Source organism: Pogoniulus pusillus, chromosome 16 (genome assembly GCF_015220805.1).
Source record: "Pogoniulus pusillus isolate bPogPus1 chromosome 16, bPogPus1.pri, whole genome shotgun sequence".
NCBI lineage: Eukaryota > Metazoa > Chordata > Aves > Piciformes > Lybiidae > Pogoniulus > Pogoniulus pusillus.
The window spans coordinates 20296934-20441112 of NC_087279.1; the positions used below are offsets into that span (position 1 = coordinate 20296934).

General features: G+C 46.1%; 1 protein-coding gene and 1 long non-coding RNA gene across 7 annotated transcripts; one reads left to right on the forward strand and one right to left on the reverse strand.

Annotated features, from left to right (window-relative positions):
- Nucleotides 1-3715: 3715 nt before the first annotated feature.
- On the reverse strand, nt 3716-94751 carry CFAP20DC (CFAP20 domain containing). 5 transcript variants are annotated; one of them, XM_064156955.1, is made up of 16 exons: nt 94723-94751; nt 83490-83572; nt 80729-80818; nt 80138-80231; nt 77100-77172; nt 68912-69026; nt 63716-63872; nt 59992-60153; nt 55357-55484; nt 52858-53038; nt 49688-50019; nt 43762-44175; nt 37459-37647; nt 28383-28444; nt 9740-9831; nt 3716-3972 (listed from the first exon to the last, which is right to left on the reverse strand). In XM_064156955.1, exons 2-16 carry the CDS (start codon nt 83508-83510, stop codon nt 3863-3865), a joined length of 2220 nt encoding a protein of 739 aa, XP_064013025.1. In that variant the 5' UTR covers nt 83511-83572; nt 94723-94751; the 3' UTR covers nt 3716-3862. The 5 variants fall into 5 exon arrangements, with proteins under 5 accessions (XP_064013025.1, XP_064013026.1, XP_064013027.1 ...); XM_064156956.1 differs by lacking the exon at nt 94723-94751 and adding an exon at nt 89765-89805; XM_064156957.1 differs by lacking the exon at nt 94723-94751 and adding an exon at nt 89765-89804 and having other exon boundaries at nt 83490-83567.
- Nucleotides 94752-106546: 11795 nt separating this feature from the next.
- LOC135182238 (uncharacterized) lies at nt 106547-119657 on the forward strand. Of its 2 annotated transcripts, XR_010305116.1 has the most exons (4): nt 106547-106610; nt 116185-116297; nt 118969-119310; nt 119419-119657. It is a non-coding gene; the product is annotated as an uncharacterized LOC135182238 (long non-coding RNA). The 2 variants fall into 2 exon arrangements; XR_010305115.1 differs by lacking the exon at nt 119419-119657 and having other exon boundaries at nt 118969-119390.
- The last annotated feature ends 24522 nt before the right edge of the window (nt 119658-144179 follow it).

Genomic DNA, 144179 nt, shown 5'->3' on the forward strand with positions numbered 1-144179 from the left:
ACACCTCCAGGGATGGCAACTCCACCACCTCCCTGGGCAGCCCACTTAAGCTTCCAGGTATTTCAAGCCCAAAATATCAGGACTAAGCCGGTCTAGAGCATGAGGCAGAGCAGAACATGTCCAAGAGCAGTAAGGCAGTGGCAGCAGGGCAGAAGCAGCACACACTAGGGCAGAGCAGTGAGGCAGGGGCAGCACAACTGCTGGCAACTTAGCTCAATTTCTATTACTTGCCCAAGTGTAAAGGCTCTTTTGGCCACAGAGATTCACCTATCAGAATGGCATTTGCCACACTGACCATATTAGGTGAGCCCAGGGTTTGCTCACTCTTATTTGGGCAAGACACCAACAAGTACCTAAGCACCTGTGGGTTCCTGTTTATCATTTTGGGAGGGGACATAATGGCCCAAGCCTTTATTTTCCTTCCATCCTTGCTTCCCTCATCAGCAGAAGGGTGAGGCAAGCCAGGACATTTAATTTACCTTCCAGGACAATGACTGCTAGGAGCAAATCTTGGTGTTCTTCATCCCTTGCCATAAATGCTGTCTTTGACAAACTGGCCAAACAAAAAGCACACTGAGTGACAGCAGTGTTTTACTTCTGGGTTCACAGGATGATGATGATGATGAAGAAAAATACTGTGAGCAGAACTTAGAGTCCTTGCAGCTAAGCATCTCATGCTGCTCAACTGACAGGTGTTCACAGCACTGTGGCAATCAATGCCCAAGGATGTAGGAGACATAAAGCTGCTAAATAGAACACAAAGGGCAAGGATCCCAAACTGCTGATGTTGAAAAGGACTTGCCTATAAAATACTGTGCTAATGACAGGAGAGCAGAGTGTATCTGGGCTTGCCTATGAACCTGTCTGCAACAGCAAAATCACCCTGAACCTAGTGTCACTACCCACCTGCCTCCTCAGCTCATTAGGGGTGGGGGTGCCCAGGGAGGTGGTTGAGGCCCCATCCTTGGAGGTGTTTAAGGCCAGGCTGGATGAGGCTGTGGCCAGCCTGATGTAGGGTAGGGTGTCTGTGGCCATGGCAGGGGTGTTGGAACTGGATGATCCTTGTGGTCCCTTCCATCCCTGACTGATTCTATGGTTCTGTACAAGACCTTGTCAATAGTCCCTCCCCATGCTTCCTGTAGGCCTCCTTCAGATACTGAAAGGCCACTACAAGGTCTCCCTGAGACCTCCTCTTCTCCAGGCTGAGAAGCCCCAGCTCTTTCAGCCTGTCCTCATAGCAGAGCTGCTACAGTCCTCTGAGCATCTTTGTGGCCTCCTCTGGACTCACTCCAGTGGATTTATTTTTATCTTCCCCAAAGTGAGCAGTTATCTCAGTAGCATCAGTGACCCACTTTGGATTCACAATGGTGTCCTGGGACATGCAACCACTCCTGTGAGACATGAGGCTATGAAAGGAAAATTAACACCACATTTTAAATAGCCATAGTCACAGACACAGGAGTAGGGTCCTGATCACTCAGTGATGCTAAAAAGGAAGTGGTTAGGTATGTGCAAGCATGTACAAGCCAGCATGTACATGCCATCTAGAGGGACCTGGACAGGCTGCAGAGGTGTGCCCAGGCCAACCTCAGGACATTCAACAAGGCCAAGTGTAAGGTCCTGCACCTGGGTCAGTGCAATTCCAGGCACAGATCCAGGCTGGGTGGGGAATGGCTGAGAGCAGCCCTGAGGAGAAGACCTTGGGGGTCTGGGGTGATGAAAAGCTCAACAGGAGCCTGCAGTATGAGTGCAGCCCAGACAGCAATTGTGTGCTGGGCTGCAGCAAGAGCAGTGTGGGCAGCAGAGCCCCTTGGCTCTGCTCTCCTCAGACCCCACCTGGAGTCCTGTGTGCAGTTCTGGAGCTCCCAACACAAGAAGGACATGGAAGTGTTGGAACCAGTCCAGAGGAGGCCACCAAGATGCTCAGAGGGCTGCAGCAGCTCTGCTATGAGGACAGGCTGAGAGAGTTGGGGCTCTGCAGCCTGGAGAAGAGAAGGCTTCGAGAAGACCTTATAGTGGCCTTCCAGTATCTGAAGGGGACCTACAGGAAGGCTGGGGAGGGACTATTGACAAGGTCTTGTAATGACAGGACAAGGGGGAATGGGTTTAAACTGGCAGAGGGGAGATTTAGACTGGATGTTAGGAGGAAGTTCTTTGCAGTGAGGGTGGTGAGACACTGGCACAGGTTGCCCAGGGAGGTTGTGGAGCACAGAATGTGATCACATTGGGTGGTTCTGTGCTCCACAACCTCCCTGGAGGTGTCCAATGCCAGATTGGATGAGGCCTTGAGCAACCTGTTCTAGTGGGAGGTGTTCCTGCCTATGGCAGGGGGCTGGAAGTGGATGATCCTTGAGGTCCCTTCCAACCTAAACCATTCTATGATTCTATGATCTGTTTTTTGAAGGTCAAAATTATGATTTAATTGAACTTTTAAAGTGATCATGGCACTAGCAAGGACAGGTACAAATCCTTCTTGGAGAAACAGGCTAAGGCATGGTAGGTAATTGATCTCAACACAGTATCTGTCTTTCCATGGATCTCAGTGCTGCCCTTACCTGGATCAATTTGTGATGATATGCTTGTCCCTGCCACAGAAGCCAAATCCCTGGTCTGATCCTATGCCAAGTCACTATTAACAACTACATTCTGAATTGATTCTGGGATATTCATTAACTGAGATCCCTAATTATGGCTAATTTACAGGCATACCATTTTAAATCACTTGCCAGTGAGCTTAGTAAGCTCACTTTATGACATTCACATATATTACTCTGAAAAATTCACTGAGTAATCAGCATGCATATAACTGCAGTGGAATACAGGGGATATAATCAAGTAGAAACTGAGAACAAGAATCACCAGAACTGCCTACAGATCACTTTTGCCATGTGACTTCTGACATTCCCTTCAAAGGTCTGCAGTAAGCAGTGTTACACACTCAGCTGGTGAACTTCAAAGGCACTGTGTCTGAACACAGTACTCAAGGTATAGCCTCACCAAAGCTGAGTCCAAGGGGACAATCACCTCCCTGTTCCTTCTGGACACAGCATTTTTAATACAAGCCAGGATAGAATGGTTTAGGTTGGAAGAGACCTCAAAGCTCATCCAGTTCCAAGCCCCTGCCTCATCCAACCTGGCCTTGAACACCTCCAGGGAGGGAGCAGCCACAACCTCCCTGGACAACCTGTGCCAGTGTCTCACCACCCTCACTGCAAAGAACCCTTTCCTAACATCAAGTTTGAATCTCCTCTCTGCCAGTTTAAAGCCACTGCCCCTTGTTCTGTCATTACAAGACCTTGTAGATAGTCCCTCCCCAGCCTTCCTGTAGGCCCCCTTCAGATACTGGAAGGCCACTCCAAGGTCTCCTCGAAGCCTTCTCTTCTCCAGGATGAAGAATCCCAACTCTTGCAGCTGCAGAGCCCCAACTCTCTCAGCCTGTCCTCATAGCAGAGCTGCTGCAGCCCACTGAGCATCTTTGTGGCCCTCCTCTGGACTGGTTCCAACAGTTCCATGTCTTTCTTGTGTTGGTGGCTCCAGAGCTGCACACAGTACTCCAGGTGGGGTCTGAGGAGAGCAAGTAAAGGGGGACAGTCCCCTCCCTTGCCCTGCTGGCCACACTGGAAATAAACCTCACAAATAAATGTCTTGGTCACAAGGAACTGAGGTGATTTCCCCACTGCAGTACAACTTAATAGAACACTATAAAAATAAGGCACTACTTACAAAATAAATGTGTTTGTTTTCCAAACTGTTGTTTAACTTAGGCTTTAAGTTATAGAGATTATCCATCCCAGTCACATTTATCAAGCAGCAAAAAGATCACTCTGCTCTGAGTACAAAATGATAGGCTCTCCTGATGTGGCTATGCCAAGTCATAGTACTTCCCAGAACTTGGATCAAAGTAACAGTTCAGACATGGATCGTACAGAAGAGTCAAAACTTCATCCTCCTCGGCACTGAGGTCATCTTCACCTGGGTCAAGTGGGAAACATGAGAACAAATTGTTCTTATTCACAGAGACAATGACATGGAAATAGTCTTTTGTCAGATGTGACAGATCTTTTCTTTCAAGTCTATAATCTTTGGACTTCAGAATTACCTTCAAGAGTCACAATGTTACTGTATTTCTGAAGGCTTCTTTTTAGCCAAGGTGAAACAATGTCAGTCACTTTGGCTAGCAACTGGACTTTAGCAAGTCCAGTACAGCAACTGACCAGAAGTACCTTGACTGACAGTGGATCAGAGTATTCCTAAGTGATATCAGGAACACAGTTACTGAGTACCTATGGCCTATAAAAAATGGAAGGATTTGAATGTCTGATAGCAAACATATCTCCCATGTGTGCAGTATAGGTAAATCATAGAATCAACCAGGTTGGAAGAGACCTCCAAGCTCATCCAGTCCAGCCTAGCACCCAGCCCTAGCCAGTCAATCAGACCATGGCACTAAGTGCCTCATTCAGGCTTTGCTTCAACACCTCCATGGAGAGCGACTCCACCACCTCCCTGGGCAGCCCATTCCAATGCCAATCACTCTCTCTGACAACACCAGACCTCCTCTGGCACAATTTGAGACTGTGTCCCTTTGTTCTATTGCTGCTTGCCTGGCAGAAGAGACCAACCCCACCTGGCTACAGACTCCCTTCAGATAGTTGTAGAGAGCAGTAAGGTCTGACCTGAGCCTCCTCTTCTCCAGGCTGCACACCCCCAGCTCCCTCAGTCTCTCCTCACAGGGCTGTGCTCCAGGCCCCTCACCAGCCTTGCTGCCCTTCTCTGGACACCTTCCAGTACCTCAACATCTCTTTTGAATTGAGGAGCCCAGAACTGGACACAGCACTCAAGGTGTGGCCTGACCAGTGCTGAGTCCAGGGGCAGAATAACCTCCCTTGTCCTACTGGCCACACTGTTCCTGAGCCAGACCAGGATGCCGTTGGCTCTCCTGCCCACCTGGGCACACTGCTGCCTCATCTTCAGCTTACTATCTATCAGTACCCCCAGGTCCCTTTCTTCCTGGCTGCTCTCAGCCACTCTGTCCCCATCCTGTAGTGCTGCCTGGGGTTATTGTGGCCAAAGTGTAGAACCCTGCACTTGGCCTTGTTCAATCTCATCCCACTGGCCTCTGCCCACAGAGCTTTCAGTATCAGAGAGGAATATGAGAAACCCAAACTTTTTCAGACCAGGCTGTCTAGAGTGAAGTGAAATGCAAGCACATTTTCAGGTAACAGAACGAATCCCTTGCTTAAAATACACCGACGAAGCCACACAGACTTTTATTACAGAAGCTTCATATATTGCAGCTCCTTTTCTAAACCTGTCTTTCATCTAAGCTAAGATCTATAGCTTTTTGATAGGACATAATTCACAGCTGAAAGCAATCTGTGTCTTGAATTTCTCCATAAACGTTCATTTCGTTCTCAGGCTGCTAATACAGACTGAATGCTTTCTATGCCCTAACACTTCATAGTAAGTAATGGCCTCTTCTGCTAACAGCAGCAGTTTTACATCACCCAGAATCTATTTACAGCCCAGGATCACACAACAATATATAGGTTACATTATCTAGAGGCCAGAAAGTAGGTTGGAGCAGTAAATGCATACTGAAGAAGTGTGCCCTTGATCATTTCAGAAGAGAATTCCGTTCTCTTTCCTCGGCAGCATTAACAAATGGCATCAGAAAGAAACTTTCTTTTACTGTAAGCAAAGGTAAAAAGGTGAAGCTAAATTGTTGCCCTCCCTGCTGTGGGTATTTCATCAGGCCTGTAAGCTAAATGAGGTTAACTGAGATATTTTGTTTGGATAGCCCTTGGGAAATATTATGCTGTGCAGAAAGCGAGCACAGAACTGAGCCTCTCTCTATGCTCCAGATCATAGTACACAAGCAAATGGTATTCATGCCTCACTCCCTCACACAGCCTTTCATTTTCACCTGAAACCATGCTGTTATTTCCACCAGATTCTCCCTTTTGCTATTTTGCTTTTCCTTGCTGATGCTTCTCTTCCAAATGATTATCTTTTCTTCTCTAAGCTTAAATCTCCTTCCCTCTTTACTTTGGAACTGGCTTTTCATGATATTGCCTGCTTTGATTTAGGGATAAGAAATTCTTCAGGCTCATCAGGGGCATACCTCTTTCCCTGTGTGCCTTGAACTCATACCAAATTGGAATTGTATTGCATTCAGGACTCCCTGGATTTATAGCTTTATAGCCACAATTCCCTGTATGTATTTCCATGTGAGCAAGCAGAGAAATCAGTCCTCTAGATGTATCTTGTTTATAAAGTTAGGCTTCTTCCTTTTAGCATCTCACAATATCCACACATGAATTTGAAGGCATTTCTTAAGGTTACAGTATCACAGTATCACCAAGGTTGGAAGAGACCTCATAGATCATCAAGTCCAACCCTTTACCACAGAGCTCAAGGCCAGACCATGGCACCAAGTGCCACGTCCAATCCTGCCTTGAACAGCTCCAGGGACGGCGACTCCACCACCTCCCTGGGCAGCCCATTCCAGTGTCCAATGACTCTCTCAGTGAAGAACTTTCTCCTCACCTCCAGCCTAAATTTCCCCTGGTGTAGCTTGAGGCTGTGTCCTCTTGTTCTGGTGCTGGTCACCTGAGAGAAGAAAGCAACCTCCCCCTGGTTGCAGCAGATTTCCAAAGGCAGCACGGCGGTCTCTGTCCCCAGCCTGTAGTGCTGCTTCGGGTTGTTGTGGCCAAAGTGCAGCACCCTGCACTTGGCCTTGTTCAATCTCATCTCATTAAAATTACTTCCAAGCAATGAATTACCTTTTTTTTTTCCCCACCAAAGTTATCATGTAAAATATAAATATACAGACATTCCAGCTTTACTGCAGCAAGCCTTGGAGTTCATCTTATTAACAGCACCAGGAATCTCAGAGACCTATCACAAATATATATCCAATGTGCCTTAAACTCAAGGACCACTGTCCACTTCTCTTTAGCTTACTTAGGGTGCTTAACAAAACATATTACATGATTCTTCAAAGCAAGGCCCTTCCTGACAGCACAACTCTATTTTGCTGCCAGAAATAATTACAAATATACATCTGGGAAAACATTCCCAATTTGAGGGACATAATCTGCTCTGGACAGTAAATCACAGAGATGTCTTCAGGCAGCCAAAACACACAGGTCAGATTTAAGAGAGTTCACGTTGAATTCCCCAGACTTGAAGAGAAATGGAGATACCTACCCTGTTCCCTAGGACAGCCAATAAGAAAAAAGGGCATCATGGAATTGTCAGGGTTGGAAAGGACTCGACAGCTGGTGGCCAGTCACTAGCGGTGTCCCTCAGGGATCAGTGCTGGGCCCCATCCTCTTTAACAGCTTCATTGATGATCTGGATGAGGGCATGGAGTCAGTCATCAGCAAGTTTGCAGATGACACCAAGCTGGGGGCAGATGTGGCTGGGTTGGAGGGTAGAAGGGCTCTGCAGCGGGACCTTGACTGCCTGGACAGATGGGCAGAGTCCAAGGGGATGGCTTCAATAGCTCCAAGTGCAGGGTGCTGCACTTTGGCCACAACAACCCCATGCAGAGATACAGGCTGGGGTCGGAGTGGCTGGAGAGCAGCCAGACAGAGAGGGATCTGGGGGTGCTGATTGATACCTGCCTGAACATGAGCCAGCAGTGTGCCCAGGTGGCCAAGAGAGCCAGTGGCATCCTGGCCTGCATCAGGAATGGTGTGGTCAGCAGGAGCAGGGAGGTCATTCTGCCCCTGTACTCTGCACTGGTTAGACCACACCTTGAGTACTGTGTCCAGTTCTGGGCCCCCCAGTTTAGGAGGGACATTGAGATGCTTGAGCGTGTCCAGAGAAGGGTGACAAGGCTGGGGAGAGGCCTTGAGCACAGCCCTACGAGGAGAGGCTGAGGGAGCTGGGATTGGTTAGCCTGGAGAAGAGGAGGCTTAGGGGAGACCTTATTGCTGTCTACAACTACCTGAGGGGAGGTTGTGGCCAGGAGGAGGTTGCTCTCTTCTCTCAGGTGGCCAGCACCAGAACAAGAGGACACAGCCTCAGGCTGTGCCAGGGGAGATTTAGGCTGGAGGTGAGGAGAAAGTTCTTCACTGAGAGAGTCATTGGACACTGGAATGGGCTGCCCGGGGAGGTGGTGGAGTCGCCGTCCCTGGAGCTGTTCAAGGCAGGATTGGACGTGGCACTTGGTGCCATGGTCTGGCCTTGAGCTCTGTGGTAAAGGGTTGGACTTGATGATCTGTGAGGTCTCTTCCAACCTTGGTGATACTGTGATACAGTGACACTGTGATCTAATTCCAACCCCCTGCCATGGGCAGAGACATCTCACACTACATCAAGTTGCTCAGAGACCCATCCAGGTATTTGTTTTATTCTGTTGTTGTTGACTTTGCAGTTTCAGCTAAGTTCTTTGCCATTCTCTAAGCAAGCAACATTAACATCCAAACCCCTGTGACACTTTAGTTGGTAACGATGGTCTTCACTCAGAGAATCACACTGAGATTTCATTTAAGGCTAAATCTAACATTTTGCTTCATATGGGAAGCATCATCTAAGTGTCACTGTGCTTCTGACTAAGAATGCTAAGTCTTTGTGTCTTTTCTTTCACAGGTTTGCACAAATAGCACAAATCCATTATTTTCCTTATTTTATTCCTTAAGTTCTTTACTATGAGGGTTCTGGAGCACTGGAACAGGTTGCCCAGGGAGGTAGTTGAGGCCCCTTCCCTGGAGACATTGAAAGTGAGGCTTGATGGGGTCCTGGGTAACCTGGTCTAGTGGGGATGTCCCTGCTACTGCAGGGAGGCTGGATTAGATGACCTCTACAGGTCCCTTCTGGCCACACTATTCTATTCCACTCCATTCCACTCTATTCTATTCCACTCCACTCTATTCTATTCCATTCCACTCCACTCCATTCCATTCCACTCCATTCTATTCCATTCCACTCCACTCTATTCTATTCCATTCCATTCCACTCCACTCTATTCTATTCCATTCCATTCTAATCTATTCTACTCTATTCCATTCAATTCTATTCCACTCTACTCCATTCTATTCCACTCTATTCCATTCTACTCTATTCCACTCCATTCCATTCTATTCTATTCCACTCCATTCTATTCTTTTCCATTCCACTCCATTCTATCCTATTCCACTCCACTCTATTCCATTCCATTGCAATCCATTCCACTCCACTCTATTCTATTCCATTCCATTCTATCCTATTCCACTCCACTCTATTCCATTCCATTGCAATCCATTCCACTCCACTCTATTCTGTTCCATTCCATTCCACTCCATTCTATCCTATTCCACTCCACTCTATTCCATTCCACTGCAATCCATTCCACTCCACTCTATTCTATACTATTCTATTCCACTCCATTCCATTCCACTCTATTCTATTCTATTCCATTCCACTCCACTCCATTGCATTGCATTGCAATCCATTCCACTCCACTCTGTTCTGTTCTGTTCTGTTCTAAACAAATAATGTGGTTATTGCATTAACCACATAGAGCCAAAACTTTCAGAAACTGTAACTGCCTAAGTTAATTCTTCTATCAGAGCAAATAATGCAGCATGGAAAGCTTTGCTAGCTGGAGCTGAGACTAATAAATAGGAGAATTTGGAATGAAAATGCAGCTGTATAGAAAACAATGAAAAGCCAGCACCAGCATCACAGAAACAGCATTTTGAAATGTCTTTCTCTCAAGGTGCTTTTCATTGTCTTCATAAACTCCTACCTGGAATACTCTGTCTTGGTGAAGATTTAGTGTGCTCCTCCAGTTGCTGGCTTCCAGAAATGATAGGGGGACTGAACGCGCTCAACGAGTCCCTGAAAAGCACAACCCAAAACATCATTCATAAAAGCACCTTTGTGTTCCTATTTGTTCCAGTTCTTTTTGACTGTTAAACAAGATTTCAAAGGAATCTGCAGGCTGAGTGTGATGAAATATGACAAGCTGGATCTGATTACTATAAACTTTACAGTTCATACAATCCTTACATGTTAAGGCTTCCTTCCTTCCTACCTTCCTTCCTTCCCCTTTTCACCTGTTCTGCCCACACTAAAATCTGTGGTTTAAGTCAGCTTTCAGCTGGTATTGCTCTCTCAGCAAAAGGTGTACATAAAGTGTGAGCCATAATCCACAGTTAGCCTTTGAAAGCCTATGTGACTCGTGAGAGCCTGAGGAATAGAGACTTGGGATGAACAACCTGTGTTTGATGAGGGACTGCAGGGATCAGCTGGATTAAACCCCCTTACCCTCTCTAAGGAAAAAGGCTTCACGGCAATCACAAGAGTTGTGTTTGGTTACCATGGATTTAGCAGTGCTTGGAGTCCCCTGTGACCTGGTGACACAGCAAGCAGTGCATCATTCACAGTCTGGATGGCGACGAGTTGGAGCTGAGCTTAGACATGAGATGGATGTCACTAACAGTGTGATACCAGCTTGGTGCTGGTAAACTGTGGGACAGCTGATTTGCCTTAAATAGTTTAGTCTTTCCAGTTTAAGTTCACTTAAAGGGAGGTTATTCTGCCCCTGGACTCAGCACTGCTCAGGCCAAACCTTGAGTGTTGTGTTAAGTTCTGGGCTCCTCAACTCAACAGAGATGTTGAGATATGGAATGTGTCCAGAGAAGGGCAACGAAGCTGGTGAGGGGCCTGGAGCACAGCCCTGTGAGAGAGGCTGAGGGAGCTGGGGGTGTGCAGCCTGCAGAAGAGGAGGCTCAGGGGTGACCTCATTTCTGTCTACAACTGCCTGAAGGGAGGCTGTAGCCAGGTGCAACATCCAGGCAACCAGCAATAGAACAAGGGGACACAGTCTCAAGTTGTGCTGGGGGAGGTCTAGGCTGGATGTTGAGAGGAAGTTGTTGTCAGAGAGAGTGATTGGCATTGGAATGGGCTGCCCAGGGAGGTGGTAGAGTCGCTGTCTCTGGAGGTGTTCAAGCAAAGCCTGGATGAGGCACTTAGTGCCATGGTCTGGTTTGACTGTCTAGGGCTGGGTGCTAGATTGGACTGGATGATCTTGGAGGTCTCTTCTAACCTGGCTGATTCTATGATCAGTTCTATTCTATGATCATTTATTTTTTCAGTAAAGGCTAAGAATAATATAGGAAGAGTTTTCTAGTGGCTTTAAGAAGCTAAGACTGGAGTCAGGACGTTAATGCTGATATTGGTAAAAGGCTTTGTTAGTTACATACATTATAAACAATGGTTGGTAACATTTTCTATTGCCATAACAGATTTTATGTTGCTAATAAATACTTGCAATTGAGCAGAACATGACTTTAGCTACTAACAAGGCCATACAGAGGACTCATCACAGCTGTCACATATCTGTCTTGCTTCAGTAAAGAAAAAACCTTCTGATGGAGTTTTCATCATAGAGCATGGAGCATGGACCTCCTTCACCTATTCAATTTAATAGGCAATTTATGTCTCTCTCCTGGACACTGCCCTGTGATAGCTTCTTGAAGATGATTTTTATGTTATCATACACTCATGCCAAGTTCAGTGTTCATTTCACATACACAACTTTAGGACACTTCATCTCTTTGATTGTTACAGCTCAAAGAAAGGAAAACAGAGCAGTTGTTTTTACTGTTACTGTTAGTGCTTTTTACTGCAAACCCAGTTGCAGATCTTGTCACTGAAAAAGCCACTCTTATTATACTATGGATCAGAGAAAAACAGCCTTGGAAAGACTCAACTAAGTCACAAAGTGAAGGAATTCCTCCTGCAGGTGAGCAGATCTTGCAATTCTTTTCAACTAATGGAGCCAGGCTCTGCAAGGTGATGCCCAATGACAGGACAAGGGGCAATGGGTGGAAGCTGAGGCATAGGAAGTTTCATGGAAACATGAAGAGAAATTTTTGCCCTGTGAGGGTGACAGAACACTGGAACAGGCTGCCCAGGGGGGTTGTGGAGTCTCCCTCTCTGGAGATATTCAAGACCTGCTTGGATGTGTGATCTGCTGTAGGTGATCCTTCTCTGGCAGGGGGGTTGGACTGGATGAGCTTTTGAGGTCACTTCCAGCACTTAACATTCTGTGATTCTTTAATCTATGTACACGCTGCATAGCTTATGTTGCCTTAAGTTCCCATCTCTCCTCTTCAACAGTAAAGAGCTGTAATGCACTAAAGCTTCCATACAATCACTGAATCTTAGAGGTTGGAAGGAACCTCGAGAGATCATAGAGTCCAACCCCCCTGCCTAGGCAGGGTCCCCTAGGTTTGCTCACCCAGGAATGCATCCAGGCAGGTTTTGAAAGTCTCCAGAGAAGGAGACTGCACAACCTCTCTGGGCAGCCTGTTCCAGGGCTCTGTCACCCTCACTGTAAAGAAGTTTCTCCTCATGTTAAGGTGAAACCTTCTCTGTTCCAGTTTGTAGCTGTTGCTGCTTGTCTTATTGCTGCTGACCACTGAAAAGAGATTGGCCCCAGGCACTTGACACCCAGTTTGGAATTAAGTAGACTAAATAATTGAGAGTTAACACTTGAACACAGCATTTGAGGGGCATCAGTAAATAATCTCATTTTGATAGATCCAGATCCATCCTCTTTGACAACTTTATTTCACTGCAAGGTTAAGAGGAATGATTGACACAAGGGGGTCTTTAAATGACCTTGTTTGCTCCATGTTGATGGGAGCAGTGCAGCTCAACAGAGCAAATTCAGCTTGGTTTCTGGTTGATTCAATTTATGCCTGACCAAGGCTGTTGTGTGTCCAACAGCTGGCACAAACCCATTACTTATGCAAATTTGGAGTAGAAGCCAGGGAAATTACCCAGGATTATAGAGGTAACTTCACAGGATCACAGGATATCAGGGGCTGGAAGGGACCCAAGGAGATCATTGAGTCCAACTCCCCTGCCAGAGCAAGGCCACACAGTCTAGCAGAGGTCCCAGAGGAATGCACCAGACAGGCCTTGAAAGGCTCCAGAGAGGGAGACCCCACAGCCTCTCTGACTCTGCCCCCTCATCAGTGTCACTGATGAAGATACTAAACAGGTCTGGACCCAGCACTGATCCCTGGGGGTCTCCAGTGGTTACAGCTCTCCAACTGGACCTGGCACCATCGATCACCACTCTCTGAACTCTGTCTTGTAACCAGTTCCTAATCCACCTCACTGCCTGCTCTTCCATCCCACAATCCCTGAGCTTGCTCCCTAGAATATCATGGGAGACAGTGTCAAAGGCCTTGCTAAGGTCAAGGTATACTACAGCCACTGGTCTCCCTGAATCTACCCATTCAGTTATGGCATCATAGAATGCTATCAGGCTAGCACCTTCAACATCCATGGCTTTGCCTAGAAGGGATGAATTTTCCAAAGCTTGACAGATTTCACTACATTGCCAGACTGTGATTGTCCCAATTCAGTTGAGTTGTACAACACCAAGCAAATGGGTGATGCACTTTTACTTGCTGAAAACCCCTGATGATCTCACCCAAGATTTGCCTCTGAGAGAGAAATCTGGCAAGGCTCAGCCATGTGTTGCATTGATAAAATACACCAATTGCTTTTTGGTTTGGGTTTTGTTTTGTTAGTTTTTCATGGCACAGCAATGTGCCCTTGTGGCCAAGAAGGCCAATGGGATCCTGGGGTGTATTAGGAAGAGTGTGTCCAGCAGATCAAGGGAGGTTCTCCTCCCCCTCTTCTCTGACCTGCTGAGACCTCATCTTGAATACTGTGTTCAGTTTTGGGCTCCCCAGTTGAAGAGGGACAGGGATCTGCTGGAGAGGATCCAGTGGAGGGCTAGGAGGAGGATGAGGGCACTGGAGGGCATGGCTGATGAGGAGAGGCTGAGGGCCCTGGGGCTGCTTAGTCTGGAGAAGAGAAGACTGAGAGGGGATTTGATAAATGTTTATAAGTACCTGAGGGCTGCCAGGAGGGGGGGACAGGCTCTGCTCACTGCTCCCTGGGATAGGATAAGGAGCAATTGGTGTAAGTTGCAGCAAAAGAGGTTCCAGCTCAACACAAGGGGGAACTGCTTTACTGTAAGGGTCACAGAGCACTGGAACAGGCTCCCCAGAGAGGTTGTGGGATCTCCTTCTCTGGAGCCTTTCAAGGCCTGTCTGGATGTGTTCCTCTGTGATCTGTGCTAGATTGTGTGGTCCTGTTCTGGCAGGGGGTTGGACTTGATGATCTCCTTGGGTCCCTTCCAACCCCTAACATCCTGTGAGCTGTGATCCTGTGATCCTATGACTTGTTACTGATTCCACATCAGGTCCTGTTGGCATGTACAGGTAATCTGGGTTGAATCAGTGGACAACTACCTATCTGCTCACAGTGAAAAATGGAAATAAACTAATTTAATGCCTCAGGAAACAGAACTGCTGGTGTAGAAATGCAGCCAGTGGCCCAGCAGATTTTAAGCATGAGATACTGAATTTTCCACCATTTCAAGTAAAAATACTTAAATTTCTCTATATTTTTTTACACCATCACAGTACTTACATATATATGGGCAACTTTACAATGAACCCTTCTCTTCTGCTGTTCAGCTCATGCCAGTGAGAACTGCTGCAACCAATGCACACAGCAATAATCTTGCCTAGATATTTTGTTTTCAGCTCTGTCATTACTCATCATATCTGTATTCCCTGGACACAGTCAAACACTCTGTTTGCTCCACAGCTTCAAAAGGTTTTAGGAATAACAGTTAAATGAATGCTGTGATACACAGTGTTATGGCAGGGGTTGTTCAACCTGGAGAAGAGGAGGCTCAGGGGAGATCTTATTGCTCTCTACAACTACCTGAAGTGAGGTTGTGATCATGGGTTGGACCCGATGATCTCCCGGGATCCCTTCCAACCCCTAACATCCTGTGGTCCTGTCATAGCCAGGTGGGGTTGGTCTCTTCTGCCAGGCAACCAGGGACAGAACAAGAGGACACAGCCTCAAGCTGCAGGTTTAGGCTGGAGGTTAGGAAGAAGTTCTTCACAGAAAGAGTGATTGGCATTGGAATGGGCTGCCTCCAAGGGGAGGTGGTGAAATCACCATCCCTGGAGGTGTTTAAAAGGAGACTGGATCAGCCACTTAGTGCCATGGTTTAGTTAGTTAGAAGGGTTAGGTGATAGGTTGGCTTCAATGATCCTAGAGGTCTTTTCCAACCTGGTTCATTCTGTGATTGTGATACCTTTTGCATTTCTGCCACTGCCATGTGTGGTGTCTGCTCCTTCAGAAACAGCCAACATCAGCCTAACACTAGAATATGACCATGCTTGCAGGACGTGGTCAGAGACCACAAAGCATTATCATTTGTCTGATGCTCTACATTTGCTCTAAACCACAATGTCAGCAAAGGCAATCTCCTGAAGAAACTGTGACAGCTTTAGAAAAGGTAAGGAAGAACTGCTAGTGCTACTCTATCTCTGCTTCCCAAGCTAATCTGTCATCCAAATTCACTGCAGTGTTTTCAAAAGACAGTCATGTCTGAGATCCAAAGGACTAGAAAGTGTTTGCCAGGAAGTCTGCTGGCACAGTCACTTGGCTTTGTAAGACCCCCCACCTATTCCCTGCTACATCTGTCTTCATAGGATCACAGATTTCAGGGGTTGGAAGGGACCTTCGGATCACTGAGTCCAATCCCCCTGCCAGAGCAAGAGCACACAATCAAGCACAGGTTGCATAGGAACACATCCAGACAGGCCTGGAAAGGCTCCAGAGAAGGAGACTCCACAACCTCTCTGGGCAGCCTGTGCCAGTGCTGTGGAGCCCTTACAGTAAAGAAGTTCTTCCTCATGTTGAGGTGGAACTTCCTGTGCTGTAGTTCATACCCATTGCCCCTTGTTCTATCACAGGGTGCAAATGAGAAGAGTTTGTCCCCTCCCTCTTGATCCTCAGCCTTCAGATAGTTATAACCATTGATTAGATCCCCTCTCAGTCTTCTCTTCTCCAGACCAAACAGCCTCAGCTCCCTCAGCCTCTCCTCACAGGACAGTGCTCCAGCCCCTTCATCATCTTCATAGCCTTCCTTTGGACTCTTTTGAGTAGATCCCTGTCCCTCCTGAACTGGGGAGCCCCAAACTGAACACAATATTCCAAGTGAGGTCTCAGCAGGGCAGAGTAGAGGAGGAGAACCTCCCTCCATCTGCTGGCCACACTTCTCTTAAAGCACCCTTAATATTCAGAGAATCATAGAATCAACCAGGTTGGAAGAGACCTCCAAGCTCATCCAGTCCAACCTAGCACCCAGCCCTAGCCAGACAACCAGACCATGGCACTGAGTGCCTCATCCAGGCTTTGCTTGAAGACCTCAGGAGCATACACTACTTGTTGGGTTCCTCTAGATTAGCAGATCTGAATTGACAGTTTTTGACAGAGCTGCTGAACTTCATGCATATGTGTAACTTCACCAACTTATGTCAGGTTACTTCTACCAACCCCTGTGTTTGAGTTGTGCTTTGTAATACATTAATGATGCATGCACAATGGGAGTATTGGTTTTGTTTTAAATAGAACTATTTCCACAGAAAGAAACCCTTCAGTAACACTTTCAGTAGAGAAGCAAACACATTTTTTAGGTTGCTAATAGTAAAATCTGGTTTAGTTAGGTACAAAATGCAGTCTTACCCATTGAGAAGAAAAAAAGGAAACTAATGTTTCAGGGTCCTGCCACTACAAATCTCTGTGATAATTGGGAAGTTATCATAGAATCAACCAGGTTGGAAGAGACCTCCAAGATCATCCAGTCCAACCTAGCACCCAGCCCTAGCCAGTCAACCAGACTATGGCACTAAGTGCTTCAGCCAGGCTTTGCTTCAACACCTCCAGGAGTGGTGCCTCCACCACCTCCCTGGGCAGCCCATTCCAATGCCAATCACTCTCTCTGCCAACAACTTCCTCCTAACATCCAGCCTAGACCTCCCCTGCCACAACTGCACACTGTGTCCCCTTGTTCTGTTGCTGCTTGCCTGGCAGAAGAGCCCAACCCCACCTGGCTACAACCTCCCTTCAGGTAGTTGTAGGCAGCAATGAGCTCTGCCCTGAGCCTCCTCTTCTGCAGGCTGCACACCCCCAGCTCCCTCAGCCTCTCCTCACAGGGCTCTGCTCCAGGCCCCTCACCAGCTTTGTTGCCCTTCTCTGGACACCTTCCAGCACCTCAACATCTCTCTTGAATTGAGGAGCCCAGAACTGGACACAGCACTCAAGGTGTGGCCTGAGCAGTGCTGAGTACAGGGGCAGAAGAACCTCCCTTGTCCTACTGGCCACACTGTTCCTGAGCCTGACCAGGATGCCATTGGCTCTCTTGGCCACCTGGGCACTGCTGGCTCATCTTCAGCTACTCTCTCCCAGCAGCCCCAGGTCCCTCTCTGCCTGGCTGCTCTCAGCCACTCTGTCCCCAGCCTGTAGTGCTGCTTGGGCTTGTTGTGGCCAAAGTGTAGAACCCTACACTTGGCCTTGTTCAATCTCATCCCATTGGCCTCTGCCCCCCATCCAGCCTGGCCAGGTCCTTCTGCTGGGTTCTCCTACCCTCCAACAACTCCACACCTGCTCCTAGCTTGGTGCCATATCTGTCTTAAGTTGCCTATTGTTGTATTTCAAATGCTTTAAACAATTTCAAATTTTGAGCATTCTTAAGTTTTTTTTTCCACAATCCTGCCACAAGTCAAGAAATATTCAATGCTAATTTATACATCAATAACTGTTCAGTGCTACACAGCTCCAGGTGCAAACCAGCACCTCTGAGCTGGAAAACTGAGTGCATATACAGAAGAAGAAGAAGACACACTCCCTGAAAAGAACACAGAGGATTCTGCTGCAGAGAAATGAAGAATTTTGGAAACCAGATTTTAATAAAAACCTGGGAAAATGCCATAAATATACATGACTTTGCATGGATTGAAAACCCTATTTTAAGAAGTATTCCAGGGCAATCTGGCAACACATTGATGGTTCTAAAAAATGCAAGCCATGAGCTGCACTGCATTATTCTCCTGGAGTGTTATTGTAGTTCCAAAATATCATTAAATCAGCACAAACCAACACTTATCATTTCCTGCCCATTTTTCACAGTGAGCTGCATTCTGACTATGAGTAATCTGTTAATATGTTCTTGGCCTCACAATCCATCAGAGTGACAGATTCATTCCATCCTAATACATAATATCTTCATTTACTGTATGCCCTACTGGAACTTTCTTTTTCTGCTAGTGTTAACCAGTTAGAAAAGCACAAGCAGATCTGCAGAATGCCTTTTTCCTGCCTCCAAACCACTTCAGCAAGTGCAGCCTGCCAAATACTGTACTTCTTTTGGGCTCCCTAGTTCAGGAGAGACAAGGACCTGCCAGAAAGAGTCCAGTGCAGAGCCATGAGAATGACTGGGGGACTTGAGCATCTCCCCTATGAAGAAAGGCTGAGAATCCTGGGGCTGTTTAGTCTGCAGAAGACTGAGAGGAGATCTGACACAAGCCCTATAAGGAGAGGTTGAGGGAGGTGGGGGTGTGCAGCCTGCAGAAGAGGAGGTTTGGGGTGACCTCATTGCTGTCTACAACTACCTAACGGGAGGCTGTAGCCAGGTGGGGTTGGGCTCTTCGCGAGGCAACCAGCAACAGAACAAGGGGACAGAGCCTTGAGTTGTGCCAGGGAAGGTCTAGGCTGGATGTTAGGAGGAAGTTGTTGTCAGAGAGAGTGATTGGCATTGGAGTGGGCTGCCCAGGGAGGTGGTGGAGTCGCTGTCCCTGGAGGTGTTGAAGCAAAGCCTGAATGAGGCACTGAGTGCCATGGTCTGGTTGATTGGCTAGGGCTGGGTGCTAGGTTGGACTGGATGATCTTGGAGGTCTCGTCCAGCCTGGTTGATTCTATATCTGAGGGGTGGGTGTCAAGTGGCTGGGGCCAATCTCTTTTCAGTGGTCAGCAGCAATAAGACAAGGAGCAACAGCTACAAACTGGAGCAGAGTTGGTTTCACCTCAACATGAGAAGAAACTTCTTTATAGTGAGGGTGACAGAGCCCTGGAACAGGCTGCCCAGAGAGGTTTTGGAGTCTCTTTCTCTGGAGGTTTTAAAAAACTTGCCTGGATGCATTCCTGTGTGAACTACCCTAGGGCATCCTGCCTTGGCAGGGAGGTTTGTCTTGATGATCTCTGGAAGTCCCTTGCAACCTCGAAAGTTCTGTGATTCTAATGGAGGTAGAGAGACCTCCCTAAAAGGTAAAATATTCAACATTTGAAATCAGTAACTAAAAAAGAGATTGTAAAAAGTGCAAGTGCAATTGTGAATGGAAGACCTGAACCTGCTTTTAAAGTCTTCAATCTGTAGATGTAGTGGCTTAGGTAATAGCCAAGAATAACAGAGGAAGTGTAAATGCTGCTTGTATGAGATACTTAGACACTGACAGGTGCTATTGCCAGTGAGAACAGCATAATCATGATGACTGGCATTAGGTTGAAGTTTGACCTGTCAATGCTCTCTCATTTTCCTTTCATTATCAAAGTTCCCATGAGAAATTCATGCAGGTTATTAAAAAAAAACCATACACAATCATCTGCATGAGTCTAAACACAGAAATGACCTGAATTTGGAGGTTGGATGGGTTAGAAGTGAACATATTGTTCTATGTAGTCAATGCTTGGTAGTTAAATACATGAAACTTCTGTCCTGGCTTCTGTTAAATGATTTTAGGATTGGAATTTACTTAAAGACTAAACCTCTAGCTCATCATCATGCTAGCTAGCTGGCTTGGTCATAAACTCAATATCCTCTAGCTCATCATCATGCTAGCTTGCTGGCTTGGTCATAAACTCAGTATCCTCTAGCTCATCATCATAGCCCTAAGCACCACATCCAAACCATTCTTAAACACATCCAGGGTAGGTGACTTGACCACTTCCCTGCCAGCTCATTCCAGTCCCTGACCACTCTCTCTGTGAAAAACTTTTTTCCTAATATCCAGTCTAAACCTCTCCAGTCTCAGCTTGAGGCCATACCCCCTTGCTCTGTCTCAAACTACCTGTGAGCAGAGCCCAGCAGCAGCCTCTCCACAATATCCTTTGAGGCAGTTGTAGACAGCCAAGAGGTCTCCCCTCAGCCTTCTCTTTTCCAAACTAACCATCCCCAGCTCCTTCAGTCAGTCCTCATCAGATTTATTCTCAAGGCCCTTTCTCAGCTTTGTTGCCCTTTTCTGGACCTGCTCCAGCACCAACACATCTCTCTCGTACTGTGGTGCTCAAAACTGAGCACAATACTCAAGGTGTGGCCTCACCAAAGCTGAGTTCAAGGGGCAATCACCTCCCTGCTCCTGCTGGCCACAGCATTTTTGATACAAGCCAGGATGCTATTGGCCTTCTTGTCTGCCTGGGCATACTGCTATCTCACATTCAGCTCCTGTCTATTACAGCCCCTAGACCCCTTTCTGCCAGGCAGCTCTCCAGCCACACTGTTCCATGCCTGTAGCATTGCGTGAGGTTGATGTGGCCCAAGTGCAGGACCTGGCATTTGACCTTACTGAAGCTCCTGCCATTGACATTGGCCAATGGATCCAATCTATCCAAATCCCTCTGCAGAGCCTCCCTACCCTCCTGCAAATCAACACTGTCACCCAACTTAAGGGGAAGGGTGGGCACCTGGGCCCTTGGAAACCCAGACAGTTCTGCTCTGTGGAAAATGTTGCATGCATAGGCAATATAAATCAAGGAGCCTGAATTGTCTGCATTTAAATAAGCTTCCAGTTCAGGAGGAGGATGGAGGAATAAATATGTATTTCCCTAGAAGGGAGGCTGGCTAGTGGCAGTCTGCTTTTCCTCTCCAGAAGCAGGAACAACACAACTATTTGGAAGCTTGCCTATTCTGTCAACTACCCTAAAATCCTAAGGCTCTAAAAGTTGTCAGAAGTTGGACTCAGATCTTGGAAGTTGGCTTGGAATGGAAGTTTCTTGTCATTCACAGACACTAGAGATCCCCAGGAGAAACCCTGGCAAAGGTCCACAGCAAAGGTTCAGCTGAATACTGAAGGACAGATTCCAATATTCTGTGAACAAAGGCTACTGGAGTTAGAAGCTAACACCTATCTTTTCCTTGCCATCTAAGAAAGCTTAGAGGCATGCAAAAGATTTTACTGTCTATTCCCCTAGCTGTAAATAGAAGCATGGTCAAGGAACTCTGCTTGAATGGCCCAGGAACATTCAGAAAAGGACAAACAACTAAACAGTCTCTCAGGGAAACAACAAAAATACTCTCTAAGGACAAACAAGAAAAGGTTGGGAGGTTGTTCTTCCCCTCCACCCCTTGGGGGGAGGTTACTCTGCCCCTGTACTCAGCACTGCTCAGGCCACACCTTGAGTGCTGTGTCCAGTTCTGGGCTCCTCCATTCAAGAGAGATGTTGAGGTGCTGGAAGGTGTCCACAGGAGGGCGACAAAGCTTCTGAGGGGCTTGGAGCACAGCCCTGTGAGGAGAGGCTGAGGGAGCTGGGGGTGTGCAGCCTGCAGAAGAGGAGGCTCAGGGCAGAGCTCATTGCTGCCTGCAGCTACATGAAGGGAGGCTGTAGCCAGGTGGGTTTGGGCTCTTCTGCCAGGCAAGCAGCAACAGAAGAAGGGGACACAGTGTGAAGTTGTGCCAGGGGAGGTCTAGGCTGGATGTCAGGAGGAAGTTGTTGTCAGAGAGAGTGATTGGCATTGGAATGGGCTGCCCAGGGAGGTGGTGGAGTCACTGTCCCTGGAGGTGTTGAAGCAAAGCCTGGATGAGGCACTTGGTGGCATGGTCTAGTTGACTGGCTAGGGCTGGGTGCTAGGTTGGACTGGATGATCTTGGAGGTCTCTTCCAGCCTGGTTGAGTCTATGATTAACAGTTTTGTGTTTAAAAACAGTCACCCAGGGAAAAAAAAGAAGCTAGAATCTCCTGTTAGCATAGATGCAACAGTGTGTTAGACTGCATTTGCCAGGGTTTATATCCAAACCCTCAGTGCCTGTGCTGTCACATTTTCCTGTTCTCAGATTCCCACAAAAGGGAAAGGCATTTACAACACTTATTTTAACAAGCTTTTGCATATGAGCCACTTGGTTCTAAACAACCTTTCTGCAGCTAAGCCTTTTACCATCACGATTAAAAATGGTAACCTTTCAAATGAGATGATTCCTGTGCCATTTGCTTCCTTTGTCATGTTCTTTCTCATGCATATTACAGCCTGACAAATGCAGCAGAACTTCACTAATTCAGATTAACGACTGGAAGACCTCTTGCAAATTACTCTATTTTGTGGATGAGTAAAGTAACTGAACGAGTACAATGATAAGCTAAAGTACATTTTGTGATACATTGCTCTTGCTCACTTATTTTGACAACTGTTGTGTAATTTTGTGTCATGCTTCATAATGTAGCACTGTCTGTCTTGCAGATGTAATGGAGTTGTATGACTTGATCTCACAATGAAGCAAAAATATGCTCCTTTGCAGTACTCAGTCTCTAAATGTGCTTTAAGTTACTCTGCTCTTTAAGCCTTTGCTTGGAAATATGGGAGATAGATTTTTGTGTCTAAATTTCACAGAATGACAGAAGCACAGAATTAACCAGGTTGGAAAATGTCTCTCACTGAGGCCAACCTAACACCTAACCCTTCTAATGAACTAAACCATGGCACTAAGTGCCTCATCCAGTTTCCTTTTAAACACCTCCAGGGACAGCGACTCCACCACCTCCCTGGGCAGCCCATTCCAATGCCAATCACTCTCTCTGACAACAACTTCCTCCTGACATCCAGCCTAGACCTCCTCCAGCACAACTTGAGACTGTGTCCTCTTGTTCTGTCCTTGATTGCCTGGCAGAAGAGACCAACCCCACCTGGTTACAGCCTCCCTTCAGGTAGTTGTAGACAGCAATGAGCTCTGCCCTGAGCCTCCTCTTCTACAGGCTGCACACCCCCAGCTCCCTCAGCCTCTGCTCACAGGGCTGTGCTCCAGGCCCCTCACCAACCTTGGTACTCTTCTCTGGACACATTCAAGCACCTCAACATCTTTCTTAAATGGAGGGACCCAAAACTGGACACAGTACAGGTGTGGCCTGAGCAGTGCTGAGTAGAGGGGCAGAATTTCACAGCAGGCATGCTGGAGTTCAGTGAATGCAAAGAAATGTTACAGCTACAATCCTATTGCACCATTCTGAGGTGAGTTTCATCTTGCTCAATTGCTCAAAGGACAATTGCATAAGGACATGTGTCAGCTATTGGAATGTTTATCATAGAATCAACCAGGTTAGAAGAGACCTCTGAGCTCATCCAGTCCAACCTAGCACCCAGCCCTGGCCAATCAACCAGACCATGGCACCAAGTGCCTCATCCAGGCTTTGCCTGAACACCTCCAGGGATGGTGACTCCACCACCTCCCTGGGCAGCCCATTCCAATGCCAATCACTCTCTCTGCCAACAACTTCCTCCTAACATCCAGCCTAGACCTCCCCCGGCACAGCTTGAGACTGGGTCCCCTTGTTCTGTTGCTGCTTGGCTGGCAAAAGAGACCAACTCCACATGGCTACAACCTCCCTTCAGCTAGTTTAGTTTTCCATCTGGGACAGATGAGAGTACTTGAATGGTAGTCCCAAAGCTGAACATACTTTTAGTAGCTGAGACTTTGCAGTGGATCTGTTTTTTTATGCTGGAATGGATATGATATGCAAATTTCAGGTGCCATGGTAATGGCAATGGCATTATTTATGGCAACAAAGATAATTCACAACAGAATGGTCAGCTACACAGAGAAAGAACCTTCATTGTACCTAACTAATATCCCAGAATTTTGTCAATAATCAGGTTTGAAAAGAAGCTAAATGTGCATTTAGTGTAAGGAGAATGTTTATCCATTTCATGATTCATTCTCTGAACTCCTGTGCAAGTCTATAATTACAAATCTACAAGAATCCTGTTGTTTGATAAAGTAGTCATTAAGGATGTAGGTTTGTTGTGGAGGCAGGGAATTAACGTGGCCCAGTCAGGAACAGATATAAAAATACAATTATTTTCTTTTCCTGAAACTTCTCCCCCCACAAAACTATATACAGAAATTAACTGAGTTTAATTAGCAGACTCAGTTTGATTCAGAAGGTCTTACAAGGATACTACAGATAAAAGTGGGTGGTTTAGAAGTCAGGGAATGGAAAAGGCTATGCTATAACACAGCTTTTCCCCACCATTAATCAGGCTGAGCAGAAAGTTTACTTACAGGTGGGCAAAGCTGTCTGAGAGAAAGGGTGGTCCAGATGCTTGTCAGGAGAGCCCTGCAGAGGGACCTGGCCAGGCTGGATGGGTGGGCAGAGGCCAATGGGATGAGATTGAACAAGGCCAAGTGCAGGGTTCTGCACTTTGGCCACAACAACCCCAAGCAGCACTACAGGCTGGGCACAGAGTGGCTGGAGAGCAGCCAGGAGGAAAGGGACCTGGGGGTACTGATAGACAGCAAGCTGAAGATGAGCCAGCAGTGTGCCCAGGTAGCCAAGAGAGCCAATGGCATCCTGGCCTGCATCAGGAACAGTGTGGCCAGCAGGACAAGGGAGGTTATTCTTCCCCTGTACTCAGCACTGCTCAGGCCACACCTTGAGTGCTGTGTCCAGTTCTGGGCTCCTCAATTCAAGAAAGATGTTGAGGTGCTGGAAGGTGTCCAGAGAAGGACAACAAAGCTGGTGAGGGGCCTGGAGCACAAATCCTATGAGGAGAGGTTGAGGGAGCTGGGGCTGTTTAGCCTGGAGAAGAGGAGGCTCAGGGGTGACCTTATTACTGTCTACAACTACCTGAAGGAACATTGTAGCCAGGTGGGGGGTGGCCTCTTCTCCCAGGTAACCAGCAACAGAACAAGGGGACACAGTCTCAAGTTGTGCCAGGGTATGTCTAGGCTGGATGTTAGGAAGAAGTTCTTCACAGAGAGAGTGATTGGCATTGGAATGGGCTGCCCAGGGAGGTGGTGGAGGCACCGTCCCTGGGGGTCTTCAAACAAAGCCTGGCTGAGGCACTTAGTGCCATGGTCTGGTTGACTGGCTAGGGCTGGGTGATAGGTTGGCCTGGATGATCTTGGAGGTCTCTTCCAACCTGCTTGATTCTATGATTCTATGATTGAATGGGAAGTGCATAGCTAAGGCTTGAAACACTGCATGTCACCTTGCTCTGGCTCTGTAGCCCCTGCAGTCAGTCTGTCTCCTTTCATTAACTGCTGGTATGCCTTGCAAAGCAGCATGATGTGGAGGTGATTTGTACTGCAGTAGCAATATTCTTGGCAGACTTACGACCTTTACCCAGTGGAACCACTGGAAAATGAGGCTAGCTGGGTGTTTTTATTGACTGCATTTCCATTAGCTTCACAGGTGCTTTCTTTCCTGCCTTGTTCTTTTATCTTATTATGGACAGAAGCAACATTTACTGGACAACAGCATCCACATTGCTCTCTTTTCATTTCCCAGAAAATAACACTACTACCCTTTTTAAAGTTACTAGAGACCTGTCAAATTCTCTATCACTCTTTACAACAAACTATTTGCTGCTTCACTATGTGCATCACACAACTGTGTTGCTGCCATGACATTTATATCCACTCATCTATACAGAACACACCAATTTGTCACTTATTCTGTGTTTCCCTACACAGCTACAGTAGGCTCATGCATTCCTTGTTGAAATTTGCCTTAAAATCAGTTTAGGAATGAAGTTAGAGAATTACCATTAATTTTATCTCCCTCTCATTTAGGTACCCACCCTCTGTGAGAAACATTATAGTGTCTGCTATTACAAATGAAAGATAATGACGTGAATAATGGTATTCAAGTCACATCAGCTCCACTCTTTTATGTCATGATGCAAACTGACCTCATAATTTTGTCATCTTCTGTATTTACAGCCCAATAATGCTTTACAGGCAGTTCAGAAGGGCTACTGAATTTATGAGGCACTTGCAAGTCAGGTGTTTTACAAAGACTTTTGCATGCATTTCCAGAGAGGTTTTAAGCCTACTGTGTGTATTGGGTTTAAATGGCACAAGAACCAAGTCACAGAATCATAGAATCAGTCAGGGTTGGAAGGGACCACAAGGATCAGCCAGTTCCAACCCCCTGCCATGGCCAGGGACACCCTACCCTACATCAGGCTGCCCACAGCCTCATCCAGCCTGGCCTGAAGGGCTCCGCAGCAGGACCTTGACCGCCTGGACAGATGGGCAGAGGCCAATGGGATGGGGTTCAATAGCTCCAAGTGCAGGGTGCTGCACTTTGGCCACAACAACCCCATGCAGAGATACAGGCTGGGGTCAGAGTGGCTGAGAGCAGCCAGACAGAGAGGGATCTGGGGGTGCTGATTGATACCCGCCTGAACATGAGCCAGCAGTGTGCCCAGGTGGCCAAGAGAGCCAGTGGCATCCTGGCCTGCATCAGGAATGGTGTGGTCAGCAGGAGCAGGGAGGTCATTCTGCCCCTGGACTCTGCACTGGTTAGACCACACCTTGAGTAGTGTGTTCAGTTCTGGGCCCCCCAGTTTAGGAGGGACATTGAGATGCTTGAGCGTGTCCAGAGAAGGGCGACGAGGCTGGGGAGAGGCCTTGAGCACAGCCCTACGAGGAGAGGCTGAGGGAGCTGGGATTGGTTAGCCTGGAGAAGAGGAGGCTCAGGGCAGACCTTATTGCTGTCTACAACTACCTGAGGGGTGGTTGTGGCCAGGAGGAGGTTGCTCTCTTCTCTCAGGTGGCCAGCACCAGAACAAGAGGACACAGCCTCAGGCTGCGCCAGGGGAAATTTAGGCTTGAGGTGAGGAGAAAGTTCTTCACTGAGAGAGTCATTGGACACTGGAATGGGCTGCCCGGGGAGGTGGTGGAGTCGCCGTCTCCGGGGCACTTCAAGGCAAGGTTGGACGTGGCACTTGGTGCCATGGTCTAGCCTTGAGCTCTGTGGTAAAGGGTTGGACTTGATGATCTGTGAGGTCTCTTCCAACCCTAATGATACTGTGATACTGTGATACCTCCATTGGAACTGGATGATCCTTGAGGTCCCTTCCAACCTAAACCATTGTATCATTCTATGACAAAGAAGTATCTGAAATGTTCTGTGCTCTGATCCCTTTCAACACACACACATTGTCCACTTAAAATCTGGACAGGTGAAATCCCACATTACTGACACCAACTGGAAGTGAAACAAGACTGCTCTATAAAATAAGTACATGTCTTGTTCAGGCTGTTAAAAATTGACAGTGATGGTAGGGTTGCACAGTTGCAAGGCAGTTCTGAAACAATTTTGATTGCCTCAGTTTGATTATTTCTCCCCAGCCTCTCCCTTTGTCTTCATCTCACCTCATATTAAAGTCACAGGGATTTTGTTGCTGATTCCATACAAAACAGATCAAGCTAAAAACCTGACAGTCAGAATATAGTGGAGGCAGGATCCCTTTGAACTACTGCAGTGCTGTAATACCAGCTCCTGACTGGGCTTGCTATTGGAAAAAATATGTCTAAATAAGAAACATTAAAATGTTTTGTAACAAATGGATTCCCTGGCACCTAGAGTCGTGTACAGAATCCTAATTCTAAGCCTTCAAAGCAGAGATGGAGAGAAGGAGAAAGAAACAGGTGAGTGTCTGTGTGTTAGATGAGGAAGAACTGCTGAATCATCCATCAAAGCAGATGCAGAAGCAGGGCTTATGTCACTTACTTTAAATTCCACCCCCTACTCTGCTCTGCTGAGACCCCACCTGCAGTACTGCATCCAGTTCTGCAGCCCCCATTACAAGAAGGATGTGGAGATGCTGGAGAGTGTCCAGAGAAGGGCCACGAGGATGCTGAGAGGGCTGCAGCAGCTCTGCTGTGAGGACAGACTGAAAGAGTTGGGGCTGTGCAGGCTGCAGAAGAGGAGGCTCCCAGGTGACCTTCTTGTGGCCTTCCAGGATCTGAAGGGGACCTCCAAAAAAGCTGGGGAGGGACTTTTTAGGCTGTCAGGGAGTGACAGGACTGGGGGGAATGGAGCAAAGATAGAGGTGGAGAGATTCAGAGTGGAGGTGAGGAGGAAGTTGTTGAGCATGAGAGTGGTGAGAGGCTGGAATGGGTTGCCCAGGGAGGTGGTTGAGGCCCCATGGCTGGAGGTGTTTAAGGCCAGGCTGGCTGAGGCTGTGGCCAGCCTGATGTAGGGTAGGGTGTCCCTGGCCATGGCAGGGGGGTTGGACCTAGCTGATCCTTGTGGCCCCTTCCAACCCTGACTGATTCTCTGATTCTAAATACACAATGGTACATCCAAACCATGCAGAATTCAGTTCTGCGTTCCAGGACAACATAGACACATTGCAGACAATGACTACAATGAGCAACAGCAAAGCCCTCTGAGAGGAGGTTGCAATTGAAAATGAGATTTAAGATTAAATCAAAGAATGTCACATTTAATATTCAGAACACTCTAACTGAATCCTTAGTGCCTGGGCTATTAATGGAATCTTACCATGGGCTGGAAAGAGAAAGCTGGCTCCTTTCTTCCTGATAGTGATGCTCTTGACTGACACACTGTGGAAAACAAAAAGTAATAGTGAGAAGATATTTTTTCTGCAAATATTCTCTCAGGGTGTTTAGAAGCATGTAAGAGATCTACACACTTGCAGCTTCTGCTATTAGAATTTGACATCCTTTTTTTGCTTTCTTACCTGTGAAATTTAAAATGGATATTTACAGCCTAACAGTGCAAAAGTACAACTTAGCAGGGGATTTTCTCTATGTGGAAATCACAGAACTTTAGAGGTTGGAAGGGACCTCCAGAGAGCATAGAGTCCAACCCCCCTGCCTAGGCAGGATCTCCTAGTGGAGTTTGCACAGAAACACATCCAGGTGGGTTTGGAAAGTCTCCAGAGAAGGAGACTCCACAACCTATCCAGGCAGCCTGTTCCAGGGCTCTGTCACCCTCACTGTAAAGAAGTTTCTCCTCATGTTGAGGTGAAACCTTCTCTACTCCAGTTTGTAGCTGTTGCTCCTCGTCTTATTGCTGCTGACCACTGAAAAAAGATTGGCCCCAGGCACTTGACACCCACCCCTCAGATATTTCAGAGTCACAGAATTAGCCAGGTTGGAAGAGGCCTCTAGGATCATCAAGGCCAACCTAACACCTAACCCTTCTAATTAACTGATGCATGGCACTGAGTGCCTCATCCAGTCTCCTTTTAAACACCTCCAGGGATAGTGACTCCACCACCTCCCCGGGCAGCCCATTCCAATGCCGATCACTCTTTCCATGAAGAACTTCTTCCTAATGTGCAGCCTAAACTTGCCCTGCTGCAGCTTGAGGCTGTGTCCTCTTGTTCTGTCCCTGAGTGCCTGGGAGAAGAGGTCAACCTCTGCCTGGCTACAAGGTCCCTTCAGGTAGTTGTAGAGTTGTAGAGAGTCTCCTCTGAGATTCCTCTTCTGCAGGCTGCACACCCCCAGCTCCCTCAGCCTCTCCTCACAGGGCTGTGCTCCAGGCCCCTCATCAGCCTTGGTGCCCTTCTCTGGACACCTTCCAGCACCTCAACATCTTTCTTAAATGGAGGGGCCCAGAACTGGACACAGCACTCAAGGTGTGGCCTGAGCAGTGCTGAGCACAGGGGAAGAAGGGTACCCTGGTACCCTTTCTGCCAGTTTCATTACTGCCAGCCTGGACAACCAGCAACAGGCAGTAATCAGAGGGATGAACTACCTTGGGCAGCCTCCTTGTGATATTCTGTACCCAGGCCCCAGGGAGACAACAGACCTCCCTGTGGGATGGGTCTGGACAACATAAAGTTCTCTGCATCTCTTGAACTGGGGAGCCCAAAATTAGACACAGCTCTGTCACCTTCATTGTAAAGAAGTTTCTCCTCATATTGAGGCAGAACCTTCTCTGTTCCAGTTTGTAGCTGTTGCTCCTTATCTTACTGCTGCTGACCAGAGATTGGCCCCAGCCACTTGACACCCACCCCTCAGCTATCTGCACACAGAGCTGAGATCTCCTCTCAATCTTCTCTTCTCCACACTAAACAGGCCCAGGTTTCTCAGTCTCTCTTTGTAGGGGAGATGCTCAAGTCCCCCAGTCATCCTTGTGGCTCTGTCCTGGATTCTTACCAGCAGTTCCCTGTGTCTCTTGAACTGGGGAACCCAAAATTGGACACAGCATTCCAGGTGTGGTCTCACTAGGGCAGAGCAGAGGAGAAGAACTTCCCCAGCCCTGCCAGCCACACTTTTCCTGAGGCACACCAGGATGCCATTGACTCTCTTGGCCACAAGGGCACATTGTTGGCCCACACAGAACTTGATGTCCACCAGCACTCCACGGTCTTTCTCCATGGAGCTGCTCTCAGTATCACAGTATCACAGTATCATCAGGGTTGGAAGAGACCTCACAGATCATCAAGTCCAACCCTTTACCACAGAGCAGTGGAGATGCAAGCATGTGTTAAGAACACTTATGCAATTTAGTACATGGAATGCCAGAAAGAAATACTAAACAAAGAAAGCAATTGCTCTTTTTTTATAGAAACCAGTATGAAAATGAGGACGTTCTCTTGGTTCCAGGAAGTGAGAAAGGATGTAAAATATATGTTCAGGATGAATGACATCCTAATTACTGCCAAATATGAGTCACTGCCTGGTGGTGAATAGTGCAATTCCCAAATGATGGCTAGTGGAAGCCTGAGGATGAGGCAGAAAGGGAATTAGTCAGTCTATGAACCAGAATATCTGTCTAAATAATTTTTAGCCTTATTTCATAGTAAAGGACAGTCTGCCTCACTTTTGCAATTTGACTTGATGTGAACAGATCCCTCCAGGGATTGTCAAACTGAGCTCTCAGCTGGAATAACTCTGGGTTTAAATATCACTCCTCTTGTCTGTCAGACTTCACTTCTGCCAGATCATTTTTGTCTTCAGTAGCTTCTTTTTTTCTGAAGCATCACAAAGGAGGCCAAAAGACCTTCCATAAATTAGATAGGAACCTGCAAGTACCCTTTCAAATATTCTGCAGATCAAGGATTATGTGACTGAATTTATACCTCAGAAGTTGCTTGGGGAACAAGTTAATCTCTTTTCTGTGAGTAGTCCTTACTGGAAAAAAACAGATCTTAGTGGTGAGCATAATTTGGAGTCTGCTAACGGAGCATTCTGCCACTACAAGCTTCTAGGATATAGCAAAGAACAACCCAGGAAAATCTTCCTTATGCTCTGCATATCTGACTGAGGGACCAAGTTTAATTTTCAAGTATAATGAACCTTAATTCCCACTCCTGAATTCCTGCTGACAAGCACTGTCCAAACGGCAGGACATTAGCTCCTGGCCTGCAGGCTCTCTGAAGTTTCTATCTTCTGATGCTTCCCTCTTACATATGATCTTTCTCCAGACTGTTTTGTATTATATCTGAAGTGGTGTTCTAAGTGTGGCAACAGCTACCCAAGAAGTTGAATGTGCCAATTCCCTGACAGAGTGGGAAGGCCTTACTGGATCTCTAGAATAAAGCAAGGCATTTGGGTGGAAATATTGTGTAAGCTTTTCCAGTTTTCCTCAATAACATGGATACATGTCAGTAAAACTTACACATTATACTCTGCAACAAAGAGAACTGTGTCTTTCTTCCCAAGCACACTCACAATGCCAAGCACAAATCCAGGCTGGGCAGTGAGTGGCTGGAAAGCAGCCCTGAGGAGAGGGACTTGGGGGTGCTGCTAGATGAGAAGGAGCCAGCAGTGTGCACTTGCAGCCCAGAGGGCCAAGCAGAGCCTGGGCTGCATCAGGAGAAGTGTGGCCAGTAGGATGAGGGAGGTGATTCTCCCCCTCTACTCTGCTCTCCTGAGACCCCACCTGCAGTACTGCATCCAGTTCTGCAGCCCCCATTACAAGAGGGATGTGGAGATGCTGGAGTGTGTCCAGAGAAGGGCCACGAGGATGCTCAGAGGGATGCAGCAGCTCTGCTGTGAGCACAGACTGAAAGAGTTGGGGCTGTGCAGGCTGCAGAAGAGGAGGCTCCCAGGTGACCTTCTTGTGGCCTTCCAGGTTCTCAAGGGGGCTACAAAAAAGCTGGGGAGGGACTTTTGAGGCTGTCAGGGAGTGAGAGGACTGTGGGAAATAGAGCAAAGCTGGAGGTGGGGAGATTGAGATTGGACGTGAGGAGGAAGTTGTTGAGCATGAGAGTGGTGAGAGGCTGGAATGGGTTGCGGAGGGAGGTGGTTGAGGCCCCATGGCTGGAGGTGTTTAAGGCCAGGCTGGATGAGGCTGTGGCCATCCTGATCTAGGGTAGGCTGTCCCTGGGCATGGCAGGGGGGTTGGAACTGGCTGATCCTTGTGGTCCCTTCCAACCCTGACTGATTCTATGATTCTATATTAGTGCAAAGCTAACCTGGAATTTCCTAGACCTTAAGATTTAAGAAAACCTTCAGTCAAAGTCTTTTATAATGCTTAATTTCTAAACACATTTATGTCAGTGATTTGGAATTGTGCCTCACACACTTTACAAGGGTTTACAATTCTTCAAAGAGGAAAAAGAATCCATTTTAAACTAGAAGGGTGTTTTTTTTTGCTGTTTATAACTGATAGCTATGCTGGGTCATGTCATGGATAATATTCAAAGTCATTTTATTCCTTTCAGGCTGCTGTAGTTTACAGCAGTTGCTAAACAACTCACATTTCAACAATTTCACCTGACAGCACATATTCAGTTCTTGGTAAACTATCACAAGATATAAAAATAAAGTTTTATTGTATCTGTTTCATAGTTGTTTGGAGGACATCTGTTCTAGCTGCAACTTAGCCATAGGATTGATCTATATGCCTTTATATTCAGAAGGGTTTCATTAGAGTCAGCAACATGAGAACCACAGAATCAAGAATGTTCAATGAATCTGGCAATCAGACCAACAATGACATGTGATGAAACAAATAAACTCCTTAAAAAGCTCTTTTATATATAAAACACTGCTTTGATGCACAGATTCACTACCTACCACGATTATATCCTGCCCTGCCTTGCAAAACACCAACATGAAAGATACACAAAAAGCTGCCTTCTGGTGGTGCTGTTGCCATAGATTCCACTCAGGAATGAAAAATGCTGTATGAAATGAACAAAAAATTAGGAATAAAAATACTCTTTACTTATGTTTGAAGAACATAAGAGGAGGCAACAGATACTACTGATGTAAGATACAACCTGGAAATACATGTAAGCATGCAAGTTTAATCATGACAAGAATTTCAAGCTGTCCTTAATTTCTCAAACTGCAATATGAGGATCATTTCTGTTTCTCTTCCATGTACTGTACTGCTAAAATTCTTTTTCCTGTGCAGCTGGAAGATGGCTACAGGCAGAGATAAACTTCTTTTTGTTCAGTCTGTACAGCTGATTTGGAAGACTGATCTTTTGTAGACTCTCTTGTCTCAACTCAGATGATGGTGGTACTGAAAATCAGTGACAAAAATGATTTGCTTTTATTCTATAGGTTTCTTTTTCACACAGTCTACATAAGGAATGAATATAGGTATAAGGAACACTTCTGGTAAAAAACACAGGCTCAAGAAATGGTGACTTTGCTCAGGCTGTGGGATGAAGACTGAGAGTAGCTCTAAAACTACAGGCTCCAGAAATGGTGACTTTGCTCAGGCTGTGGGATGAAGACTGAGAGTAGCCCTGAAACTATAAGCTCAAGAAATGGTGACTTTGCTCAGGCTGTGGGATGAAGAGACTGAGAGTAGCCCTAAAACTATAAGCTCAAGAAATGGTGACTTTGCTCAGGCTGTGGGATGAAAGGATTGAGAGTAGCCTCCACTTTTCCATCACCAAACAAAACTGCAAGCTCGATCAGTCTGGGAGAGACTCTGCTGCACAGAAATGCTTCAACATGCCCTAAATAAGCACTGGCAATGTTTATTTCTAAACATCAGCTACTCTTCTGCTACTCTCCTCTCTTGTGAGACCCTACTTGGAGTGCTGTGTCCAGCCCTTTGAACAAGAAAGACATCGAGCTGTTGAAGTGGATCTCTGCTGATTGCTTTTGCTATTTGCTAGTTGACCAGTTCTAAAGTCATTCAATATCAATATTGCTTTATCAATAGACATGGTGGACTAATCAACACAGTGCTGGTACAGAGTCCCTTTTGTGCAAAGGCTGTTAGGAAAAGCTACAGCTATATTACCATTACAATTTAAATGACTAGCCTATTACAGCTAAACACTTCCTTAGACTGATTCTATTACTCTGAAGCTACAGAAGCTGATCAAGGCAGCAAGATCAAAGAACTGCCTTTGCAGTCACAATGTGCTTCACTGAATACTGGAGCAGTTCATTTTACTTGAAAAGTTCATTTTGGCTTAGTGATGTAATTTGTATTAACCAAACTGACATGTCTAAATATTCATACCAATTTCCTCATAATTAAACTATTCAAAAATTAATGAGACTGCTATTCTCTTTATTTAATTGAGTTCCATTTGTCCAGCCTTGCAGCTTTACACTATGCTTGAGTCTATTTAGTGAGTACTGAGAAGATGCATTGGAAACAGGATGAAATCAACTACATGTGTAATGTTTAAGTATCTCAAGTGGTTAAAACCACAGAATCACAGGATTAATCAGATTGGAAAAGACCTTTGAGATCATTGAGTCCAACCTGTTACACAATGATATCTAATCACCAAGTGCTACAGCCAGTCTCACTGCATCTCCCTATTTAAGTATGGGCTATGGATGGTTCCAGTGTTAAGGAAGGAACTAGAGTGTCATAGAATTATAGAATCAACCAGGTTGGAAGAGACCTCCAAGCTCATCCAGTCCAACCTTGCACCCAGCCCTGTCCAATCAACTAGACCATGGCACCAAGTGCCATATCCAGTCTCACTGCATCTCCCTATTTAACTACAGGCTATGGATGGTTCCAGTGTTAAGGAAGGAACTAGAGTGTCATAGAATCATAGAATCAACCCCATTGGAAGAGACCTCCAAGATCATCCAGTCCAACCTTGCACTCAGCCCTGTCCAATCAACTAGACCATGGCACCAAGTGCCATATCCAGTCTCACTGCATCTCCCTATTTAACTACAGGCTATGGATGGTTCCAGTGTTAAGGAAGGAACTAGAGTGTCATAGAATCATAGAATCAACCCCATTGGAAGAGACCTCCAAGCTCATTCAGTCCAAACTAGCACCCAGCCCTAGCCAATCAACCAGACCATGGCACTCAGTGCCTCATCCAGGCTTTGCTTGAACACCTCCAGGGATGGTGACTTCACCACCTCCCTGGGCAGCCCATTCCAATGCCAATCACTCTCTCTGGGAAGAACTTCTTCCTAACACCCAGAAAATCAACTAAAGTTTCTCTGCTATCCCATATCATATTACTCTGTAGACCAAGTTCTTATTTGCACTTACCAACACGTTTTCACACTTGAAACCCTCATTTCCCAATGTACCACAAACTTCCAATGCTGTGCTGATAATACCCCTTGGGAGACTGCTACTGCAGTCCCCTGTTTGGGCCCCAGAGATCCCTGGAGGTAATTTGCACTTAACATTGTAGAGCATTTGCACTGCAACAGTTCATATTGAGGCAATACAGCAGTGTTTACTCTGGATCTGCCTCCAAGATTTGTGCTGTGTACCACACTAACTGCTTATGATTGTTTCACCTAGAATAAAACTTCTCCTGCTGATGTGCTGGAGAGCAGCCCTGAGGAAAAGGACCTGGGGGTCTGGGGTGATGAAAAGCTCAACAGGAGCCTGCAGTGGGAGTGCAACCCAGACAGCAACCCTGTGCTGGGCTGCAGCAAGAGCAGTGTGGGCAGCAGGGCAAGAGAGGGGAGCTTTTGCTTTGCTCTCCTCAGACCCCACCTGGAGTCCTCTGTGCAGTTCTGGAGCTCCAGCAAAAGAAGGACATGGAACTGTTTGTGCCAGTCCAACGGAGGCCACCAAGATGCTCAGAGGGCTGCAGCAGCTCTGCTATGAGGACAGGCTACAAGAGTTGGGGCTGTGCAGTCTGGAGAAGAGATGGCTTTGAGGAGACCTTGGAGTGGCCTTCCAGTATCTGACAGGGCCCTACAGGAAGGCTGGGAAAGGACTATTGACAAGGTCTTGTAATGACAGGATGAGGAGGAATGGGTTTAAAGTGGCAGAGGGGAGATTCAAACTGGATGTTAGAAAAAGGTTCTTTACAGTGAGGGTGGTGAGACACTGGCACAGGCTGCCCAGGGAGGTTGTGGCTGCTCCCTCCCTGGAGGTGTTCAAGGCTAGGATGGATGAGGCTTTTTCTAGTGGGAAGTAAGGGGTTGAAACAAGATGATCTTTGAGGTCCCTTCCAACCTAAACCATTCTATGACTCTGTAAGTGGAGTATGGCTTCATCTAGTTTCACAGCAGCTCCCTGCAAGCACCTTTACACAGCTGCTGAAATGCTCTTCCATGATTTCAGTTTTCAGTACTGTTTGGTAGACCATAACAAATATTCCTTTGCCTCTTTTTTAACAGTACTCTGTCACCTAGTGCAGCTGTGTGTGATTCTGTACCACTTTGTACCAGGACAAATAACGATACAAGGTGTAAAATAGAGAAGGATCACACAGTAAAGTGCTCAGACCTGCTGCAGCTTTTTGCTGCTGTTCTCCTGCTTCAGGCCTTTAAACAGCTTTTCAGTAACAAGACTTTATCATTGTAAGAAGCAATTATTTTCCATTACTGACTGTGCAATGCAGTTGCTGACTGGTATAGTTTGGTTTCATTCATCCTGGAACTATTTTTAAGTACTATATCACACACCTGCAGGTTGTCAGCCACTATTGTGACAAGCTGTACAGCCTACATGATTATTCAGGATTCTTGGAAGGCATATACACATATAATGGAGCTGCTCTTTGTCCTCTGTTAGAAGTGCATGAGTTTTTGCTGCCTGCTTTACTTGGAAAGTTCTAAGAAACATTTAGTAATGATATCTTGCATTTCAAAGCTACTCAAAGGAATGTTCATAGTTAAGAAAGGTAAGTCTCAGAACTGATAGAAGCTGCATCCAGTTCTGGAGCTCCCATTACAAGAGGGATGTGGAGATGCTGAAGCGTGTCTAAGGAAGGGCCATGGGGATGCTCAGAGGGCTGAAGCAGCTCTGCTGTGAGGACAGATTGAAAGAGATGGGGCTGTGCAGTCTGCAGAAGAGGAGGCTCCCAGGTGACCTTCTTGTGGCCTTCCAGGATCTGAAGGGGCCTCCAAAAAAACTGGGAAGGGACTTTTCAGGCTCTCAGGGAGTGACAGGACTAGGGGGAATGGAGCAAACCTGGAGATCAGGAAATTCAGACTGGACATAAGGAGGAAGTTGTTGAGCATGAGAGTGGTGAGAGGCTGGACTGGGTTGCCCAGGGAGGTGGTTGAGTCCCTGTCCCTGGAGGTGTTTAAGGCCAGGCTGGATGGGGTTCTGGCCAGCCTGATGTAGGGTAGGGTGTCCCTGGGCATGGCAGGGGGGTTTGGAACCAGATGATCCTTGTGGTTCCTTCCAGCTCTGACTGATTCTATGATTCTACACAGAGAAAATACTGTGGATGTAGACTTACAGGTGAGAAACAAGAGTTCCAGGTTGCTGTGTCATTGCTAACGTTGCAGCTATCTGTCTGTGAAGCGCTCAGCCCATGTGAGATCTCAGTTTCTTGTAATTCTTCCTTTTGCTGTCTCTTCATGCTAGCCAGCACCTGTAGCTCAGCTGAACTCTGTCCATCTGACTGGTACTTTTTCCAGTCATACTCCTATGAGATAAGAAGGAGAAGTCAACAATAGAGAGAGGATCACAGAACAGAATACAAGAATGAAACAGATACCTTGGTGAATCTCTTGGGGAGCCTTCCAAAAGCTAAGGCTACTGAGAGAAACAAAATATTTACTGGAAAAAATTACTTAAGATTTCTGTTCAGCTACAAAGATCAAGCATATTTACACACAGTATCAGGGAAGAAGAGAAATGCAAACACTGCTATGGACCAGAACCTGGATCCAGGCTGTTTGGTGAATTTGCTGTTTCGCTGCAATTAAAAACAGAAGATAAAAGCAGAAGTTCAAAAATCCAGCAGCTAAAACTGCTTAAGCATTAAATGCAAATCTTGAAATAAACCAAATCACACAGCACAGTGTCATAAACATCATCAAATTAACATTTAGTTATTTGTCAAGCACAGCATAAAATTTCTCTGAAAAGCTACACATGTCAGCACTAAAGTGTAAAACTTGTTTTGGAAGCTGGTGAGGGGCCTGGAGCACAGCCCTGTGAGGAGAGGCTGAGGGAGCTGGGGGTGTGCAGCCTGCAGAAGAGGAGGCTCAGAGCAGAGCTCATTGCTGTCTACAGCTACATGAAGGGAGGTTGTAGCCAGGTGGGGTTGCTCTCTTCTCCCAGGCAACCAGCAACAGAACAAGGGGACACAGTCCCAAGTTGTGCCAGGGGAGGTCTAGGCTGGATGTTAGGAGGAAGTTGTTGTCAGAGAGAGTGATTGGCATTGGAATGGGCTGCCCAGGGAGGTGGAGTCACTGTCCCTGGAGGTGTTGAAGCAAAGCCTGGCTGAGGCATTTAGTGCCATGGTCTGGTTGACTGGCTAGGGCTGGGTGCTAGGTTGGACTGATCTTGGAGGTCTCTTCCAACCTGGTTGATTCTATGACTCTATGATGCAAGAAGCCATTCTGCAGTACTAGTGAATTTGTTTAAAATCAGTATTTCATTTTGTAATTAAAAGCTTATCTTGTATTTTTTCTTTGCATATCCTCTTCTTATGATAAAGTATTTTTATTAAGTGCTTAAAACTTATGCCAGATTCAGAAAACCTGTTGATGAAAGGATTTTTTTCCCCCTTATATAATGACATTTGCATTCTTCTAGGTCCAAATGATTTATTCTGAATTATTTGAATGTAGTTATATGTGCAGCAAACTTTAATTACCAGCTATCTAAATGCTTACCATATTACCCAGAGGGCTCTACTTCCTTCTTAATTAAAAATATTTGAACTTAATAATAGAGTGCTCTATTAAAACATGAATAAAACATTGCAAGCAAGCAGGTCCTTAAAGTGTACTAAATAGTTAGCAAATCGATTGCAGGAAGAGTTGGTTATGCAATTGTTTTTTCTTTACCAGTCCTCTGTAGGAGTAGATTAGAAGAGACTACTCTGTAAACCCTCACTCTAAGACCTTTTCATATGAAACTATGCTTTCAGTGTTATCTCACTGCAGTTAACAATATTCTAGAGGCTGAGGGAGCTGGGGGTGTGCAGCCTGCAGAAGAGGAGGCTCAGGGCAGAGCTCATTGCTGGCTACAAGTACCTGAAGGGAGGCTGTAGCCAGGTGGGGTTGGTCTCTTCTGCCAGGCAACCAGCAACAGAACAAGGGGACACAGTCTCAAGTTGTGCCAGGGGAGGTCTAGGCTGGATGTTGTCTAGGAGGAAGTTGTTGGCAGAGAGAGTGATTGGCATTGGAATGGGCTGCCCAGGGAGCTGGTGGAGTTGCTGTCCCTGGAGCTGTTCAAGCAAGGCCTGGCTGAGGCACTTAGTGCCATGGTCTGGTTAATTGGCTAGGGCTGGGTGCTAGGTTGGACTGGATGAGCTTGGAGGTCTCTTCCAACCTGGTTGATTCTGTGACTGCGAGAGATGTAAAACCCAAGCCCTACACTGGTACCCACGTCAGAAAGAAGCACTGAAGCATCAGCAGCACACCAGATGTGCATTTCTCTATCAGAAATACACATAAAAGCTGACCTTAACAATTTCCTAGGGCTATTCTTTAATCTGACACCCATTTTGAATTGCTCTTCCTAATCCAATGTCTAGATTACTATATCCACAGTTAACTGCAATTGGTCATTCCTCAGAAGCCACAGTAGGTTCAGCATGATGACCCTGTCCCAGCAGCAGCAGCTTCGTCCCATGGAAGCCATGGCTCCTGCTTCCCCTTTCACAGATGCTGTCAGATTCATGGTATTAATATTCATTGTATCAACAGGTAATTAAATCTCTACAGACTGAAATTCCTATAGCAGAGCCACAGCACATCCCCTGACTGCAGCATCCTACAGCAGACCCACAACACATCCCCTGACTGCAGCATCCTATAGCAGACCCACAGCACATCCCCTGACTGCAGCATCCTACAGCAGACCCACAGCACATCCCCTGACTGCAGCATCCTACAGCAGACCCACAGCACATCCCCTGACTGCAGCATCCTACAGCAGACCCACAACACATCCCCTGACTGCAGCATCCTATAGCAGACCCACAGCACATCCCCTGACTGCAGCATCCTACAGCAGACCCACAGCACATCCCCTGACTGCAGCATCCTACAGCAGACCCACAACACATATCCTAACTGCAGCATCCTATAGCAGACCCACAACACATCCCCTGACTGCAGCACCCTAGAGCAGACCCACAGCACATCCCCTGACTGCAGCATCCTACAGCAGACCCACAGCACATCCCCTGACTGCAGCACCCTATAACAGACCCACAGCACATCCCCTGACTGCAGCATCCTAGAGCAGACCCACAGCACATCCCCTGACTGCAGCACCCTATAGCAGACCCACAGCACATCCCCTGACTGCAGCACCCTAGAGCAGACCCACAGCACATATCCTGACTGCAGCATCCTATAGCACATAAGGCAAGCTCCAAGGATAGGAAACATAATAATGATGGGAGGCATCCACTTCCTTCAGGCTAATGAGACATACAGCAAGTTGTGAGGTGTTTCTGTACATGTTTTTCCAAAGAATATAGAATTGCTTCTACTCATGAAAAGGAGAAGTGTCTATTCTTTTAGGCCACAGCAGTGTGGTGCAATCCCTGGTTCAAGATATTATTATCCTAAACCCACTCTTACACTAAGGATCATGCAGTAGTTGGAGTCAAAACAACCAAATAACCTGGGTAAAAATACCCAATAATGTTTTCACAAAGTAGCAATGCTGGGACTAAACACCATAAGACTCCCTGACTGGTAGAGAAGGCAATTGAAAGGGAATGTGATATACAGCCATCAAATATTAAATGGTACAGGTTAATAACAACAATCACCACCACAATAAAAATACATGTAAATATTACTAATAACTGTAATAATAATATGATAGAATCATAGAATGGTTTAGGTTGGAAGGGACCACAAATATCATCCAGTTCTAACCCCCTGCCATAGGCAGGGACACCTCCCACTAGAACAGGTCACTCAAGGCTTCATCCAACCTGGCCTGAAACACCTCCAGGGAGGGAGCAGCCACAACCACCCTGGGCAACCTGTGCCAGTGTCTCACCACCCTCACTACAAAGAACTTCTTTCAAACATCTACTTTGAATCTCCCCTCTGCCAGTTTAAACCCATTCCCCCTTGTCCTGTCATTACAAGAGCTTGTTAGTAGTCCTTCCCCAGCCTTCCTCTAGGCCCCCTTCAGATACTGGAATGCCACTATAAGAGCTCCTCAAAACCTTCTCCAGGCTGCAGAGCCCCAACTCTCTCAGCCTATCCTCATAGCAGAGCTGCTGCAGCCCTCTCAGCATCTTGGTGGCCTCCTCTGGACTGGCTCCAACACTTCCATGTCCTTCTTGTGCTGGGGGCTCCAGAACTGCACACAGGACTGCAGGTGGGGTGTGAGGAGAGCAGAGCCAAGGGACAGAATCCTCTCCCTTGCCCTGCTGCCCACACTGCTCTTGCTGCAGCCCAGCACAGGGTTGCTGTCTGGGCTGCACTCACACTGCAGGCTCCTGTGGAGCTTTTCATCACCCCAGACCCCCAGGTCCTTTTCCTCAGGGCTGCATCAAGATTTATATAGATATAGGTATAGATATAGGAATATTAAATATTGTCATCATATAATTATATTATCATTATTGTTATTATTATAACAACCACAATAATAACAACAAGAACAACCACAGTAGCATTTTTTCAAAGGATTGCTCATTGCTTCTCACAACAGACAGAAGAATGAGAGAGCAACAGGAACGAGCCAGCGCCTTCAGAGAAACAAAAGGAGACAGAGCAGTTAAACTCTGAAATTCACTGTCACAAGGCAAAGGCCATAGAGATAAAAAAAGCAACGACACAAATCTTTGGGAAAAACTTCCACCACTAGTTATTTACCACAGAGACATCTTTCACTGAAGAAACTGCTAAGCTATGGACTGCTGGAGGGAAGCCTGCAGGGCAAGCTGGCAAGGTACCGCTGGATGCTTGCTCTGTCTTTGCTTCAGCCTTTTTCCCTAGCCCTCTATGGCTGCTGCTGGACAGAAGGTGCTGGTGGCTGTACAGGTCTTTGATCTCATGTGGTACTCACTGAGATCTGAGAAAAAAGATCTCTGAAGCCTGAGGAAGAAGTTTGTTCTGCTTTACTTTTGGATGCTCAGGAATAATCATAGAATCATAGAATCAGTCAGGGTTGGAAGGGAGCACAAGGATCACCCAGTTCCAACCCCTCTGCCATAGACAGGGACACCTCACACTAGATCAGGCTGTCTAGAATCTCATCCAGCCTGGCCTTAAACACCTCCAGAGTTGGGGCTTCCACCACTTCTCTGGGCAACCTGTTCCAGGGTTTCACCACCCTCATGGTAAAGAACTTCTTCCTAACACCCAGTCTGAATCTACCCATTTTCAGCTTGGTTCCATTCCCCCAGTCCTATCACTACCTGACAGCATAAAAAGTCCCTCCCCAGCTTTCTTGTAGGCACTCTTAAGATACTAAAAGACCATAATAAAGTCACCTCTGTGCCTTCTCCTCTCCAAACTGAACAGCCCCAACTCCCTCAGTCTCTCCTCATAGCAGAGCTGCTCCAGCCCTCTGCTCATCCTCGAGGTATTTCTCTGAACACCTTCCAGTGCATCCATATCCCTCTTGTACCAGGGGCTTCAGAACTGGATGCAGTACTGCAGGTGGGGTCGATAATAAACCGAATCCATTCATACCACATTGAAAGAAGAGGTCATATCTAAAAAGATATGTATCTGCAGCAATTCTAAATCCAAAAGACATCTATCATAGAATAATCAGGTTGGAAGAGACCTCCAAGATCATCCAGTCCAACCTAGCACCCAGCCCTGTCTAATCAACTAGACCATGGCACTAAGTGCTTCATCCAGGTTTTGCTTGTACACCTCCAGGGATGGCAATTTCACCACCTCCCTGGGCAGCCCATTCCAATGCCAATCACTCTCTCTGCCAACAACTTCCTTCTAACATCCAGCTTAGACCTCCCCTGGCACAACTTGAGACTGTGTCCCCTCTGTTGCTTGTGCCATGGTCTGGTTGATTGGACAGGGCTGGGTGCTAGCTTGAACTTGGAGGTCTCTTCCAACCTGGTTGATTCTATGAACCCAGGAAGAAAAGTCCAGGGGTGAAACACCACTTTGATGACTGTATCAACTCCTTTATCAGCCTGGCAGTTCAGCCTATGACACAGCCTTAGAGCTGGCCCTCAATCTCATAATTTATCACTTCTCAAGGCTGTCACAGACTACAAAGTACCTAGATTGATGCTCTTTCCATGGTCACTTGTTCATATATCAACTCAACGCCTTTCAAATTTTCCTTTGTCATCTTTCACCTTAAACCAACTTCTCAACTCACCTATTTCTAAGACGTGAGCTGCTCAATGACACATCTTTCTAGCTGTAAACCTCTGTGATTTCTGTTTGGCTTGGAGTCCTATTTTGTGTGCCACAGAAAGGACAACATCCGCTTTCAACAGACAGCTCAAGAGGTGCTGTCATGAAACCAGAATGTATCTGGATGAAAGAAGCAGCATTGCTCACTTTGTGCAAAAGGATATATTTAATAGAGCCTCTCTATACAATCTAATTTCAAAGTAAAATTCACTTACACAAGTCTCTGTTGGCAGACAGGAATTTTCTCTTGAAACTTGCTTGGGGGACTTTTTACTGATGGATCCTTTTAATTGACCAGGAACTTCTGCGCATCTTTCAGTTTTTTCAGCTCTGTGTGGAATTCCTTCAGGGAATTTAGACTCTCTTCCAGGTGGAGAAAGAGAAAGAGTAGGCTTTAAGCTGCTCAGAGAGTTAACAAAATCCATTTCTCTCACAGTGGAACTTTGTGGTATCGATGCCATGGTCTCTTCGAGGTTATGCTTCCTGTGCTCCTTATTCTTCCAGGACTCATTACTCCATGACATTCTCCAAAATGGGTTCTCCTTAAAAACTGCTGAGTCAGATGTTCCCTCTTGGCTGCTACTGATCTCAAGTTTCTCAGTACCACGGATGAATTCACTGTTGTCATCCTAAATTGAGGAAACAGAGCAAGAGCAATTCCCTCTCATCATCACACAATGCAGTTCTACGTTACCTTAACATTCCAAAATGCCTTTTTAGTCCCTGCTGCCTAACTGCAGGTGGCACCAAGCTGTGTGGCACAGACAACTTGCTAGAGGGCAGGGATGCCATCCAGTGGGACCTGGACAGGGTGCAGAGGTGTGCCCAAGCCAACTTCATGACATTCAACAAGGCCAAGTGTAAGGTCCTGCACCTGGGTCGGTGCAATCCCAGGCACAGATTCAGGCTGGGTGGGGGAATGGCTGAGAGTAGCCCTGAAGAAAAGGACCTGGGGGTCTGGGATGATGGAAAGATCAACATGAGCCTGCAGTGTGAGGGAGGGAGCAGCCACAACCTCCCTGGGCAACCTGTGTGTCTCACCACTTTCACCACAAAGAACCCTTTCCTAACACCTAGTTTGAATCTCCTCTCTGCCACTTTAAACCCATTCCTCCTCATCCTGTCATCACAAGACCTTGTCAAACAGTCCCTCCCCAGCCCTCCTGTAAGCTCCCTTCAGATACTGGAAGGCCACTACAACCTCTCAAAGCCTTCTATCTTATGGCTCTCACTATATGCAAAGTAGAGAGAGTCAGTGCTCACTGAGCTGAAATTCATTCTGATGCATAACCTGTCTCTTTTATTTTACAATTCCATAAATGCTCTTTGTAGGATAATACTGATTTTCCACAGATTTAATAAAGAAGTACATCATTCTCCTTGGCAGCTCCACTAACTTCAGATGAACAGGAGGATGAAAATGGGATTGAGTCATTTTAACTGTATCTATATCATTCATGATGTAGTAACATAGAAATTCCAAGGAAAACATTTAGACATTTTACTAGTCCAAGATATTTATATATAATATATAATATATATATATATACAAGTAAAAGATAGGCAAAATCTTCTTTCTTTTGTTTGTTTGTTTGTTGTGGGTTTTTTCTTTGTTTTGCTTTGTTTGATTTTGTTAATTCAAACCATTTTGCTTATTTTCCAGGAGAAAGGCAATTTATGCTCAGATGCCATTATTTAAATTGAAATTCAACAAAGCCAAGTGTAAAGTCCTGCACCTGAGTCGGCACAATCCCAAGCACAACTCCAGGCTGGGTGGGGAATGGCTGAGAGCAGCCCTGAGGAATAGGATCTGGGGGTCTGGGCTGATGAAAAGCTCCACAGGAGCCTGCAGTGTGAGTGCAGCCCAGACAGCAACCCTGTGCTGGGCTGCAGCAAGAGCAGTGTGGGCAGCAGGGCAAGGGAGGGGATTCTGCCCCTTGGCTCTGCTCTCCTCAGACCCCACCTGGAATACTCTGTGCAGTTCTGGAGCTCCAGCAAAAGAGGGACATGGAAGTGTTGGAGCCAGTCCAGACAAGAGCCATGAAGATGCTCAGAGGGCTGCAGCAGCTCTGCTTTGAGGACAGGCTGAGACAGTTAGGGCTGTGCAGCCTGGAGAAGAGAAGGCTTTGAGGAGACCTTATAGTGGCCTTCCAGTATCTGAAGGGGGCCTAGAGGAAGGCTGGGGAGGGACTATTGACAAGGTCTTGTAATGACAGGATGAGGAGTAATGGGTTTAAACTTTTAGAAGGGAGATTTAAGGTAGATATTGGACAGGACAAGGGGGAATGGGTTTAAACTGGCAGAGGGGAGATTCAATCTAGATGTTAGGAAAAGGTTGCCCAGGGAGGTTGTGGCTGCTCCCTCCCTGGAGGTGTTCAAGGCCAGGCTGGATGAGGCCTTGAGCAACCTGTTCTAGTGGGAGGTGCCCCTGCCTATGGCAGGGGGTTGGGACTGGATGATCCTTTGAGGTCCCTTCCAACATAAAGGATTCTATGGTATTCTATGAATCTAAACTGCAGGTTGAGATCTGCATCTTATTGGATATAGTACAGTCTGTACATACCCATATGTCACACAGCAAGGTGATGTGTTTGAATCTCAAAGGAAGCTTTAGTACAATAACCAGGAGAAGCAGTAACAGTGTGAAAACCTGGAGCTTATTACTTCAAGGGTATAAGATGAGCACACACTGTTAAAAAGCACTGAAAGATTCAGCATAACTTAGTGAAATAAATATTTTGTCATGTAAGTGAACTGGGAAACATTGTTGAGCTAAAAATGTAGGAACTTTAGCAGAGATACCTTAAACTGTGCTACAACAGATACTGTTCAGTCAGCTGCCTGGCTTCAGACACCAGGGCTTTTGCCTCCCTGTTTTCAGTGCTTTAAATGCAAGTGTTTTCTTGTTTGCTTCAGCACAGCAAGCTGAATATTCTATGTTTATCCAGACCATTGGTATAAAGTTAACTTTAAGAAGCAACACAGAATGTACCTGCATGAGCAGGGTGAATATGGGCAAAATATGACTGCTAAGTAATTTGTTGCTTCAGTGATTTCTTTCATATGACAGAAAGGCTTACCTATGAATTACTAAGACAGTAGTTACACTGAGGAAAAAAAAACCCCAAACCTATTTCTTAGCATGCTGCAGATTTGTTTAATGCAATTATCTTCTGGTTTTGTAAGTCTAATTTATCTCCAGCTGCGCTGCTGATACCATTTAATGCAGCTTACATCCAAAGATAATGAAAGGCTGTTCCCCAGCACACTTCTGACATGGTCAAAGAAAATGTTTAGTTTATATAACATCTTAAATCTTTTTTAAAGAAGAGGGAGATAGAAGCTGAAGTGGTGGTGAATGGTGACACAGTCAGATGGCAGCTGTCACCAGTGGTGTCCCCCAGCAATCACTGCTGGGCCCCATCCTGTTCAGTATCTTTACTGTTGATCTGAACCAGGGGATTGAGTCCAGCATCAGTAAGTTTGCAGATGACACCAAGCTAGGAGTAGGTGTGGAGCTGTTGGAGGGAAGGAGAGCCCTGCAGAGGGATCTTGCCAGGCTGGATGGGTGGGCAGAGGCCAGTGATTTAATAAGGCCTTAGCCAAAATAAACCCAAGCAGTGCTACAGGCTAGGGACAGAGTGGCTGGAGAACAGCCAGGAAGAAAGAGACCTGGGGGTGCTGGTGGATAGTAGCTGAAAATGAGCCACCAGTGTGCCCAGGTGGCCAAGAGAGCAAATGGCATCCTGGCCTGGATCATGAACAGTGTGGCCAGCAGGACAAGGGAGGTTATTCTTGCCCTGTGCTCAGCACTGCTCAGGCCACACCTTGAGTGCTGTGTCCAGTTCTGGGCTCCTCAATTCAAGAGAGATGTTGAGATACTGGAAGGTGTCCACAGGAGGGCGCCAAAGCTGGTGAGGGGCCTGGAGCACAGCCCTGTGAGGAGAGGCTGAGGGAGCTGGGGGTGTGCAGCCTGCAGAAGAGGAGGCTCAGAGGTGACCTCATTGCTGGCTACAACTACCTGAAGGGAGGCTGTAGCCAGGTGGGGTTGGTCTCTTGTCCCAGGCAACCAGCAACAGAAGAAGAAGGGGACATAGTGTGAAGTTGTGCCAGGGGAGGTCTAGGCTGGATGCCAGGAGGAAGTTGTTTGCAGAGAGAGTGATTGGCATTGGAATGGGCTGCCCAGGGAGGTGGTGGAGTCACTATCCCTGGAGGTGTTCAAGAGAAGCCTGGTTGAAGCACTTAGTGCCATGGTCTAGTTGATTGGCTAGGGCTGGGTGCTAGGTTGGACTGGATGATCTTGGATGTCTCTTCCAACCTGATTGATTCTATGATTCTATAATATTTGGCTACTCCCTTCTCTTTCTGCCCTTGGCACTGGGTCTCTGGGGCAGGTTGACAGCTTGAAGCTTATCTATCTTCTTCAAAAAGGGCTCAAGCAACAGCAAAGTTCAGTGATTGATTTAGCCTTTGATTAATATATAACAATTCAGTTTGCTTTCTAGTTCATCATTTCAGTGTGCCATATGATCTGTCTTTCAAAACACACTTTATTCTCATTCATTTACCATAGCACAGCCTATACCTGTTTGTCACCTCTTCAGAATGTGTTGTTTGCCATTTTCCTGCTGCTTTGGAGACATATCTTTATAAAGGACTTTACCAGCTCCTCACTCCCCACTCCCCCCATCAACAAATTTGGTTTTGCAGAAACACAGATCATAGAGCAGTTAAATTAACTCCATCTTTCCATTACATAACTCATTTGCATTTGATTTCTCAGCTCTGAGCAACAGATCAGAATGCTAAGGAAAAGATTTCATAACTACAAATTAAGTGTGCTAGAATGTTCTCAAGGTGGAAACTTTCAGCAGTTGCTGCAGTGACACAATGCAACTCTCCAGAGCATTGGCAATTTGGTGACTTTCTACTTAGATTATCAGCTTGTTATTTATATTTTATTAATATTTATTAGTTTATTCTATTTATATATATAATATAGTATATCTTTTAACATAGTTATATATAATTATTGATATACTGATTATGTATTATATTACATTTATTTATATTATCACTTGTTAAAAACATTTTTCTCTCATTAATTTTATTGCTGAGAGACTTCTACATTGCAAATGTGCTGATGCTGACACAGCTAAGACAGGATATAAAGCAGAAACACCAACCATCAAGTGACATTAAGAGGCTGAAATTACTTAATTACACTTTTGACAGTCTTGGTGAGCAAAACATTCCCTGCTTAGAGTTTTAAAAAGCATAATGAAGCCATATTTATTGCACCCTTGCTCAGCTGTAACAAACTTCAATCTCACTCAAATCCATGTCCAGGTCTGGGCTCCTCAGTTCAAGAGAGATGTTGAGGTGCTGGAACGTGTCCAGAGGAGGGTGACAAAGCTGGTGAGAGGCCTGGAACACAACCCTGTGAGGAGAGGCTGAGGGAGCTGGGGGTGTGCAGCCTGCAGAAGAGGAGGCTCAGAGGTGACTTCATTGCTGCCTACAACTACCTGAAGGGAGGCTGTAGCCAGGTGGGGGTTGGTCTCTTCTGCCAGGCAACCAGCAACAGAACAAGGGGACACAGTGTGAAGTTGTACCAAGGAAGGTCTAGGCTGGATGTGAGGAGTGTGAAGTTGTGCCAGAGAGAGTGATTGGCATTGGAATGGGCTGCCCAGGGAGGTGGTGGAGTCACTATCCCTGGAGGTGCTCAAGCAAAGCCTGGATGAGGCACTTAGTGCCATGGTCTGGTTGACTGGCTAGGGCTGGGTGCTTAGTTGGACTGGATGATCTTGGAGGTCTCTTCCAACCTTGTTGATTCTATGATTCTATGATGCAGGCTTCCCTAGGATCTTTAGTCCTAACAGTGCACAATGCTCTCACCTCTGCCTGTTAGCACAGGAGTTCTCAGGCAGCCAGCTTTCTTTTGTCTACTGGTACAGAGAGTATACCTGCATCTTTAACTCCTGTATCCAGTCAGACACAGAAACCTAACAAAGACAAAATAACTTGTAGCTATACGTGATAAAAATGATTTCTCCTCCCTGTCTAGCTTGCAGACAGAATCTCAACATAAGAATTTTAGGATGAAGACTAATTATCAAGAATTACATGTGCAAAGTGTCCTACCTCTTTGCTTCCATCAGTTCCTTCAAATCTATCTTCAGTTTGGGTGTTTCCAGCTACTTCATTACTGTCTTGCTTCAAATCCAAAGGGAAAACACAAGATTCTGGTGACATACGGAGAGACTTCTCATGAGGGGCTGATGGAGGCCTTGGTGAAAGTGTGAAAACCTCTTTATTATTCACTTGGTGATCACCTCTTTCATTGCTGTGATGCTCAACAGAGGCATTCTGTGGTGAAGGTAAATTACGGCAGGCTGAACCTTCAGTAGCTACGAACTGCTCGCTCCTATCCATCTGAATCCTCTTGCTGAAACTTTCTGGAAACATCCATCCCTCTGAAAAGTACAACACTTATTTCAATGCCAAAGATGAAAATTGTATGTTACCCTAATCATTCTTTGGTCTGGAAGTTGTACAGCAAAGTGACTTTGTCTACTGTAAAACCGTTCTGCTGATCATATTTATACAGTTGGAAGAGTGATGAGGATGCAGTGAAAAAGACCAGGCTGCTTTCTAAGCAAAGGTGTGCTAGTTTGAGGCTAACTGGAATATTTTAATGAGAAAAAAACAGATTATAGGCTGTAAAAAGGAATAATAAACTGCAGCAGTACAGGTTGGGAGGTGTTCTGCTGGAGAGCAGCCCTGTGGAGAGGGACCTGGGAATGCTGCTGGGACAGTAATGTGCCCTTGTGGCCAAGAAGGCCAATGGGATCCTGGGGTGTATTAGGAGGAGTGTGTCCAGCAGATCAAGGGAGGTTCTCCTCCCCCTCTACTCTGACCTGCTGAGACCTCATCTTGAATGCTGTGTTCAGTTTTGGGCTCCCCAGTTCAAGAAAGACAGGGATTTGCTGGAGAGAGTCCAGCAGAGGGCTAGGAGGATGATTAGGGACTGGAGCACTGCCTGATGAGGAGAGGCTGAGGGACCTGGGGCTGCTTAGTCTGGAGAAGAAAACACTGAGAGGGGATTTAATAAATGTCTATAAATATCTGAGGGCTGGGGGTGTCAGGAGTGGTGACAGGCTCTGCTCACTTGTTCCCTGGGATAGGACAAGGAGCAATGGGTGTAAGTTGCAGCAAAAGAGGTTTCACCTCAACACAAGGGGGAACTTCTTTACTGTAAGGGTCCCAGAGCACTGGAACAGGCTGCCCAGGGCGGTTGTGAAGTCTCCTTCTCTGGAGACTTTCAAGGCCTGCCTGGATGTGTTCCTGTGTGATCTGTGCTAGATAGCATGGTCCTGCTCTGGCAAGGGGGTTGGACTCGATGATCTCCTTGGGTCTCCTCCAACTCCTAACATTCTGTGAGCCTGTGAAACAGTGGTGATGTCTACTTCACTCTGAGGTTTGCTGAGAAGTATAAAAACAAGAACACAAAACATAGATAAGACAGTGTCAGTGTGTCTGTCTCTGACTCTGTCGCAGTTGTTGTCCTGGCTTCTGTGTAACCAATCCTTCTGCTTTCTAACCCCCCTGGCTGATCCTCCAACCTCACCTTGCACACAAGGCAAACTCTGGGATAAGGTAGAGGGGTGGAAAGAAGGTGGAAGGGTGGTTGGGAGCCTCTCCTGGGGACTCTGGTTTCTGGGAGAGCTGTTGTGTGTCTGCATTGCTTTCAACTTGTCTATAGCTGTATAGATTGCAAATATCTGCTTGTATACTGTGCTAAGCTGTGAATGTAAACCTTCATTCCTCAATTTCCAGACAGACTGAGTCTAGTCTGGGTGATTTTCTTAAGAGTGGGGGCAGGGAACACCCAAACCATCACATAATCACACATAGTTGGTGAAAAGTTCATAATATTACAATTTGCTGCTTCTTTACTGCTGAAATTCTACTCTTTACGTCCAGAACTTATGGTTTAAATCTCAAACTACAGCTCTGATGAAAAAGTGTGGCATGAAAAATGTCTGAAGCTATCTGTTTCACCAAGTGTCCCTGCATGCAGGCAGGGCTAATCTGCCAAGTTTAAAACAAACAATAAACTACAGACATAGATTTAAAGACTGAATACAGCAGATAAAAGGTGACTTTTACACTTTTGTGGTTAACTTATATTTTACTGCTTGGAATTATGGTCTATATATATAAAAATTGTCAATTTGATTGATTAAACCCAATCCCAAATAACATCTGAGAGAGGGAGAATTGCTCAAGTATGCAATACTCCCTTATCTTCATTAAAGGTAGTGTGGTGTGGATTATTCACTAGATCTTGGAACTTTCTGGCTCCATAAAACAAAGTTACCACCAACCATATAAAAAAGCCTCAATAAAAACTAAAATACTACTAAAAATGTAATAATAAAGCAGCACTGCAATAATAAAACACCTGCCATCACAGAAGACAGTGAGTTGACTATGGCAGTCTACACTTTTCAGTTTTCTTAGAGAGAATTAATACTTCTGGAAGATTTAATAGTGTTGGAGGGGAAAATAAGTCTGAGCCACCACCAATGAAGGCAAAAGAGAGAAGAATGAGATGCCAGAAGAAACAGCTCTCTTCTTATTGGGTTGCTGCAGTTCACTGAAGACAGCTAGTGAAGTTCCCAAATTCCAGTTAATATCCTGAACTAAAAACCAGTGAGAAGCAGGGACTGAATGCATCTTGCACATTCAGGGTTGGTGCCTCCTTGTTCCAGCAGAGTCTATTTTTCAGTCTATGCAAAGGCCATCTCTAGTCAGAAAGCCCAAGGCTTTTCTTTTCATATTAGATAATCATGCTGCTTTCAAAAACAATCAGCAAGGCCAAGTGTAAGGTCCTGTACCTGGGTCAGTGCAATCCCAAGCACAACTCCAGGCTGGGTGGCAAATGGCTGAGGGCAGCCCTGAGGAAAAGGACTTGGGGGCCTGGGATGATGAAAAGCTCAACAGGAGCCTGCAGTGTGAGTGCAGCCCAGACACAACCCTGTGCTGGGCTGCAGCAAGAGCAGTGTGGGCAGCAGGGCAAGGGAGGGGATTCTGCCCCTTGGCTCTGCTCTCCTCACACCCCACCTGCAGTCCTGTGTGCAGCTCTGGAGCCCCCAACACAATAAGGACATGGAACTGTTGGATCCAGTCCAGAGGAGGCCATCAAGACGCTCAGAGGGCTGCAGCAGCTCTGCTCTGAGGACAGGCAGAATCATGAAAAAAAGCAGGCATTTTGTGAATTCCACATGCTCTTTGCTTTATGCTCTTACCACTTAGAGACACATCTGTAGCTGTTTGGTGAGCACTTCTTATGCCTCCATCACCTAAAGAATCGCTGCATGGTGAGAACGATAGCTCCAATCTCTCAACGTCTTGTACAGATTCAGTTTCCTTTCTTGACCTCTGAAGCCTGCAGGCTCTATTATCTTTGCCACCCCAGGTCTTTGTTACCTTGAAAGACATTATTTACTTAATGAAAGACAAAAAACCAGAACAGCTTTTGAAACACTCAGAAGTAAACATGCATTTTGCACTAAGCTTGCTTGTCAAAGGAATGTTTCCCAATCTGTTCTTCTAAAGGATTATCTTTCCAGGAAACCTTATTGCAGGTAGAGGTCTGTGTGTTATCTTCAGGCTTCACAGTTTACTATCAGAGGCTGTGGGGTGGGGTTTTGTTCACTGAGTGAAAGGAAAACAAGGCAAAGAAATGAAAGCATTAAAAATCACTATCTGGATAGAAAGAATGAAACTTGTGGGTATTCTGCACCTCAGCAAGGAGTGCTTTCTTCTCTGGAGTGTCCTAGTTTGAGGCTAACTGGGATATTTTAATGAGAAAAATGAGATGCTAGGCTGTGTAAAGGAAACAATGGTGATGTCTGCTTCACTCATAGGCTTGCTGAGATGTATCAAAACAAGAACACAAACACAGCTAAGTCAGGGAGTCAGTGTGTGTATCTGCTGCAGTGGGTGCCTGTGCTTTTTTCTCCTGGTGTAACCCAACTAATTCTGCTTTCTAACCCCCCTGGTTGATCCTCGCAGCTCATCTTCACTGTAAAGCATCCTCCAGGATAAGGTAGAGGGATGGAAAGAAGGTGGAAGGGTGGTTGGGAGCCCCTCCTGGGGACTCTAGTTTCTGGGAGGGCTGTTGTGCTTCTGTATTGCTTTTAACTTGCATATTTCTGTCTATAGCTGTAAATACTGTAACTATCTGCTTGTATACTGTGCTAAGCTGTGAATATAAAGCTTCATTCCTTAGCTTCCATCCAGCTGAGGGCAGTCTGGGTTATTTCATAGGGGGGGTGGGAGAACTCTCAAACCATCTCACGGAGAAAGGAATCTCACTTTACATCTTGGCTTTCAACTGACTTCCTGGAGAAAGGTCTAACACCATTGGCTGGATTCTGTACCCATGATGTTAAATTGGTAATTGCAAGACCAACCAGGTTCCTCAAACCTGCATTTTGTTTGCTGACAGAGTGGGGACAGGTGGCTTCTAAGTCACCCCCCATTAAATACATCACTTTGAAAATGAAACTCGCCAATAGGCTCTAACATCATTGTTCTGGCCAATGGATTCAGAGCTTTGTGCCTCGTGTGACCACACAGGCACAGTCAGGGGCAGCACAAGACACCTGACACATGGTGCTAAGCCCCAAGCCCTCAAAGCTTTGCTAGGGCCAAACCATCCATTGTTTTGCACAGTCTACTCAACTCCTGGACTTGCAACAGGAGGAGGAGAGCAAGGGTTAAACTGGCCTGGCAGGATTTATGCCCTACCAGGACAGCCTGTTCCCATGAAGTTTTGTTATCTTTCAAAGCTCTGAAATTTCACAGTCCACCTATGACTCTGTTGCAGTACTGAACCACTCTATTGTTACACCCAGAGGGGCCCTGCAATTTGGGCCTGCTACCTCTTGACCTTGTCACTGCACCTCTTAAAACAATCTGTCACCTTTACAACCCTGCATTAGTTGAAAAGAACAGTTAGATTCTTCCTTAGCCTTCTCTTCTACAGGTTGAACAAACTCGTGCCATGTGTGCAAGCCACCAGGGCGTTTTCCTTGCCCTCCACTGGATGTTACAGCACCCTTGCACTGGGTCCACTACCAAACAGTACTCCAGACACAGCTTCACATCACTGCTGAAAAAAACCTTCAGTGTGTGTGCTAGTTTGAAGCTAGCTAGAATGTTTTGGTGAGAAGTATTAGATCACAGGCTATGAAAGAGAAAAAATGGTGATGTCTACTTCACTCATAGGCTTGCTGAGAGGTATAAGAACAAGAGTATAAACATAGATAAGGGAGTTGCACTTTGTCTGGGCTGTGGGCTATATTTCTCTCTAACCTCATCTTCCATCTCTCTGATTAATCAGCTTGCTTCCTAACCCCCATGGCTAACCCTCCATTCTTCCTTGGGGGCACAAGGCAACATCTGGGGTAAGGCAGAGGAGTGGGAGAAGGTGGAAGGGCAGTTGGGAGCCCCTCCTGGGGACTCAGGTCTCTGGGAGGGCTGCTGTGTTTCTGTATTAACTTTTACCTTGTCTATTTCTGTCTATAACTGTCTATACTGTAACTATCTGCTTGTCTACTGAGCTAAGCTGTAAATAAAAGCTTCATTCAATTTCCAGAGCTGGCTGAGTCTAGTCTGGGTGATTTCCAAAGTGAGGGGGGGCAGGGAACACCCAAACCATCAGAGTGTGGCTCCTCTGCCTGACCACCTCTTCCCTTTTAGTAGTGCCAGCAGTTTTGTTGTAATTTAAGCCTTCTTACCTTTCCAGATGCTCTTGCACTGTCTCTTCTGCTTGCAGATGGAGGTGTCCCAAGGATCTTGGATCCAAATGCAATATGTGATACAACCTGAGCTTTACTGCTGCCTTGTCCTCTATTAACTGGGCTATCTAAAAAAAACCCACAAACCCAAACAAAATAAACAACAACAGAAAATTACAGTACTTAAAAGAAATATTAAAATGAAAGACTAAAAAACTAATTTATTTAATTATATTAATTAAAATTAATTAATTACAATAAAATAAACTGAAGAGTTTGTCCTGTCTACAACTACCTGAAGGGAGGTTGTAGCCAGGCGGGGGTTGGTTTCTGCTCCCAGGCAACCAGCAATAGAAGAAGGGGACACAGTCTCAAGCTGTGTCAGGGGAGGTCTAGGCTGGATGTTAGGAGGAAGTTGTTGGCAGAGAGTGATTGGCATTGGAATGGGCTGCCCAGGTAGGTGGTGGAGTCACTTGTCCCTGGAGGTGCTCAAACAAAGCCTGGATAAGGCATTAGTGTCATGGTCTGGTTGACTGGTTAGGGCTGGGTGCTAGGTTGGACTGGATGATCTTGGAGGTCTCTTCCAACCTGGTTGATTGTATGATTCTAAATAAAAGAATACTGATTACTAAACACCCATAAAAATGATGTCCCTTTGTATGCAGGAGTAGCAAATGCACATTTTTTCCATGGGTGTCACCACACAAAGAAGGATGTTCTGGTCTGTTACACAGATATATTTCTAATCTCCCTGCTTTACAGATTTGTTTATAAAGAGGTTATTTATAAACAATGGAGGTTTGTATGATTTCACCCTAACTTCAATGAAAACTTCTGACAGGAAGAAATACCAACTCTAATTAATAAGTAACAGGGTAAATAAACAATAGCACAGGAAAACTGAGGCAAGGTCATCAAGGCATCACTCACAGCTCAGAGAGGAATCATTTATGTGCAGTTTACTTTCTGCAATGACTGAATCTATTGTATTAGATGGAGGATGGAGTCCTAATGTTGCAAATACAGAATCACAGAACAGAATCACAGAATGGTTTAGGTTGGAAGAGACCTCAAAGCTCATCCAGTTCCAACCCCCTGCCATAGGCAAGGACACCTCCCACTAGAACAGGTCACTCAAGGTCTCATTCAATCTGGTCTTGAACACCTCCAGAGAGGGATCATCCAAAACCTCACTGGCCAACCTGTGTCAGGGTCTCACCACCCTCACTGCAAAGAACTTCTTCCTAACATCCAGTTTAAATCTCCCCTCTTCCAGTTTAATCCCACTACCCCTTGTCATTACAAGACCTTGTCAATAGTCCCTCCCCAGCCTTCCTGTAGGCCCCCTTCAAATACTGGAAGGCTACTACAAGGCCTTCTCCCTCTTTAAATGTTTTCTCCCTCTTTAAATGTTCTACACCTTTCACTATTTATTTTCTTACTGTTTAAAATGCACTGAAAATGCCAAGCAGTCTGAAAGAGAAACAAAAACTAAACATGGAACACAGGTGAATGTTCTGAACAATATTTAAGACAGATGGTTATGTACACCAGGATATGTACACCAGCACAGCAAAAGTGCATGGATTACCTCTTTTCCTCTTTTTTAATTCTCCAAGATTATCAGTGATGTCTCCTTTCCAGCGGTGAGAAAAATGTATGTCTTCACTTTCACAGGATCACAGGATTAACCGCGTTGGAAAAGACCTCTAGGATCATCGAGGCCAACCTAACACCTAAGCCTTCTAATTAACTAAACTATGGCACTGAGTGCCTCATCCAGCCTCCTCTTAAACAACTCCAGGGATGGTGACTCCACCACCTCTCCAGGCAGAGCATTCCAATGCCAATCACTCTTGCTGTGAAGAACTTCTTCCTAACATTCAGCCTGGACTTCCCTGGACACAGCTTGAGACTTCATCCTCTTGTTCTGTCCCTGGGTGCTTGGTAGAAGAGCCCAACCCCACCTGGCCACAGCCTCCTTTCAGGTAGTTGTAGACAGCAATGAGGTCACCCCTGAGTCTCCTCTTCTGCAGGCTGCACACCCCCAGCCTCTCCTCACAGGGCTGTGCTCCAGGCCCCTCACCAGCCTTTGTGCCTTTCTCTGAACATGTTCCAGCACCTCAACATCCTTCTTAAACTGAGGGGCCCAGAACTGGACACAGTACTCAAGGTGTAGCCTCACCAGTGCTGAGTAAAACTTACAACATCTGAGGATTTTGTTTTTCTTGCTGCAACTGCAGTGTGAAAATGCAACCTCACTTTAGTGTTCTGACACCTCCATAAAGCAATAAAGCAGCAATAAAACATCTCACTGATTCTCCCAAGCATTTGTCATAGAACTGCTTACACTTATTTCAACACAAGCTTTATTTCCAGTGTCATCAGGGAAATGAAAAAGAATTACACATGAGCCACCAGATATCATTATTTACTGTACTAATAAACAGAAAAGAAGCCACTTCCTGCCATTACATTCCTCCCTTTTTCCTGATGTGGTGTTTAGTTGCTGCTAACAGCTGCCACTTTGCAAGATTGGATGACCTGTCTTGCTTTGACATCAATTTCTTTAACTTGCTGACTACCTTGGGATGTTGTTAGCTCCAATTATAAAAGCTGATTTGCATGAAAATCTCTCTTTATTGATATTAATTGACTGCAATTAATTACTTACATCTACACATAACAGTCTGTTGATAGCATAATGAAATAATATGTTTAATTAAAAAGTGGATGAGACTAAAACTAATTTGGGCTTTGGATTATCAGATAAACAAAAAAGTTTAGCATGAGCAAAGAATGTTTTTGGACTGAAATGTTCTCAAACTTATCAAAGTCCCCATTCTCAAGATGGCCAGTTGCTGAAATTTGTCTGGAACAACACAGGCAGTGTTCATAAAATGAGATTAATAATAAAGGTTAAGTTTTAAAGAGAATGCAGCCCTGAGGAACAGGACCTGGAGGTCTGGGGTGATGCAAAGCTCAACATAAGCCTGCAGTGTGAGTGCAGCCCAGACACAACCCTGTGCTGGGCTGCAGCAAGAGCAGTGTGGGCAGCAGGGCAAGGGAGGGGATTCTGCCCCTTTACTCTGCTCTCCTCAGACCCCAGCTGGAGTACTGTGTGCAGTTCTGGAGCCCCCAACACAAGAAGGACATGGAACTGTTGGAGGAGCCTGAATTTGGTGTCATCTGCAAACTTACTGCTGACACACTCTATGACTTCATCAAGGTCATCAATGAAGATGTTAAACAGGAGTGGTCCCAACACTGAGCCCTGAGGGACATCACCTGTGACCAGCTGCCAGCTGGATTTAGCTCCACTGACCACCACCCCTTGGGCCCTTTTTGTCCACAAAAGAGATAAACTCAGAAAACAGAAACTTTGTTCAGCAAAATTTGATGTTTCCTCTATGCTACCTGTACTTTGTCATGACAAAGTACATAGGGTCTGTCCATCTTACAAGTTTCACACTCTCTGACGTCCTGTTCTTTACAAACCTAGTGTATGCATCATACAATAATTTGCTCCCAAGCTATTCACTTCTCTCCTGAGATTCTTCACCATTAAAATAAGTGATACAGCACCTTGAACAAAAAGCTTTTGAGGTCTCTTGCAGTTAGCCTTTACTGATAATTAAAATAAATCTTAACAAAAACTTAAAATTCAATCCTCTGTTTTCTTTCTGTCTCTTAGCTTTTATCTAACTCAATAGTTTGTGTTTTGGCACATGACTGCCTAGCTTCTTTAATAAGTCTCTTCTATACAATGCTGTCAATGTCTTCATGATATAGAATCATAGAATCACAGAATGGTTTAGGTTGGAAGGGACCTCAAGGATCATCCAGCTCCAACTCCCTGCCATAGGCAAGGACACCTCCCACTAGAACAGGTCACTCAAGGCCTCATCCAGCCTGGCCTTGAACACCTCCAGGGAGGTTGTGGAGCACAGAATCACCCAATGTGGTCACAGGTATGGTCACATTGGGTGATTCTGTGCTCCACAACCCCCCTGGGCAACCTGTGCCAGACTCTCACCATCCTCACTGCAAACAACCCTTTCCTAACATCCAGTTTGCATCTCCCCTCCACCAGTTTAAACCCATTCCTCCTCATCCTGTCATTACAAGACCTTGTCAATAGTCCCTCCCCAGCCTTCCTGTAGGTCCCCTTCAGATACTGGAAGGCCACTCCAAGGTCTCCTCAAAGCCTTCTCTTCTCCAGGCTGAAGAGCCCCAACTCTGTTTCATTATCTTCTAGCTTAGAAGACACCAATAAGACAAAATTTCCTTTGTCAGAGTATAAGTTGGGGAGATTTGTGAGGACATATTGTTAGAGGTTTCATTAGTAGAAACATACTTTAAAAAGAACTGTAACAACTGAAGCCACATTTCAAAGTACCCTTGGAAGACCCACTTCAAAAACAGTTGCTATAAATCTATGCTTGAATTAGAATCTTTCAGGCTGCACACAGACCTCTGGAGCCATAGAACAGACATGTGTTTGTGGGCTCATGACAGCACAGCTAGGCAAGAGTTGTCTTGTTTTAAGACCCTGTTAACACTTACTATGCACTTTCACAAAAGAAATGCATACTACATAGAAAACATTGATAGCATTTGAGCAGAATAGAATACCTATTTCTTGCAGTGTTACTGGATCTCTCCTGGGTTTTAATTCTGGCTTTGGAATTTTAGTCAAGTTCAGCAACTGTGTAACTTGTGGCACATCAGTATTTAGCTGACAGGTTTGAGGAATAACAGCTGTGGGCTCACATGTCACAAATGGAACACATATACCTAGAACCAAAAAAACCAACCACAAGCTTTACTTCACATAGATGACACAACACAGAATAGAATCATAGATTCTATAGTAACTACATAACTACATCTCACATTTTTTTTGTATATGAACTTTATTGGCTAAAACAATTTAATAGATTACAGCCATTTGAACTATTTGCTCCAGTGATTCACTTTTAAGGCAGTAGGAATGTATTCTTCTTCCTTAAACTAAGATATATGCACCAATGGCCACAGGAGATAAATTTCCTTGTTTGAGGATATGAAGAAGCAAAACAGAATCACAAAATAAATGTTGTTAATTTTCATTATAACTCAGCTTTAATTCTAACACTGATGAGATGCTTAATTCCAGACAAAGTGAATATCTGAAGATATACTGGTAACAGTGGGACTGAAACAGCAAAGAAAAAAGTCCCATGAATGCAAATAAAGGATCAGACAAGCTTTAATTCTAAACACTGGACACCATTATATTTCCATACTAAACTAAAAAGCTGTCACTCTACCTATCCTTTTCCAGCCTTAACCATTCCAGGTGATCTGATTGTCTTTGCATTGTCTTTGCTAAGCAATACATGAAAAAAGGGATTCAGGATCAGAGCCATGCTTAAATTCATTCCAAATTTTCTATGACTTAAATATAGTAAGGTAATGAATGTTAGCCTCTTCCCAAGGATAAGGAGAGGAAAGCATTTCTCCAAACCCAAATGCAAACAGTGGATCAAGTATAGAGAATCTAATAGAAACATTCAAGTGTTCCATGTTATATTTCAGTACTAGACATAATTTTCCAACCATTTTTTTCATCAAGTCACAGAATCATAGAAACAACCAGGCTGGAAGAGACCTCCAAGATCAGCCAGCCCAACCTAGCACCCAGCCCTAGCCAGTCAACCAGACCATGGCACTAAGTGCCTCAGCCAGGCCTTAATTGAACACCTCCAGGGATGGTGCCTCCACCGCCTCCCTGGGCAGCCCATTCCAATGCCAATCACTCTGACAACTTCCTCCTAACATCCAGCCTAGACCTCCCCTGCCACAACTTCACATTCTGTCCCCTTGTTCTGTTGATGGTTGCGTGGCAGAAGAGACCAACCCCACCTGGCTACAGCCTTCCTTCAGGTAGTTGTAGACAGCAATGAGCTCTGCCCTGAGCCTCCTCTTCTGCAGGCTGCACACCCCCAGCTCCCTCAGCCTCTCCTCACAGGGCTGTGCTCCAGGCCCCTCACCAGATTTGGCGCCCTCCTGTGGACACCTTCCAGCACCTCAACATCTCTCTTGAATTGAGGAACCCAGAACTGGACACAGCACTGAAGGTGTGGCCTGACCAGTGTTGAGCACAGGGGCAGAATAACCTCCCTTGCCCTCCTGGCCAACAAAACCACCCATATGTGACTTAGAGATTACTGTGGAATCCAGAACCTCTGCACACATGAAGTTGTATGCTTCAATATCATGGGGCAGAGAAGATGAACTCTTTGTGCTTTCAGCCCTAGGAAATTGTTAAGGTCAGCTTTTATGTGTATTTCTGATAGAGAAATGCACATCTGGTGTGCTACTGATGCTTCAGTGCTTCTTTCTGACATGGGTACCAGTGTAGGGCTTGGGTTTTACATCTCTCGCAGTCATAGAATCATAGAATCAACAAAGTTGGAAAAGACCTCCAAGATCATCCACTCCAACCTAGCACCCAGCCCTAGCCAATCAACTAGACCATGGCACTAAGTGCCTCAGCCAGGCTTTTCTTGAACACCTCCAGGGATGATGATCTCATACAGAAATAATTTCTAACTATGTGGTTTCTCCTTTCCACTTGCTACAGTTTTAGGAATGTAAAACACACTGTGCACGAGCTACTAAGGATAATACAGACATTGCACCTTGAAGTCATTACTTCCACCACCAAAGAGGTTGAAGCAAAGAACTCAACACTCATTTCAAGTTGCAATGTCATTGCATTCGGTGGAGCTCAACTAATCGATCCAATCATCTGAGAGGGAAAAAAAAGCTTTATCAAATCACAACAGTTAACTGAAAGTTAATTAATAATAACAGGACCCCGACTGCTGTGTCTCTGTAATTGGGTGTGAAGCAGAGAGTTATTTTAATACAGCCAAGTCTTGAGCTGTAACATAATTTTAAGACTTGCCTAGATAAGGGAACTTGTGAGCATACCGAAAATACTAATGCCCACCAGCTGTGTAATAATCAGAGAATTGATAATACAGTAATTAAAAGTGCAATATTTTACCAGGCACAGAGTTTATTAAAGCTGTCTACTCATTATGTTAGCCATACTTTGGATTTTTGGAACTCATTTAAAACATTTATGCATATAAAAAACCAAAACTATTTAGGATGGAAGACAGAAAAATAATGCAGCAACAGAATTCAAGGCAGCGAGGCCTTAACTGCAGTTTCTGATGAGAGCTCACCAGATTTTCTCTGAAGCAGTTCTCTGAATAACCTTTTTTGCTCCAACTTCACCAACAAAAAAAGAGAGGAGTAATCACAATTATCACATAATTCCCCTTATTGGTATTGGTTTTCCTAATGGAAAAGACATTGTTATACTTAGAGTGCAGCTAACTACCCTTCCTTTGGAACCAGAACCTTTTTGTTCAGATGCTTTCTTTAAAAGCAACACAATGAAAATTGGGATGACACTGAACTGGACTTACAGTTTCTCTATAATAAGAAAGTGCCAGCTATGCTCTTTCAATTCCTCCTCCATTACTGCAAATAGCAGTGAGGTTGAGTGATTTCCCATTGGAATGGACTGCCCAGGGAGGTGGGGGAGTCACTGGCCCTGGAGGTGTTCAAGCAAAGCCTGGATGAGGCACTTCGTGCCATGGTGTAGTTGAGTGGATAGGGCTGGGTGCTAGGTTGGACTGGATGATTTTGGAGGTCTCTTCCAACCTGACTGGAACATATCCAGACAGGCCTTGAAAGTCTCCACAGAAGGAGACTCCACAACGTCTCTGGGAAGCCTGTGCCAGTGCTCTGGGACCCTTACAGTAAAGAAGTTCCCCCTTGTGTTGAAGCAGAACACCTTTTTCTGCAACTTACACCCATTGCTCCTTGTGCTATCCCAGGGAGCAGTGAGCAGAGCCTGTCTCCCCCACTCCTGGCAGCCCTCAGATACTAATAAACATTTATCAAACACCCTTTAAGTCTTCTCTTCTCCAGACTAAGCAGCCCCAGGCCCCTCAGCCTCTCCTCATAAGCCATGCCCTCCAGTCCCCTAATCATCCTTGCAGCCCTCTGCTGGACTCTCTCCAGCAGAACCCTGTCCCTAATGAATGTTCACATACTTTGCTATTTATCATCTGTAAAATGTTTCCATGATGTGCAAATAACTGATTATTATTATTAAAATTAGTGGTTGGGGGTGGTGAGAGTTCTGAATAGCAAAATTAAGAAACAATATTAATGTTGGAAAAACTATCATCTTGAATTAATTCATTTCCCCTTCATAACACTGATGACTGAGAAGGTTTTGATTTCATAATACGAACAGCTGTGATTAAGAGTACATAGTAATATCACACACCATCTTCCTCAGATGTATCTTGAGGCTTGGATTTTAAAGTGAAGATCTTTCTCAGTTTACAGTTAGCTGAAACAACAATTCCATCCAAAGACTGGAAAACAGCTCCTCTGAATATTTCACTGGTGAATGCTATCAAGTCAATACACAAATTGCACCACTGGAAAAGAGAGACAATACTCTTTATTAAAAGCCAAAGACTAATCATTGCAGAAGAGTATCAGTGTATAGTTCTCTATAAATGAAGTCTCTGTGGAGTACTAGACTCCCACAGGCTGTACTTCACAATACATTACCTTTTTATGTCACAAAGATCCTGCTGCACTTGCACTTACACCCATTGTTTACACAAACACATTGATACTTATGAGGAGAGGCTGAGGGAGCTGGGATTGGTTAGCCTGGAGAAGAGGAGGCTCAGGGGTGACCTTATTGCTGTCTACAACTACCTGAGGGGTGGTTGTAGCCAGGGGGAGGTTGCTCTCTTCTCTCAGGTGGCCAGCGCCAGAACAAGAGGACACAGCCTCAAGCTACACCAGGGGAAATTTAGGCTTGAGGTGAGGAGAAAGTTCTTCCCTGAGAGAGTCATTGGACACTGGAATGGGCTGCCCGGGGAGGTGGTGGAGTCGCCGTCCCTGGAGCTGTTCAAGGCAGGATTGGACGTGGCACTTGGTGCCATGGTCTAGCCTTGAGCTCTGTGGTAAAGGGTTGGACTTAATGATCTATGAGGTCTCTTCCACCCTTGGTGATACTGTGATACTTGTTGCCCAATGGCTGCCAGCCCAAGTGAGCTTTGTCACCTAGCATACCCACACTATGTTTTGCAGCTGACTTATGAGAAAGTATATTGCTGGGCTTTCTCACAAGTGGGTGCAGAGAAGGGCAATGAGGCTGGGGAGAGGTCCCTTCCCCTGGTTGAGGGAACTGGGGTTCTTTAGTCTGGAGAAGAGGAGGCTGAGAGGGGGCTGGATGATCTTGGAGGTCTCTTCCAACCTGGTTGATTCTATGACCTTATTGCCCTCTACAACTACCTAAAAGGAGGTTGTAGTGAGGCTGGAGCTGGTCTCTTCTCCTGAATTGCTAATGATAGGACAAGAGGAAATGGCCTCAAGTTGCATCAGGGGAGGTTTAGGTTGCATTGACCACAAGTGATGTACTGACTGCAGGAACCTTCTCTTCCAGTTCAATCAATGCTTATGTATTTTTCAAGCTATTTCTGGATCAAGCTCTTCCTCCATGACTGTGTGAAGAACCCATTGTTGTTAAAATTAGTGGTTGGGGGTGCTGAGACTCCTGAATATAAAAAAATCAATAAGCAATATGAATTTTGGAAAAATATCATCTCACATGAATTAATTACCCCCTCCATAACAGGAATAATCTGATGCTAATGCATCTTCTATTACCAGGAAATAAACAGAGGTGGCCTTGAGCAGAAATGCAACCATGTCCTGAGGTACCCCAAATTCCTTTCTTCTCCTTCCCCCTCCACGAGTTTGAATGGGAGAAGAAGGTATAAAAACTGCTTCCCCTCCCCTTGCCCTGTGGGCTAGAAGGGGGAACAGCAAAAGGCACCTTTCTGCACATGGGCTGACCTGTGTGGATGCCTGCCCTGGAGTTGGGCTGGTGGTTGGTTGGGTTCTTGTGCCCAGTATAAAATGGTAAATGGACACTGCATCTAAAAAAGGATAAATAGGGCAAGGAAGAATGGGAAAAGGTTCCCACTTTCAGAGTTCCTGTCTTAAAAAAGAGCTCCTGACAGAGTGCCTGACAGGACAGGTTCCTGCTGTGACTGGACCATTCCTGCTTTTGGATGGCTCCTACCTTTTGTACGGCTCCTACCTTTTGCATGGCTTTTAGTTTTACCCTGTCCCTGCTTCTCCCCACTTTTGCACCCTTCTGTGCAAACTTGCAGGCTTGGCAAGCCCTGGGGTCCTTTGAGAGAGCCACTGGCACCATCCAGGGGAGCCCCTCTTGGACCATATCAGCAGCCAACTTCCTGGCTGCCTCCTAGATCGGGAGGACGCTAGCAGTTTTGGCTCTCCCCTGCCACTGTGAAGGCAGCATCGTTTTATGATCATCCCACTCATGCAAGGAGTGCTCGAGATATTTCTGAGTTTGGCAGCTCTGCCCCTCACTTTGGGGTTCTGCTGCATGGGCATACACTGTTGGATATTGCCTGCAGCGTCACAAGGCTGCTTCCACAGAGGAATCCAGCAAGGGATCCTTGCCCAATGCCTGTCTCACCTCTGTGAGTAAGAGCTGCTGCTCCCTTAATCTTCTGCTCAGCCTGGTGGCTAGTGGGGTAAAGCTGTGTTTGGAGCTTAGCCTTTTCCATTTCCTGATTCCCTGAAAAATCTAACTTTGTCTACAAGAAACTCCCAATCAAACTGAAGCTGCCAATAAACTAAACTGATTTTTGTCTATAGTTTGGGGGTAGGATTCCAGGAAAATAAAATAATTCTATTTATGATAATTTCTGGCTCATCCATGTTAATTCCCTGCCTCCACCACAAAACATTTCCAATAAATCTGCTTAACTAATATATCTGCTATGACTACTCCTGTGTAAAATGTAGCTGACCAATGGGTCAAAGTCTTATTAAGAGAGAAGAATATTAAGACATAATGATGATACATGTCTCAGGTAAAAGCCAAGGTAAAAGAACCAGATTCTAAATGCCAAATGGTTAAGTGTTTTCTGGAGAAAAATACAGGTGCACACACAACTATTCAGCTTCCAAGTCTGAAATTTAGGAAGGAAAATGGTTCAAATACATTAAGTAATAGAATAGAAAATGCAGCATTTAATTATAACTGATTGTTCAGGCTGAAAAATAGCATCATTTGTAAGAATAGAATACAGGAAGCCAGCATATGAAGATGTAAACTGTGCTCTCCTAATGGAACAAACAATGCATCATATCCTTCCTCACAACCAATCATACTGATCATAATGATCAGCTTGTGAATATAAGTTAAACTCTCTGAGACATGTAACAAATTCATCTAATCACTGAAAGCAGCACACTCCTTCAAGTGAAAGCAACAATAAAAAGGCAGATAAGCACTTAGAAGCACCTAGAGAAATATTCAGATATAACAAATAACTCTGTGAGATTGGTGAAAACCTACCCTGTAAGGTTGGTCAAGCATTAAGGTTATTAAAATGTTTTCTAATTATAACTGATCAGAGCATTTAAATCTCTGATTAATGTTTTATTATCTAAATTAAAACACACAAGTGAAGTTCATACTGTAATTGAATTTAACTTGGAGTACATCAGTGCATACTTTAACCCTGAAACACCTGTACTAGCCTGACATCAAGATGAACTGAAATTCTACTTACAGAAAAATAGCCTCATTTCATAGAATCAACCAGGTTGGAAGAGACCTCCAAGCTCACCCAGCCCAACCTAGCACCCAGCCCTGTCCAGTCAACTAGACCATGGCACCAAGTGCCTCATCCAGGCTTTTCTTGAACACCTCCAGGGACAGCAACTCCACCACCTCCCTGGGCAGCTCATTCCAATGCCAATCACTCTCTCTGACAAGAACTTCCTCCTAACATCCAGCCTAGACCTCCCCTGGCACAACTTCACACTGTGTCCCCTTCTTCTCTTGCTGGTTGCCTGGCAGAAGAGCCCAACCCCTCCTGGCTACAGCCTCCCTCAGGTAGTTGCAGACCGCAATGAGCTCTGCCCTAAGCCTCCTCTTCTGCAGGCTGCACACCCCCAGCTCCCTCAGCCTCTCCTCACAGGGCTGTGCTCCAGGCCCCTCACCAGCTTTGTTTCCCTTCTCTGGACATCTCCCAGTATCTCAACATCTCTCTTGAACTGAGGAGCCCAGAACTGGACACAGGACTCAAGGTGTGGCCTGACCAGTGCTGAGTACAGGGGAATCATAGAATCAATCAGGGTTGGAAGGGACCACAAGGATCATCTAGGTCCAATCCCCCTGACATGAGCAGGGACACCCTACCCTACATCAGGCTGGTGACAGCCCTATCCAGCCTGACCTTTAACACCTCCAGTCATGGGGCCTCAACCACCTCCCTGGGCAACCCATTCCAGCCTCTCACCACTCTCATGCTGAAGAACTTACTCCTCACACCCAATCTGAACCTACCCATTTCCATCTTTGCTCCATTCCCCCTAGTCCTATCACTCCCTGATAGCCTAAAAAGTCCCTCCCCAGCTTTTTTGTAGGCCCCCTTCAGATCCTGGAAGGCCACAAGAAGGTCACCTTGGAGCCTTCTCTGCTCCAGACTGCACAGCCCCAACTCCTTCAGTCTGTCCTCGCAGCAGAGGTGCTACAGCCCTCTGAGCATCTCAGCGGCTCTGAATAATGTCCCTTGTCCTGCTGGCCACACTATTCCTGATCATCCAGGCTAGGATCCCATTGGCTCTCCTGCCCACATGGGAACACTTCTGGCTTATGTTCAGCTACTCTCTACCAGCACCCCCAAGTCCTTCTCTGCCTGTCTGCTCTCCAGCAACTCTGTCCCCAGCCTTTAATGCTGCTTGGGGTTGTTGTGGCCAAAGTCTAGAACTCTGCACTTTGCCTTGTTAAATCTCATCCCATTTGCCTCTGCCCATCCAGTCTGGCAAGGTCCCTCTGCAGGACTCTTCTACCCTTCAACAGATGCACACCTGCTCCTAGCTTGGTGTCATCTGCAAACTCACTGGTCCAGATCACTGATAAGTATATTGAACAGGTTGTAACAGACCTCTGAGATCATCTAGTCTAACCTAGCACCCAGCCCTAGCCAGTCAACCAGACCATGGCACTAAGTGCCTCATCCAGGCTTTGCTTCAACACCTCCAGGGACGGTGACTCCACCACCTCCCTGGGCAGCCCATTCCAATGGCAAATCACTCTCTTTGTGAAGAATTTCCTCCTAACATGCAGCCTCTCCAAGCTGCAGAGCCCCAGCTCCCTCACTCTCTCCTTGTAAGAGAGATGTTCCATTCCCTACACCCTCTTTGTGGCTCTGTGCCGGACTCTCTCAAGCAGTTATTAATCAATATTAAGTGGTTCTGATAAAATCCAGTAGAGACAAGATTAGCAATCAGCACAAACCGAATCCTAAGTTACTAAAGAGTAATTTTAACAGGTCAATAAACTCAGACAAAATGTTTCTGATAAAAGAAGTGTGCTCAACCACAGCAGGAGGGATATTTTTAAGGTACCTACCATTTTGCGCTTGATGGCAACCAGAGGAATTTTTGCATGCAGAGGGGTTACAGACACCTCCTTGCGGACTGTTGATAAATACAATCTTCTCTTAATATTTCCTAAATCAGTTATCCTGTAAGAAAAAAAAAAAAAAAAGGCAGGAGAGAATGGAGCAGCTCTTTTGTCAATTCAATAATCCAGCATCTCACAGGCGATCGCAGAAAAGCAATTCATATGCAGCACCTTTGTGTCGGTGACAGCAAATATGGAACTCAAGAATTACTTCTTTTACAAGATGAGTAATGAGATTTCTTTCTCAGATTCAAACTCTGTGGCTATATTCCTGCATATATAAAATCACTTTACATGCTAATTTTATTTCAACAGTCTACGCTCTTTGCTAGATTTCCAGAGCTCTTCAGACTATAAAAGAATTCAATTTGTACCAACTGAGAACCTGGTAGCCTTTAATAATCACAGTTGTTTCTGCCCCTTAAGCTTGTGTTGGCTTGGGACACGTTGTCACCTGCTAACTAGGAAAACATTATTTACTTTCTTCTCCTAAAAATGCCTCTGTCATTTTATACAGACTCTTTGTCAGCTTAAAGACAGGCACTAGGCATTTTCTGTCTCTTTTACTTCCTGAGCACTTATCAGATGTGAATTATCATGCAGAAGTTTATGGCTCACTATTCAGGACAACTCACAATGCTAGCAAGGACACTGAAAATGAACATTTCTAATGGTTTCAGACTACAGCCACGATCACAGAGTTTAGGTTTCCTTTAAATGACAAAGAGGCTCATTTTAATGGTCTGTTTCCTTAAGTCCTGTGACCAGCTGTGCATGGTTTTGGTGGGGACAGAGTTACACTTCTTCAGAGCAGCCTGAATAGTGCTGGTTTAGATTGGTGATCAAACACTGATGGCATAGGGGTGTTTTAACTACAGCTGTGCAGTACTTTACACTGAGTCAAGCCTATTTCTGCTTCTCACCACCCTACCAGTGAATAGGCTGAAGGTGCTCAAGGAGATGGAGGCAGGCACAGATGGGACAGGTAACCCCAAGTAACCAAAGTGATATCCCACAACATACAAAGTCATGCCCAGCATATAAAGCTGGTGGAAAAAAGGGGAAGAGTTCAGAGTTATGGTGTTTGTCTTCCTGTGTTCTGTAATGCATGATGAGGCCCTACTCATCTTCAGATGGCTGAACACCTGCCTGCCAATGGGAAGCACCAGATGAATTATCTAGTTTTGCTTGTGTGTAGCTTTAGCTTTACCTTTGAAGCTGTCTTTACCTCCACCCACAATCTTTTGCACTTTTACCCTTGTAATTTGCTCCTCCATTCCACTGCAGGAAGAGAGAGAAGCTGTATATGGCCTAGCTCCTTGCTGGAGTTAAACCACAGTGGCAGGACAACCTTACAGCAGTTCTACCTTATCACACCAGAGACATTACTTTAAAGCTTATATGAGGAAATGATGATTAACTTACCTTGAACACAGCTATCTTTAACAGATGGGTATTTCTCTGTGATTAGCAGCTCCTCTGAGATGACAACAAATAATGACAACAAACAGCTCTGTCACCAATTAGTGTTGTGTGGCCTCATCCACCACTTTGATGAAAAACCTAAGGATGTAGTTTGTACAAACTTCCCACTTTCCTCTAACTCTTGATGTGCATTAGTGCTGAGAAATTGAGGTACCAAAGAAGTTCAAAGAACTGTAGTGGTTGCTAGCAACTCCTAGATCTCTTGGTTATGAACAGAGCTGAGCAACTAAATAGCTGCAGTAACCTGAGTGCTGAACTACAAACAAACCTATTAGAATTCACCTTCACCACTGCAAAGGTGATGGAGTAACTTGAGAGAATCCAGCCACAAAGATGATTAAGGGAGTGGAACATCTTCCTTGTGAGGCCTGTGTCTCTTCAGCTTGTAGAAGGGAGATTGAAGGGTGACCTTGTGTATGTTTATCAAACATGTGAAGGGTGAGTGTTGGGAGGATGGAGCCAGGATCTTCTCAATGATGTCCAATGACAGGACAAGGGCAACCAGCAATAGAACAAGGGGACACAGTCTCAAGTTGTGCCAGGGTAGGTATAGGCTGGATATTAGGGGGAAGTTCTTCACAGAGAGTGATTGGCATTGGAATGGGCTGCCCAGGGAGGTGGTGGAGGCACCGTCCCTGGAGGTCTTCAAGAGAAGACTGGATGGGGCACTTGGTGCCATGGTCTAGTTGACTGGATAGGTCTGGGTGATAGGTTGGACTGGATGATCTTGGAGGTCACTCCCAACCTGGTTGATTCTATGATTCTAAGGGGTAACAGGTGGAAGCTGGAGCAATGAAGTGTCATAGTAGGGCATGAATCCTGCCAGGCTGGTTTAATCCTCGCTCTCCTCTTCCTGTCTGTAGCTGTATAGATTGTAACTATCTGCTTGTACATTGTGCTAAGCTGTAAATATAAAGCTTCATTCAATTTCAACTGGCTGAGTCTAGTCTGGGTGATTTTCCAAAGTATGTGAGGGGGTGGGGAACACCCAAACCATCACAGGAAGAAATACTTGAGAGCTGGTGTAACTTTCAGCCTTAGATGAAACTCTCTTCTGATGTAATTCAGAGAATGGGAGTTTGAACATTAGAACTCTCACCTGTCAAATGACTCGAGTACTTGAGGTGAAATTATTTGGGTTTGGTTGCTGTTATCAAAAAGCAGGACTTGTGTTAAACCTACATAGGCATAAAAACAGCTGCAGCACATCTTGATTTTTCAAGAAAAAAAATCTCTATAGCAGTTAATATATTTTTATTATGTATGTGCCTGAGTATTTATATCTAAGGGTCAGATGTGATAGAAAAGTAATGAGACCAGGTTGAGAAAAATGAGGTAGTCAACAGGAAAATCAACCTCATTTATAATAATATTCCTGTGATCAGCAGGTGCATAACTCTCCCAGCTATGGTCATTAACTGCATTCATTTCACACTTAACATCTACATTTGCAGACCATTTGAAAGTAAAATTACCTCCCAATTCAATTTTCAATTGTATTTCACATCTTCAACTTTGATTGACTATTCTCCTCACAATGGCAGCCGGAGAGAGATTGCAAGTAAATGGTAGTTACTACCCAAGAGCACAGATAAACTCATCTTCTCAGATTACCTATTCATTTGGCTTCTCTGGATATAATAATTTATAACCATTTGTTAATGTTCAATTCAAGTCTTAAAATGAACTTGGGAGGGGGGGGGGAATGCTGGACTGTTGAAGGGATGCTTCATTTATCAGGCTTACTTGTGCTGAAAATCAAAGTGGTTTTCTCCTTATGAATGCCTTAAACTGGAAGTTTGCCAAACACAAAAGCAGGTATGTCATCCATGTTCCTAAGCAAAGAGCATCTCCCATACAATTTATTGTTAATGGAAATCAAATTGTGTCCTGGTCAAAAAATCAAGCCAGAATCCTCTGCTAAGCTTAGCTATTAGTATGTTATTAGTACTTAGCAACTGTAGTGTCATTTATGTGCTTCAGAAACATTAAATAGTATCATCTCCATTTTCAAAACACAAACCCAGAGGAATAGCAATGGGCAGCTGATCTGCCACACTTGCAGATTCTTCTGTGTCCTTATTCAGATGCAGTCTGTACTTCAGATATCTTTTATGTGCTACTGACAGGAGACAGGCTACTCAGCTGCCTGCCTTGATCGTCCAACATCCAGAGCACTGCATTCTCCTCTCACAAAACCAGACCTAATTTACATTGAAAATCAATCAAATCTTTACATAATAAGAGCCCAGGGAGATAGATATGTCACTTGGACCCAGAGAACAAGTTGTGAAGAACTAACATTATTTTTATACTGGAATTTTCTGTGGATAATGCATTTCTGGAGAGAACAACAGGATAGGAGGCCCACAGGAAGGCTGAGGAGGGACTATTGACAAGGTCTTGTAATGACAAGGGGTAGTGGGATTAAACTGGCAGAAGAGAGATTCAAACTAGATGTTAGGAAGAAGTTCTTCACAGTGAGGGTGGTTTTCTGGAGAGAATAACAGGATAGGCAGCCTGCAGGAAGACTGAGGAGGGACTATTGACAAGGTCTTGTAGTGACAGGACAAGGGGGAATGGGTTTAAACTGGCAGAAGAGAGATTCAAACTAAATGTTAGGAAGAAATTCTTCACAGTGAGGGTGGTGAGACACTGGCACAGGTTGCCCAGGGAGGTTGTGGCTGCTCCCTCCCTGGAGGTGTTTAAGGCCAGGTTGGATGAGGCTTTGAGCAACCTGTTCTAGTGGGAGGTGTCCCTGCCTATGGCAGGGGATTGGATCTGGATGGTCTTGAAGATTCCTTCCAACCTAAACCTTTCTATGATTCTATTAAAAAAAAACCCAACCCACCAAAGTGCCCTGAAACAGGATCCATAAAAGGGCAGTAGTACAGGTGGCAAGTGCAGAAGGAGAATCATCAAATCTTGTTCCCAGAAGAGAAGAAGTATCCAAATCCAAGCAATTAACAAAGAACTGGTGATTCTTGACCTTTTCACACAAGATGTTGACTTTTGCAATCAATTCTCCAGCTGAAAGAACGAGCTGGCATTTTTACCCATCAAGACTAATTTGTTGTGAAAGTTTTATTACACTTAGAAATTCACATTTCAAAGCCATTCTGGAATTGGTCATTAACATTCATAACATAAATTCTAGAAGCTTCTGTCAATACTTTAACATCTTTGGGTTTGAGATGAGCTCATCTCTGTTTTCAAGTACTCAACAAACTGCATTTTAAGGCATGGTGATACATCCCTCAGAGGCATGGCTAACTGTGCCAAATCGTTTAGAGAACCATAATCCTAGAAAATGGTTTTTCTTTAGTACAAAGTACTCTAATGAGTATTAATATGTGGAAATTTACTGTTTACTGTTCAAGAATCTAAACAAGTTACCCTTAAAATGCAGACATTTATGCCCAGAACTAATTCTGTTGGCTTTTTAGTTTATTGGTTGTTATTCTTTCCCCTTTGTTTTTCTTTCCCTGAATATATCTGTTTAAAAAAGACAATCCTGGCCAGCAGGGCAAGGGAGGGGATTCTGACCCTTTGCTCTGCTCTCCTCAGACCCCACCTGGAGTACTCTGTGCAGTTCTGGAGCCCCCAGCACAAGAAGGACATGGAAGTGTTGGAGCCAGTCCAGACAAGAGCCATGAAGATGCTCAGAGGGCTGCAGCAGCTCTGCTATGAGGACAGGCTGAGACAGTTGGGGGTCTGTAGCCTGGAGAAGAGAAGGCTTTGAGGAGACCTTATAGTGGCTTTCCAGTATCTGAAGGGGGCCTATAAGAGGCCTGGGGAGGGAGATGGGTAGGTTCAGACTGGATGTGAGGAGGAAGTTGTTGAGCGTGAGAGTGGTGAGAGGCTGGAATGGGTTGCCCAGGGAGGTGGTTGAGGCCCAATGGCTGGAGGTGTTTAAGGCCAGTCTGGATGAGGCTGTGGCCAGACTGATCTAGGGTAGGGTGTCCCTGCCCATGGCAGGAGGGTTGGAACTAGATGATCCTTGTGGTCCCTTCCTATCCTGACTAATTCTGTGAACTTAATAAAGCTTCTTTAAAAAGGAAAATCTGCACAGTTGCACTAAGTGGGGAACAAATGAGATTGTACTTTGTGGACACATGCATCTTTAAGGAGCTCCAGTTACTTTGGATGCATTGAAGAAGTCTTCAGAATAAGCATGATTTGATTATGAGAAATAATTAATGAAAAGCATCAGTTACACTGAATTAAGCATCTATTATTTTCCATGGAAATAGACTCAGAGAGAATATTTCATCTACACAGACACTGAAATCACTGCACTTAAGAGGAGAGAGAATCAGGTTTGGTACCAGGCTGAAAACTGTAATTTAGCATCTGGAAAGTTGTCAAAAAGAAATAAGGGAAACAATAACAGTTACAACTTTCATGTATTTATAGAAGTACTTAAGAATACTATAGACACAAAAATACATACTGTTATGAGAAGAACACAGCAATGGTAGGAATGGGAAGTAGTGAGAAAAGATGAAGTAAACATGAAGTCTACATATGAGCTGGAAAGGGAGAGGGCAAGGAGAGGTGGTAAAAAATTAGTGTTTTCTCAGTTATGGACAAAAAGAGCAAGGGCTGAAATAGAGAAGAGCAAATGGAGAAGAGGCTCTTGTTAAGAGGTATGGATGGGTGGCAGGAAGCCAAATGGAACCTGCCAGGGATTGAACAGGATTGAGCAGAATTGAGCAGAACTGAATAGTCTGAGAAAATAAGGAGAGTAAGCAGGATTGAGTAAGCGAACAGACTTAGGTCATTCTGATAAGGAGGCACAGCTGCAGAAGGGTGGCCTTGGGAGGCTGGCAAAGAAGCTGCTCCACTCTATAGGTAACATGCTTAGTTTCAATAAATGGATTGACCTTCATGCATCACATTGGTGCAAGCCTGGTGTCTCTCCCTCCCCTGCATGGCCTAGAAGAGAGGCAAACTCAACATAACACTACAGAAAATCTGAGTTCCTGTCCTTGTCATGTGTCTACAGAATGCTTATGAGTAGCAAATCTATGTAGTCAGTTTCCTGCATGACATACTCTGTTTTGTCCCTTTTGCTACACACTTACATGCAGTAATTAAAACCATAGGAGCAGAAAGTGTAACCAGGTCTACACTCAGGAAATTCAAAGAACAGAAAAATCAGAGTAATTTGAAAGAAAAAAGAAGCTCTTTGTGTTGCAGGGAACAGAGAAGGTTAGCCTAACATCATGCATGCTTATGTTAGAGATATTTTAATATCTAAGCATAAAAAAAGAGTAGTAAGGAATAAAAATAATTACCATGACAAAAAAAAAACCCCTCCCCAAAACAGTATAAAGGCTGTAGTAGGAAAAGAAATCAAAGACAAAGGGAAGTGGCTTGAAAACTTTCAGTTTTCTATTCAACAATTAGCAGCTTTCTAGTGAACACTTTCTCACTTTAGTAGAGTTCTTATTTTCTCCACCAAGATCACTATGCATAGAATCAAAGCTGTCTTTAAAATGAGTATTTTGACTCCAGTGTTCTCTCTCAAATTTCCATGCTCCATGGAGCATCAAAAATATTCTCTGGTGAAGATCTATGCTAAATAAATTAATTTATCCTTTGAAGATTTTCAATGTTCAGACTCCAAAATCATGTCAGAAATTAAGCTTACAGAGAGGGATGGATGCAAGTTATATCAGCCCACAAATTCATGAACCTCTGAGAAAAAAAATACCTCTGTGAGTTGCTAAAATAATACTGGATAAATGGAGCAATGAATATCTCTCAATTCATAGCAGTGTATTCTTTGCTAAAATAACAAAGCTTGTGGCCAGTAGGACAAGGGAGGTTATTGTGCCCCTGGACTCAGCACTGGCCAGGCCATACCTTGAGTGCTGTGTCCAGTTCTGGGCTCCACAATTCAAGAGAGATGTTGAGGAGCTGTAACGTGTCCAGAGAAGGGCAAGGAAGCTGATGAGGGGCCTGAAACACAGCTCCATGAGGAGAGGCTGAGGGAGCTGGGGGTGTGCAGCCTGCAGAAGAGGAGGCTCAGGGCAGAGCTCATTGCTGTCTACAACTACTTGAAGGGAGGCTGTAGTCAGGTGCAGGTTGGTCTCTTCTGCCAGGCAAGCAGCAACAGAAGAAGGGGACACAGTCTCAAGCTGTGCCAGGGCCTGGAACACACCCCTGTGAGAGGCTGAGGAAGCTGGGGGCACACAGCCTGGAGAAGAGAAGACTCAGAGGTAACCTCATTGCTGTCTACAACTACCTGAAAGGAGGCTGTAATCAGGTGGGGTTGGGCTCTTCTCCCAGGCAACCAGCAACAGAACAAGAGGACACAGTCTCAAGTTGTGCTGGGGTAGGTCTAGGCTGGATGTTAGGAGTAAGTTGTTGGCAGAGAGAGTGATTGGCATTGGAATGGGCTGCCCAGGGAGATGGTGGAGCTGCCGTCCCTGAAGGTGTTCAAGCAAGGCCTGGATGAGGCACTTAGTGCCATGGTCTGGCTGCTTGGCCAGGGCTGGATGCTAGGTTGGACTGGATGATTTCAGAGCTCTCTTCCACCCTGCCTGTTTCTAAGATTTAATGTAAAACCTGCCACCACAATTAATGGCTGCAATCAGGCATTCTTTACATTAACTCTTCAAGGAAACCTTAGGCATCTTACATTAACACAGTAGAGAAGTCTTGTCCCGATGGCACAAAAACCTGAAGCGTCAGGAATGGTTGAATCAGTCCCACTAGAAAGAGAAAAAGGAATTAGAGGCACGTGCTGAGCAGAGGCACATCTCACCAGCAAGCATTTCAATTTTGTGCCACACAGCTATGCTCCTGCAGCACTATTTCCCAAGGCTCATGCAACATATGAACGTGAGAAAAACCTGATGAAAACCAATTCAAACTGCAATAAAAGTGTTGCTTTAGAAGTCCCATCTGTGGTTTTGGCATAATTCTCATAAAAAACAAACCCCAAAAGTCTTTTTTTTTTTTAATACTTAAAATTCCACATTGTGTTTCAAGAGCATGTAGACACCAAATATCCCATAGGAATGATAAAAGTAATACTTCCCTATCAAGATTATCTTATAGTCATATGAAACCTGTGCTCACATTTGTGATGGTGTACACTGTATTAAACCACTTCACAAAACCTCTGGGTAAAAAGGCAAGCCAGATCTTGACAACAATGCTCACTGGAGGGTCCTGATTTTCAGAGCCATGGCAAAAGGAGCTTAAGTGAGGGAACAAACACTAGAAAGCTGTCATAATTGAAGTAGCTCCCTACCCAGTGAAAAGAGAGAGCACAAAACTGACTTGAGCCACATGTGGTTTTCTTACTTATTGTATCTGGGAGAGCACAGGCTGCTCGCTGCTCTTAGAGTCATAGAATCAGTCAGGGTTGGAAGGGACCACAAGGATCATCTAGTTCCAACCCCTCTGCCACAGGCAGGGACACCCTACCCTAGATCAGTCTGGCCAGAGGCTCTTCATTGATTAACAGCAACATTAGCTCCTTTTCTAAAGAATGGCAGTTCAGAACTTCCTCTCATTTTTTTGTGTGCATCAAATGACACTTTAAAATTTCAAATCATATTTGCTATGTGTGCCATCTTCTGTTGGAGGAGTATTTAATGCTTACAGTACAACTGTAAGCTTGAGTACTGTGTTCAGTTCTGGCCCCCCAGTTTAGGAGGGACATTGAGATGCTTGAGCCTGTCCAGAGAAGGGCAACGAGGCTGGGGAGAGGCCTTGAGCACAGCCCTACGAGGAGAGGCTGAGGGAGCTGGGATTGGTTAGCCTGGAGAAGAGGAGGCTCAGAGGTGACCTTATTGCTGTCTACAGCTAACTGAGGGGAGGTTGTAGCCAGGAGGAGGTTGCTCTCTTCTCTCAGGTGGCCAGCACCAGAACAAGAGGACACAGCCTCAAGCTACACCAGGGGAGATTTAGGCTGGAGGTGAGGAGAAAGTTCTTCCCTGAGAGAGTCATTGGACACTGGAATGGGCTGCCCGGGGAGGTGGTGGAGTCGCTGTCCCTGGAGCTGTTCAAGGCAGGATTGGACGTGGCACTTGGTGCCATGGTCTAGCCTTGAGCTGTGTGGTAAAGGCTTGGACTTGATGATCTGGTCTCTTCCAACCTTGGTGATACTGTGATACTGTCTATATAATCCCCTTGGGTTTTTTTTGTGTTTGGAAAAAACTGGTTTGCAATTATACACCCTGTATAAGAAGTGAACTAGAAGATTCCTATTCCATTTGACTAAAAATCACCCTCTCAGTTTTTCTTCAAAAGCAAACAGTTAATCCTAAACCAACTCAATTCATTACTACAAGTCTGACAAAGTACAAGCACCTGCGGTGGAGTTCAAGGCATAAATTGTGATGATTGCCCTAAGAAACAGACTGCTCTGATTCTGGTTTATTCTTGTGTAAGTAATAGATAGTCTGGGAAAGCTTTCCATACATAAACACAGCTGAAATTTGAGTATGACTTCCTTGCACTGTTAGCACTTATTTGATAAGTAACACTAAAAATACTTAGAAAAATAAGAGGAGAAAGGGGATAGGAACCTCGTTCACATCCTCTAATGCCAACAGGATTAGTGACTTTAAGTGCTGAATGAGTCAGAAGTTATTGGTCAGACAGTGGTCTGTAGCAGTATGAGGTAAAGAAACAAACCTAGCAGCACTAGGGCAACAAGTACCAACTAGGACCTTCCCTCAAATGCTTACTTTAATAAGGCATTTCTATACATTTTACTTATTTCATAGAGTCATAGAATCTGCCAGGTTGGAAGAGACCTCCAAGCTCATCCAGTCCAACCTAGCACCCAGCCCTAGCCAATCAACCAGACCATGGCACTAAGTGCCTCAGCCAGTCTTTGCTTGAACACTTGGTGCCATGGTCTAGCCTTGAGCTCTGTGGTAAAGGGTTGGACTTGATGATCTGTGAGGTCTCTTCCAACCCTGGTGATACTGTGATACCTCCAGGGACAGTGACTCCACCCCCCCCCCCCCCCCCCCCCCGGACAGCCCATTCCAATGCCAATCACTCTCTCTGACAACAACTTCCTCCTAACATCCAGCCTAGACCTCCCCTGCCACAACTTCACACTGTGTCCCCTTGTTCTGTTGCTGGTTGCCTGGCAGAAGAGCCCAACCCCACCTGGCTACAGCCTCCCTTCAGGCAGCTGCAGGCAGCAATGAGCTCTGCCCTGAGCCTCCTCTTCTGCAGGCTGCACACCCCCAGCTCCCTCAGCCTCTCCTCACAGGGCTGTGTTCCAGGCCCCTCTCCAGCTTTGCTGCCCTCCTGTGGACACCTTCCAGCACCTCAACATCTCTCTTGAATTGAGGAGCCCAGAACTGGACACAGCACTCAAGGTGTGGCCTGACCAGTGCTGAGTCCAAGGGCAGAATAACTTCTCTCTTCCTACTGGCCAGGATGCCACTGGATATCTTGGCCACCTAGGCACATTTCTGGCTCATGTTCAGCTACTATCTACCAGTACCCCAGGTCTCATTCTTCCTGGCTGCTCTCCAGCCACTCTATCCCCAGTTTGTAACTGATCTTCTAATAAGTTTAAAAAACCCACTTGGCTAATGCTGACTTAAACCCAAAGTAAGGGAGAACAATGCAAATTTCCTAGTTCAATGGAAGACAGATCAAAAAATCAGAACATCACAACACATTTTATTATTTGACACTTACAAGTCTGTGTAGTTTCCTTTGGTAGCTGCATTTTGTTGATTTGACTGCTTCCTTCAAGTACAAAAACAAAGCCTTTTATTTCTTTATCATATTCCTACAAAAAAACAAGGAACAATAAACAAACATAAGCATCCTGATAGAATTCTCCTCCTAACCAACAGGGCTACTAATATGCAAAGCTACTTTGTTTTTAAAAAGCAAATGAAATCCACAAATGACAGACAGAGTACAAAAGCAGTTAAAAAATGATAACATAATCCAGAGAAAAGCTTTTTGCTTGTATGTTTTATGAACAAATTAATGTTGATGAACAGGACTCATGATCCAATGGGCCCAATTCAAGCCATCAGTTACCAAAATAGCAAAATGACTCTCTAAATATTTAAACTACAACATTATACTGCGATGAACTTAGTCAGCCAAACAGGCATAAAGAACTCATTTAAGTAGTCGTTTAGTCTGTCATAATGACAGAACTGCAAGTGACAACTCTACTGTCAGGTCAAAGCCCTCATTAACTTCTAATTTTAAGCTCCATTCCCATTTTTCTGTGTTATATTCTACGTTGCAGAAGTTTCTTTCAAAACTTACTTTCCGTATAGCTGCTGGATTGCCACAAATCTTCCATTTTGCTACTGGGTTCTTGCCTTGAGCGCTGAATATTTCAACAAAGGGGCCACCCTAGGGTAAAATGGTTTAAGGAGACATCAATCACACAACCAAACATTCAGCATGGTATTATCAATAGTCAAGAGGAGTAGGTAAGAACAAATTCTCTCTACGTAAGGCTGTTGCCACAGACGGTATTCATAGAATCAACCAGGTTGGAAGAGACCTCCAAGCTCATCCAGTCCAACCTAGCACCCAGCCCTAGCCAATCAACTAGACCATGGCACTAAGTGCCTCATCCAGTCTTTTCTTGAACACCCCCAGGGACTGTTCATCAAGTTTTCAGGGGTAATCTGATCTGAGTCCCAAGCTTCCCTAGTTTTAAACAAAAACTGATTTTCCAAAGCATTCTGAGTCTGTGCTACACCGAGTGCAAAGTTAAACACACTTCTTCAAGTGCCATGAGCACAACTGGCACACTAAGGATCCATTTGAGTCATGGAACAGCTAAACAAATAGCTTTATAGACAAGTCCCTGGTCTATGCAAGATGTAGAAATAGAATTTCACACTTTACCAAGAAAAGATTAGTTCTACAGCAGATCTCTATCGATGGCCAATCTCTGTCCCTATCACTCTGCTTTTGCTTACATCAGAAATAGCATTTTGGTATTAAGTTTAATTTTAAATCTAAACCAAACAAATTACAGCTCTCCACCATGCATTCTGCAGAGACATTGTGATTCTGCATTATAGTGGCTCATCTCACTGATTTTCCCTCCTACCTGCCCTAAGTTAAATTTTAGGATAGGACAGATCCACCTCTGGAGAGTATCTTCAACGCAGAACAAAGAAGGAGGTGGCACCCCCAAAGTCTCTCTCCTCAGGGCTGCTCTCCAGCCACTCACTGCCCAGCCTGGATTTGTGCTTGGGATTGACTAAAGTGGTCTTGTAGTACGACTGATCCTGCCAGTATCACCACAGAAAAAAAAGGAGGGCTGTATTTTTGCTGCAGCCTTCATGAGAGAATTAATACTGAAAAGTTATCACTAATGACTGTGCCAGGTGAAAACTCCCCACACAGAGCACGTGTGCTGTTAGACACCAAAGAGTGTAACCACAGGCTCTTGGGGAGGTAAGCTTTAGCACCTCTGCTTAGAGAACTATTTGCTTCAAAGTATTTTCCCATTTGATATCACTTTTTGGGTGACATCTGATGCATTCAGCCTGCAGCTTTTTTCAGCAGCATGGTTGACCTAATCAATCGCTACAAATCCGCTGCGCTCTTCTCATTCCCAGTTGCCTGCACTCCCCAATTCTCTTTATGCTCAGCTGCCCAAACAATTGTACACAAGTCAGATGGAGCAAGAGACACAAGCAGTCTTGTCAGCTCTTCAGATTACTTTTTCAGAGAGCATCAAGTCTGCACCATCCACAAATTAGGTATTTTCCTCCACCCACACACCCCTGGAGATTCAAACAGGCATTCCTTAAACTGCTCTCATAAAATGTATTTGAAATTTGTAATTGATAAAAAGTGTTACATTTTGAAAGTCTAAAAGCTACAGGATCAAGCTCTCAGAATAGTAAAAGAAGATTTTGAACTGACAATCTGGATGTGCCAGTAGCAGACCTTAGCAGAACTGGATTTTTCTCCCATATAGACATTTTGTTAAGGAGCCCTTGAGCAGGCCCTGATGTGAGGTTAAACTAACTGAGCAGGACACAGAAAACTATCAAATGCAACACGAGAAAATGCTGAACAAATGGACATGAGAAGCTGGCAGAAGTTCCTTAGTGCCACGGAAGACTTATCCCAGACTTTGCCTTATGTTCAAAGTGAGTTTGGAGAATCGGCCAGGGGGGGTTAGGAAGCAGAAGGATTAGTTAGGCAGCAAGTTAGAGAGGGAAGTGAAGGCAGCCAGAGCCAGAGGGCAACTCTGTTATCTATGTTTGTGTTCTTGTGTTTATACATCTCAGCAAGCCTATGAGTGAAGTAGACATCACCATTGTTTCCTTGTCACAACCTATCATCTAATTCCTCTCACTAAGCTATCCCAGCTAGGCTCAAACTAGCACAGAAACAGTCAACATCCACAATCAATTAGAGGGGTGCATGGGGCATCTTTTGGGGAACACAACCCTGCAAAGCCACCAGCTCCTGGGCAGCAGCATCAGAAACACCACATAAAGCTGAGATAGCTTAGGTAACAGCATCAGAAATACAATTTTGGGTAGAGATGCAGCATGCCTGGGACCACTGGAGAAAATGTCATTAGGGGTGGGTCAGTGTCTCAGGAGTGAGCTGGTGCAGAGAAAGGGAGGCAAAGTGTGGTGAAAAGGAAGGCCAGGAAACAGCAAAAGGGATAATAATGTTTGTGAAAGATGTGATTAGTGTTATCACAACCCTGTGCTGGACCAAAAGAGCAAACCAACCCCACTTTTCTGACTGTACCTGAAGAGCTGAGCCTCCTTCCATGGCTGGGTGGGACTAGATGGTGTGCCTGGCCTGACCCACAAGTGTAAAGACAGACAAAAAGCCATTGGTAACACCACAATGGTGTCCATTCTAGACTTGACAGCATCTGCAGCTAGCCACTATTTCACAAGATGTCTATTAAAATGCAGAATTAACCAAACACTTCTGTATCTGGAGGTTTTGTCTCTCAGAATAACCCCTTTTAATGGAGTTCTCCCAGAGGTGAAATGAAAGAGCTTAAAAAACAAAACTGTTTTTGTTTTACCTGGTACTGATTTTTGAACATATTCTGGCTTTGGCAGGCAAAAAGTACTTTTGGCTTCTCACTCAGTAAAGACAGAGACTATGCTGAAACAAAACAAACAAAAAACTTCATATGGGATTTGACATGAAAATAAATATTCTATCATGAAACCATAACCATAGTTTAAAAACATAGAATTACTATTTTGACATACTCTTCATGAATACAGAATGTATAATCAACTGCATTACACCACAAAGGAATTAAGACTAAAAGAAAGACTAATATTGTCTTGGAAAAATGCTCTTTTCATGCACCAAGCACTCAGGGCTGCCTTACATTCCAAGTGAAAGTAGTAACCCTTTAGTAGTAGTAGTTTAAAAGTAGTTAGCTCTTATTTTTAACAAGAAAGGCTTTCTCATGCTTTACAACTACTTGAAAAATCATCTTCAATACACTTTTCTTTTTATTATCCTTTGTTATGAAGTGCCCACTGGAAAATATTAGACTCTATTAAACATTACATTCCAATAAAGACAAGCTTAACCATTTTGAGCCAGCAGTGTACCCAGGTGGGCAGGAGAGCCAATGGAATCCTGGCCTGGATCAGGAGCAGTGTGGGCAGTAGGACAAGGGAGGTTATTCTGCCCCTGGACTTAGCACTGCTCAGGCCACACCTTGAGTGCTGTGTCCAGTTCTGGGCTCCTCAACTCAAGAGAGATGCTGAGGTAGTGGAATGTGTCCAGAGAAGGGCAATGAAACTGGTGAGTGGCCTGGAGCACAACCCTGTGAGGAGAGGCTGAGGGAGCTGGGGGTGTGCAGCCTGCAGAAGAGGAGGCTCAGGGCAGACCTCATTGCTGTCTACCTCTACCTGAAGGGAGGCTGTAGGCATGTGGGGTTGGTCTCTTCTGCCAGGCAACCAGCAACAGAAGAAAGGGACACAGTGTGAAGTTGTGGCAGGGGAGGTCTAGGCTGGATGTGAGGAGGAAGTTTTTGTCAGAGAGAGTGATTGGCATTGGAATGGGCTGCCCAGGGAGGTGGTGGAGTCGCCGTGCCTGGAGGTGTTGAAGCAAAGCCTGGATGAGGCACTTAGTGCCATGGTCTGGTTGACTGGCTAGGGCTGGGTGCTAGGTTGGACTGGATGATCTTGGAAGTCTCTTCCAACCTGGTTGATTCTATGGTTTAACACAGACAAACATATAGAACAGTTGCAAAAGAAACCATTCCAGCTAGTGACATCTGGCAGGGACTTCTGAGACAAATTATCTTCTTTCACATTCAATATTCTCTTTAGAAGATGATTACTGTAAGACCCAAAATAAGCACTTTATTATTTGAAAGCTGCTGAAGTCAATGTGAATTAAGAGATGACTGCAGTTGAAGAATCAAAAGAACAGAAAGTGCAGGGACAGTGCTGGAAGCCTCCCACATTCCTCTTTGATCATGCTGAGTGTCTGCAGTTTTACCTGAAGTCAACAGAAAGTGAAGGGATCCTTAACATAAAAGGTAGTTGTCAATCTGCACAGACAGGCAGAACCAGCCACAAGAGATAACATACAGCTTTGCTGGGGGAACTGATAGTGCTTGTCAGCTCACAGCAAAAGCTCCTCACAAGTCTGCCTCTCTCTTACCTGATACACTCTGTGCTCATTGCTTCAGCTCAGGCACTCAGCACTTTAATTACTTTTAATTACTGTGTTGGGTTTTTTTTGTTCTTGAGGCTGAAATAATTTTCTTAAAAGAGTTGGGGCTGTGCAGGCTGCAGAAGAGGAGGCTCCCAGGTGACCTTCTTGTGGCCTTCCAGGATCTGAAGGGGGCCTGCAAAAGAGCTGGGGAGGGACTTTTTAGGCTATCAGGTAGTGACAGGACAGGGGGGGGATGGAGCAAAGCTGGAGATGGGGAGATTCAGAGTGGATGTGAGGAGGAAGTTGTTGAGCATGAGAGTGGTGAGGGGCTGGAATGGGTTGCGGAGGGAGGTGGTTGAGGCCCCATGGCTGGAGGTGTTTAAGGCCAAGCTGGATGAGGCTGTGGCCAGCCTGATGTAGGGTAGGGTGTCCCTGCCCATGGCAGGGGGATTGGAACTAGATTCTGCTCCCTGACAGCCGGCCCCACATGCACCAGGCAGGTAACGTGGTCATAAAAGGAGATCAGGTTGCTCAGGCAGGACCTGTCCTTCCCTAAACTCATGCTGGCTGGGCCTGATCCCTTGACCTCCAGACATCATCCAGTCCAACCCCCTTGCAGAGCAGGATCACCTAGAGCAGGTCACACAGGAACACTTCCAGGTGGGTTTTGATTATCTCCAGAGAGGGAGATTCCACAACTCCCCATGGCAGCCTGTTCCAGTGCTCTGTCACCCTCACAGGGAAAAAAATCCTCCTCATGTTTACATAGAATTGACCAGGTTAAAGAGACCTCCAAGATCATCCAGTACAACCTATCACCAAAAGCTGTCCAATCAACAAGACCATGGCAATGGTAGGCAGCAATGAAGTCTCCTCTTCTCCAGGCTGCACACCCCCAGCTCCCTCAGCCTCTCCTCACAGGGCTGTGCTCCAGGCCCCTCACCAGCTTCATCGCCCTTCTCTGGACACGTTCCAGTATCTCAACATCTCTCTTGAACTGAGGAGCCCAGAACTGGACACAGCACTCAAGGTGTGGCCTGAGCAGTGCAGAGTACAGGGGCAGAATAACCTCCCTTGTCCTGCTGGCCACACTGTTCCTGAGCCAGGCCAGGATGCCATTGGCTCTCTTGGCCACCTGGGCACACTGCTGCCTCATGTTCAGCTACTACCTACCAGCACCCCCTGGCCTCTGTGGTTAAAACCAAAAGAAGGAACAGTCTGGAAAACAAATAGTTACAATATTTTCCCCTCTTTTAATCTTTTCCCTTCTTAGCCTCTCCAGAAATTCTACAAATCAAGAGGACTGAAAATCCAGAGAGATTATTTTAGGAAAAAAAAAAAAAATCAACATCATCTTGAAGTGTTAAGTTCTCCATTTTTTTGCATATTTGTCAAATAAATAGGTATTTTATGACACCTTTAAAGAACACCATAAAGTAGCAGTTCACTCATTTTTCAGCCACAGATCACACTTACATTTTTTATTGCCCCGAACCACGTACTTTAGTACCATCTGTCCAACTGGAAATACAGCCATAAAGTGTCAACCACAAAGCATCAAGCATGCCATTTATAAAGTTAAGTGACAATGAAAGATATTTATCTTTGGAAGAATAGATTCCTACAAGGATTTACATAGTGAGGTCTTGATTTGTGCACTGACTTGGATGGCTAGCTTCACAATGTTTCCCATACCAAAAGTGAAGTGGCAGCAGTCCAAAGCACCCTCTAATTTTTCCATGCACAGAAACCACACAAGACTCTGCAAAAATACACATGGGATGGAGGTGGTTTTTTTTTTTCCTTCAAAGCAGAATGTTACACATTCAAAGAGTTCAATAATACTTTGTGTTTATAGAGCCACACAATTCATAGAATCAGTCAGGATTGGAAGGGACCACAAGGATCACCTAGTTCCAAACCCACTGACATGGCCATGGACACCTTACCCTAGATCAGCCTGGCTGCAGCCACATCCAGCCTGGCCTTAAACACCTCCAGGGATGGGGCCTCAACCACCTCCCTCCACAACCCATTCCTGCCTCTCACCACGCTCATGCTCGACAACTTCCTCCTCACCTCCACTCTGAATCTCCCCACCTCCAGCTTTGTTGCATTCTCCCCAGTCCTCTCACTCCCTGGGAGCCTAAAAAGTCCCTCCTCAGCTCTTTTGCAGGCCCCCTTCAGATCCTGGAAGGCCACAAGGTCAGCTGGGAGCCTCCTCTTCTCCAGCCTGCACAGCCCCAACTCTTTCAGTCTGTGCTCACAGCAGAGCTGCTGCAGCCCTCTGAGCATCCTCCTGGCCCTTCTCTGGACACACTCCAGCATCTCCACATCCCTCTTGTAATGGGGGCTCTAGAACTGGATGCAGTACTCCAGGTGGGGTCTCAGCAGAGCAGAGTGCAGTAGAGGGGGAGAATCACCTCCCTTGACCTGCTGGCCACACTTCTCCTGCTGTAGCCCAGGCTCTGCTTGGCTTTCTGGGCTGCAAGTGCACACTGCTGGCTCCTGTTGAGCTTCTCCTCCAGCAGCACCCCCAAGTCCCTCTCCTCAGGGCTGCTCTCCAGCCACTCACTGCCCAGCCTGGATTTGTGCTTGGCATTGCCCTGACCCAGATGCAGGACCCTGCACTTGTTCTTGCTGAACCTCATGAGGTTGGCTTGTGCCCACCTCTCCAGCCTGTCCAGGTCCCTCTGGATGGCATCCTTGCCCTCCAGCCTATCTGCTGCACCACACAGCTTGGTGTGGTCAGCAAACTTGCTGAAGGTGCACTCAATGTCTCTGTCCTCACCCCCAACAAAGCTACTGAACAATTCAAACAGCCAGTGCCTGGTAAGTTACAAGCAGATGAGTACTCCACAAACAGCAGAAGTAAATAAAAATTTTAAAGGAACTGTTCTAACCTGAAGGGAGGCAGAGATGGTCAGACTCACAGACCTAAAACCCCTTGTAGTCATGGTTAGTCAACTTAACAGAGCCTACTGACTTAAGTATGTGAATATATTCTTCTGATAGACATCCCAGTGCTGAAAATGATGTGTTTGTTTAACATTATCTATTCCAAAGTCAAAAGTATGAAATGAAATAAAGTGAATTTGCACCATGACTAATTTGCATTGAAAAATGACACAAATACACTACCTTTGGCAGGGAACATAGGCTAAGACCCAAGATTGTAAATACATGTAACTCACCACCATGGGCCCAAAGCCAGCACTGATTTATGGGAGGCTGGGACACACCAGAGAAAGCAGTTCATCACTGATGAAGGCTTTTAGTATCTACCAGACAAATGAATCCCACATATTGAATATTTAAAGACGAGTTTGTAACACTGCTATATATTCCCTCAAAACACAAGTTAACCTAACAAATGGGCAGAGAAGGCATTAATAAAGTACACCGAGCCTTCTGGTGCTCCTATGTGAACAGGAGCACAGCCAAGTCTTTGTGCACTGCTTGCAGGATTAGGAGTTATACAGTCATAGAATCAACCAGGCTGGAAGAGACCTCCAAGATCATCCAGTCCAACCTAGCACCCAGCCCTAGCCAATCAACCAGACCATGGCACTGAGTGCCTCAGTCAGGCTTTTCTCGAACACCTCCAGGCACGGCGACTCCACCACCTCCCTGGGCAGCCCATTCCAATGCCAATCACTCTCTCTGCCAACAACTTCCTCAGAATATCCAGCCTAGACCTCCCCTGGCACAACTTCACACTCTGTCCCCTTCTTCTCTTGCTGGTTGCCTGGCAAAAGAGACCAACCCCACCTGGCTACAGCCTCCCTTCAGGTAGCTGTAGACAGCAATGAGGTCTGCCCTGAGCCTCCTCTTCTGCAGGCTGCACACCCCCAGCTCCCTCAGCCTCTCCTCACAGGGCTGTGCTTCAGGCCCCTCACCAGCTTCATTACTGGACATGTTCCAGCACCTCAACATCTCTCTTGAATTGAGGAGCCCAGAACTGGACACAGCACTCAAGGTGTGGCCTGACCAGTGTTGAGCACAGGGGCAGAAGAACCTCTCATGTCCTGCTGGCCACACTGTTCCTGATCCAGGCCAGGATGCCATTGGCTCTGCTGCCCACCTGGGCACACTGCTGCCTCATCTTCAGCTACTCTCTCCCAGCACCCCCAGGTCCCTCTCTGCCTGGCTGCTCTCAGCCACTCTGTCCCCAGCCTGTAGCACTGCCTGGGGTTGTTGTGGCCAAAGTGCAGAACCCTGCCCTTGGCCTTGTTCAGTCTCATCCCATTGGCCTCTGCCCACCCATCCAGCCTGGCCAGGTCCCTCTGCAGGGCTCTCCTATGCTCCAACAGAGCCACACCTGCTCCTAGCTTGGAGTCGCCTGCAAACTGGCTGATGCTGGACTCAATGCCCCGCTCCCGATGGAGGGGAAGGAACCTAACCCCACGCTTGCGCTGTTACAGCAGTCCGGCCATACAGAGTTTCGGCACGACAGCCACAGCTCAGCACAGGCACCCCCCAGACTCACTTCCCTGCGGCACTAGAGCGGCAAGGCCGCGCCCGCCAGCCCCGGGCCGGCTCCCCGCCCCTCCGCCGCCCAAGCTGGGATGGCCGCCGAGGCCCCGCGGCTCCACCGCACCCGCACCGCACGCCGCAGCCGACCGGGGCCGCTCAGCCCGGAGAAGCTCAGCCCCCCACCGGCTCTCTCACCTGGGCGAGGGGGCTTGCGAACGAGGCCGCGCCTCCGGCCGGGGCGGGCCCGGGAGCCGCCGCGGGGCGGGCGGAGGCGGCAGCGAGCGGCGGGGCCGTTCAAACCGGCGGGGGCGGTGCGCGGCTACTCCCTCAGTCCCGGCAGGTGCCGCTACCGGCGCGCCGCAGGGCTCCCGGCTGCCAGTGCGGGTGGCGCCGGCGGCAGCTGGTGAGGGGCGCGGCGGCCGAGGCCCCCCTGCCTCGCACCGGGCGAACAGAACCTGGCTAAGGCTGGCACGGGCGGCACTGCTGCCCCCCTCGCACCGCCTCTGGCCCATGCGGCACCCAGCACGAAGTGTGGCCATGGAAACGGCGATGTGGCGCCCAGGGGCCTGGCCGAAGAGACCAACGGCACCCGGCTACAGCCTCCCTACAGGTAGTTGTAGAGAGCGATGGGGCCACCCCTGAGCTTCTCTAGGCTAAGCAACCCCAGCTCCCTCAGCCTCTCCTCACAGGCCTGAGTAACAGGCCCCTCTCCAGCTCCATAACCATGCTCTGGATGTGTTCCAGTATCTCAACATCTCTCTTGAATTGAGTCCAGTTAAAAGTACACAGCAGCCCTCCCAGAAACCAGAGTCCCCAGGAGGGGCTCCCAGCCACCCTCCCACCTTCTTTCCACCCTCCTCTCTTATCCCAGATTCTCCCTTGCGTGCAGGGTGAGTTGGAAGGATCAGCAAGGGGGGGTTGGAGCAGAATGATTAGTTGGGGTCACAAAAGTACATCTAGGAGCAGTTAATATGGCAGAAGCCAGGGATAAACACTGACTCCCTTATCTATCAGCTAATCTATGAGAGAGTGATTGGCATTGGAATGGGCTGCCCAGGGAGGTGGTGGAGGTATCCTCCCTGGAGGTGTTGAAGCAAAGCCTGGCTGAGGCACTCAGTGCCATGGTCTGGTTGACTGGATAGGGCTGGGTGCTAGGTTGGCCTGGATGATCTTGGAGGTCTCTTCCAACCTGGTTGATTCTATGAGTGCAGCAGACATCACCACTGTTTTCTTTTCACAGCCTAGAATCTAATTTCTCTCACAGGTCCCTCTCTGCCTGGCTGCTCTCAGCCACTCTGTCCCCAGCCTGTAGCACTGCTTGGGGTTGTGGTGTCCAAAGTGCAGAACCCTGCACTTGGCCTTGTTCAATCTCATCCCATTAGCTTCTGCCCACCCATCAAGCTTAGCAAGGTTCCTCTGCAGGTCTCTTCTACCCTCCACTATTGCTGAAACTTGGAGCCTTCTGACAGCTGAGGTATGGCAAGTGGCCTCCATTCCTGCCGGTGTAGATCTCCATTTGAGCATTTGCCAGCCTGTCCTCTATTGTGTTGTTCTGACTTGGTTTGCTGCATGTCTTTTTAAACTCTCAGTTCGTGTTGACTGGAATTCTGTTGTCTTTCTAGTTTTGTAAAGTGCCATGTGATGAGGGCTTTGTAAACCACAAAAGCTATTTAAGTGAAGAAAGAGGACACCCAGACATCCTCTGACCTTTTCTGCAGATCCTTCTTGCCATTGTTGACTTACAGGGGAGGGAGACATGGTGTGCATTGTTGCCTGCTGAGCCTTCACTTGGTAACAGCTGCCATGGAGCTGAGGCATATTTGCCAGGCTGACCTTCATTTCCTTTGAGCATTCCTCCTCTGCCAGTGACCTTCCCACGAGCGTGTTTGCCAAGATTAATCATGCAGGGTAATTTAACTGCATGGACACTGTTTTATCCACTACCATTTATGGATCTCTGAATATTGGCCAGCAGAGTGCTTCTTGCTTCAGCCAGGTACATGAACTCTGATTATTGGCCAGCAGAGTGCTTCTTGCTTCAGCCAGGTACATGAACTCTGATTACTGGCCAGCAGAGTGCTTCTTGCTTCAGCCAGGTACATGAACTCTGATTATTGGCCAGCAGAGTGCTTCTTGCTTCAGCCAGGTACATGAACTCTGATTACTGGCCAGCAGAGTGCTTCTTGCTTCAGCCAGGTACGTGAACTCTGAATATTGGCCAGCAGAGTGCTTCTTGCTTCAGCCAGGTACATGAACTCTGATTATTGGCCAGCAGAGTGCTTCTTGCTTCAGCCAGGTACATGAACTCTGAATTTTGTCTCATTTTTATGTGTATCTTGGTCTCCTGACCAAACAAATAAATGAAGTAGTGGAATTCATTAGTTCTCCTGGCTGCTCTCTGATCTTCTGGAACAGAGTCATTTCTCTGAGAGCTGCATACTATCACTCCATTGGCTTGAGGCTTTTCTTTCAGAAGGATGGAGTGACACAGTTCAAAGAAGACAATTCATGAGTTGAACTGTCATGTTGAAACTGAGAATCAGCTCACTGCCTGTATTCCTAAGACCCCAAAATTATCCATCAGTAGAAATCCTGTAATAGTTGAGCTAACTTCTGTGGTTTGTACTTCCAAGATTAGACTTTGATTGCTCTGCAGTCTTGTTGCTCAAAGAGGCAACAAGAAAGGGGACTCCAGAGAGGCCTGTGGTCAAAGGAACTGTTACTGGGCTGGACACAGCTGCAGTATGGATGGGAGAGCTGTGGAGGCATTTCTTCTGTGTGTGTCTTTTCTTTACACCACACTGGACAGTGCTGGTGTAAGAGGAAAGGCATTAGTACCCCACTATGGCCAGATGAATTCTGTTCATGAGGCGTGCAAAAGCCTGTATGCTTTCTGTGAAATAAATGCACTGCACCACTCCAGGAAGCACTTGGACTTGAAACTGGAAAATTGGCTGCTTGTGTCCTGTCAGGCTTTATAGGAATCCACCCATCTGATCAGCTGGCCAAATGACAGCTCAGGGCATGCATTGAATCCCTAAAAATCCTGAAGATGTGTTTAATGAGAGTGCTTAGGCCAGGCAAGGTTTTGAGTGACTCCAAGGATGGAGACTTCACCACCCCTCTGGGCAGCTGCTCCAGGGCTCTACCAGCCTCAAAGTAACTTCTCTCTACAACTACCTGAAAGGAGGTTGTAGCCAGGTGGGGTTGGTCTCTTCTTAAACACCTCCAGGGACAGGGCAACAACCACCTCCCTGGGCAACCCAGTCCAGGCTCTCACCACTCTCATGCTCAACAACTTCCTCCTCACCTCCAGTCTGAACCTACCCACCTCCAGCTTTGCTCCATTCCCCCCCAGTCCTGTCACTCCCTGACAGCCTAAAAAGTCCCTCCCCAGCTTTTTTATGGGCCCCCTTCAGATCCTGGAAGGCCACAAGAAGGTCACCTGGGAGCCTCCTCTTCTGCAGCCTGCACAGCCCCAACTCTTTCAGTCTGTGCTCACAGCAGAGCTGCTGCAGCCCTCTGAGCATCCTCCTGGCCCTTCTCTGGACATGCTCCAGCATCTCCACATCCTTCCTGTAATGGGGGCTCCAGGACTAGATGCAGTACTCCAGGTGGGGTCTCAGCAGAGTGGAGTAGAGAGGGAGAATCATCTCCCTGGCCCTGCTGGCCACACTTCTCCTGCTGTAGCCCAGGCTCTGCTTGGCTTTCTGGGCTGCAAGAGCACACTGCTGGCTCCTGATGAGCTTCTCGTCCAGCAGCACCCCCAAGTCCCTCTCCTCAGGGCTGCTCTCCAGCCACTCACTGCCCAGCCTGGATGTCAGGAGGAAGTTGTTGAGCATGAGAGTGGTGAGAGGCTGCAATGGGTTGCCCAGGGAAGTGGTTGAGGCCCCATGCCTGGAGGTGTTTGAGGCCAGCCTGATGTAGGGTAGGGTGTCCCTGCCCATGGCAGGGGAGGTGGAACTGGATGATTCTTGTGGTCCCTTCCAATCATGCCTGATTCTATGATTCTCTGTGGACTTATTGTGAAAATTTCTTCATCTCTCCAAGCCATCTGGACTAGATCAGGGATTTCTTCATCTCTCCATCACACAGTACGAGGGAGAATGCCAGAATATTTCTTCTCAAATATCATGAAGTATTAGGAGGCAAGTTATTGGTTGTGATGGCACAAAATGTTCTCTTCTATTCTGACATTTCCTCTGTTCTTTTGTGCTGAGACAGGATAAACAGAGCCTTTATTCCTTCTGATTACTGTGGGGCTGCTTTTGGTTGCATTCTACCTTTAATGTTATTTTTACTGACAGGATAGAAAAAGAAGTCAATGTATGGTTTGACATTGCTCATCCAACTTGTCACAGTTTTGTTCAGTGTTTTGTTTGCTGTTTATTGTTTGTGTTGTTAGAGTTTAAGGCTCCTCACAGTATGTACTGCATATCAATGCCTCTGTTGTGGTAACTCTCCAGTTCAGAAAGGCTATGAAGCCCTTTACTCAAATGAATGAATCCCCACTTTCAAGCCTGACACAAAGTTGAGAGCTGAATCAATAGGACTCCTGCTTTAAATCTTAGGAACCTAGTAGAAAAATTAAATTCTCCAGCCCACTGAGCCATGTAGGAAGGATCAGTCCAACCAAACTGGGTCACCTGGAAGTAGTAGATACAGCTGGGAGTCAAACAAAGGGGAGGAGATGAGGATTTACAGGAAACAGAGACGAATCAGTTCACCATTTCCCAGGACAGGGTGGGCTTTTATTTTCCATCACTTCCTGATCAGTAAAATGCCAAGATTTGCCCACAGCTTCACCAAGCTTTTATTTTCCTTAAATTATTTTTTTTAACACAACAAAATCTGCAAAAATTACACATCAGCCCAGTCAAGGACAAGCAAAGCTGAAGTCCTAAAGAAAAGGAGGTTCCTGGAGCATATTACAGTCCCGTGTAGCACTGAAAAAACCTGGTTGTTGCAAACATTTTCTCACCATCCTAGGACAATATTACTTATTGTAGTTACCACTCCCTTTACCCAGCACCCGTGAGCAATGTCAGAGCAATCATGAGGCTGAGCCCTACCTAGCCGGGGGGCCACACCAGGCCCCCCGGCCTTTGAATCCCCTCCACCATTCACCCAGTGATGCACCACAGAGCACTCACCAGTGATGATCCAAGGAGGATCCTTCTGCCCAACTGGGCAAGCTTGGGGCTTGTCAGTCCTGGGGCCACTTATAAAGGGGAGTGGGTGGGTGGGAGGCTAAGTGATGACACCTGGGGTGGGAGGAGACTCCAATAGAATCCAGATTGAAAAGGGCAGTGGGTAGGGAAGGCAAAGTGGTGACACCTGGGGTGGGAGGAGACTCCAATAGAATCCAGATTGAAAAGGGGAGTGGGTAGGGAGGGCAAAGTGGTGACACCTGGGGTGGGAGGAGACTCCAACAGAACCCAGGTGTTATGAGTGTGGGGGGAAAAAAAGGGGGAAATGCATTGTGCAGGAGAGAAAGAGTATGAAGTTGTACCAGAGGAGGTCTAGGCTGGATGTTAGGAGGAAGTTGTTGGCAGAGAGAGTGATTTGCATCGGAATGGGCTGCCCAGGGAGGTGGTGGAGTCACCATCCCTGGAGGTGTTCAGGCAAAGCCTGGATGAGGCAGTTAGTGCCATGGTCTGGTTGATTGGCAAGGGCTGGATGATCTTGGAGGTCTCTTCCAACCTGCTTGATTCTATGATTCTGTGATCCCATGAAACTGCCACAGCCCTCATGAGATACATTGTCCAGTCCCTAAATAGGAAAAAAAATGCAGTCTCTCCAACTATTGTTGTGCTACCTTTGGCTTATGTAGAAGCTTGAGATACAGGTCAGAGTGGTCTTAGATATGGAGCATCTCTTAAGCTCAGGGGGCTGTGCCACAGAGGAGAATCATTTGAGATGCCAATCATTGTATATAGTAATACTACATTTCATCATCCCTTCCTTGCTCTACATTTCCAATGTCTTCCCAAGTAAATCCATCCCAAGGAAATAACTGTATGTAGGACAAATCAGACTGGCACAGTTCAGGAGAGAGCTGTGCACAGGAGTCCTGCACACCAGGGGCATTATGCTGATGTGAAAGCCTGTATTTATTGGCTCAGTTCTTCATGAATGTTATTATGAACCTGGGAAAAGAGATCACATTTTCACTTTCTCACTTCCCTGACTGAACTTCTGCTTTATTTTTCTTTTTTTGGAGCATGCTGCTAAAGATGTAATTTTCTGACTACAACAGGGTATGCTGCACCTGTATTTGATGCAAATCTAAAGACAGGGGAGATGGGGAGGTTCTCATCCCCTGGGTAGCTGCTGGGATAAATAGGGTTAGTCAGGTCCAAGTGATGATGGAATTTGGTTTATCTCAGCAGTGACAAAGATTGGCACTGCTGTCACATTTGCCACTAATAGAGGTTTGGATTATGAGCAATGAATGCAAACTGGGCTGAATAAAAAATAGAGCACCTGGCATTTTTGCAAACCATCTTTCTGCAACTTGTCTTTTTGGCCACTCTTCAGCGCTGATTTGATGGAATACATTGAGGATAAATCCATGGAGACCTCTTTGATAAGATAACTCATTTTCTATATAACAAAATGCAATTGGACTCCTCTATCTGGACTGTAGTTGTCTATGTGATTTGGCAGCTCTTAGGGAAATTAGAGATAAAGCTCATCAGAAAGAAAGTTGGAGAGTGAATCAAGAGTGATGGAAAGGTCTGAGAACGACAGGAAACCCTGGAAAGTTTTAGCTGGAGGTGGAGGTTACAGAACTTACTAATTGGTGTATTTGTTACTCTCATTGCACCTAAAAGGAGCTGTGTACTCATACAATATGCAGGTGACAGAAAGCTGAGCAGCAGCAGCCTGTTGGGTTGTAAGAAATGGATGAACTTAGGGCCTGGAGGAGTCCAACTCAGCTGAAATTCATTGCTATCTAGTGCGAGGTCATGCATTTGGAGACTAATAAGTTGCAAGCTCATGTGTGGAAAATGACTGAGGAAGCAAAAGAAGTGCTAAAGAGCAATGTTGGCAAAAGGACAAAGCAGTATAAAGCAATCATGAATACAATTAAATTTGGAAACTAGAAGGACATTTTTAGTTACCAATGAACTAACATTCTGGAACAGCTTTTCTGGGAGGCATGGGGGGGCAAAAGTACATCTAATGTCTTTTAAGGCAAAGCTATGTGGAGGGGTTATTATGACATGCTGCCTTGAATGAGTGGCCAACTAGTTCCCATTCTGTCTTCTTTTTTCCTTAGACTGAATTGATGTTCAATTTCTTGCATATTTGTCCTTCATTTCTTAGGGTTAAGACTTCCAGACCTGACCAGAACCTGGTCTTGTATTGATATTAAAAAATAGGACTGTTTAAAACTAGATATAAACCTTTCTATTAAAGACACCAAAGACACCTAATAAATTATTTTGACCTAAAGGTGTCAAGTCCTGCTTGTTCCTCAAACCTTACATGTAGCATCTACTGCTAATTCTATATTTAATAGAAGTAAAAACAACAACAGCTTTATTTGCAAAGACAGCCTGCCATGAGCAGGAGGAGGAGTTGGATACTTGAGGGTAATTGATTGATATATTCACAGTGTTTCTTGCACTGTGTGCCACCACTACACAATGAGAATGCAGGAACAAAATGATGCTTCACATCTGCAAGGCCAGCATGCCAGTCAGCATGGAGATCACAGCAAGGAGAAGAGGGCAAACCAGTGCAAAATGCTTCTTTGCTCTTGTACCCCTTGTAGTAAAACATGATTCTACTGTGTCCTGTTCTGGGCTCCTCAGTTCAAGAAAGATGTTGAGGTGCTGGAAGGTGTCCACAGGAGGGCGCCAAAGCTGGTGAGGGGCCTGGAGCACAGCCCTGTGAGGAGAGGCAGAGGGAGCTTGGGGTGTGCAGCCTGCAGAAGAGGAGGCTCAGGGCAGACCTCATTGCTGTCTGAAGGGAGGCTGTAGCCAGGTGGGGTTGGGCTCTTCTGCCAGGCAACCAGCAACAGAACAAGGGGACACAGTCACAAGTTGTGTCAGGGGAGGTCTAGGCTGGATGTTAGGAGTGTGAAGTTGTGTCAGAGAGAGTGATTGGCATTGGAATGGGCTGCCCAGGGAGGTGGTGGAGTCATCATCCCTGGAGGTGGTCGAGAAAAGCCTGGCTGAGGCACTTAGTGCCATGGTCTGGTTGACTTTCTAGGGCTGGGTGCTAGGTTGGACTGGATGATCTTGGAGGTCTCTTCCAGCCTGCTTGATTCTATGATTCTATGTTTCAGTCCCATGCAAAGAGGCAGACACTCATTTGTGGCCACGTGTGGAGGTGACATAAAGGCTGCCTTTTGTGCCACAAGTAGCCCAAAGCCATCCAGCTTCTGTGGCAGTTGCTGGTGAAAGCTCACCTCCCATGGTTTGTCTGTAGAGGCTGTGCTGGCAGCTTGGGACTGCAGTGCATTCATGGTGCACTGGAAAAGTCCTGTTTCCTGAGGTGATGGAAAATCTCTAAGGGAGGGCTTCCTGCCAGGGAGTAGCTAAGAGGCTTTAGGGCTGCTTGGAGTTATTAGACTGGTGAATGACAGCTGGCGTGCAAAGTAGGATCAGGCTCAATGGGTGTGAGAAGAGTTTTTCTGGGTATAGCCTTAGGTGGTTGAGAGGAGAATGAGGCCTCTGTCTCCTGTGGTTTCTGTGCAAGATGCTGCAAATCATGTCAGCATTTCCCCCTAAGATGAGTAGCAATGCTTGGGGGGAACACTCTGAGGGTCAGTCAAAGTCAATTGCCTTTCAGGCCATAATTTGAATGGCTATGTGGGGCCTTTGACACTGAGCTGAAATGTGACAGAGATTGTAAAGAGCTACAAAAGCAAGGGACATTTTGCACTGGCTGTTCCTGCTTCTCCTGCTGTGATCTCTAAACACTGGCACCTCAGTGCCACTGACATTTTTCCTTTCTCATTTTCAGTCTGTGGCTGCAGTGTCCTCTCCATCAGACAGTGAGCACCTGTTATGGCCCCTCTCAAATCCACTCAGTTCCTGCCCCAGGTAGATATATTGCAGATTCTGGCTTGGTTTGGATATTTTTTGATTTTATATACATATATATGTGTGTGTGTGTGGTTTAAAACATTATATCCAGGATATCTAACTTTGCATTGTTTAAATTACTGACAATTAAGCTGCTCCACAAATTTTATGCTCATGTTTCCTGCTTCTGTGATGTGTGTCATATGTTCCATGGCTTCAGTCATCCTCACACCAAGACTGTGCAAAGCAGTCCTTCAGACTGAGTTTTAAGCCATGGTGTTCCATGTCGTGACTGTGCCACTCTGGCTTTGATTGATCCTGGATCTTTTCCAGGTCCAGGCCTGATGAGACTGCTCCTGAGGAGCTAAAAGGGCCTGCAGGACAAGACCTGTTCTCTTTTGGAGTTGATTCCAAAGCCCAGCTCCAGTTTTGCTTCCACCTTCCTAGCTCCTAGAGCTGTGAGTGATCATTCAGTCCCATTGTCAGAATGAAGCACTTGCCGTAAGAATCAAGACCTTGGGGAGACCTGTGGTGGATTGGGAGTGAGTTCCCTGTCCCCCCACTCTTATGAAATCCCCCAGACTAGACTCAGCCAGATGGAAGTTAAGGAATGAAGCTTTGTATCCACAGCTTAGCACAATATCCAAGCAGATATTTAAAGCAGTTACAGCTATATACAGAAATTTACAAGTTAAAAGTAACACAGAACACAACAGCCCTCCAAGAAACCTGGGTCCCCAGGAGGGGCTCCCAACCACCCTTCCACCTTCTTTCTACCCCTCCACCTTATCCCAGAGTTTGCCTTATGTGCAAGGTGACTTTGGAGGATCAGCCAGTGGGGATAGAAAGCAGAAGGATTAGTTACACAGAATCAACCCAGGGCACCAACTGTGACAGAGACACACACACTGACAGTCTCCCTCCTGCTCTGTCTTATCTATGATTTGCATTCTTTTATATATCTCAGCAAGCCTATGAGTGAAGTAGACATCACCATTGTTTCCTTTTCACAGCCTCATTGTTCCCATTAAAATATTCCAGTTGGCCTCAAACTAGCACAAGACCTTAAGAAAAGCATGGGGATTAAGACAGTTATACAAGTCATAGAATCATAGAAACATAGAACCAAGCAGGTGGGAAGAGACCTCCAAGATCATCCAGTCCAAGTGAATCATTAGGAGCAGGGAGGTCATTCTGCCCCTGTACTCTGCACTGCTTAGACCACACCTTGAGTACTGTGTTCAGTTCTGGGCCCCCCAGTTTAGGAGGGACATTGAGATGCTTGAGCGTGTCCAGAGAAGGGCGACGAGGCTGGGGAGAGGCCTTGAGCACAGCCCTACAAGGAGAGGCTGAGGGAGCTGGGATTGGTTAGCCTGGAGAAGAGGAGGCTCAGGGGAGACCTCATTGCTGTCTACAACTACCTGAGGGGAGGTTGTGGCCAGGAGGAGGTTGCTCTCTTCTCTCAGGTGGCCAGCACCAGAACGAGAGGACACAGCCTCAGGCTGCACCAGGGGAGATTTAGGCTTGAGGTGAGGAGAAAGTTCTTCCCTGAGAGAGTCATTGGACACTGGAATGGGCTGCCCGGGGAGGTGGTGGAGTCGCCGTCCCTGGGGCTGTTCAAGGCAGGATTGGACATGGCACTTGGTGCCATGGTCTGGCCTTGAGCTCTGTGGTAAAGGGTTGGACTTGATGATCTGTGAGGTCTCTTCCAACCCTGATGATACTGTGGTACTGTGATTAGAAAAACTTGGATGGAGTTACACAAATCATAGAAACATAAAATCAAGCAGGTTGGAAGAGACCTCCAAGCTCATCCAGTCCAAATGGATCATTAGAGAAACTTGGATGGAATGGGGCAAATGACTTACATGTTGAGTTGAGTGTTTTGCCATAAGAAATATTTGAGTATATAGGAAAGAGTTTTTCACAGAGAGAGTGGTCAGGTGCTGGAATGAGCTGTCCAGGGAGGTGGTGGAGTCACCCACCCTGGATGTGTTTAAGGGTGTTTGGGATGTGGTGCTTAGGGCTATGGTTTAAAGTGAATCTTGTAGAGTAGGGCTCTAGGTTGGACTTGGTGATCCTGAGGGGCTTTGCCCACCTGGAATTTTCTGTGATTCTGTGATACAAGATGAAGTCTGTGAAACTCAGTAACAAAACATTATAATACTGAGTAATCTTAACCAGCAAGTGGACATTAGCAAAGATCTTTTGGGTTTTTTTGGTCCCTTTGTTTAAAAGAGAATTCCTTAGAATCAGCAGACACTAAGATATTTAATCAAGGTTATTATGGATTCATTGAATTGTCAGAATTGGAAGGGATCCCAAGGATCATCTAGTTCCAACTCCCCTGCTGTTGGCAGGGACACCTCACACTAGATCAGTTTGCTCAGAGCCCAGTCCAGCCTGGCCTTAAAAACTTCCAGGGATGGGGCTTCTTCCAAGCCTTAAAAACTTCCAGGGATGAGGCTTTTCTGTTTAAAACTTCTTTCTTTAGTTTTTTAACTTAGAAATCTTCACAATGCATAATTAAATATTCCTGGGACAGAACCATAATTAAAATAATTTGCAGCCAGGAAGAAAGGGACCTGGGGGTGCTGGTAGATAGTAGCCATGGGATAGTAGACATGAGCCAGCAGTGTGCCCAGGTGGCCAAGAGAGCCAATGCCATCCTGGCCTGGCTCAGGAACAGTGTGGCCAGCAGGACAAGGGAGGTTATTCTGCCCCTGTATTCAGCACTGCTCAGGCCACACCTTGAGTGCTGTGTCCAGTTCTGGGCTCCTCAAGTCAAGAGAGATGTTGAGATACTGGAACGTGAGAGAAGGGCAACAAAGCTGATGAGGGGCCTGGAGCACAGTCCAGTGAGGAGAGGCTGAGGGAGCTGGAGATGTGCAGCCTGCAGAAGAAGAGGCTGAGAGGTGACCTCATTGCTGTCTACAACTACCTGAAGGGAGGCTGTAGCCAGGTGGGGTTGACAAGGGGACACAGTGTGAAGTTGTGCTGCAGGAGGTCTAGGCTGGATGTTAGGAGGGAGTTGTTGGCAGAGAGAGTGATTGGCATTGGAATGGGCTGCCCAGGGAGGTGGTGGAGTTGCCATCCCTGTTCAAGCAAAGCCTGGCTGAGGCACTTAGTGCCATGGTCTGGTTGACTGGCTAGGGCTGGGGGATAGGTTGGACTGGATGATCTTGGATGTCTCTTCCAAGCTGGTTGATTCTATGATTCTATAACAGCTAATTGGATGAAAATTCCTACAGGGAGGTGCTGTAAATGCATGGGGCTGATTCAGATACTGTTGTATCCTGCTCTGGCAGGAGGGTTGGACTGGATGATCTTCTGAGGTCACTTCCAGCCCCAGACATTCTATGATTGAATGTTTGGTGTGTGGTAGCTATGCCACTCAAATTTCTATCTAACAGTTGCCCATAACACAGTAATCCTCATCCTATGTGACACCAAGGAAGGCACACTTCAGCAGGCTTAGGAGAGAAGCTAAGGATCTAAACTGGCAGCAAACACAAAGTGCTCCCCCCCCTTCAACCTTTGAAATTGTCAGTGGAGGTGAAGGCTGGAAAATCGGAGAAAAAAAGAGTGCAGTGCTGATATTGCTGCTCCTGCTGCTGCTTTGTAGCTGGATGTCCAGCAGCTCACTCTTCTTCCACCCCTGCAATCTGCCCTTGATGACCCTATCTATAATCCATAACCTACCTAAAGTGCAGGAGGAGGATCCTTTGCCCTTTGCATTTTGGTCCACAAGAAAGAAGGACTTCAAGTAAATGTGGATTTGAGAGTCTGGCTATATTTGGTCTCACCAGCTCCTGATTTGCTCACTGCAGATTTCCCACACCCTGCTCTTACCACTTAAAAGCTACATCATTCTTTCAGTATATGCCTCTACCTTTTCTCAAGAGACAGTGCCATAATAATAGTCACATTCTAGAGCTGATTGTTTTGTAGAGCCTGTAACAGCTCATAGAATCAACCAGGTTGGAAGAGACCTCCAAGCTCATCCAGTCCAACCTATCCCCCAGCCCTATCCAGTCAACCAGACCATGGCACTAAGAGCCTCATCCAGGCTTTGCTTGAACACCTCCAGGGACGGCAACTCCACCACCTCCCTGGGCAGCCCATTCCAATGCCAATCACTCTCTCTGCCAACAATTTCCTCCTAACATCCAGCCTAGACCTCCCCTAGCACAACTTCACACTGTCCCCCCTTCTTCTGTTGCTGGTTGCCTGGCAGAAGAGCCCAACCCCACCTGGCTACAACCTCCCTTCAGGTAGTTGTAGACAGCAATGAGCTCTGCCCTGAGCCTCCTATTCTCTAGGCTGCACACCCCCAGCTCCCTCAGCCTCTCCTCAGGGTTTGTGTTCCAGGCCCCTCAACAGCCTTGTTGCCCTTCTCTGGACACATTCCAACACCTCAGCATCTCTCTTGACTTGTATAACTCCATCCGAGTTTCTCTAATGATTCATTTGGACTGGATGATCTTGGAGGTGTCTTCCAACCTGCTTGATTCTATGTTTCTATGAAAGGACTTGTTGCATTTCATGAAAGGAGTCATGTAATTGGAGAATAAACCTTATGAGGAGTCACTGAGGGAGCTGGGGATGGTTAGTTTGGAAAAGAAAAGGCTGTGGGGAGCCTTCATCACAGCCTACATCTACTTGAAAGGATGTTGTGGAGAGGTTGGTGCTGATCTCTTCTCACAGGTAAATAGTAATAGAACAAGAGAGAATGGCCTTAAGCTGAGACTGGGGAGGTTTAGACTGGACAATAGGTAAAAAAACGTGCTCAGGCATTGGAATGAGCTGCCCAAGGAGGTGGTGGAGTCACCAACCCTGGATGTGTTTAGAAGTTGTTTGGATGTGGTGCTTGGGGATATGGTTTAAGGGTGAACTTTGCAGAGTAGGGATATCAGTTGGACTTGGTGATCCTGAGGGTCTTTTCCAACCTGAGTATTTCTGTGATTCTGTAATTGGACTGCAGGTATGACTACTCATCCAGTAGCTTCCCCAGTGTTCTGCATCTTTTAATCCTAGAGATTTAGGTTTCCACTTTTAGGCTGATCTGCTCTCCAGTGTAATAAGTACCACTGCACTGCAACTGTTTAGCTGGTACAGCTAATCAGCTATTAACAAGATTGATTTGAAGTTCTTTAGCTAAGTTAAAGGTTTGAGTTTGATTTATATTAATATTGAGGACACAGAATTCCCAATGTGTGCATGCTGAACAGCTCCCAGAAGTCTATGAATCCCCACTTTAATAGAAACTATTAAAATATATATCTCAGTGCAAATTGAAAGTATCCAGGCATTCAGAATGGACATGGGTTTTGCTGTTTTCATCTGCCATAGTCAATATTCCAGTTAGGGATGAGAACAGTAGCCATACTTTGATCTAAGTGATCAGTGACCCTCTATCAATATCCTGTACAGCATTCCTGAAGTGGACAATTTGCAGCCATACTTTGCTCTAAGGGATCAGTGACCCTCTCTGAATATCCAGTACAGGATTCCTGAAGTGGACAATTTTGGTCTAAGGGATCAGTGACTTTCTATCAATATCCAGTACAGGACTCCTGAAGTGGACAATTTGCAGCCATACTTTGCTCTAAGGGACCAGTGACCCTCTCTGAATATCCAGTGCAGGATTTCTGAAGTGGACAATTTGCAGCCATACTTTGATCTAAGTGATCAGTGACCCTCTCTGAATATCCAGTGCAGGATTCCTGAAGTGGACAACTTGCAGCCTTACTTTGATCTGAGTGATCAGTGACCCTCTCTGAATATTCAGTGCAGGATTCCTGAAGTGGACAACTTGCAGCCATACTTTGATCTAAGTAATCAGTGACCCTCTCTGATTATCCAGTGCAGGATGTCTGAAGTGGACAACTTGCAGCCATACTTTGATCTAAGTGATCAGTTACTTTCTATCAATATCCAGTGCAGGATTCCTGAAGTGCAATGATGCAGATAAAAGACAGATTTTCAGGTTTCTTTTCAACTGGTGACTGGGACAGTTTGGGTTGATTTGTCAAAGAGAGTTCACGTTGGTGGCCAAAAAGCATTTGAGAACAGGTAAACGAATCTCTGTCCTTGCTGACTGTGGTAGCTCCCTGTGGAAAGCATCGACCATACCTTTGCTGTGCCTGTCAATGTGTGCTTTTTAAATGGCAGGTTAAGCCCATTAGACCTCTATACTTTGTCTAACTTAAGCAGCAAATTTCATTATCAAGTACACATTGCAGTAACACCTCTCAGAAGCCCTTACCTCCCTGTCTCTTGTTGACACTTTTAAGACCTTTCAGTAAGTCTGAGTTGTTTCAGGGAAATGGAATTTAGTTAATGGGACTGTTAGAGAAGCATAGAGATGGAGAGGTCTGTGTGTGAATCTGTTCTTTCTTACTTTTCCTTCAAAAATAATTAATCTGTCAGGTGAATGTTTTCTACTCATTTAATCTAACACTACTGTGCTAGTTTGAGCCTAGCTGGGATATTTTGGTGAGAAGAATTAGATTACAGGCTGTGAAAAGGAAACAATGGTGGTGTCTGCTGCACTCATAGGCTTGTTGAGATAGATTAAAACAAGAACATAAATATAGATGAGTTGAGTTGCTCTCTGTCTCTGGGGCTGCATGAACCTCTCTCTCTAACCTGCTGTCTGTGTGGCTAATTCTTCTGCTTCCTAACCCCTCTGGATGACCTTCCAAACTCACCTTGAGCATAAGGCAAAGTTTGGGGTAAGGTGGAGGGGTGGGGAGAAGCCTGGATGTGAGGAGGAAGTTCTTCACAGAGAGAGTAATTTGCCATTGGAATGGGCTGCCCAGGGAGGTGGTGGAGGCACCATCCCTGGGGGTGTTCAAGCAAAGCCTGGCTGAGGCACTTAGTGCCATGGTCTGGTTGATTAGCTAGGGCTGGGTGCTAGGTTGGACTGGATGATCATAGAATCATAGAACAATTTGAGTTGGAAGGGACCTCCAAAGGTCATCTAGTCCAACTCCCCTGCAGTCAGCAAGGACATCCTGCACTAATTCAGTTTGCCCAGAGCCCTGATGAGCCTGACCTTGACTATCTCCAACGATGGGGCCTCAACTATCTCCTTGGGCAACCTGTTCCAGTGCTCCACTACCTCCACGGTAAAGATCTTTCTCCTAATATCCAACCTAAATCTCTTCTCTAGTTTAAAACCACTGCCCTTCATCCTGCCACTTCAGGCCTTTGTAAACAGTCCCTCTTCAACCTTCTTGTTGGCCACCTTTAGGTACTGGAAGGTTACTATTAGGTCTCTGGGGAGTCTTCTCACCTCCAAGCTGAAATCAGAGCATGTTTCTGGTTTCCTGGTAGACATCTCTGCATAACTTGCAAACTGTTGTTCATGAGGAAATGTTACTAAATCTTACTGCTGACTTCTATTCAGTAATGATTTGTATATAATTTTGTTACATACTTCAACTTGATCTCCAAAAACACCAAGCAAAACTATTTATCCAGTTTGTAAAAAAAAAAAACTAAGCTGAGCTGACAAATGTGAGAAAGGCAAAGAAAGACAAGGGACAGAGAACTGCCCAGACTCACAGCTCGCTTGCTGTGCAATTTAACATTCAAGATGACTGCAAATAGACCATTCCATCTTCCTGCTCTCATCTCCATCCTTTTCCTCTCCATTTCCTTCCCTTCTCCACCATATCCACCTCTTTCTCTCCTGCACAATGCATTTCCCCCTTTTTTTCCCCCAAACTCATAACACCTGGGTTCTGTTGGAGTCTCCTCCCACCCCAGGTGTCACCACTTTGCCCTCCCTACCCACTCCCCTTTTCAATCTGGGTCTTGTTGGAGTCTCCTCCCACCCCAGGTGTCACCACTTAGCCTCCCACCCACCCACTCCCCTTTATAAATCTGTGAGGTCTCTTCCAACCTTGGTGATACTGTGATAAGTGGCCCCAGGACAGACAAGCCTCAAGCTTGCCCATTTGGGCAGAAGGATCCTCCTTGGATCATCACTGGTGAGTGCTCTGTGGTGCATCACTGGGTGAATGGTGGAGGGGATTCAAAGGCCGGGGGGCCTGGTGTGCCCCCCGGCTAGGTAGGGCTCAGCCTCATGATTGCTCTGACATTGCTCACGGGTGCTGGGTAAAGGGAGTGGTAACTACAATAAGTAATATTGTCCTAGGATGGTGAGAAAATGTTTGCAACAACCAAGTTTTTTCAGTGCTACATGGGACTGTAATATGCTCCAGGAACTTCATTTTCTTTAGGACCGCAGTTTTCTATCCTGTCAGTAAAAACAGCATTAAAGGTAGACTGCAACCAAAAGCAGCCCCACAGTAATCAGAAGGAATAAAGGCTCTGTTTATCCTGTCTCAGCACAAAAGAACAGAGGAAATGTCAGAATAGAAGAGAACATTTTGTGCCTTCACAACCAATAATTTGCCTCCTAATACTTCATGAAATTGGAGAAGAAATATTCTGGCATTCACCATCATACTGTGTGATGGAGACATGAAGAAATCTCTCATCTATCTTGGAGGTCTCTTCCAACCTGGTTGATTCTATGATTCTCTTAGCTCTGTTTTGCTTAGTTGCATTTCCCAGCAGAAAACTGAGGCATACAGGGCATGTGTTCTTTTTTTTCTTTCTTCTCACAGCTAAGGATTTAATTTCTCACAGAAAAATACTTCAGTTAGTCTCAAACCAGACCAATGGGAGATGCTCAACTCCCCTTATTATCCTCATGGCTCTAAACTGAACACTCTCCAGCAGGTCCTTGTCTCTTCTGAACTGGAGAGCCCAAAATTTGACACAGATGTGGTCTCACTAGGGGCAGAGTAGAGGGGAAGAAGAACCCCCCTAGACCTAATCATGCTTCTTAATCTCCAGAGGCTGAGGGAGCTGGGGTTGTTTAGCCTAGAGAAGAGGAGGCTCAGGGCAGAGCTCATTGCTGTCTACAACTACCTGAAGGGAGGCTGTAGCCAGGTGGGGTTGGGCTCTTCTCCCAGGCAACCAGCAACAGAACAAGGGGACACAGTGTGAAGTTGTGCTGGGGTCTAGGCTGGATGTTAGGAGGAAGTTGTTGGCAGAGAAAGTGATTTGCATTGGAATGGGCTGCCCAGGGAGGTGGTGGAGCCACTGTCCCTTGAGGTCTTCAAGAAAAGACTGGATGAGGCACTTGGTGCCATGATCTGGTTGACTGGCTAGGGCTGGGTGCTAGGTTGGCCTGGATGACCTTGGAGGTCTCTTCCAACCTGCTTGATTCTATGATTCACTTCAATGATTATGAAAAAGTGTTTTGATCATTTTCAAGATAACTAGCACAGCAGAAAACATCTCACCTGCTCCCTGTGACAAGCCAGGGTAAAAAAGGATGTATCATTTAGACCCTGTGCTGTTGGTATCATGTTATAAGGCAGAGCTGGATCGAAGTGACCTAAATGTTATCATGAACATTAAGATTTGCTTTTGAGCTGACATAAATTTGTTTAATCTATCAGATTAACAGAATGTTCAGCTGGTGGAGAGCTGGTCCTTGGTGCTTGCCAGACAGCAATCCTCTTTTCTACCATTCCCATATGCAGACCTAAACATCTGCCTGATTCTATGATTCAAAAGCTCTAAGAGAAAAGACTAACTCCACGTCTTAAAAGGATGCTGCAGTTTCTGCAGAAGGCTGTTCCAAGTATGTAAGAATTTTCTTGGCCCTGTTAGTTTTGGTGTGACAGTAATGTGTTTTTCCACACCAGTAAATCTGTCCCTACAGGTTTCTGGAATCACTGGTGATGATTTTATAGTTAGGGTCTGCACTTGAGTTTAAATTAAGTACCCAGCCTTTACCTCATCCAGAAAATGCAGTAAATCTTGGACTGTGTTAATTTATCTGGAAACCTACTAAAAGTGATCCATTATTATTTTAGGAATTGTCATTAAATGAAAATGGATTCTGAATAAAATTTAGTGCCCAGAATAGAACAAAACTTTAAACTTCTCAAGCTGCCTACACTTAGTGAATTCCTGCTTCTTGAATCCATGGAATTTTTGTTTAGACTAAGGTATGATTTCCCACATTGTTTCCTGTGCCTGTTGAATTGAAAGTGGTTGGTGATGTTATTTTGTGCTATAAAGAAGCTTCATTTTTCCTCATGGTTGATGGTGTGCTGCTCTTGCTGGTATTGAGGTAGGAGGTGGCTCTCAGCTGGTCTTTTGGAGAAAGAATGATCTGTATGATGAGTGCTCATTGGAAGGAGAGGTGAAGAAGGCATTGTTGTCCCTTAAAACAGCATCTTAATTGATGAGCTGGACCAGGGGATTGAATCCAGCATCAGTAAGTTTGCAGATGACACCAAGCTAGGAGCAGGTGTGCAGCTGTTGCAGGGTAGGAGAGCCCTGAAGAGGGACCTTGCCAGGCTGGATGGGTGGGCAGAGGCCAATGGGATGAGATTCTACACTTTGGCCACAGCAACCCCAAGCAGGGCTGCAGGCTGGGGACAGAGAGCAGCCAGGCAGAATGGGAGCTGGGGGTGCTAGTAGCTGAAGATGAGGCATCAGGGTGTCCAGGAGAGCCAATGGCAGCCTGGCCTGGATCAGGAACAGTGTGGCCAGCAGTGTCCTGCTGAGCTGGGGGCATTGGATTCATGCAGCTGTCATTTGTCAGCCTACAATGTGAGCGATGCTTTGCCCACCACCCGAGGCACTGGACTTTCTCAGGCCTTAGAGTCATAGAATCAGCCAGGGTTGAAAGGGACCACAAGGATCATCCACTTCCAACCCTTCTGCTATGGGCAGGGACACTCTACCCTAGATCAGGCTGGCTGCAGCCTCATCTTGCCTGGCCTTAAACACCTCCAGGGACAGGCCCTCCGCTGCTTCCCTGGGCAACCCAGTCCAGGCTCTCACCACTCTCATGCTCAACAACTTCCTCCTCACCTCCACTCTGCTCCATTCCCCCCAGTCCTGTCACTCCCTGAGAGTCTAAAAAGTCCCTCCCCAGCTTTTTTGCAGGCCCCCTTCAGATACTGGCAGGCCACAGGAAGGTCACCTGGGAGCCTCCTCTTCTCCAGCCTGCACAGCCCCAACTCTTTCAGTCTGTGCTCACAGCAGAGCTGCTGCAGCCCTCTGAGCATCAAGCCTTATTTTCTGTGAATATCTTGGGCCTCCAGTGAGATTTCCAGGACAATCCTTCACCTATGCATCACCCAGGAATCAGTTTTCTTAAGCAGCTTTCTGCTAACTGCTGCCACGACCTGACTCCAGTGAAATTAATTCTATTAGCCCTTTCTAACTGAACCCAACAAAAACCCTCCTCGTCCCAGCATGGACTCATGGATCATTTTAATACACACATTTATGCTGGTATAATTAGTATTATTAATATAAATTAAATGAGAACCCTACCATTTATTTTACATGGACCAGGGAGGGAATAATTAAAGCCTGTGAGCATTAAAAGTGTACAAATGATCTTTTAATGTTAAATCTGGGTCATAGGTGTTTTAAAAGTATATGACCAGATCTTTTAATGTTAAATTTGGGTCATAGGTGTTTTAAAAGTATATGACCAGAGCTATAAAAAAATAATACATTAAAAAAAGTACTTTTTGTTTCATTTCACAGGAGCAATGCTTTATTTTTACATGCCTACACATTGCATGTTATACCACGTTGTTAAATTCCCCTCCAGTGAAAATCAAAGTCCTTAACAACAGGCATCATTTTAATGCCTCCACTCAGCCACTGCTTGTTCTGAATAGAGCCCACTGTACCTTTTTGCTGCTGTGACAGAGACCTTCAGCAGATCACTACATTTCTGTGTCACTACAAACATCAAAGTGTGATATGAAGCAGCTGTTCTGTGCTGTATTTGATATCATAGTATTATAGAATTAAGCAGGTTGGATGAGACCTCCAAGATCATCCAGTCCAACCTAGCACCCAGCCCTAGCCAGTCAACCAGACCATGGCACTGAGTGCCTCATCCAGTCCATTCTTGAACACTTCCAGGGACAGCGACTCCACCACCTCCCTGGGCATCCCATTCCAATGCCAATCACTCTCTCTGCCAACAACTTCCTCCTAACATCCAGCCTAGACCTCCCCTGGCACAACTTCACACTCTGTCCCCTTGTTCTGTTGCTGGTTGCCTGGCAGAAGAGCCCAACCCCACCTGGCTACAACCTCCCTTGTGGAACCTTTTCCAACCTGTCTTCTCTGGAGTAGATGTCTGCCAGTTTTCCAGTGCCTCCACATCACATGTCTACAAAAGACAAATTATTTTTGTTTCTTTTCTTTCTCCTTGTTTTTCATAGAATCGTATCTATTGATGTCACATTGCCTACTACAAAGTCCCTGCAAGCAAGCACATAAACTTATAAAGGGCATGTCACACTCATTTCAGTAGCTTTGGGGTTGTTCAAAGAATCATAGAATCCACCAGGTTGGAAGAGACCTCCAAGATCATCCAGTCCAACCTAGCACCCAGCCCTATCCAGTCAGCCAGACCATGGCACTAAGTGCCTCAGCCAGGCTTCTCTTGAACACTTCCAGGGATGGCAAGAGAGTGATTTGCCATTGGAATGGGCTGCTCAGGGAGGTGGTGGAGTCACCAAGGGAGTGATTTGCCATTGGAATGGGCTGCTCAGGGAGGTGGTGGAGTCACCAAGAGAGTGATTTGCCATTGGAATGGGCTGCTCAGGGAGGTGATGGGGTCACCAAGAGAGTGATTTGCCATTGGAATGGGCTGCCCAGGGAGGTGGTGGAGTAACCATCCCTGGAGGTGTTCAAGAAAAGCCTGGATGAGGCACTTAGTGCCATGGTCTGGTTGATTGGCCAAGGCTGGGTGCTAGGTTGGACTGGATGAGCTTGGAGGTCTCTTCCATCATGATTGATTCTATGAGTGTGAGAGATGTAAAACCCAAGCCCTATGCTGGTACCCACGTCACAAAGAAGTACTGAAGCATCAGTGACACAGCAGATGTGCATTTCTGTCCACTTATGCTGTCAGGTATCTATGACATCCTTTGTTGTTGTCAAAATTGAAGCCACAATGCTAAAAAAAAAGATATTTCACATTCAAATTCTGGATGCCAATTCTCTGATCCAGTGTAGTGAATGTGAGGTGAAGATCAATAAGAGTTTGGCTTTTGCTTACTATTGCTTTTATAGGAGAAAATGATTTATTTAGATGCCATAAGCTCAAATTCTGCACCCACAGATGATTTACCCATGTCTTTAGAGATGAAAAATGTAACCAAACTTCATGCCCTCTTTGCTCTACTAAAAACTGCTGAAATAAAATTAGAAAATAGCCCTCATCACCATCAGAGAAATAATTAATAACTGATCCAATTAAAATGTTGTTCTCCAGGTTGATATTAATCCACCAGAGTCGTACACTTTCACTTAAATTTGGGAGTTGTGCCAGTGCTGAACTTTCACATAGTTTGTTGCTCATCACTGCTGTGGTTTTCATGCTCTTTTATTAATTGAATTGCTAAATGCAGTGGTGTTAATTCCTCCTGACACCTGTTCTGCAGGAGCTGAAATTAAAGTGAATGCCAGAGAAGAGGTGGTAGCAAGCTTAATTCTTATTCAAGTGCTTGCCATAGAAATAGGGATGTAATACGAGGGTATGGAGCTGAAACTAGAGGATGGTAACACAAGATGACATTGTTAGCTGTTGTGGGGAAGCAGACAGCTCTGGCCAAAGCCTCACAAGACAAGCATAAAATGAGGGTCCTACCCAGTGTGCAGGGAGCCCACCTGCCACCCAGAGACCTCAGGGCTCTGCCAGCACGCAGCTGCTACCACTCCCAAGCAGTTTAAAACCTCTACTGCACTGACACTGCTTTCCTCTTGTCAAGGTGCAGAGAACAGAGATTAACAACATCTCTGTCCAGGGGAGCAAGATCTGTTCTTGTGGATTTCTGCGTTGTGAAATTAAGGTGCAAACGAGACCAGAGATCACCACGAAACTATTTATTAGAGATAAGGTTGGACAAAACAGAGGGAGGGAGGGGGAAGGGGGAGGGAGAGAGATAAAGAGAATGACGGAGAAGAAGCAGGGAAGGAAAAGAGCTGGGATCATATTACCCTCAGTCGCAAATTGGGGGGAGAGAGAGAGAGAGAGACAGGTGCGTGGCCCAGGGATGCTCTTCTGTGGAGTTGGTCAGGGTTCTTCTGCTGGTGGTGCAGCTCTGGTGGTGGTCTGGTAGAAGTGCCACTGGTGGTGTGCTGGGAGTGCCACTGGTGGTGTGCTGGGAGTGCCACTGGTGGTGTGCTGGGAGTGCCCCCCTTTGGCAGGCATTGCTCCTGCCTTTTATACAGTTGTCTGCTCGGTGTCCAGCTGCAGCTCCTCAGGAAATCTTTCTGTGTGTCCTGATGCATCCACAGGGATCTGGAACCACAGGGGGGAGGGCTTCTGCCCCCTCCCTGGCTGTACCTGTCCATACCCTGGATACACATCAGCCTTTTCTCTTCGGGGTAGCTGAGATAAGATGTAGGCATCCTGGGCATTCCAGCCAGGCTGAGCTCCAGCAGATTCAAAGGCATTATCTGTTGATTTGCATCCCTGAGCTTTAGGTCAAGCAAATAGTCTGAGTCCTGGAAGTAATCTTTGTTGATTAAGGAGAGACAATGCAATCTTTATCCTTGTTGATGAATGAGAGAGAAGATTTAAATCTCACACCTCTAGTCATTGTTTTGTGGTTACAATGCAAAGTCAAAAATCTTCCTCTACTGCCTCTGCTTTTGTAGCTGGGGTGATCTTTGAGGGAACTTTTAATGCTTTTTGGTAGCTGTAATCAGGTGATCACAAAATCACAGAACGTCAGGGCTGGAAGGGACCTTGAAAGCTCATCCAATCCAATTCCCCTGCCAGGGCAGAATCACCTAGAGCAGATCTCACAGGAACACATCCAGAGGAGTCTTGACTATCTCCAGAGAGGTTACAGCAGGATGGGCTACACCAAATTAAAAGTTCTAGTACTGCTTGTTTCCCTCATAATAATTTGTGTGCTTATGAATGCCAACGAGTTTATGCTAATACACCTGCTTGGAGATATTGCAGTGTGTAGCACCTGGGATCCCCTGAACTCAAAGTGCTTTACAAAGGAGACTGAATGTTTTCTTTCACAGTTTGCTGATGGGCCAAGCAGGGCAAGGGAAGTTCAGATCAGGTGTTGTAAGACTATGGGGCTTCTTATAAAACACTTTCAAAACAGTTTGCTCTGCTTGTTATAAGCATCAGGAGGGTGACAGAAGACTGGAACAGGCTGCCCAGGGGGGTTGTGGAGTCTTCTTCTCTGGAGAGATTCAAAACCTGCCTGGGTGCATTCCTGTGTGATCTGCTCTAGGTGATCCTGCTCTGCAGGGGGGTTGGACTGGATGAGCTTTTGAGGTCCTTTCCAGCTCCTGACATTCTGTGATGTGATATCTCCCATGAGTACAAAGTCTTTCTTATACCCCAAGTAGTACATACTACTACCTTGTAGAAGGACATGGAACTGTTTGAGCCAGTCCAGAGGAGGCCACCAAGATGCTCAGAGGGCTGAAGCAGCTCTGCTATGAGGACAGGCTACAAGAGTTGGGACTCTGCAGCCTGGAGAAGAGAAGGATTCGAGGAGACCTTATAGTGGCCTTCCAGTATCTGAAGGGGGCCTATAGGGAGGCTGGGGAGGGACTATTGACAAGGTCTTGCAATGACAGGACAAGGGGTAGTGGGTTTAAGCTGGCAGAGAGCAGATTCAAACTAGATGTTAGGAAGAAGTTCTTTGCAGTGAGGGTGGTGAGACACTGGCACAGGTTGCCCAGGGAGGCTGTGGCTGCTCCCTCCCTGGAGGTGTTCAAGGCCAGGTTGGATGAGGCCTTGAGTGACCTGTTCTAGTGGGAGGTGTCCCTGCCTATGGTTGGGTTGGAACTGGATGATCTTTGAGGTGCCTTCTGACCTAAAGCATTCCATGATTCTATGAGTCAGCAGCCCTTATGTGCCTCTGTGGTGTATTTGCAGTCCTGCTTTACTCACTGTGAGCTGCACCTGCGTAGAGCAGCAGCAGCAGAAGGGTTTCTCTACTTGCAGTGAAAGCAACAGCTTGTTTTGTAGCATAAATAAGGATTGTACTGTTTCATTACCTGCACATCATGGTTCAGAGCTTGTAATGTCATCCATATGGGCATTTGCTTAGTTATAAATTAGAATCATGGCCTTCAGCTATGTTAGCAGAGGGAACATCCTGTATATCTTTGTTTAGAAGGTGCAGCTTCCATTGCATTTAATGGCTTTCCCCTGCAGCTTTGCTTAAAGGTGTGTGTGATAAAGGAGCAAATATTATGCTAAACAAGAGCAGCTAATGAATGAAGGCAAAGCCTATTACAAACTCTGCTCTAAGTAGGCAGCTACTAAGTTGTGATGGTTACTAATCAAGGCTATTTCTGTGCGTAGCAATGCAGTCTGTAAATCAGATATGCTTACCCCAAGCCTGCTTCTGCCACTTTATTTATGAGTCTGTTCTAATTTCAAGTGGTCATGGATGGTAATAAATACTTCAGCAGCCTGTCCCTGTTTCTTTATGCCAGCACAAGAATGAAGTCAGAAAGGAAATCAAGTGTGGAAAGGGAGAGGTGGCTCTAGGCCATATTTGCACTGCTTTGCATTGCGATAGCTCAATACTTAGAGACTTGCAATGAGCCAGATGGATTCCAAGACACTCCAGCTTGCATTCAGGGTTCCTGGCATTTCCATGAGGTTTTCCAGTGGTAAAAAAAATAAAGTGGTGCACCTCAGGCTTTTCCTTCATGTGCCTAGCAAGCCCTTCACCATTGCCCTGTGCTAGAACCTGAAAGGGAGCTAGTAAAAGGGCAGGCAGTAGACCTGATATTTCCTTTGCTAGCCAAAAGAAGGTTTTTGCAATGAAAATGTGTTGCAGACACCCCTGAGTTACCACAGCAGTTAACTTCCAGAACTAAAAAGTGTATAATTTTGCTAGCACAGAGCTATACCTGGAGCAAGAACATGCTGTGAAGTTGCTGAGGGGTAAGGATGCTGGGCAAAATAGTCTGGGAATGATAATGACAAGTCAATTCCTAAGAAGTTAGTCCTACCACCCAAATTCCCACTATCTTCAAGTGCTCACTTTGCTCACAGCAGGAATATTTTATGACCTGTTTGACAAAGATCAACAAATTCAAGCATACTTCTGCTGCTCAGAGTTAACTTGCTCATATTCTCTCTTCCACCCACCATAAACCTATTTAAACCTTCAGAGCTCCTATGTGTAAGAGCTCTCTCAATGCAATAGGAAAAGCCTGCACTCCATTTATTCCAATGTGTAGCTGGGACTAGTGAATATTGATTGGTAGGTCAGGGGTTTTGAGAACAGAAACTTGCCCTTTTAATAGGCATCTATTAATACAGTTCAATTCTCCAGCTCTCACAAAAGGAAAATGCTTACAAAGCATATACAAGTGAACCAAACAGGAGTTAACATTTCTCTTTCCCAACCAATGTACCATTAATAAATCTCTCATTTTTCTGACAGAGCTACACAAACCTTGACTGTTTTCATTATTAACTTAATTGCTTTTCACTTACAGGTACATGGCCTTTCCCTGCTGAAGGCTAATGCACATTTCCTTGACGGGTAGAATAACCAGAAAGATTTGAAAAATGATGGAATATCCAATGCAAAGTGAAATGTGAAACCAAGGTAACAGAGGAGAAGGGTAAGCCTTGAAAGATCCAGAATGCTGGTTCAGTGTCCTTCAGGCCAGGCTGAGCTGCAAATGTGTACAGAGCCTAGCACAGCACAGCTCTGTTTGAACATAGCTTAGAAATATAGCTGTGGAATCAGTGTTTAATAGTGATAGGCAATAATCAAACAGCAGGTGACTCACTTTTAAGTATTCTTGTTTCCTTTCAGGCATTTTCTTATTGGACAAAACCTTACTTAGAATCACAGAATCAAACAGCTTGGAAAAGACCTCCAAGATCATCCAGTCCAACCTAGCACCCAGCCCTAGCCATTTAACCAGACCATGGCACTAAGTGCCTCATCCAGGCTTTGCTTGAAGACCTCCAGGGATGGTGACTCCACCACCTCCCTGGGCAGCCCATTCCAATGCCAATCACTCTCTCTGCCAACAACTTCCTCCTAACATCCAGCCTAGACCTCCCCTGGCACAACTGGAGTCTGGTTGTTTCTATGATTCTAATAAAGATGCACTGCACAGTTGTTGTGAAGGCTTATCAAACAGAAACATGCCGAGTGAGAGGAGAACATATGAGGGTTTTTTAACTAGTTTATTGCACTGTATCCACACATAATACTACACTCCTAGAACTGTAATCAAAGGGATATCCTTAACAATGCTGGGGCTGTTAGTAAGCTTTCCCAAAGCATTTCTCCACTGAACAAGCTAATTATTTGAAGCATTCTGGTTTTGTTGCTCTGTCTTTTAATTTACACCTGTTTTTCCCCTTCTATCCAAAGACATCCCACTGGAATGGGCTGCCCAGGGAGGTGGTGGAGGCACCGTCCCTTGAGGTGCTCAAGCAAAGCCTGCATGAGGCACTTGGTGCCATGATCTAGTTGACTAGATAGGGCTGGGTGCTAGGTTTGACTGGATGATCTTGGAGGTCTCTTCCAACCTGGTTGATTCTATGACATGTCCTTTCTCTTCAGACACCCTACTTTTTTCCTCATATTGCCACTTCATTGCTACCTGTTGGCAGTGAATGCCTTGAGAGGGTTAGTTAGTAAGTAGCACTTGCACATGCCTGTCTCTTGTGTGCATTTGCTGCATGCACTTCAGCAAACATGCTTCCTCTTTCTGTGCAAAATGTGCTCTATGAGAGAGGCAGTAAGGCATTCACATCTGGAGAGTGTGCTTGACCTAGCAGCTGTTCTTCATTATTAGTGCTTTTGTGAGCATAGAATCTGCACATTGCAAGAAGCCATCACTTAATCTTACCACTGTATTCAGAACATTCCTTGAATATTTCTTGAGCTGGAGTAGAATTTACTCAGCTTTTAAATTTGGCTCTAAGACAACATCAGAACTTAAAATATGGTAGGCAAAACAGTTTTGTACATCTTCAGTCTAGTGGAAAACTTGATCTGGATGCAGTAGACTTTGAGAATTGGCACAGTGATTCAAAACTCTCGCAAGAAAAATGAGCAGTCAAGCAGGCAGATGTTTAGGTCTGCATATGGGAGTGGTAGAAAAGAGGATTGCTGTCTGGCAAGCACCAAGCACCAGCTCTCCACCAGCTGAACATTGTGTTAATCTGATAGATTAAACAAATTTATGTCAGCTCAAAAGCAAATCTTAATATTCATGATAACGTTTAGGTCACTTCGATCCAGCTCTGCCTTATAACATGATACCAACAGCACAGGGTCTAAATGATACATCCTTTTTTACCCTGGCTTGTCACAGGGAGCAGGTGAGATGTTTTCTGCTGTGCTAGTTATCATGAAAATGATCAAAACACTTTTTCATAATCATTGAAGTGAATCATAGAATCAAGCAGGTTGGAAGAGACCTCCAAGAACGTCCAGCCCAACCTAGCACCCAGCCCTAGACAATCAACCAGACCATGGCACTAAGTGCCTCATGCAGGCTTTGCTTGAACACCTCCAGGGACAGTGACTCCACCACCTCCCTGGGCAGCCCATTCCAATGCCAATCACTCTCTCTGCCAACAACTTCCTCCTAACATCCAGCCTAGACCTCCCCTGCCACAACTTCACACTGTGTCCCCTTGTTCTGTTGCTGGTTGCCTGGGCGAAAAGATCAATCCCACCTGGCTACAGCCTCCCTTCAGGTAGTTGCAGACAGCAATGAGGTCTGCCCTGAGCCTCCTCTTCTGCAGGCTGCACACCCCCAGCTCCCTCAGCCTCTCCTCACAGGGCTGTGCTCCAGGCCCCTCACCAGCTTTGTCGCCCTCCTGTGGACACCTTCCAGCACCTCAACATCTCTCTTGAATTGAGGGGCCCAGAACTGGATGCAGTACTCACGGTGTGGCCTGACCAGTGCTGAGCAGTGGGGCAGAATAACCTCCCATGTCCTACTGGCCACACTGCTCCTGAGCCAGGCCAGGATGCCATTGGCTCTCCTGCCCACCTGGGCACACTGCTGGCTCATCTTCAGCTACTCTCTACCAGCACTTCCAGGTTCCTCTCTGCCTGGCTGCTCTCCAGCCACTCTGTGTGCAGCCTGTAGCACTGTTTGGCGTTGTTGTGTCCAAAGTGTAGACCCCTGCACTTGGCCTTGTCAAATCTCACCCCATTTTAGAATTTCAGAAGAAGTAAAACTTGAATTCTTCTTTGTTTGCTGAGCCACAAAATCTGTGTAACATGTTTTGTGTTTCCTTAGAACTGCCACGTAGTCCAGAACTTTCCTCTTTGGCAGATAGAAGGACAACTGATTGAGGAGAAGAATACTGGCTACTGAAATCCAGTGGTGACATTACTCTTGGTGAGGTTTTGCTTCTTCCACCCCTAGATGATTTATCTGCCTTTGAAATAAACTGGAATGATCCCTGCATCCTAAAGCTGACAACAGCAACAACAACAAAAGGGTTGGTCTGATCATCTAGGCAGGTCCTAGCAGCTCACAGTCTGTGTTTCAAGAGATGATGTCATTTACCATCTTGCATTGATGCTATTGTATTGTTGCATTGGCTGCAACTGGTGGCTCAACCAAGCCTTCTCAAAAGTGAGTCTAACACATTCCTGCTGGTGGTTATGCTTTTGCTAAACAAGTACTGAAAGTGCTGGGCCCTTATGCCTTGGCAATCTGTGATCAGTGCATTTTTCTCCCTAGTTATGATCTGCATTCTCCTATTCTGTCTTGGTCCATAAACCCCCTTGAGCCCATCATAAACCAAGCACATATGGTACTTGTCAGCATTTGCCTGCCATTCCTCAGCCTTGGCTTTCCACCACTGACCCTTCATCTGACATAACCGATCTGGACATCCCAGTGCATCTTCCTGGAAGCCAGCTTCTACATAATAGAATCTGGGCAAGCCAGCACAATCTGACAAGAGCCCTGAGCAGAAGCTGAATTGCGGTGTGACAGCCATTCATCCTTCTGATGGTTTGGGTGTTACCCTTCCCCTCCCTCCCCCCCACTTTAGAAATCACCCAGACTAGACTCAGCCAGTTGGAAACTGAGTGAAGCTTTGTATTTACAGCTTAGCTCAATAGACAAGCACATAGTTACAGTATGTACAGCTATATCAGAAATAGACAGGGCAAAAGGGAATGCAGAAACACAACAGCCCTCCCAGAAAACTGAGTCCCTAAGAGGGGCTCCCAACTGCCCTTCCACCTTCTCCCACACCTCAACCTTACCCCAGATGTTGCATTGTGCCCAAGGAAGAATGGAGGGTTGACCAGGTGGGTTAGGAAGCAAAGTGGATTAATCAGAGAGACAGCAGGTGAGGTGAGAGATATAGTAGATGGTAGATAGTAGCTGAACATGAGCCAGCAGTGTGCTGAGGTAGCCAAGAGACCAAATGGCATCCTGGCCTGGATCAGGAACAGTGTGGTCAGTAGGACAAGGGAAGTTCTTCTGCCCCTGTACTCAACACTGGTCAGGCCACACCTTGAGTGCTGTGTCCAGTTCTGGGCCCCACAATTCAAGAGAGATGTTGAGGTACTGGAAGGTGTCCAGAGAAGGGTGATGAAGCTGGTGAGGGGCCTGGAGCACAAACCCTATGAGGAGAGGCTGAGGGAGCTGGGGGTGTGCAGCCTGCAGAAGAGGAGGCTCAGGGCAGACCTCATTGCTGTCTGCAACTACCTAAAGGGAGGCTGTAGCCAGGTGCAGGTTGGCCTCTTCTGCCAGGCAAGCAGCAATGGAACAAGGGGACACAGTGCGAAGTTGTGCCAGGGGAGGTCTAGGCTGGATGTTAGAAGCCAACAGTTTGCTTGCAACCCAGCACATGTCCTGTGTGTTCTACCACACCTTCTGGAGAAGGTTTCTGCAGAAGACAGCAGTAACTGTCTCAGTCAGAGCTTTTCACTTTGTTTTTTCTGTGTTAACTTGAACAGCTTCCTAGCTGCTGTGGGAAAACATCTAGGGGGCTGGATCAGGAGTAGTTTTGTACTATGTGTTTGACCATCTGTCAGTTAGAAACATATACTGATTCAAAACCTTCCAGTGCTTACTGATGTGTCTGCCAGTCTCTCAGAGACAAAACTCTAGATGCAAGCAGGAGAACTTGAACTTAGTTCTTGAGACATGGCTCTGGTGATTTTTAATTTCATGCCTGATATACAGAGTAGAAAAAAAAGAGAACTGTTTTGGCTGAAAATCACTTCTTCTGTGTCTACTTTCCATGCAAGGTCAAAAGGTGTTTTCCACCTCATGTGTACATGTCTCAGATTAAGAATGTTGGAACTGGGGAATAGATAGGGAGTGTTTGTTGATGTTGGGTGAGACTTGCTGTACAGTTCTAGCAACAAAGTCTGTTTACTTCAGAGATTTCCATCCATGAAATATAAAGCAATGGGAACTAGAAAAATAGGTCGACTTGAAGTAAAACTTGATTGGAGGGCAGATAAAGGAGTGTGTGAAAGATAGAGAGTGCAAAAAATCCCAGTTCAGGAGGGTTAGGGATCTACTTGAAAGAGTCCAAAGGAGGGCTATGAAGATCACAGAGCTTTAGAGGTTGGAAGGGACCTCCAGAGATCATTGAGTCCAACCTCCTGCCAAGGCAGGATCCCCTAGGGTAGTTCACACAGGAATGCATCCAGGCAGGTTTGGAAAGTCTCCAGAGAAGGAGACTCCACAACCTCTCTGGGCAGCCTGTTCCAGGGCTCTGTCACTCTCATGTAAAGGAGTTTCTCCTGATGTTGAGGTGAAACCTTCTCTGTTCCAGTTGTGTAGCTGTTGCTCCTTGTCTCATTGCTGCTGACCACTGAAAAGAGATTGGCCCCAGGCACTTGACACCCACCCCTCAGATATTTGTACACATTGATGAGATCTCCTCTTGGTCTTCTCCAGATGAAACAGCCCCAGGTGATGAAGATGTTGAAGAGACTGAAGCACTGCCCTATGAGGAGAGGCTGAGGAACCTGGGGCTGTTTGGTCTGGTGAAGAGAAGAATGAGAGGGGATTTAATCATGTTTGTAAATATCTGAGGGCTGGGGGTCAAGAAGGAGGGGACAAACTCTTCTCAGTTGCAACCTGTGATAGGACAAGGGACAATGGGTATAAACTACAGCACAGGAAGTTGCACCTCAATGTGAGAAAGAACTTTACTGTAAGGGCCCCAGAGCACTGGCACAGGCTGCCCAGAGAGGTTGTGAAGTCTCCACTGCAGTGAGTAGCACAGACTTGCCCTAGGGCTCCAGGTTGCCTATTTGTAAGTGAGGCAAAGCCATTTTGTGGCTAAACTATTCCAATGTTCTGATTCTTCTAAATGAATGAATTGCCTATAAGCATCCTTGTGAAGATTTTCCCAACCAAATTAGAGCCCAAATGTAACTCATTTGTATAGAGCTGTGGGTGGAGCTTGCCAGAAAGTAAATTAACTACATATTTTATGATTCCTGCCTCGGTAATTGCCCCAACTAAATCAAGGAGTAACTCTGGTAACTTTTTGCTACAGTAACTTTGTCTGTGTGATAAAGATAGGCAAATTTTGGGCACTTCATCCCTTTCATTTTCAGGCTCACAGGATATTAGAGGTTGGAAGGGACCTTAGGAGATAGAGTCCAACCCCCCTGCCAGAGCAGGACAATCCTATCTAACACAGATCACACAGGAACACATCCAGACAGGCCTTGAAAGGCTCCAGAGAAGGAGACCTCACAACCTCACTGGGGAGCCTGTTCCAGTGCTCTGTGACCCTTACAGTAAAGAAGTTCCCCCCTGTGTTGAGGCAGAACCTCTTTTGCTGCAGCTTACACCCATTGCTCCTTGTCCTATCCCAGGGAGCAGTGAGCAGAGCCTGTCCCCGCTTCCTGGCCAGGATGATTTGCAGAGTCTGATGCAGGGCAGCTGAGTCATTAAAAAGTCATTGAGAAGGTGTTCTAGTTTTGCATCAGCAGCTTCACACATTCAAGCTTGTCACTCTAGCTTCTAATGCTATCACTGATTACTCCCTGTGTTATTTCTCCCCGTAGTGTGGGATTCACCCTTTAGTTACAGAGGAGATGTTATTAAAGGCTGTTTTTCTTGCCCTCTCTAAAGAAGAGTCTTTCCAAAGGCAGGATTGTCCCCTTCCCAGTGACTGCATTGGCACATATGAATTGCTGAACTGATAGATGAGCTGTCAGCAGAGTACGAACCTGTGTCTGTTAGAACAAAGGTTGGCAAATTCAAATGGGAAATGAAGTGCAAATTTTTTTGCCAGCAAGGGAAATTAATAATTGAAACAACTCACCTGTGGATCCAGTTCAACAAGGAGTTATTGAGCTCTGTGCAGGAATCCACTGGTGAAATCCTCTGGGCTATGTTTGGCAGAAGTCCAGAGCAGGAGATCCAATGGTATCTGCTGAATCACTAAAGCAAAACCAAACTGCCTTGGAAGGAACAGCAAACAGCTTTCCTCTGTAGATCAGACATCAAAGCAGGGAAACACAGCATTTGACAAGTGTGCTGTATATGGTAATTAAATTGCCTCTATGCTCATTTACAACTTTCTTTTTCCTTTTCTCAACTGCATTTTTTTCATCCTATATTTCCCCCCTGGTCTTAATCTGCTCTTTTATCACTTTCCACACAGAAGCGTTCAAATCGTAGCTGAACTTTTGAACCCCATATGGAGTTTGCTTATCTTTAATCACAAGCACACATTCTGGTGTTCCACCACGTGGTGATTTCAAAGTAGACACCCCAAAATTGCATGTAAGGACAGAATGGGCAGATTTTAGGATTAAAAGTGTTTTAAAAATGTCTCAGAAAAATAAATGACAGTGACGAGTCATAATGACCTAACTCACTGGTGGCAGCCAATGTGTAGTGGTTTAAGGCTTATAGGAATATAGAAATTAGATCACTGGTTGCAAAAGGTAAATGATGATAAAGTCTATATCATTCATTGGTTTGCTAAGAGGTATAAAAAGCCAATACATAAACAATTCTTTCTTCTTCGCTTTTGGGTGCTGGATCTCTTTGTTTCTCTCTTTAATCTCTTCCAATAACCCTGGCTGACCTAATAACATGTAAACCTTGCTGGCTGTTTTCCATCTAGGGAGACAGAGAAGATGGCCTTGGTCCCTTCTGGACTTCATAGAATCATAGAATGGTGTAGGTTTTATAGAATTTCATAGAATCAGCCAGGTTGGAAGAGACCTCCAAGGTCATCCAGTCCAACCTAGCACCCAGCCCTAGCCAATCAACTAGACCATGGCACTAAGTGCTTCATCCAGGCTTTGCTTGAACACCTCCAGGAATGGTGACTCCACCACCTCCCTGGGCAGCCCATTTCCAATGCCAATCACTCTCTCTGCCAACAACTTCCTCCTAACATCCAGCCTAGACCTCCCCTGCCACAACTTGAGGCTGTGTCCTCTTCTTCTGTTGCTGGATGCCTGGCAGAAGACATTAACTCCACCTGGCTACAGCCTCCCTTCATGTAGTTGTAGACAGCAATGAGGTCTGCCCTGAGCCTCCTCTTCTGCAGGCTGCACACCCCCAGCTCCCTCAGCCTCTCCTCATAGGGTTTGTGTGCCAGGCCTCTCATCAGCTTCATCACCCTTCTCTGGACATGTTCCAGTACCTTCTGGAGACAGTGCATTCAAGGCATATGAGTGTATAGTTACTAAATCTCCTCAGAAGGTGAGCTTCCTCCTGCATTATCTTTTCAGCAGACGTTGTCAACTCCTTGATGGCCTCAGGAGACACTTGAATAAAGCCTCCAACACAGTGGTAATGCATTGTGTGCTTGGGTTTTGTTTGTAGAGAACTTTTCCCTTAAATTATACATTAACCTGTAGTGAAAGCTCAGGGTAATTTATTGGGTTTGTATTTCTAAGCATAGCAGGAGGGTCATGTAACAGACACTCCATTCAGAGGAACAAAAGGAACAGCAGGGAAGGGATTCTTTACCTGCAGACTCAGGTAATACAGTGGAGCATTGAATTCCTACCATTGCACACACGTTTACACCACAGAACTGGACCATTAGTACAAGTAAATGTTGAGCAGCTGAGGGAAGATATTAAATGGTAATGAATCCTCAGCATCCTCTACACACATGTGGAGAACAGCAATGATTTTGAGCCATAACCAAGGCTTCAGGGTGATGTTGGTAGGTTTTTATTAGAAGAGGGAATATTCAAAGTGAATTGAGCTATTTTCACAAGATCACAGGATGTTAGGGGTTAGAAGGGACCCAAGGAGATCACTGTGTTCAACTGCCCTGCCAGAGCAGGACCACACAGAGATTAGAGGAGCATATCCAGACAAGCCTTAAAGGTCTCCCGAGAAGGAGACTCCACAACCTCTCTGGGGAGCCTGTATTTAGGCTACCTGTGAACAAATGACAGCCTGCAGTAATGCAGATACATAACTCAGGAGAAAAACTGATCACTTTTTGCCTGCTTTGATTGGAAACTCCTCCTCTTCCCTATGATACAATCAAATTAGGTAGTTCTTTCTCTATTACTGTAGGCCTCCTTCAATTCTTGCAGACATTCAAGAGATTTCAGGTTTTGCCCAGTTGTAAACCTTGAGAGGCTGAGGGAGCTGGGGGTGTGCAGCCTGCAGAAGAGGAGGCTCAGGGCAGACCTCACTGCTGTCTACAACTACATGAAGGGAGGTTGTAGCCATGTGGAGTTAATGTCTTCTGCCAGACAACCAGCAACAGAACAAGGGGACACAGTGTGAAGTTGTGGCAGAGGAGGTCTAGGCTGGATGTTAGGAGGAAATTGTTGTCAGAGAGAGTGATTGGCATTGGAATGGGCTGCCCAGGGAGGTGCTGGAGTCGCCATCCCTGGAGATGTTGAAGCAAATCCTGGCTGAGGCACTGAGTGCCATGGTCTAGTTGATTGGCCAGGGCTGGGTGCTAGGTTGGACTGGATGATCTTGGAGGTCTCTTCCAACCTGGTTAATTCTGATTATTCACTGCTCAATTTTTCTGTGTCTCCTCACTACTTCTTTTTATTTTGTTGGCAATCAGAGCTCCACAGGTGTTGCATCATGGAGAGATACAAGCTAGGGTCGGAGTGGCTGGAGAGCAGCCAGACAGAGAGGGATCTGGGGGTACTGATTGATACCCGCCTGAACATGAGCCAGCAGTGTGCCCAGGTGGCCAAGAGAGCCAGTGGCATCCTGGCCTGCATCAGGAATGATGTGGTCAGCAGGAGCAGGGAGGTCATTCTGCCCCTGTACTCTGCACTGCTTAGACCACCCCTTGAGTCCTGTGTTCAGTTCTGGGCCCCCCAGTTTAGGAGGGACATTGAGATGCTTGAGCGTGTCCAGAGAAGGGCGACAAGGCTGGGGAGAGGCCTTGAGCACAGCCCTACGAGGAGAGGCTGAGGGAGCTGGGATTGGTTAGCCTGGAGAAGAGGAGGCTCAGAGGTGACCTTATTGCTGTCTACAACTACCTGAGGGGAGGTTTTGGCCAGGAGGAGGTTGCTCTCTTCTCTCAGGTGGCCAGCACCAGAACAAGAGGACACAGCCTCAGGCTGCACCAGGGGAAATTTAGGCTGGAGGTGAGGAGAAAGTTCTTCACTGAGAGAGTCATTGGACACTGGAATGGGCTGCCCAGGGAGGTGGTGGAGTCGCCGTCCCTGGAGCTGTTCAAGGCAGGACTGGACGTGGCACTTGGTGCCATGGTCTGGCCTTGAGCTCTGTGGTAAAGGGTTGGACTTGATGATCTGTGAGGTCTCTTCCAACCCTGATGATACTGTGTGATACTGTGTGTGATCATTTTACAGCCCTTGACATGGGGACATGGAGAACCACTCTGTTTTTGAGAGGCTGGATTTAAATGTCTCTTCAAAGGAACTGTTGTGTGACACTTGATCTCTTGGAATTTTGATAGCCGTAGCTTTATTTAAAGTCTTGCAGAAGAACAAACTCTGTTCTGTACTTTAGCAGAGGAGGATGTTCAGCTATAGGAAAAAGGGTACCACATTGAAGTTCTGCATGGTGCTCCTTCAGCTCCATTGAATCTTACATCAAAGTCCTGCTTTTGAGCCTCTAAATCTGGTCATCATTCTGTTCCTTTGACCAGACAGGAGAATTCAAAAGAAGAGCTATACTTGCATGCTGGAAGGACCTGGGAAAATCTTGAAGTTAAAAAGAAGAATGGGATTTTTTGCACCTGAGACTTCAGCTGCATAAAGAACCATAGTAATTGTCAAGCTCTTAGCCTTACACATGCTAGTGTTGAGGGTACTTCTTGCAGGTTTTCTGTGCAAAAGCTACCTTGCCTTCAGAAAGGCCAAAGTCTGGGTAAGAAGGGTTTCTTTCCTGGATGAATAAGGGTTAGAGGCATTTTCATCTTCCTCGGTTGCAACGGACAAAACTCAACATGAGCTACTGCACATCAGCCAAAAGGACATCTTTCTCTTCTGATTTACTGACAGTAGTCTCCTTACTTCACAGTATTACAGTATCACCAAGGTTGGAAGAGACCTCATAGATCATCAAGTCCAACCTGCTACCACAGAGCTCAAGGCCAGACCATGGCACCAAGTGCCACGTCCAGTCCTGCCTTGAACAGCTCCAGGGACGGCGACTCCACCACCTCCCCGGGCAGCCCATTCCAGTGTCCAATGACTCTCTCAGTGAAGAACTTTCTCCTCACCTCCAGCCTAAATTTCCCCTGGTGTAGCTTGAGGCTGTGTCCTCTTGTTCTGGTGCTGGCCACCTGAGAGAAGAGAGCAACCTCCTCCTGGCTACAACTTCCCCTCAGGTAGTTGTAGACAGCAATAAGGTCTCCCCTGAGCCTCCTCTTCTCCAGGCTAACCAATCCCAGCTCCTCAGCCTCTCCTCACTTCATCACTTACCTTTCACCTTCATGATTCCCTCTTGTCTTCAGTAACATAATGAGACCATATTACAATGCAACAGTGAGGAAGGATTTAACTAAGATTTTATTGAGTGGGGCTTTGTGGGATGAGTGTTTTTTTGTGGGAGCAAGATTGTTGCTAGAACTCTGATTCTGGTCATACTTACCTCTGGTCAGCTGGCCTGTTTTTAAGCTCAGTTTCATAGAATCATAGGATTGTTCTGGTTGGAAAAGACCTCTGAGATCACTGAGTCCAACCATCAACCTGACACGATCATGGCCATTAAATCTTGTGCTGAAGTGCCATGTCTACACATTGATTGAATACCTGCAGTGACAGCAGCTCCACCACCTCCCTGGGCAGTCTGTTCCAATGCCTGGCCACCCTTTCAGTTAAGAAATTTCTCTTAACAGTCAATCTGAATCTCCACTGGAACAGTTTGAGGCTGTTCCCTCTTTTCACAGCATCACAGGATGTAAGGGATTGGAAGGGGACCTCCATAGATCATCGAGTCCAACCCCCTGCCAGAGCAGTGTCTTGGAGTCCTGTGTCTCTTAAGGGCTGCCACCACTCAGCAGCTCCTGCCATGCTTCTCTTTTAATGGTGGCCCTGGAGTCCTGTATACCCCAAAGTCCCTCTCCCTCTGTGGTTTGAATGGGAGAGGAAAGGCACGAAAAGACCTGCTCCCCCCCCTGCCCTGCAGGCATGAGGGGGGCAGCAAGGGCCCCTTCCAGCACCAGGGGTGCCCCTGCAGTGCCTGAGCTGGGATTGGGCTGGGCATTGGCTGTGCTCTTCGTGCCCAGGCAGTGCTAACTCTGCTCTTTGGCTAGGAAGAGCATAAATATTGGGGGACTTCCCATCTTGGGGTGCCCACCTTAGAGTTCTCCCCCTGCCTGGATAGATTCTGCAAGGAAGAGTGCCCCTGGTGCTCTGAAGGACAAGCTGCTGAGGGACAGGGCTGCCTCTGCTTTGGACAGCTTCCACCATTAGCAGCCTTTATGCAGGCTCCATGGTCCTTAACCATCCTTGGAGGGCTTCTGAGAGAGAGCAAGGGGACAAGGATCTGGACTGCCCTTCCTTTCACCCAGCCTGACTCACCTGTGAGTAAACCTTTGGCTCAGCCTGATTAATAGTGGGGGATGCTGTATTTAATAGCTCAGCCTTTTCCAACTTCTGACTTCCAAAGTAGTCAAATTTACCTCTGGCATCCTATAGAGCTTCTCAATCTGACAGAATCTGCTAATTAAACCTAAATTAAGCTCTGTATATAGTTTGGGGGTGGGTTTTGGGGAAAATAAAACAGTTCTATTTTTTCTATAAATTCCTGACTCAGCCACATCACTTCCCTGCCTCCACAACAAGCAGGACCACAGAATCTAGCACAACTCACACAGCAACACATTTAGACAGGGCTTGAAAGTCTCCAGAGAAGGAGACTCCACAACCTCTCTGGGCAAGCCTGTTCTAGGGCTCTGTCACCCTCACTGTAAAGAAGTTTCTCCTCAAGTTGAGGTGAAACCTTCTCTGTTCCAGTTTGTAGCTGTTGCTCCTTGTCTTATTGCTGCTGACCCCAGTCACTTGCCCCCCACCCCTCAGATATTTGTACACATTGATAGGGTCTCCTCTCAGTCTCCCCCAGACTAAGAGCCCCAGGTTTCTCAGTCTCTCTTTGTAGGGGAGATGCTCAAGTCTCTCAATCATCCTCGTGTCTCTCTGCTGGACTCTTTCCAGCATGTCCTTGTTTCTGCTGAAGTGGGGAGCCCAAAATTGGACACAGTATTCCAGGTGTGGTCTCCCTAGGGCAGAGTAGAGGGGAAGAAGAACCTCTCAGGACCTAGTCATTAGTCTAGAGATGTAGCTTAGTAGGTAAAATGCTTGCAAAGGAACTGTTTTTGATCTTAGAAGTTGGCCAACAGTCAGCACTCAGAGATCAGGGCACCAGAAGAGTTTGCCTCCAATATCTCTTGTGTCTATCTGATTCTGCTATTATCAACCTTCACATTGTCAAGTGAAAAAAACCCAAGGCATAAAATAACTGGAATATATATTAAGCCTCTTGAGAGAGCTGCTTATTGATGCTCTTCTACTCCAATGAACTTAGCTGTGAAAAATCAAGTAAGAAGAGGTGGTGGTGGGGGGGGCTTGCTGAGAGTGAGATATTACATCTGAGCATTGCCTTCCTGGGCAAACAGAAATTACTGAGTAAATCACAGAATGTGAAGAAATAAGAGCCAAATTGAAGTGTGGAAATTGTGGACTGTAGAAGTGATTGCTTTTATAAGTAGCTTTAAATGTGTATTTGCTCTCTGAGTTTCACTCTAAATTGTAATGAAGTGCCTCGTGGTGCCAGATGTGAACAGGGCCAAACCTCACAGCTATGTGGGCAAACAAACAAACTCTGTGTGCTAGTTTGAGCCTAGCTGGGATAGTTTGGTGAGAAGAATTAGATGATAGGCTGTGAAAAGGAAACAATGGGGATGTCTGCTGCAAAGGTAGGCTTGCTGAAATGGATAAGAACAAGAACACAAACATAGGTAACAGAGTCTTTCTCTGGGCTTTGGGCTGCACTTTTCTCTCTAACTTGCTGCCTGATTAATCCTTCTGCTTCCTAACCCCCTGGCTGACACTCCAAACTCACCTTGAACATCTGGGGTAAGGCAGAGGGGTGGGAGGAAGGTGGAAGGGTGGTTGAGAGGCCCCTGCTGGGGACTGTGGTTTCTGGGAGGGCTGTTTTGATTCTGTATTACTTTCTAACTTGTCTATTTCTGTCTATAGCTCTATAGATTGTAAATACCTGCTTGTGTTTTGTGCTAAGCTGTGAATATAAGGCTTTGTTCTCCAATTTCCAGCTCAGCTGAGTCTAGTCTGGGTGATTTTCTTAAGTGTGAGGGGGTGAGTAGCACCCAAACCATCACACTCCAAAAGAATGATCTCCCAGATGCAGACAGCTGCGTTCTGACTCGCTAAAGATAGCAGCACTGGGTCAGAATATCACACTGTTTTCCTGCCCATTTATTGTGCTCTGCATCAGCTATAACCTTGATTCATAGAATCAAGCAGGAAGCCCTCCTTAGAGGTTTTCCATCACCTCAGGAAACAGGACTTTTCCAGTGCACCATGAATGCACTGCAGTCCCAAGCTGCCAGCACAGCCTCTACAGACAAACCATGGGAGGTGAGCTTTCACCAGCAACTGCCACAGAAGCTGCATGGCTTTGGGGTACCTGTGGCACAAAAGGCAGCCTTTATGCCACCTCCACACATGGCCACAAATGAGTGTCTGCCTCTTTGCATGGGACTGAAACATAGAATCATAGAATCAAGCAGGTTGGAAGAGACCTCCAAGCTCATCCAGTCCAACCTAGCACCCAGCCCTGGCCAGTCAACGAGACCATGGCACTAAGTGCCTCACCCAGGCTTTGCTTGAACACCTCCAGGGACGGTGCCTCCACCACCTCCCTGGGCAGCCCATTCCAATGCCAATCACTCTCTGCCAACAACTTCCTCCTAACATCCAGCTAGACCTCCCCTGACACAACTTGTGACTGTGTCCCCTTGTTCTATTGCTGCTTGCCTGCAGAAGAGCCCAACCCCACCTGGCTACAGCCTCCCTTCAGACAGCAATGAGCTCTGCCCTGAGCCTCCTCTTCTGCAGGCTGCACACCCTCAGCTCCCTCAGCCTCTCCTCACAGGGCTGTGCTCCAGGCCCCTCACCAGCTTTGTTGCCCTTCTCTGGACACCTTCCAGCACCTCAACATCTCTCTTGAATTGAGGAGTCGAGAACTGTCCAATCAACTAGAATTAGTGATCATAAGGAAGCACATTTAATGTAAAATGCTTGTGTCCTTCATAAGCATTTATACACTCTTCATGCCATCCACAGTGATGTGGCCAGACTGTTATTACAAATTCCTACTCTAAATATCATAAACTCTTTTTAGGTGAACCTTAAATAATCTGTGGAAATTCAGCTGCTCAGTGTTAGCAGTCCTGCCCTGGAAGGCACCAAGTACAAAATAAATCTGGCACACTAATAACATAGCTGGTCTTAAAGTGATATATTTAGCCAAGCCCACATCACTGCACTCTTGGGATTTGTGATTTATGTTTAATTTATACCTGAGGGCTCTTATTACTGCTTTGTTGTATTGTTTTGATTTAATTAGTGTGGGGGTTTTGAGATATAGAATCATAGATTCAACCAGGTTGGAAGAGACCTCCAAGATCATCCAGTCCAACCTAGCACCCAGCCCTAGCCAGTCAACTGGAGCATAGAATCATGGGCTGTTTGTTGGTACTTGGCCAAAACCTAATGAGCTTTGCACAATTACTATAATGGAGAATGCAAATGTTCTGTGTAATTCAGGATCCAGCCATGCTTCCATGACCATCAATAGGACATTTCCTGCTGAAAGGAATCTTAATCATAGAATCACAGAATCAAACAGGTTGGAAGGGACCTCCAAGCTCATCCAGGTCCAACCTAGCACCCAGCCCTGTCCAATCAACCAGACCATGGCACTAAGTGCCTCATCCAGACTTCCAGGGACAGCAATTCCACCACCTCCCTGGGCAGGCCCATTCCAATGGCAAATCACTACCTCTGGGAAGAACATTCCATGACTTTCCATGTCTTTATGCTTGATACAAACTAAACTACAACTGGAAAAGGAAGAGTGGATTAAAAATATCTCATACTTTCTGTCTGTAATTATCCTGGTGGCATGGTGTGACCTGCTGATTCAATTCTTATTGAGATGAATATGAGCTGTTTAGGAGACCAAGGTTCAGAGAATACATTAAAGCTTGAGGCCCCAATCAATTATCCTTTTCCTCATGGCAGTGTCTAGGATGTCTGGAAAATAAGAAGTATCAGAGGTGACCAGAAGAGACCTCCTTGGATGTAAAAAGTCTCAAAAAATTGGATTATCAATTTTGGATTCACTTTTCCTGAAGATTTACTGAGTTTTACTTCTTCTTCTGTTTCCTAAATGCTGTATAGGGGACAGAAGAGAAAGCAGAATTTTTCACTTACTGTTCCCATTATGCCAGAGTGTCAAGCAGGGACTGGCTAAGATGTGACACTTTGGTACAAGCCTGCTATGATTCCACTATGGAGGTCATAAACATATAGCAGCTTGTCCAATAGGAGCGGAGTACCTTTATTTCCTGCCAGGATTCACTTTGCATTTGGGATTGGGTGAGGAAGCTGTCACTTTTAAGATAGCTTCAGAAGGAAGAGACAGAAAAGGAATAGCAGCCACTTTGGGCTGATTTTGAAGCCAATGCTTTTAACCATAGTCTCAGATTGTGCCAGGGAAGGTCTAGGCTAGATGTTAGGAGGAAGTTGTTGGCAGAGAGAGAGTGATTGGCATTGGAATGGGCTGCCCAGGAGGTGGTGGAGTTGTCATCCCTGGAGGTGTTCAAGCAAAGCCTGGATGAGGCACTTAGTGCCATGGTCTGGTTGACTGGCTAGGCTGGGTGCTTGGTTGGACTGGATGATCTTGGAGGTCTCTTCCAACCTGCTTGATTTCTATATTTCCTATGATTCAGGTCCCATGCAAAGAGGCAGACACTCATTTGTGACTACATGTGGAGGGTGGCATAAAAGCTGCCTTTTGTGCCACAAGTACCCCAAAGCCCATCCAGCTTCTGTGGCAGTTCCTAGTTCCTGGAGGTCTCTTCCAACCTGCTTGATTCTATGATTCTGTTCTATGACTGAATTGGTCAAGTGGCTTTTTTTGCTATTTCTTCTCTCAAGTGTCTGACCCATTGGTAGAAAGAGTTTACTAATGTGTAAAGATATTGTTTTCACCATCTGCACTCTGATGAGCACCATGATTGATGCTGTTAAGGAGTGGAGGGGCACACAGTAAAAAATGAATGATAGTCTTCTCCTCCTTGTCTCATTTCAGCTATCTCACTCATTTTTCTCATGTCAGCTTCCTGCCTTGCAGGGCTGGGTGCTAGATTGGACTGGATGATCTTGGAGGTCTCTTCCAACCTGCTTGATTCTATGATTCTATGATTCTGTAAATGCACAGTACATGGAATAATTCTCACTCACATCCATTTTTCCTTCTCTGCTGCTGGGAAGTGCTCTGCTAATGATACAGTCAGGGAATAATGTTAGAGACAAAAGGTGAAGTTTGCCTCATCTGCTGAGCCTGTTAAAGTCTAAATATCTTATTTCATTAAATCTGGCATGGCTGTGCTGGAAGAGAAAAGCCTTCCAGAATCTGAAGGGGATCTATACAGGAAGGCTGGGGAGGGACTATTGACAAGGGCTTGTAATGACAGGACTGGGAGGGGAGATTTATGATGGATGTTAGGAAGAAGTCCTTTCCAGTGAAGGTGGTGAGACACTGGCACAGGTTGCCCAGGGAAGTTGTAGATGCTCCTCCCTGGAGTTGTTCAAGGCCAGGTTGGATGAGACCTTGAGTGACCTGTTCTAGTGGGAGGTGTCCCTGCCTATGGCAGGGGGGTTGGAACTGGATGATCCTTGAGGTCCCTTCCAACCTAAACCTATCCTATCATTCTATGGTTCTATTGCCATTCTCAGAGACCTACTCACCCCCTAGTAAGGTCCTACTAGGCATGTGTTGGGAAATTCTTGTTACTAATGGGAATGCCAGCCTACAAAAGCACGTGGTGGTAGGCAAATGGTGGGTCTCCTTTGGGAGAGTTTGCATGGTTTGGTAAGCAGGGGGGGTAATTATATGTATTGATTGGGCAATTCACTAAGTCTATCATGCTCAAACAAGTACCAGGTTGTATTTATTTTGCAGTCTCACTAAACATACCAGATTACTCATGTCTTGTGGATGCAGAGGAAGTTTACTGTTATATTTGTGAAGATCAAAGCATGTTAAAAGGACCAAGTGTCTTGGCTGGGATCACTTAACAATATTTACAGCAGAACTTATGTGCTAGTTTGAGGCTAATTGGAATCTTTTAATGAGAGGAATTAGATCATAGGCTGTGAAAAGAAAACAATGGTGATGTCTGCTTCACTCACTGGCATGCTGAGATGCACAAAGACAAGAACACAAACATAGCTAAGACAGTGCATGTGTCTCTCTCAAAGTCTGTGTTTGTCCCTGGGATTTTGCTGTGTAACTAATCCTTCTGCTTCTAACCCCCTTTGCCAATCCTCCAAACTCACCTTGCACATAAGGTATACTCTGGGGTAAGGTAGAGGGGTGGAAAGAAGTGGAAGAGATGTTGGGAGCCCCTCCTGGCAACTCTGATTTCTGGGAGGGGTTTCATGTTGTTGATTGGCTAGGGCTGGGTGCTAGGTTGGACTGGGTGATCTTGGAGGTCTCTTCCAACCTGGTTGGTTCTATGATTCTGTTATTTCTGTACATAGCTGTAAATGTTGTAGTATGTTGTAAAATACCTGTTTGTGCATTGTGCTAAGCTGAGAATATAAAGCTTCTTTCCTTAAACTACTTCCAGCCAGCTGAGTCCTGGTGATTTCATGAGAGAGGGTGGACAGGGAACTCCCAAACCATCACACCTTGTCTTCTGACTTCAGGCTTGATGCTCCATCCATCATAGAATCATAGAATCAACCAGGTTGGAAGACCTCCAAGATCATCCAGTCCAACCTATCACCCAGCCCTAACCAATCAACCAGACATGAAAGGCCAGGGAGTTGGATAGATGCTGCCTGAATTGATGTTTCTCAGGCCTGTGTTTCAGTGCTTTCCCCCTGATTTATAGGGGTATTTTGAGAAACAGTCAGATATTAATTTCTTAGCGTCATTAGGGAAAAACAATCAGTGTCTGCTCATAAAATATGGTAGGAGAAGGCACTTCTGTACACATGGCTTTCTTTGGAATTATTTACATTTTGGAAGTAATTTGCTTCTTCAGTTTCCAGATGATAATTTCTACAGGTTGAGCTGGGCTGCCTTTCTTCTGGAAAACACTTTATCTAGATGTACTGTCTAATGCCATCAGTCATATGCTGCACATCTCTTCTCCATCTCTTCCTACCTATAAATATTCAGGACTATTACAGCCAAAGCTGTGAGTAGATGATTTTATTTCTGCCTTCTGAAATGCTAGGAAGGATTTGGTTCAGGATAAGGGGATGGCATCCTTTCCGAGGCACTGGGAAATCAGGACTCATTTGTGACTGCAGATCTCTCTTGGAGAAATGGGGAAGGATGGTTAGAAATATGCTCTTTTAGTTAAAATTATTAGAAGATATATATAAAATATTTAAGCCCCACACAGCTTTAGATGTGGGAACTTCCTATCAAGGACTACAACATGCACATCAAAGTTGATGGAACTGTATGCTAAGATCACTCTATCCCAACTCCCTTACCCGAGCTGGGGTTAATTTGGCTTTGTAGGGAGACATTTAACTCTTGCAGTCACTCCAAGTTTTAACTCTTTTCATCCAAAACCACTTGAACCAAACCCTCATTGCTGTCTCCAACTACCTAAAGGGAGGCTATAATCAGGTGGGGTTGGTCTCTTCTGCCAGGCAAGCAGCACAGAAGAAGGGGACACAGCCTCAAGTTGTGGGAGGGGAGGTCTAGGTTGGATGTTAGGAGGAAGTTGTTGGCAGAGAGAGTGATTGGCATTGGAATGGGCGCCCAAGGAGGGGTGGTGGAATTGGCTGTCCCTGGAGGTGTTTGAAGCAAAGCCTGGCTGAGCACGTAGTGCCATGGTCTGGTTGATTGTCTAGGGGCTGGGTGCTAGTTGGCCTGGATGAGCTTGGAGATCTATTCTATTCTGGTGTGATTCTATGATTCTGTGGTAATGTTATTATTGACACTGTGGATTTTGCCTGAGACAGGGCTCAGTGGGAGAACACAAGGTTTTGTGCCTGATGTAAAGTGGATTGTGGTGAGTGACAGTGATACAGTCAGAGAGAAATGAGACAGGGACATTGCTTTGGCTGTGCTGATTTGAATGACTCTGAGCTGGCATCTGTCAAGCCAGCAAAAGTTCAGTCTATGAACTTCAGGGAGAGTGTTCAGCAAGATCTACAAGGGGACACAGTCTCAAGTTGTGCCAGGGTAGGTAAAGGCTGAATGTTAGGAGGAAGTTCTTCACAGAGAGAGTGATTGGCATTGAATGGCTGCCAGGGAGGTGGTGGAGGCACATCCCTGGAGGTCTTCAAGAAAAGACTGGGTGAGGCACTTGGTGCCATGGTCTGGTTGATTGCTAGGGCTGGTGCTAGGTTGGCCTGGATGATCTTGAGGGTCTCTTCCAACCTGGTTGATTTCTAGATTCTATGAGTCTATGATTCAAGGTGATGCCTGATACTGCAGGATGGCTAAGCTAACTATTGCTGGCCCTGGGTCATTTGTGCTTGGATTCAGCACACCCTGGCTTCAGAGTTCTTTGTTTTCATGTGAAATCCAAATCTTTGTGCCAAAAGGGTGCACTTGCAGAATCATGCATTGGCCTGACTTTCAATTTCTTCTTGTTCTTCCTCTTGCAAGTAAGAATCTGGTTTAATCCAAATCTTGCAGTCGTGCCTTTGTCCCATCTTTGCCTGCCCTTCTGCTGAAGCAGAGTGCTGAAAACAGAAATGCTGCTTCCAGCAGAAATCATGACAAGTTCTTCCAAAGTTCTATCGCAAGAAGTTTCTTCCTGCTCTATTGTTGTTGCAAGGGAAGAAATTAATCCATAGTGACATATAATTTGTCCTCATTACTAGAAACAGAATTATATAGGCTTAGAAGCTGTTTGTTAGTCTAACAGACCAGCCTCAAATTTTAGCCACCACTGATTGTGCATTGTTGACTTGACAGCAGAAGTAACCATAACTTAGGCTTAATGAATGCTTTCATGCTGTATGCACAGGCCTCCAAGTGTCCTTATTTCATACTATTTAATGCTGTGCTGAACAGTTTGGAGTTTGATAAAGGGCTGAAACAGTCAGAATGATGCTTTCATCTGGAATGATCATTATTAAAGGGGGAAGGCTGATGGAATTGTTTTACAGGGAGAACAGCCCAGCATGTTGTGGTCACACTAAAAGTTGCTAGCTCATCTGATGCTGGTCTCTGTACCTTGCTCTCTGGCTTCTTAGCTTATGTTCCCACTTCCTTTCCAATCAGAATAAGTTGCAGGCATGGAAATCAGCCACATCCTGTGATGATCACTGGAGTCTCTGTGATGGATAACTCATTCCAAAATAGGCAGCTTCTGTGTAGCACTGATACTCTTCTTGGTGCCAGATACTCAGCTCTACAAATGGATGTGAGTTCAGATGGCAAATGCTAACTCAAAGTAGTAGTATGTCTTTGGAAGTGAAGGGCTCCTTGTCTGCTGTCCTGGAAGAAATTACATTTTAAATCATTCCCACTGTGGCTTGATAACTTGTCTCTGCAGTTCATACACAGAGCTCTTGAGAAGAGCAGTGTGGCAGCAGGGCAAGGGAGGGGGATTCTGCCCCTTTATTCTGCTTGCTTGAGAGCCCACCTAGAGTACTGAGTGCAGTTCTGGAGTCCCCAGCACGAGAAGAACATGGAACTGTTGGAGCTGCTCCAGAGGAGGCCATGAGGATGCTCAGAGGGCTGCAGCAGCTCTGCTATGAGGACAGGCTACAAGAGTTGGACTCTGCAGCCTGGAAAGGACCAAGAATTCAAGGAGACCTTAGAGTGGCCTTCCAGTATCTGAAAGGGACCTGCAGGAAGGCTGGGGAAGGACTATTGACAAGGTCTTGTAATGACAGGACAAGGGGGAATGGGTTTAAAGTAGCAGAGGGGAGATTCAAACTAGATGTTAGGAAGAAGTTGTTTGTAGTGAGGGTGGTGAGACACTGGCACAGATTGCCCAGGGAGGTGTTCAAGATCAGGTTGGATGAGGCCTTGAGCAACCTGTTCTAGTTGGAGATGTCCCTGCCTATGGCAGGGGGTTGGAACTGGATAATCTCTGAGGTCCCTTCCAACCTAAACCATTCTCTGATTCTCTGATTCTCTCAGTTCTATTTATTCCTGCATGAAAATGAATAAGAATAGAATATGCAGTTCCTGCTGGAAAGGAGCTGCAGTGATCATCTAATTCAACTGCCTGACCAATTCAGGACTGACCAAAAGTTACAGCACATGGTTAATGGTGTTGTCCAAAGTAGCCTTGACCAGTGGCAGGCTTGTGTTTGGCAGGACATCAACCTGTGTTGTGTGATCATTTGTCAGAGAATCAGAGAAACAAAGAATGGCTTAGGTTGGAAGGGACCTCAAGGATCATCCAGCTCCAACTCCCTACCATAGCAGGGACACCTCCCACTAGAACAGGTCACTCAAGCTTCATCCAACCTGGCCTTGAACACCTCCAGGGAGGGAGCAGCCACAGCCTCCCTGGGCAACCTGTGCCAGTGTCTCACCACCCTCACTGCAAAAGAACTTCTTTCTAACATCTAGTTTGAATCTCCCTCTGCCAGTTTAACCCATTCCTCCTCATCCTGTCATTACAAGACCTTGTCAATAGTCCCTCCCCAGCCTTCCTGTAGGCCCTCTTCAGATTCTGGAAGGCCACTATAAGAGCTCCTCAAAGCCTTCTCTTCTCCAGGCTGCAGAGCTCTAACTCTCTCAGCCTGTCCTCAAAGCAGAGCTGCTGCAGCCCTCTGAGCATCTTCATGGCTCTTGTCTGGACTGGCTCCAACACTTCCATGGCCTTCTTGTGCTGGGGGCTTCAGAACTGCACCCAGGGACTGGCAAGTGGGGTCTGAGGAGAGCAGAGCCAAGGGGCAGAATCCCCTCCCTTGCCCTGCTGCCCACACTGCTCTTGCTGCAGCCCAGCACAGGGTTGTGTCTGGGCTGCACTCACACTGCAGGCTCCTGTTGAACTTTTCATCAGCCCAGACCCCCAGATCCTTTTCCTCAGGGCTGCTCTCAGCCATTCTCCACCCAGCCTGGAGTTGTGCTTGGGATTGCACCATCATCATGTGTTGACAGGACATCAAGCACCTCTCTAGGAAGTATTTTGATCACCCTCCCAGTAAAGAAATAAGCACAGCCCCAAGTGAAACAGAACATTCAATTAATTCCTTTCTCCTTTGATAACTTGCCCAGTGTTTCCCCACATGCTGCTGCCACAGAGGGCACTCGTTTCAGTGTCCCTGTTAGATACCAGTCTGCATTTTGTACATCTTCCCTCCTTCTTGCCTCAGCCTTATAGTGCAGGATGTAATCTGGACACTTTTCATCTGTGGTTTCCTGGGTCAAATACCTGTTCTAAAAGCTGTTTTTGTCTCTTTGTGTCCATTCATACTGAGGGTTAAACCTGTTCTTTAACATGTCTTTCCTGATGCATCCCCATCCTTGCCTTTACCCAGAAGCATAGGCAGCAATGCCTGTTTATTTGCTTAGCTCAGCCTCTTAGATTGAAGTTCAAAGCTTTTGATGCTGGCACAATTCATTTGAACAGAATGCTTTGGGTGGGGGGTGTGGGTTATTTTCTCCAAAAAAAAAACCCCTCCACAACAACAGCAACAGCAACAATCCAAACCCAAAGTTAATTTGCTTCATCTTTTGGTGAATTCCTATGCAAATGAAAAAAAAAAAAAGGAAGAAAAAATAAAAGTGGATCTGATTAAAAAGCATTCACCAGTGATAAGGGGATCAGTGCTTTGAAACTTAAGGTCATGTTTTTAGTATTACTGGGACAGGAAGGTCTCTTCCAACATGGTTGATTCTATGATTCTAAGGTGGGCAGCTAACTGGACCCAGCTCTGCTGTGGAAAGTGGAATGGGAGCAGGCAGGTAACTCATTCTGTCTTAACTGTCAGTAAAAGCATGTGTGAGATAGAGGAAAACAAGGCTGGAGCCTAGAGACCTGCTTTGCTGCTTGCAAGACTAATTCAAATACTGCAGTGCACCATTGCTGGGAGCTCCTTGGTGTTCTTAGAGTAGACTGGAGAGTGATAGGCATGCCAAAATAGTAGACAGCTTGTTTTCCTTGCCCTTAGAAGGCTTCTCCTAATTCTTAACCTCCTATGGTGAGGAACTACAGACCAGTACCTCTCTTATTGGGGTGTTTAGTGATGGGGGTAGTCATGATAAGAGGGGCACCAAATCAAGGGAGCTGCAATAATGAAAGGGGCCCTGTTCATATCTTTATTGATGATCTGAATGAGGGGTTTGAGTCCAGCATCAGTGAGCTTGCAGATGACACCAAGCTAGGAGGCAGGTGTGGAGCTGTTGGAGGGTAGGGAGAGCCCTGCAGAGGGACCTGGACAGGCTGGGTGAGAAGAGGCCAATGGGATGAGATTGAACAAGGCCCAAGTGCAGGGTTCTGCACTTTGGCCACAACAACCCCAAGCAGCACTACAGGCTGGGGACAGAGTGGCTGAGAGCAGCCAGGAAGAAGAGGGACCTGGGGGTACTGGTAGAGAGTAGCTGAACATGAGGCAGGCAGTGTGCCCAGGGTGGGCAGGAGAGCCAAGTGGCATCCTGGCCTGGCTCAGGATCAGAGTGGCCAGCAAGGACATGAGAGGTTCCTTCTGCCCCTGGACTCAGCACTGCTCAGGCCACACCTTAGTGCTGTGTCCAGTTCTGGCTCCTCAGTTCATAGAGAGTGTTGAGGGTGCTGGAAGGATGTCCACAGGGAGGGCGCCAAAGCTGGGAGGGGCCTGGAGCACAGCCCTGTGAGGAGAGGCTGAGGGGAGCTGGTGGGTGTGCAGCCTGCAGAAGAGGAGGCTCAGGGCAGAGCTCAATTGCTGTCTGCCAACTACCTGAAGGGAGGCTGTAGCCAGGTGGGGGTTGGGCTTTTCAGGGGACAGGCTCTGCTTACTTGCTGAGACAAGGAGTAACAGATGTAAGGTACAACACAGAAGGTTTCATCTACAACACAAGGGGGAATTTCTTTTACTGTAAGGGTCACAGAGCACTGAAAAGGCTCCCCAGAGGGGTTATGGAGTCTCCCTTCTCTGGAGACATTCGAGGCCTGTCAGGATGTGACCTGAGCTAGAACTGTATGGTCCTGCTCTGGCAGGGGGGGGTTGGACTTGATGATCTATGGAGGTCTCTTTCAACCCCTGCCATCCTGCCTCCTGTGATCCTGTGAAATGCATTCTGCAACCCTTAGAATCATGCCAACAGGGATTTTGTTTGCTGTTCTAGGCCTGATGCACTTCCCACAGTTATTAGTACTTGAGATGTACAGAACTAAATTTGAAATGCACTTCTGGTAGTGACTTGTCTAGAAGCTGCTGATGTCCTAAAGTTGCCGAAGCAAGTGAGATTCCCTGCTGCATTTCTCGATTTAGAAATTGGATTCTATCAAAGCCACTGTCAAATAACTCTAAAAAGCCTGAGACAGTCACTTTGTGGGAGCCACTGAACACCTTTGCGGCATTCAGCAGTTTGGTACTACAGCCTCAGTGCTGCAGGAAGATACTTAACATATTTTGAAGTCCACTGTGGGTTTGATTCTGCCCATTATTGTTCATGTTTACCTCTGCCTTTTCAGGCTCCTGTCCACTTTAACAGGACTGCTGTGCAGAAACACTGCTGTTTGAGGCAGTAGGTGAACAGGGATCCTACATTGAAGAATGTTATTCAAGAGGGATGTTGAGGGTACTGGAAGGTGGAAGGGAGGGTTCTTCTGCTCCTGTACTCACACTGGTCAGGACAACACTTGAGTCCTGTGTCAGTTCTGGGGTACCTCAATTCAAGAGAGATGTTGAGGACTGAAGGTGTCCACAGGAGGGCGCCAAAGCTGGTGAGGGGCCTGGAGCAGAGCCCTGTGAGGAGAGGCTGAGGGAGCTGGGGTGTGCAGCCTGCAGCAGAGGAGGCTCAGGGCAGAGCTCATTGCTGTCTACAGCTACCTGAAGGGAGGCTGTAGCCAGGTGGGGGTGGCCTCTTCTCCCAGGCAACCAGCAATAGAACAAGGGGACAACAGTCTCAAGTTGTGCCGGGGTAGGTATAGGCTGGATATTAGGAAGAAGTTCTTCACAGAGAGAGTGATTTCCCATGGAATGGGCTGGCCAGGAGGTGGTGGAGGCACCGGTCCCTGGGGGGTCTTCAAGAAAAGACCTGGATGAGGCACTTAGTGCCATGGTCTAGTTGACTGGCTAGGGCTGGGTGCTAGGTCTGGACCTGGATGATCTTGGAGGTCTCTTCCAACCTGGTTGATTCTATGATTCTATGATTCTTTCACAGCCTGTGATCTAATCCTCACCTAAACATCCAGCTAGCTTCCAACTAGCACAAATGCACAGGTATTCTTCTTCTTCTGGCTGCCCCCTTGGCACTGACATTGGATCCCTGAGCATATAAACACGGAGAGCTGCATTCTTGCTTTTCCGCTTGCACTGTGCACTCTGTGCTATCGGCCTCAGTGCTTCTAAACAAGGGAACAGGGATGCTGACAGGCATGTAAATGAAGCTGGACACAGGCTTAACAAAAAGTGACAGCCAAGTAAAACCTGTGACTTTGTTCCATCAAAAGACAACAATTTCCCATCCTCCGGCATAAGATTCCAAGCGCTGGGATTCTCTCAGCCGTTTCTACAGGGATGTTCTCTAATGGTCAATTTGTTGAAGGGGGGAAAGGATGGCATTGCAAATGCAGCAAACAAAGCCTAGCAGTGGCTGCAGCATGACATCCTGGCAGATAACCTACTGCTGGAGTCAGGGCTGTGGAAAAGCAGCCGTTCCAGCCGGCTCTGGATGGCAGCAGCGGCACAGAACTGAGAACCTGTTCTCTTCTGTCGAGAAGTGCAGACAGAGATGGAAGCACTCCTGTATTTTGGCACCCCTGTTCAATATCTCTGTGCTGAAATACCTGATCAAAGCTTGAGAGGCATTTAAGAACCCTGCACCGTGAAAAAGATACTGTTAGCTTCAGCTTGGGCTCAGCAAAAACCCCTAGATGGACACAAAGGATTTTCAGGTCTTTATTATAATAGAGATGATCCCTACCATCTCCTGCATTGACAACTGCAAGAAAAAGCCATAAGTTCCTGTGCATTTAAGTCACATCAGCATGTTAAGCCATGGTTTAAAGACAGAACAATTGCAGTGGGTTCCTCAGACAAACTTTTCCTCCCATACATCTCTCAAAAGGAACTCTGGAGTCCTGTACTGAGGCAGTAACTGTGCTGATCATTCTGCTGACAGCAGGACAAGGATTACTTGCCTAAAGAATAAGGCAAAACAGTTTCTATTCCCCTTTTTGTCATTGCAAAGCAGCCTGAGTGAGGATTGGAAAGTTGAGCTTAGGAGAAGATCAGAATAGCATTAAATTGTTGAAGGAAGAATTGTCCAAGGGTACAGTGAGAGTACTGCTATGGGAGAATCATAGAATCAGTCAGGGTTGGAAGGGAACCCCAAGAATCATCTAGTTCCAACCCCCCTGCCATAGCCAGGGACACCTGGTGAGTATAGCCTGCCCATGATCACAGAGCTGCTTGGGATTGTTTCTCATGGCTTCATTCAGCACTGCAGTGTCTCCCTATGGACTGTAGCAGGCAAGCCATAGCTATTGTGTGTATTAACCTTCCTGCTATGGTTTTTAGTGTTTAAGCTAGAATAAAGTATTGAAACTGTTACCTGGAGGGGGGGTAGAATCATAGAATCAACCAGGTTGGAAGAGAGCCTCCAAGATCATCCAGTCCAACCTAGGCACCCAGCCCTAG

What these genes read in the sequence shown, in the direction of transcription:
- CFAP20DC (XM_064156955.1), bottom strand. Translation starts at nt 83,510, where the DNA reads ATGTTCAAAAATCAGTACCAG. An exon ending in GTCTGCCAACAGAGACTTGT is followed by an intron (nt 37,648 to 43,761) that starts GTAAGTGAATTT and finishes CTTATCTCATAG; the next exon opens with GAGTATGACTGGAAAAAGTA. An exon ending in ACCAAGACAGAGTATTCCAG is followed by an intron (nt 3,973 to 9,739) that starts GTAGGAGTTTAT and finishes CACTTGACCCAG; the next exon opens with GTGAAGATGACCTCAGTGCC.